The following is a 144,179-nucleotide window of genomic DNA, read 5'->3' as shown; positions in this document are numbered from 1 at the left end:
TTACTATATGATGTATAACGTTATGAACTATTACGTTATAACGCATAGCGTTATATTGCAACACTAAAGGACGTATAGCGTCATATACTATTGCGTTATAATGTATACCGGTATATTCCATCACTATATGACGCATAACGTTATGAACCATTACGTTATAACGCATAACGTTATATTGCATCACTATAGGACGTATAACGTTATATTGCAATACTATATGACGTATAACGTTATAAACTATTGTGTTATAATGTATAACGGTATATTGCACCACTATATGACGTACAACGTTATGAACTATTACGTTGTAACGCATAACGTTATATTGCATTACTATATGACGTATAACGTTATGAACTACTACGTTGTAACGCATAACGTTATATTGCATTACTATATGACGTATAACGTTATGAACTATTACGTTATAACGCATAACGTTATATTGCATCACTATAGGACGTATAACGTCATATTGCATTACTATATGACGTATAACGTTATGAACTATTACGTTATAACGCATAACGTTATATTTCCTCACCATATGACGTATAACGTTATGATCTATGACGTTATAACACCTAACGTTATATTGCATCACTATAGGACGTATAACGTCATATTGCATCACTTTATGACGTATAACGTTATATATTATTGCGCTATGAAGGAATAACTTTATATTGCATCACTATATGATGCATAACGTTGTATTACATTACTATAGGACGTAAACGTTATAAACTATTGTGTTATAATGTATAACGGTATATTGCACCACTATATGATGTATAACGGTATATTGCGTCACTATATGACGTATAACGTTTTGTACTATTACGTAATAACGAATAACGTTATATTGCTTCACTATATGATGTTTAGCGTTTTGAACTTTAATTGCATCAGTATATGACGTATAACGTTATGAACTATTACATTATAACCTATAACGTTATATTGCATCACTATAGGACGTATAACATTATATTGCACCACTATATGACGTATAACGTTATGAACTATTACGTTGTAACGCATAACGTTATATTGCATTACTATATGACGTATAACGTTATGAACTACTACGTTGTAACGCATAACGTTATATTGCATTACTATATGACGTATAACGTTATGAACTATTACGTTATAACGCATAACGTTATATTGCATCACTATAGGACGTATAACGTTATGAACCATAACGTTATAACGCATAACGTTATATTGCATCACTATAGGACGTATAACGTTATATTGCAATACTATATGACGTATAACGTTATAAACTATTGTGTTATAATGTATAACGGTATATTGCACCACTATATGACGTACAACGTTATGAACTATTACGTTGTAACGCATAACGTTATATTGCATTACTATATGACGTATAACGTTATGAACTACTACGTTGTAACGCATGACGTTATACTGCATTACTATATGACGTATAACGTTATGAACTATTACGTTATAACGCATAACGTTATATTGCATCACTATAGGACGTATAACGTCATATTGCATTACTATATGACGTATAACGTTATGAACTATTACGTTATAACGCATAACGTTATATTGCATCACTATAGGACGTATAGCGGTATATTGCATCACTATATGAAGTATACCGTTATGAACTATTACGTTATAACGTATAACGTTATATTGCATCACTATAGGACGTACAACGTTATATTGCATTACTATATGACGTATAACGTTATGAACTATTACGTTATAACGCATAACGTTATGTTGCAACACTATAGGACGTATAGCGTCTAATACTATTGCGTTATAATGTATAACGGTATATTGCATCACTATATGACGTATAACGTTATGAACTATTACGTTATAACGCATAACGGTATATTGCATCACGCATAGGACGTATAACGTTACATTGCATCACTATAGGACGTATAACGTTATATTGCATCACTATAGGACGTATAACGTTATATTGCATCACTATAGGACGTGTAATGTTATATTGCATCACTATTTGACGTATAACGTTTTGTACTATTACGTAATAACGTATAGCGTTACATTGCATCACTATAGGACGTATAACGTTATATTGCATCACTATATGAAGTATACCGTTATGAACTATTACATTATAACGTATAACGTTATATTGCATCACCATGTGACGTATAATGTTTTGTACTATTACGTAATATCGTATAACGTTATATTGCATCACTATAGGACGTATAACGTTATATTGCATCACTACATGAAGTATACCGTTATGAACTATTACATTATACCGTATAACGTTTTATTGCATCACCATGTGACGTATAACGTTTTGTACTATTACATAGTAACGTATAACGTTATATTGCATCACAATAGGACGTATAACGTCATATTGCATCACTATATGACGTATAACGTTATATGCTATACGTTATAACGTATAACGTTATATTGCATTACTATATGACGTATAACGTTATGAACTATTACGTTATAACGCATAACGTTATATTGCCTCACCATATGACGTATAACGTTATGACCTATGACGTTATAACACCTAACGTTATATTGCATCACTATAGGACGTTTAACGTCATATTGCATCACTTTATGACGTATAACGTTATATATTATTGCGATATGAAGGAATAACTTTATATTGCATCACTATATGATGCATAACGTTATATTACATTACTATAGGACGTAAACGTTATAAACTATTGTGTTATAATGTATAACGGTATATTGCACCACTATATGATGTATAACGGTATATTGCGTCACTATATGACGTATAACGTTTTGTACTATTACGTAATAACGAATAACGTTATATTGCTTCACTATATGATGTTTAGCGTTTTGAACTTTAATTGCATCAGTATATGACGTATAACGTTATGAACTATTACATTATAACCTATAACGTTATATTGCATCACTATAGGACGTATAACATTATATTGCATCACTACATGACGTATAACGTTATGAACTATTACGTTATAACGCATAACGTTATGTTGCAACACTATAGGACGTATAGCGTCATATTCTATTGCGTTATAATGTATAACGGTATATTCCATCACTATATGACGCATAACGTTATGAACCATTACGTTATAACGCATAACGTTATATTGCATCACTATAGGATGTATAACGTTATAAACTATTGTGTCATAATGTATAACGGTATATTGCACCACTATATGACGTACAACGTTATGAACTATTACGTTGTAACGCATAACGTTATATTGCATTACTATATGATGTATAACGTTATGAACTATTACGTTATAACGCATAGCGTTATATTGCAACACTAAAGGACGTATAGCGTCATATACTATTGCGTTATAATGTATACCGGTATATTCCATCACTATATGACGCATAACGTTATGAACCATTACGTTATAACGCATAACGTTATATTGCATCACTATAGGACGTATAACGTTATATTGCAATACTATATGACGTATAACGTTATAAACTATTGTGTTATAATGTATAACGGTATATTGCACCACTATATGACGTACAACGTTATGAACTATTACGTTGTAACGCATAACGTTATATTGCATTACTATATGACGTATAACGTTATGAACTACTACGTTGTAACGCATAACGTTATATTGCATTACTATATGACGTATAACGTTATGAACTATTACGTTATAACGCATAACGTTATATTGCATCACTATAGGACGTATAACGTCATATTGCATTACTATATGACGTATAACGTTATGAACTATTACGTTATAACGCATAACGTTATATTGCATCACTATAGGACGTATAGCGGTATATTGCATCACTATATGAAGTATACCGTTATGAACTATTACGTTATAACGTATAACGTTATATTGCACCACTACATGAAGTATTCCGTTATGAACTATTACAATTATAACGCATAACGTTATATTGCATCACTATAGGACGTACAACGTTATATTGCATTACTATATGACGTATAACGTTATGAACTATTACGTTATAACGCATAACGTTATGTTGCAACACTATAGGACGTATAGCGTCATATTCTATTGCGTTATAATGTATAACGGTATATTGCATCACTATATCACGCATAACGTTATGAACTGTTACGTTATAACGCATAACGGTATATTGCATCACGCATAGGACGTATAACGTTACATTGCATCATTATAGGACGATTAACGTTATATTGCATCACTATAGGACGTGTAATGTTATATTGCATCACTATTTGACGTATAACGTTTTGTACTATTGCGTAATAACGTATAGCGTTACATTGCATCACTATAGGACATATAACGTTATATTGCATCACTATATGACGTATACTGTTATGAACTACTACATTATAACCTATAACGTTATATTGCATCACCATGTGACGTATAAAGTTTTGTACTATTACGTGATATCGTATAACGCTATATGGCATCACAATAGGACGTATAACGTTATATTGCATCACTTCATGAAGTATACCGTTATGAACTATTACAGTATACCGTATAACGTTATAATGCATCACCATGTGACGTATAACGTTTTGTACTATTACGTAATATCGTATAACGTTATATTGCATCACTATAGGACGTATAACGTTATATTGCATCACTATATGAAGTATACCGTTATGAACTATTACATTATAACGTATAACGTTATATTGCATCACCATGTGACGTATAACGTTTTGTACTATTACATAGTAACGTATAACGTTATATTGCATCACAATAGGACGTATAACGTCATATTGCATCACTATAGGACGTATAACGTTATATTGCAAAACTATATGACGTATAGCGTCTAATACTATTGCGTTATAATGTATAACGCTATATTGCATCACTATATGACGTATAACGTTATGAACTATTACGTTATAACGCATAACGGTATATTGCATCACGCATAGGACGTATAACGTTACATTGCATCACTATAGGACGTATAACGTTATATTGCATCACTATAGGACGTATAACGTTATATTGCATCACTATAGGACGTGTAATGTTATATTGCATCACTATTTGACGTATAACGTTTTGTACTATTACGTAATAACGTATAGCGTTACATTGCATCACTATAGGACGTATAACGTTATATTGCATCACTATATGAAGTATACCGTTATGAACTATTACATTATAACGTATAACGTTATATTGCATCACCATGTGACGAATAAAGTTTTGTACTATTTCGTAATATCGTATAACGTTATATTGCATCACTATAGGACGTATAACGTTATATTGCATCACTACATGAAGTATACCGTTATGAACTATTACATTATACCGTATAACGTTTTATTGCATCACCATGTGACGTATAACGTTTTGTACTATTACATAGTAACGTATAACGTTATATTGCATCACAATAGGACGTATAACGTCATATTGCATCACTATATGACGTATAACGTTATATGCTATACGTTATAACGTATAACGTTATATTGCATTACTATATGACGTATAACGTTATGAACTATTACGCTATAACGCATAACGTTATATTGCCTCACCATATGACGTATAACGTTATGACCTATGACGTTATAACACCTAACGTTATATTGCATCACTATAGGACGTTTAACGTCATATTGCATCACTTTATGACGTATAACGTTATATGCTATACGTTATAACGTATAACGTTATATTGCATTACTATATGACGTATAACGTTATGAACTATTACGTTATAACGCATAACGTTATATTGCCTCACCATATGACGTATAACGTTATGACCTATGACGTTATAACACCTAACGTTATATTGCATCACTATAGGACGTTTAACGTCATATTGCATCACTTTATGACGTATAACGTTATATATTATTGCGCTATGAAGGAATAACTTTATATTGCATCACTATATGATGCATAACGTTATATTACATTACTATAGGACGTAAACGTTATAAACTATTGTGTTATAATGTATAACGGTATATTGCACCACTATATGATGTATAACGGTATATTGCGTCACTATATGACGTATAACGTTTTGTACTATTACGTAATAACGAATAACGTTATATTGCTTCACTATATGATGTTTAGCGTTTTGAACTTCAATTGCATCAGTATATGACGTATAACGTTATGAACTATTACGTTGTAACGCATAACGTTATATTGCAACACTAAAGGACGTATAGCGTCATATACTATTGCGTTATAATGTATACCGGTATATTCCATCACTATATGACGCATAACGTTATGAACCATTACGTTATAACGCATAACGTTATATTGCATCACTATAGGACGTATAACGTTATATTGCAATACTATATGACGTATAACGTTATAAACTATTGTGTTATAATGTATAACGGTATATTGCACCACTATATGACGTACAACGTTATGAACTATTACGTTGTAACGCATAACGTTATATTGCATTACTATATGACGTATAACGTTATGAACTATTACGTTATAACGCATAACGTTATATTGCAACACTAAAGGACGTATAGCGTCATATACTATTGCGTTATAATGTATACCGGTATATTCCATCACTATATGACGCATAACGTTATGAACCATTACGTTATAACGCATAACGTTATATTGCATCACTATAGGACGTATAACGTTATATTGCAATACTATATGACGTATAACGTTATAAACTATTTTGTTATAATGTATAACGGTATATTGCACCACTATATGACGTACAACGTTATGAACTATTACGTTGTAACGCATAACGTTATATTGCATTACTATATGACGTATAACGTTATGAACTACTACGTTGTAACGCATAACGTTATATTGCATTACTATATGACGTATAACGTTATGAACTATTACGTTATAACGCATAACGTTATATTGCATCACTATAGGACGTATAACGTCATATTGCATTACTATATGACGTATAACGTTATGAACTATTACGTTATAACGCATAACGTTATATTGCATCACTATAGGACGTATAGCGGTATATTGCATCACTATATGAAGTATACCGTTATGAACTATTACGTTATAACGTATAACGTTATATTGCACCACTATATGAAGTATTCCGTTATGAACTATTACAATTATAACGCATAACGTTATATTGCATCACTATAGGACGTACAACGTTATATTGCAATACTATATGACGTATAACGTTATGAACTATTACGTTATAACGCATAACGTTATGTTGCAACACTATAGGACGTATAGCGTCTAATACTATTGCGTTATAATGTATAACGGTATATTGCATCACTATATGACGTATAACGTTATGAACTATTACGTTATAACGCATAACGGTATATTGCATCACGCATAGGACGTATAACGTTACATTGCATCACTATAGGACGTATAACGTTATATTGCATCACTATAGGACGTATAACGTTATATTGCATCACTATAGGACGTGTAATGTTATATTGCATCACTATTTGACGTATAACGTTTTGTACTATTACGTAATAACGTATAGCGTTACACTGCATCACTATAGGACGTATAACGTTATATTGCATCACTATATGAAGTATACCGTTATGAACTATTACATTATAAAGTATAACGTTATATTGCATCACCATGTGACGTATAAAGTTTTGTACTATTACGTAATATCGTATAACGTTATATTGCATCACTATAGGACGTATAACGTTATATTGCATCACTACATGAAGTATACCGTTATGAACTATTACATTGTACCGTATAACGTTTTATTGCATCACCATATGACGTATAACGTTATGACCTATGACGTTATAACACCTAACGTTATATTGCATCACTATAGGACGTTTAACGTCATATTGCATCACTTTATGACGTATAACGTTATATATTATTGCGATATGAAGGAATAACTTTATATTTCATCACTATATGATGCATAACGTTATATTACATTACTATAGGACGTAAACGTTATAAACTATTGTGTTATAATGTATAACGGTATATTGCACCACTATATGATGTATAACGGTATATTGCGTCACTATATGACGTATAACGTTTTGTACTATTACGTAATTACGAATAACGTTATATTGCTTCACTATATGATGTTTAGCGTTTTGAACTTTAATTGCATCAGTATATGACGTATAACGTTATGAACTATTACATTATAATCTATAACGTTATATTGCATCACTATAGGACGTATAACATTATATTGCATCACTATATGACGTATAACGTTATGAACTATTACGTTATAACGCATAACGTTATGTTGCAACACTATAGGACGTATAGCGTCATATTCTATTGCGTTATAATGTATAACGGTATATTCCATCACTATATGACGCATAACGTTATGAACCATTACGTTATAACGCATAACGTTATATTGCATCACTATAGGATGTATAACGTTATAAACTATTGTGTCATAATGTATAACGGTATATTGCACCACTATATGACGTACAACGTTATGAACTATTACGTTGTAACGCATAACGTTATATTGCATTACTATATGACGCATAACGTTATGAACCATTACGTTATAACGCATAACGTTATATTGCATCACTATAGGACGTATAACGTCATATACTATTGCGTTATAATGTATACCGGTATATTCCATCACTATATGACGCATAACGTTATGAACCATTATGTTATAACGCATAACGTTATATTGCATCACTATAGGACGTATAACGTTATATTGCAATACTATATGACGTATAACGTTATAAACTATTGTGTTACAATGTATAACGGTATATTGCACCACTATATGACGCACAACGTTATGAACTATTACGTTGTAACGCATAACGTTATATTGCATCACTATAGGACGTATAGCGGTATATTGCATCACTATATGAAGTATACCGTTATGAACTATTACGTTATAACGTATAACGTTATATTGCACCACTATATGAAGTATTCCGTTATGAACTATTACAATTATAACGCATAACGTTATATTGCATCACTATAGGACGTACAACGTTATATTGCATTACTATATGACGTATAACGTTATGAACTATTACATTATAACCTATAACGTTATATTGCATCACTATAGGACGTATAACATTATAGTGCATCACTATATGACGTATAACGTTATGAACTATTACGTTATAACGCATAACGTTATGTTGCAACACTATAGGACGTATAGCGTCATATTCTATTGCGTTATAATGTATAACGGTATATTCCATCACTATATGACGCATAACGTTATGAAACATTACGTTATAACGCATAACGTTATATTGCATCACTATAGGATGTATAACGTTATAAACTATTGTGTCATAATGTATAACGGTATATTGCACCACTATATGACGTACAACGTTATGAACTATTACGTTGTAACGCATAACGTTATATTGCATTACTATATGATGTATAACGTTATGAAATATTACGTTATAACGCATAACGTTATATTGCAACACTAAAGGACGTATAGCGTCATATACTATTGCGTTATAATGTATACCGGTATATTCCATAACTATATGACGCATAACGTTATGAACCATTACGTTATAACGCATAACGTTATATTGCATCACTATAGGACGTATAACGTTATATTGCAATACTATATGACGTATAACGTTATAAACTATTGTGTTATAATGTATAACGGTATATTGCACCACTATATGACGTACAACGTTATGAACTATTACGTTGTAACGCATAACGTTATATTGCATTACTATATGACGTATAACGTTATGAACTATTACGTTATAACGCATAACGTTATATTGCATCACTATAGGACGTATAACGTCATATTGCATTACTATATGACGTATAACTTTATGAACTATTACGTTATAACGCATAACGTTATATTGCATCACTATATGACGTATAACGTTATGAACTATTACGTTATAACGCATAACGTTATATTGCAACACTAAAGGATGTATAGCGTCATATACTATTGCGTTATAATGTATACCGGTATATTCCATCACTATATGACGCATAACGTTATGAACCATTACGTTATAACGCATAACGTTATATTGCATCACTATAGGACGTATAACGTTATATTGCAATACTATATGACGTATAACGTTATGAACTATTGTGTTATAATGTATAACGGTATATTGCACCACTATATGACGTACAACGTTATGAACTATTACGTTGTAACGCATAACGTTATATTGCATTACTATATGACGTATAACGTTATGAACTATTACGTTATAACGCATAACGTTATATTGCAACACTAAAGGACGTATAGCGTCATATACTATTGCGTTATAATGTATACCGGTATATTCCATCACTATATGACGCATAACGTTATGAACCATTACGTTATAACGCATAACGTTATATTGCATCACTATAGGACGTATAACGTTATATTGCAATACTATATGACGTATAACGTTATAAACTATTGTGTTATAATGTATAACGGTATATTGCACCACTATATGACGTACAACGTTATGAACTATTACGTTGTAACGCATAACGTTATATTGCATCACTATAGGACGTATAGCGGTATATTGCATCACTATATGAAGTATACCGTTATGAACTATTACGTTATAACGTATAACGTTATATTGCACCACTATATGAAGTATTCCGTTATGAACTATTACAATTATAACGCATAACGTTATATTGCATCACTATAGGACGTACAACGTTATATTGCATTACTATATGACGTATAACGTTATGAACTATTACATTATAACCTATAACGTTATATTGCATCACTATAGGACGTATAACATTATATTGCATCACTATATGACGTATAACGTTATGAACTATTACGTTATAACGCATAACGTTATGTTGCAACACTATAGGACGTATAGCGTCATATTCTATTGCGTTATAATGTATAACGGTATATTCCATCACTATATGACGCATAACGTTATGAACCATTACGTTATAACGCATAACGTTATATTGCATCACTATAGGATGTATAACGTTATAAACTATTGTGTCATAATGTATAACGGTATATTGCACCACTATATGACGTACAACGTTATGAACTATTACGTTGTAACGCATAACGTTATATTGCATTACTATATGATGTATAACGTTATGAAATATTACGTTATAACGCATAACGTTATATTGCAACACTAAAGGACGTATAGCGTCATATACTATTGCGTTATAATGTATACCGGTATATTCCATCACTATATGACGCACAACGTTATGAACCATTACGTTATAACGCATAACGTTATATTGCATCACTATAGGACGTATAACGTTATATTGCAATACTATATGACGTATAACGTTATAAACTATTGTGTTATAATGTATAACGGTATATTGCACCACTATATGACGTACAACGTTATGAACTATTACGTTGTAACGCATAACGTTATATTGCATTACTATATGACGTATAACGTTATGAACTATTACGTTATAACGCATAACGTTATATTGCATCACTATAGGACGTATAACGTCATATTGCATTACTATATGACGTATAACGTTATGAACTATTACGTTATAACGCATAACGTTATATTGCATCACTATAGGACGTATAGCGGTATATTGCATCACTATATGAAGTATACCGTTATGAACTATTACGTTATAACGTATAACGTTATATTGCACCACCATATGAAGTATTCCGTTATGAAATATTACAATTATAACGCATAACGTTATATTGCATCACTATAGGACGTACAACGTTATATTGCATTACTATATGACGTATAACGTTATGAACTATTACGTTATAACGCATAACGTTATGTTGCAACACTATAGGACGTATAGCGTCATATTCTATTGCGTTATAATGTATAACGGTATATTGCATCACTATATCACGCATAACGTTATGAACTGTTACGTTATAACGCATAACGGTATATTGCATCACGCATAGGACGTATAACGTTACATTGCATCATTATAGGACGATTAACGTTATATTGCATCACTATAGGACGTATAACGTTATATTGCATCACTATAGGACGTATAGCGTCATATACTATTGCGCTACAATGTATAACGGTATATTGCATCACTATATGACGTACAACGTTATGAACTATTACGTTGTAACGCATAACGTTATATTGCATCACTATAGGACGTATAACGTTATATTGCATCATTATAGGACGTATAGCGTCTAATACTATTGCGTTATAATGTATAACGGTATATTGCATCACTATATGACGTATAACGTTATGAACTATTACGTTATAACGCATAACGGTATATTGCATCACGCATAGGAAGTATAACGTTATATTGCATCACTATAGGACGTATAACGTTATATTGCATCACTATAGGACGTATAACGTTATATTGCATCACTATAGGACGTGTAATGTTATATTGCATCACTATTTGACGTATACCGTTATGAACTACTACATTATAACCTATAACGTTATATTGCATCACCATGTGACGTATAAAGTGTTGTACTATTACGTGATATCGTATAACGCTATATGGCATCACAATAGGACGTATAACGTTATATTGCATCACTTCATGAAGTATACCGTTATGAACTATTACAGTATACCGTATAACGTTATAATGCATCACCATGTGACGTATAACGTTTTGCGCTATTACATAGTAACGTATAACGTTATATTGCATCACTATAGGACGTATAAAGTTATATTGCATCACTATAGGACGTATAACGCTATATTGCATAACTATATGACGTATAACGTTATATGCTTTACGTTATAACGTATAACGTTATATTGCATTACTATATGACGTATAACGTTATGAACTATTACGTTATAACGCATAACGTTATATTGCATCACTATAGGACATATAACGTTATATTGCATTACTATATGACGTATAACGTTATGAACTATTACGTTAAAACGCATAACGTTATATTGCATCACCATATGACGTATAACGATATATTGCATCACAATAGGACGTATAACGTCATATTGCATCACTATATGACGTATAACGTTTCGTACTATTACGTAATAACGAATAACGTTATATTGCTTCACTATATGATGTTTAGCGTTTTGAACCACTACGTAATAACGAATAACTTTAATTGCATCAGTATATGACGTATAACGTTATGAACTATTACATTATAACGTATAACGTTATATTGCATCACTATAGGACGTATAACATTATATTGCCTCAGTATATGAAGTATAACGTTATACACTATTACGATATAACGTATAACATTATATTGCATCACTATAGGACGTATAACGTTATATGCTATTACGTTATAACGTATAACGTTATATTGCATCACTATAGGACGTATAACGTTATATTGCATCACTATAGGACGTATAGCGTCATATACTATTGCACTATAATGTATAACGGTATATTGCATCACTATATGACGTACAACGTTATGAACTATTACGTTGTAACGCATGACTTTATATTGCATCACTATAGGACGTGTAGCGTTATATTGCATCACTATAGGACGTATAGCGTCTAATACTATTGCGTTATAATTTATAAAGGTATATTGCATCACTATATGACGTATAACGTTAAGAACTATTACGTTATAACGCATAACGGTATATTGCATCATGCATAGGACGTATATCGTTATATTGCACCACTATTGGACGTATAACGTTATATTGCATCACTATAGGACGTATAACGTTATATTGCATTACTATAGGACGTGTAATGTCATATTGAATCACTATTTGACGTATAACGTTTTGTACTATTACGTAATAACGTATAGCGTTACATTGCATCACTATAGGACGTATAACGTTATATTGCATCACTATATCAAGTATACCGTTATAAACTACTACATTATAACGTATAACGTTATATTGCATCACCATGTGACGTATAAAGTTTTGTACTATTACCTAATATCGTATAACGAAATATTGCATCGCTATAGGACGTATAACGTTATATTGCATCACTACATGAAGTATACCGTTATGAACTATTACATTATACCGTATAACGTTATATTGCATCACCATGTGACGTATAACGTTTTGTACTATTACATAGTAACGTATAACGTTATATTGCATCACTATAGGACGTATAACGTTATATTGCATAACTATATGACGTATAAAGTTATATGCTATACGTTATAACGTATAACGTTATATTGCATTACTATATGACGTATAACGTTATGAACTATTACGTTAAAACGCATAACGTTATATTGCATCACTATATGACGTATAAAGTTTTGTACTATTACGTAATAAGGTATAACGTTATATTGCATCACTATAGGACGTATATCGTTATATTGCATCACTATAGGACGTATAGCGTCTAATACTATTGCGTTATAATGTATAACGGTATATTGCATCACTATATGACGCATATCGTTATGAACTATTACGTTATAACGCATAACGTTATATTGCCTCACCATATGACGTATAACGTTATATAATATTACGTTATGACGTATAACGCTATATTGCATCACTAAAGGAGTATAACGTTAAATTGCATTACTATATGACGTATGACGTTATGAACTACTACGTTATAACGCATAACGTTATAATGCATCACTATAGGACGTATAACGTTATATTGCATCACTATATGACGTATAACGCTATATGCTACTACGTTATAGCGCATAACGTTATATTGCATCACTCTATGACGTATAACGTTATATTGCATCACTCTATGACGTATAACGTTATATTGCATCACTCTATGACGTATAACGTTATATTGCATCACTATATGAATTATACCGTTTTGAAATATTACATTATAACGTATAACGTTATATTGCATCACCATGTGACGTATAACGTTTTGAACTAATACGTAATAACGTATAGCGTTACATTGCATCACTATATGAAGTATACCGTTATGAACTATTACGTTATAACGTATAACATTATGTTGCATCACTATAGGACGTATAACGTTATATACTATTACGTTATGACGTATAACGCTATATTGCGTCACCATGTGACGTATAACGTTTTGAACTAATTCGCAATAACGTATAACGTTATATTGCATCACCATGTGACGTATAACGTTTTGTGCTATTACATAGTAACGTATAACGTTATATTGCATCACTATATGACGTATAACGTTATATTGCATCACTATAGGACGTATAACGTTATATTGCATAACTATATGACGTATAAAGTTATATGCTATACGTTATAACGTATAACGTTATATTGCATTACTATATGACGTATAACGTTATGAACTATTACGTTAAAACGCATAACGTTATATTGCATCACTATATGACGTATAAAGTTTTGTACTATTACGTAATAAGGTATAACGTTATATTGCATCACTATAGGACGTATATCGTTATATTGCATCACTATAGGACGTATAGCGTCTAATACTATTGCGTTATAATGTATAACGGTATATTGCATCACTATATGACGCATATCGTTATGAACTATTACGTTATAACGCATAACGTTATATTGCCTCACCATATGACGTATAACGTTATATAATATTACGTTATGACGTATAACGCTATATTGCATCACTAAAGGAGTATAACGTTAAATTGCATTACTATATGACGTATGACGTTATGAACTACTACGTTATAACGCATAACGTTATAATGCATCACTATAGGACGTATAACGTTATATTGCATCACTATATGACGTATAACGCTATATGCTACTACGTTATAGCGCATAACGTTATATTGCATCACTCTATGACGTATAACGTTATATTGCATCACTCTATGACGTATAACGTTATATTGCATCACTCTATGACGTATAACGTTATATTGCATCACTATATGAATTATACCGTTTTGAAATATTACATTATAACGTATAACGTTATATTGCATCACCATGTGACGTATAACGTTTTGTACTATTACGTAATAGCGCATAAAGTTATATTGCATCACTATATGACGTATAACGCTATATTGCATCACTATAGGACGTATAGCGTCATATACTATTGCGTTAAAATGTATAACGGTATACTGCATCACTATATGACGCATAACGTTATGACCTATTACGTTCTAACGCATAACGTTATATTGCATCACTAAATTAGTATAACGTTATATTGCATTACTATAGGACGTATAACGTTATATGCTATTACGTTATAACGTATAACGTTATATTGCATTACTATATGACGTTTAACGTTATGAAATATTACGTTATAACGCATAAAGTTATATAGCATCACTATATTACGTATATCGTTATATTGCACCACTATATGAAGTATACCGTTATGAAATATTACATTATAACGTATAACGTTATATTGCATCACCATGTGACGTATAACGATATATTGCATCACAATAGGACGTATAACGTCATATTGCATCACTATATGACGTATAACGTAGTATGCTATACGTTGTAACGTATAACGTTATATTGCATTACTATATGACGTTTAACGTTATGAACTATTACGTTATAACGCATAACGTTATATTGCCTCACCATATGACGTATAACGTTATGATCTATGACGTTATAACACCTAACGTTATATTGCATCACTATAGGACGTATAACGTCATATTGCATCACTATATGACGTATAACGTTTCGTACTATTACGTAATAACGAGTAACGTTATATTGCTTCACTATATGATGTTTAGCGTTTTGAACCGCTACGTAATAACGAATAACTTTAATTGCATCAGTATATGACGTATAACGTTATGAACTATTACATTATAACGTATAACGTTATATTGCATCACTATAGGACGTATAACGTTATATGCTATTACGTTATAACGTATAACGTTATATTGCATCACTATAGGACGTATAACGTTATATTGCATCACTATAGGACGTATAGCGTCATATACTATTGCGCTATAATGTATAACGGTATATTGCATCACTATATGACGTACAACGTTATGAACTATTACGTTGTAACGCATGACGTTATATTGCATCACTATAGGACGTGTAACGTTATATTGCATCACTATAGGACGTATAGCGTCTAATACTATTGCGTTATAATGTATAAAGGTATATTGCATCACTATATGACGTATAACGTTATGAACTGTTACGTTATAACGCATAACGGTATATTGCATCATGCATAGGACGTATAACGTTATATTGCATCACTATAGGACGTATAACGTTATACTGCATCACTATAGGACGTATAACGTTATGTTGCATCACTATAGGACGTGTAATGTTATATTGCATCACTATTTGACGTATAACGTTTTGTACTATTACGTAATAACGTATAGCGTTACATTGCATCACTATAGGACGTATAACTTTATATTGCATCACTATATCAAGTATACCGTTATAAACTACTACATTATAACGTATAACGTTATATTGCATCACCATGTGACGTATAAAGTTTTGTACTATTACGTAATATCGTATAACGAAATATTGCATCGCTATAGGACGTATAACGTTATATTGCATCACTACATGAAGTATACAGTTATGAACTATTACATTATACCGTATAACGTTATATTGCATCACCATGTGACGTATAACGTTTTGTACTATTACATAGTAACGTATAACGTTATATTGCATCACTATAGGACGTATAACGTTATATTGCATAACTATATGACGTATAACGTTATATGCTATACGTTATAACGTATAACGTTATATTGCATTACTATATAACGTATAACGTTATGAACTATTACGTTATAACGCATAACGTTATATTGCATCACTATAGGACGTATATCGTTATATTGCATTACTATATGACGTATAACGTTATGAACTATTACGTTAAAACGCATAACGTTATATTGCATCACTATATGACGTATAACGTTTTGTACTGTTACGTAATAAGGTATAACGTTATATTGCATCACTATAGGACGTATATCGTTATATTGCATCACTATAGGACGTATAGCGTCTAATACTATTGCGTTATAATGTATAACGGTATATTGCATCACTATATGACGCATATCGTTATGAACTATTACGTTATAACGCACAACGTTATATTGCCTCACCATATGACGTATAACGTTATATAATATTACGTTATGACGTATAACGCTATATTGCATCACTAAAGGAGTATAACGTTAAATTGCATTACTATATGACGTATGACGTTATGAACTACTACGTTATAACGCATAACGTTATAATGCATCACCATAGGACGTATAACGTTATATTGCATCACTATATGACGTATAACGTTATATGCTACTACGTTATAGCGCATAACGTTATATTGCATCACTCTATGACGTATAACGTTATATTGCATCACTCTATGACGTATAACGTTATATTGCATCACTCTATGACGTATAACGTTATATTGCATCACTATATGAATTATACCGTTTTGAAATATTACATTATAACGTATAACGTTATATTGCATCACCATGTGACGTATAACGTTATGAACTATTACGTTAAAACGCATAACGTTATATTGCATCACTATATGACGTATAACGTTATATTGCATCACTATAGGACGTATAGCGTCATATACTATTGCGCTATAATGTATAACGGTATATTGCATCACTATAGGACGTATAACGTTATATTGCATCACTATATGACGTATAACGTTATATGCTATACGTTATAACGTATAACGTTATATTGCATTACTATATGACGTATAACGTTATGAACTATTACGTTATAACGCATAACGTTATATTGCATCACTATAGGACGTATAACGTTATATTGCATTACTATGTGACGTATAACGTTATGAACTATTACGTTAAAACGCATAACGTTATATTGCATCACTATATGACGTATAACGTTATATTGCATCACTATAGGACGTATAGCGTCATATACTATTGCGCTATAATGTATAACGGTATATTGCATCACTATATGACGTACAACGTTATGAACTATTACGTTGTAACGCATGACGTTATATTGCATCACTATAGGACGTGCAATGTTATATTGCATCACTATTTGACGTATAACGTTTTGTACTATTACGTAATAACGTATAGCGTTACATTGCATCACTATAGGACGTATAACGTTATATTGCATCACTATATCAAGTATACCGTTATAAACTACTACATTATAACGTATAACGTTATATTGCATCACCATGTGACGTATAAAGTTTTGTACTATTACGTAATATCGTATAACGAAATATTGCATCGCTATAGGACGTATAACTTTATATTGCATCACTACATGAAGTATACAGTTATGAACTATTACATTATACCGTATAACGTTATATTGCATCTCCATGAGACGTATAACGTTTTGTACTATTACATAGTAACGTATAACGTTATATTGCATCACTATATGACGTATAACGTTATATTGCATCACTAAATTAGTATAAGGTTATATTGCATTACTATAGGACATATAACGTTATATGCTATTACGTTATAACGTATACCGTTATATTGCATTACAATATGACGTTTAACGTTATGAACTATTACGTTATAACGCATAACGTTATATTGCATCACTATAGGACGTATATCGTTATATTGCACCACTATATGAAGTATACCGTTATGAAATATTACATTATAACGTATAACGTTATATTGCATCACCATGTGACGTATAACGATATATTGCATCACAATAGGACGTATAACGTCATATTGCATCACTATATGACGTATAACGTAGTATGCTATACGTTATAACGTATAACGTTATATTGCATTACTATATGACGTTTAACGTTATGAACTATTACGTTATAACGCATAACGTTATATTGCCTCACCATATGACGTATAACGTTATGATCTATGACGTTATAACACCTAACGTTATATTGCATCACTATAGGACGTATAACGTCATATTGCATCACTATATGACGTGTAACGTTTCGTACTATTACGTAATAACGAATAACGTTATATTGCTTCACTATATGATGTTTAGCGTTTTGAACCACTACGTAATAACGAATAACTTTAATTGCATCAGTATATGACGTATAACGTTATGAACTATTACATTATAACGTATAACGTTATATTGCATCACCATATGACGTATAAAGTTTTGTACTATTACGTAATATCGTATAACGAAATATTGCATCACTATAGGACGTATAACGTTATATATTATTACGTTATGACGTATAACGCTATATTGCATCACCATGTGACGTATAACGTTTTGTACTATTACGTAATAGCGCATAAAGTTATATTGCATCACTATATGACGTATAACGCTATATTGCATCACTATAGGACGTATAGCGTCATATACTATTGCGTTATAATGTATAACGGTATACTGTATCACTATATGACGCATAACGTTATGACCTATTACGTTATAACGCATAACGTTATATTGCATCGCTAAATTAGTATAACGTTATATTGCATTACTATAAGACGTATAACGTTATATTTTATTACGTTATAACGTATAACGTTATATTGCATCACTATAGGACGTATAACGTTATATTGCATCACTATAGGACGTATAGCGTCATATACTATTGCGCTATAATGTATAACGGTATATTGCATCACTATATGACGTACAACGTTATGAACTATTACGTTGTATCGCATGACGTTATATTGCATCACTATAGGACGTGTAACGTTATATTGCATCACTATAGGACGTGTAACGTTGTATTGCATCACTATAGGACGTGTAATGTTATATTGCATCACTATTTGACGTATAACGTTTTGTACTATTACGTCATAACGTATAGCGTTACATTGCATCACTATATGACGTATAACGTTATATTGCATCACTATAGGACGTGTAATGTTATATTGCATCACTATTTGTCGTATAACGTTTTGTACTATTACGTCATAACGTATAGCGTTACATTGCATCACTATAGGACGTATAACGTTATATTGCATCACTATATCAAGTATACCGTTATAAACTACTACATTATAACGTATAACGTTATATTGCATCACCATGTGACGTATAAAGTTTTGTACTATTACGTAATATCGTATAACGTTACATTGCATCACTATAGGACGTATAACGTTATATTGCATCACTACATGAAGTATACCGCTATGAACTATTACATTATACCGTATAACGTTATTTTGCATCACCATGTGACGTATAACGTTTTGTACTATTACATAGTAACGTATAACGTTATATAGCATCACTATAGGACGTATAACGTTATATTGCATCACTATATGACGTATAACGTTATATGCTATACGTTATAACGTATAACGTTATATTGCATTACTATATGACGTATAACGGTATGAACTATTACGTTATAACGCATAACGTTATATTGCATCACTATATGACGTATAACGTTATATGCTACTACGTTATAGTGCATAACGTTATATTGCATCACTCTATGACGTATAACGTTATATTGCATCACTCTATGACGTATAAAGTTATATTGCATCACTCTATGAGGTATAACGTTATATTGCATCACTCTATGACGTATAACGTTATATTGCATCACTATATGAGTTATACCGCTTTGAAATATTCCATTATAACGTATAACGTTATATTGCATCACCATGTGACGTATAACGTTTTGTACTATTACGTAATAACGTATAAAGTTATATTGCATCACTATATGACGTATAACGCTATATTGCATCACCATGTGACGTATAACGTTTTGAACTAATACGCAATAACATATAACGTTATATTGCATCACTATATGAAGTATACCGCTTTGAACTATTACATTACAACGTATAACGTTATATTGCATGACTATAGGTCGTATAAGGTTATACACTATTACGATATAACGTATAACGTTATATTGCATCACCATGTGACGTATAACGTTTTGTACTATTACGTAATAGCGCATAAAGTTATATTGCATCACTATATGACGTATAACGCTATATTGCATCACTATTGGACGTATAGCGTCATATTCTATTGCGTTATAATGTATAACGGTATATTCCATCACTATATGACGCATAACGTTATGAACTATTACGTTATAAAGCATAACGTTATATTGCATCACTATAGGACGTATATCGTCTAATACTATTGCGTTATAATGTATAAAGGTATATTGCATCACTATATGACGTATAACGTTATGAACTATTACGTTATAACGCATAACGGTATATTGCATCACGCATAGGACGTATAACGTTATATTGCATCACTATATTACGTATAACGTTATATTGCATCACTATAGGACGTATAACGGTATATTGCATCACTGTAGGACGTGTAATGTTATATTGCATCACTATTTGACGTATAACGTTTTGTACTATTACGTAATAACGTATAGCGTTACATTGCATCACTATAGGACGTATAACGTTATATTGCATCACTATATCAAGTATACCGTTATGAACTACTACATTATAACGTATAACGTTATTTTGCATTACTATATGACGTATAACGTTATGAACTATTACGTTATAACGCATAACGTTATATTGCATCACTATAGGACGTATAACGTTATATTGCATTACTATATGACGTATAACGTTATGAACTATTACGTTAAAACGCATAACGTTATATTGCATCACTATATGACGTATAACGCTTTGTACTATTACGTAATAAGGTATAACGTTATATTGCATCACTATAGGACGTATATCGTTATATTGCATCACTATAGGACGTATAGCGTCTAATACTATTGCGTTATAATGTATAACGGTATATTGCATCACTATATGACGCATACCGTTATGAACTATTACGTTATAACGCATAACGTTATATTGTCTCACCATATGACGTATAACGTTATATAATATTACGTTATGACATATAACGCTATATTGCATCGCTAACGGAGTATAACGTTAAATTGCATTACTATATGACGTATGACGTTATGAACTACTACGTTATAACGCATAACGTTATATTGCATCACCATGTGACGTATAACGTTTTGTACTATTACGTAATAACGTATAAAGTTATATTGCATCACTATATGACGTATAAGGTATTGTACTATTACGTAATAAGGTATAACGTTATATTGCATCACTATAGGACGTATAACGTTATATTGCATTACTATATGACGTATAACTTTATGAACTATTACGTTATAACGCATAGGACGTATAACGTTACATTGCATCACTATAGGACGTTTAACGTTATATTGCATCACTATAGGACGTATAACGTTATATTGCATCACTATATCAAGTATACCGTTATGAACTACTACATTATAACGTATAACGTTATTTTGCATTACTATATGACGTATAACGTTATGAACTATTACGTTATAACGCATAACGTTATATTGCATCACTATAGGACGTATAACGTTATATTGCATTACTATATGACGTATAACGTTATGAACTATTACGTTAAAACGCATAACGTTATATTGCATCACTATATGAAGTATAACGCTTTGTACTATTACGTAATAAGGTATAACGTTATATTGCATCACTATAGGACGTATATCGTTATATTGCATCACTATAGGACGTATAGCGTCTAATACTATTGCGTTAAAATGTATAACGGTATATTGCATCACTATATGACGCATACCGTTATGAACTATTACGTTATAACGCATAACGTTATATTGTCTCACCATATGACGTATAACGTTATATAATATTACGTTATGACATATAACGCTATATTGCATCGCTAAAGGAGTATAACGTTAAATTGCATTACTATATGACGTATGACGTTATGAACTACTACGTTATAACGTATAACATTATGTTGCATCACTATAGGACGTATAACGATATATACTATTACGTTATGACGTATAACGCTATATTGCGTCACCATGTTACGTATAACGTTTTGAACTAATACGCAATAACGTATAACGTTATATTGCATCACTATAGGACGTATAACGTTATATTGCATTACTATGTGACGTATAACGTTATGAACTATTACGTTAAAACGCATAACGTTATATTGCATCACTATATGACGTATAACGTTATATTGCATCACTATAGGACGTGTAACGTTATATTGCATCACTATAGGACGTATAGCATCTAATACTATTGCGTTATAATGTATAAAGGTATATTGCATCACTATATGACGTATAACGTTATGAACTGTTACGTTATAACGCATAACGGTATATTGCATCATGCATAGGACGTATAACTTTATATTGCATCACTATAGGACGTATAACGTTATATTGCATCAATATAGGACGTATAACGTTGTGTTGCATCACTATAGGACGTGTAATGTTATATTGCATCACTATTTGACGTATAACGTTTTGTACTATTACGTAATAACGTATAGCGTTACATTGCATCACTATAGGACGTATAACGTTATATTGCATCACTATATCAAGTATACCGTTATAAACTACTACATTATAACGTATAACGTTATATTGCATCACCATGTGACGTATAAAGTTTTGTACTATTACGTAATATCGTATAACGAAATATTGCATCGCTATAGGACGTATAACGTTATATTGCATCACTATATGACGTATAACGTTATATGCTATACGTTATAACGTATAACGTAATATTGCATTACTATATGACGTATAACGTTATGAACTATTACGTTATAACGCATAACGTTATATTGCATCACTATAGGACGTATAACGTTATATTGCATTACTATATGTCGTATAACGTTATGAACTATTACGTTAAAACGCATAACGTTATATTGCATCACTATATGACGCATATCGTTATGAACTATTTCGTTATAACGCATAACGTTATATTGCCTCACCATATGACGTATAACGTTATATAATATTAAGTTATGACGTATAACGCTATATTGCATCACTAAAGGAGTATAACGTTAAATTGCATTACTATATGACGTATGACGTTATGAACTACTACGTTATAACGCATAACGTTATAATGCATAACTATGGGACGTATAACGTTATATTGCATCACTATATGACGTATAACGTTATATGCTACTACGTTATAGCGCATAACGTTATATTGCATCACTCTATGACGTATAACGTTATATTGCATCACTCTATGACGTATAACGTTATATTGCATCACTCTATGACGTATAACGTTATATTGCATCACTATATGAATTGTACCGTTTTGAAATATTACATTATAACGTATAACGTTATATTGCATCACCATGTGACGTATAACGTATTGAACTAATACGTAATCACGAATAGCGTTACATTGCATCACCATGTGACGTATAACGTTTTGTGCTATTACATAGTAACGTATAACGTTATATTGCATCACTATAGGACGTATAACGGTATATTGCATCACTATATGACGTATAACGTTATGAACTGTTACGTTATAACGCATAACGGTATATTGCATCATCCATAGGACGTATAACGTTATATTGCATCACTATAGGACGTATAACGTTATATTGCATCACTATAGGACGTATAACGGTATATTGCATCACTATAGGACGTGTAATGTTACATTGCATCACTATTTGACGTATAACGTTTTGTACTATTACGTAATAACGTATAGCGTTACATAGCATCACTATAGGACGTATAACGTTATATTGCATCACTATATCAAGTATACCGTTATAAACTACTACATTATAACGTATAACGTTATGTTGCATTACTATATGACGTATAAAGTTTTGTACTATTACGTAATATCGTATAACGAAATATTGCATCGCTATAGGACGTATAACGTTATATTGCATCTCTACATGAAGTATACCGTTATGAACTATTACATTATACCGTATAACGTTATATTGCATCACCATGTGACGTATAACGTTTTGTACTATTACATAGTAACGTATAACGTTATATTGCATCACTATAGGACGTATAACGTTATATTGCATCACTATATGACGTATAACGTTATATGCTATACGTTATAACGTATAACGTTATATTGCATTACTATATGACGTATAACGTTATGAAGTATTACGTTATATCGCATAACGTTATATTGCATCACTATAGGACGTATAACGTTATATTGCATTACTATATGACGTATAACGTTATGAACTATTACGTTAAAACGCATAACGTTATATTGCATCACTATATGACGTATAACGTTATGAACTATTACGTTATAACGCATAACGTTATATTGCATCACGATAGGACGTATATCGTTATATTGCACCACTATATGAAGTATACCGTTATGAAATATTACATTATAACGTATAACGTTATATTGCATTACTATATGACGTTTAACGTTATGATCTATGACGTTATAACACCTAACGTTATATTGCATCACTATAGGACGTATAACGTTTTGTACTATTACGTAATAAGGTATAACGTTATATTGCATCACTATAGGACGTATATAGTTATATTGCATCACTATAGGACGTATAGCGTCTAATACTATTGCGTTATAATGTATAACGGTATATTGCATCACTATTTGACGCATATCGTTATGAACTATTACGTTATAACGCATAACGTTATATTGCCTCACCATATGACGTATAACGTTATATAACATTACGTTATGACGTATAACGCTATATTGCATCACTAAAGGAATGTAACGTTAAATTGCATTACTATATGACGTATGACGTTATGAACTACTACGTTATAACGCATAACGTTATAATGCATCACTATAGCACGTATAACGTTATATTGCATCACTATATGACGTATAACGTTATATGCTACTACGTTATAGCGCATAACGTTATATTGCATCACTCTATGACGTATAACGTTATATTGCATCACTCTATGACGTATAACGTTATATTGCATCACCATGTGACGTATAACGTTTTGAACTAATACGTAATAACGTATAGCGTTACATTGCATCACTATATGAAGTATACCGTTATGAACTATTACGTTATAGCGCATAACGTTATACTGCATCACTCTATGACGTATAACGTTATATTGCATCACTCTATGACGTATAACGTTATATTGCATCACTCTATGACGTATAACGTTATATTGCATCACTCTATGACGTATAACGTTATATTGCATCACTATATGAATTATACCGTTTTGAACTATTACGTTATAACGTATAACATTATGTTGCATCACTATAGGACGTATAACGTTATATACTATTACGTTATGACGTATAACGCTATATTGCGTCACCATGTGACGTATAACGTTTTGAACTAATACGCAATAACGTATAACGTTATATTGCATCACCATGTGACGTATAACGTTTTGTGCTATTACATAGTTACGTATAACGTTATATCGCATCACTATAGGACGTATAACGTTATAATGCATCACTATAAGACGTATAACGTTATATGCTATACGTTATAACGTATAACGTTATATTGCATTACTATATGACGTATAACGTTATGAACTATTACGTTATAACGCATAACGTTATATTGCATCACTATAGGACGTATAACGTTATATTGCATTACTATGTGACGTATAACGTTATGAAATATTACGTTAAAACGCATAACGTTACATTGCATCACTATATGACGTGTAACGTTATATTGCATCACTATAGGACGTATAGCGTCATATACTATTGCGCTATAATGTATAACGTTATATTGCATTACTATATGACGTACAACGTTATGAACTATTACGTTGTAACGCATGACGTTATATTGCCTCACTATAGGACGTGTAACGTTATATTGCATCACTATAGGACGTATAGCGTCTAATACTATTGCGTTATAATGTATAAAGGTATATTGCATCACTATATGACGTATAACGTTATATGCTATACGTTATAACGTATAACGTTATATTGCATTGCTATATGACGTACAACGTTATGAACTATTACGTTGTAACGCATGACGTTATATTGCATCACTATAGGACGTGTAACGTTATATTGCATCACTATGGGACGTATAGCGTCTAATACTATTGCGTTATAATGTATAAAGGTATATTGCTTCACTATATGACGTATAACGTTATGAACTGTTACGTTATAACGCATAACGGTATATTGCATCATGCATAGGACGTATAACGTTATATTGCATCACTATAGGACGTATAACGTTATATTGCATCACTATAGGACGTGTAATGTTATATTGCATCACTATTTGACGTATAACGTTTTGTACTATTACGTAATAACGTATAGCGTTACATTGCATCACTATAGGACGTATAACGTTATATTGCATCACTATATCAAGTATACCGTTATAAACTACTACATTATAACGTATAACGTTATATTGCATCACCATGTGACGTATAAAGTTTTGTACTATTACGTAATATCGTATAACGAAATATTGCATCGCTATAGGACGTATAACGTTATATTGCAACACTACATGAAGTATACCGTTATGAACTATTACATTATACCGTATAGCGTTATATTGCATCACCATGTGACGTATAACGTTTTGTACTATTACATAGTAACGTATAACGTTATATTGCATCACTATAGGACGTATAATGTTATATTGCATAACTATATGACGTATAACGTTTTATGCTATACGTTATAACGTATAACGTTATATTGCATTACTATATGACGTATAACGTTATGAACTATTACGTTATAACGCATAACGTTATATTGCATCACTATAGGACGTATAACGTTATATTGCATTACTATATGACGTATAACGTTATGAACTATTACGTTAAAACGCATAACGTTATATTGCATCACTATATGACGTATAACGTTTTGTACTATTACGTAATAAGGTATAACGTTATATTGCATCACTATAGGACGTATATAGTTATATTGCATCACTATAGGACGTATAGCGTCTAATACTATTGCGTTATAATGTATAACGGTATATTGCAACACTATATGACGCATATCGTTATGAACTATTACGTTATAACGCATAACGTTATATTGCCTCACCATATGACGTATAACGTTATATAATATTACGTTATGACGTATAACGCTATATTGCATCACTAAAGGAATGTAACGTTAAATTGCATTACTATATGACGTATGACGTTATGAACTACTACGTTATAACGCATAACGTTATAATGCATCACTATAGGACGTATAACGTTATATTGCATCACTATATGACGTATAACGTTATATGCTACTACGTTATACCGCATGACGTTATATTGCATCACTCTATGACGTATAACGTTATATTGCATCACTCTATGACGTATAACGTTATATTGCATCACCATGTGACGTATAACGTTTTGAACTAATACGTAATAACGTATAGCGTTACATTGCATCACTATATGAAGTATACCGTTATGAACTATTACGTTATAACGTATAACATTATGTTGCATCACTATAGGACGTATAACGTTATATACTATTACGTTATGACGTATAACGCTATATTGCGTCACCATGTGACGTATAACGTTTTGAACTAATACGCAATAACGTATAACGTTATATTGCATCACCATGTGACGTATAACGTTTTGTGCTATTACATAGTAACGTATAACGTTATATTGCATCACTATAGGACGTATAACGTTATATTGCATCACTATAGGACGTATAACGCTATATTGCATAACTATATGACGTATAACGTTATATGCTATACGTTATAACGTATAACGTTATATTGCATTACTATATGACGTATAACGTTATGAACTATTACGTTATAACGCATAACGTTATATTGCATCACTATAGGACATATAACGTTATATTGCATTACTATATGACCTATAACGTTATGAACTATTACGTTAAAACGCATAACGTTATATTGCATCACCATGTGACGTATAACGATATATTGCATCACAATAGGACGTATAACGTCATATTGCATCACTATATGACGTATAACGTTTCGTACTATTACGTAATAACGAATAACGTTATATTGCTTCACTATATGATGTTTAGCGTTTTGAACCACTACGTAATAACGAATAACTTTAATTGCATCAGTATATGACGTATAACGTTATGAACTATTACATTATAACGTATAACGTTATATTGCATTACTATAGGACGTATAACATTATATTGCCTCAGTATATGAAGTATAACGTTATACACTATTACGATATAACGTATAACATTATATTGCATCACTATAGGACGTATAACGTTATATGCTATTACGTTATAACGTATAACGTTATATTGCATCACTATAGGACGTATAACGTTATATTGCATCACTATAGGACGTATAGCGTCATATACTATTGCACTATAATGTATAACGGTATATTGCATCACTATATGACGTACAACGTTATGAACTATTACGTTGTAACGCATGACGTTATATTGCATCACTATAGGACGTGTAACGTTATATTGCATCACTATAGAACGTATAGCGTCTAATACTATTGCGTTATAATTTATAAAGGTATATTGCATCACTATATGACGTATAACGTTAAGAACTATTACGTTATAACGCATAACGGTATATTGCATCATGCATAGGACGTATATCGTTATATTGCACCACTATAGGACGTATAACGTTATATTGCATCACTATAGGACGTATAACGTTATATTGCATTACTATAGGACGTGTAATGTCATATTGCATCACTATTTGACGTATAACGTTTTGTACTATTACGTAATAACGTATAGCGTTACATTGCATCACTATAGGACGTATAACGTTATATTGCATCACTATATCAAGTATACCGTTATAAACTACTACATTATAACGTATAACGTTATATTGCATCACCATGTGACGTATAAAGTTTTGTACTATTACCTAATATCGTATAACGAAATATTGCATCGCTATAGGACGTATAACGTTATATTGCATCACTACATGAAGTATACCGTTATGAACTATTACATTATACCGTATAACGTTATATTGCATCACCATGTGACGTATAACGTTTTGTACTATTACATAGTAACGTATAACGTTATATTGCATCACTATAGGACGTATAACGTTATATTGCATAACTATATGACGTATAAAGTTATATGCTATACGTTATAACGTATAACGTTATATTGCATTACTATATGACGTATAACGTTATGAACCATTACGTTAAAACGCATAACGTTATATTGCATCACTATATGACGTATAACGTTTTGTACTATTACGTAATAAGGTATAACGTTATATTGCATCACTATAGGACGTATATCGTTATATTGCATCACTATAGGACGTATAGCGTCTAATACTATTGCGTTATAATGTATAACGGTATATTGCATCACTATATGACGCATATCGTTATGAACTATTACGTTATAACGCATAACGTTATATTGCCTCACCATATGACGTATAACGTTATATAATATTACGTTATGACGTATAACGCTATATTGCATCACTAAAGGAGTATAACGTTAAATTGCATTACTATATGACGTATGACGTTATGAACTACTACGTTATAACGCATAACGTTATAATGCATCACTATAGGACGTATAACGTTATATTGCATCACTATATGACGTATAACGCTATATGCTACTACGTTATAGCGCATAACGTTATATTGCATCACTCTATGACGTATAACGTTATATTGCATCACTCTATGACGTATAACGTTATATTGCATCACTCTATGACGTATAACGTTATATTGCATCACTATATGAATTATACCGTTTTGAAATATTACATTATAACGTATAACGTTATATTGCATTACCATGTGACGTATAACGTTTTGAACTAATACGTAATAACGTATAGCGTTACATTGCATCACTATATGAAGTATACCGTTATGAACTATTACGTTATAACGTATAACATTATGTTGCATCACTATAGGACGTATAACGTTATATACTATTACGTTATGACGTATAACGCTATATTGCGTCACCATGTGACGTATAACGTTTTGAACTAATACGCAATAACGTATAACGTTATATTGCATCACCATGTGACGTATAACGTTTTGTGCTATTACATAGTAACGTATAACGTTATATTGCATCACTATAGGACGTATAACGTTATATTTCATCACTATAGGACGTATAACGTTATATTGCATCACTATAGGACGTGTAATGTTATATTGCATCACTATTTGACGTATAACGTTTTGTACTATTACGTAATAACGTATAGCGTTACATTGCATCACTATAGGACGTATAACGTTATATTGCATCACTATATCAAGTATACCGTTATAAACTACTACATTATAACGTATAACGTTATATTGCATCACCATGTGACGTATAAAGTTTTGTACTATTACGTAATATCGTATAACGAAATATTGCATCGCTATAGGACGTATAACGTTATATTGCATCACTACATGAAGTATACCGTTATGAACTATTACATTATACCGTATAACGTTATATTGCATCACCATGTGACGTATAACGTTTTGTACTACTACATAGTAACGTATAACGTTATATTGCATCACTATAGGACGTATAACGTTATATTGCATAACTATATGACGTATAACGTTATATGCTATACGTTATAACGTATAACGTTATATTGCATTACTATATGACGTATAACGTTATGAAGTATTACGTTATAACGCATAACGTTATATTGCATCACTACAGGACGTATAACGTTATATTGCAATACTATATGACGTATAACGTTATGAACTATTACGTTAAAACGCATAACGTTATATTGCATCACTATATGACGTATAACGTTTTGTACTATTACGTAATAAGGTATAACGTTATATTGCATCACTATAGGACGTATAACGTTATATATTATTACGTTATGACGTATAACGCTATATTGCATCACCATGTGACGTATAACGTTTTGTACTATTACGTAATAGCGCATAAAGTTATATTGCATCACTATATGACGTATAACGCTATATTGCATCACTATAGGACGTATAGCGTCATATACTATTGCGTTATAATGTATAACGGTATACTGCATCACTATATGACGCATAACGTTATGACCTATTACGTTCTAACGCATAACGTTATATTGCATCACTAAATTAGTATAACGTTATATTGCATTACTATAGGACGTATAACGTTATATGCTATTACGTTATAACGTATAACGTTATATTGCATTACTATATGACGTTTAACGTTATGAACTATTACGTTATAACGCATAAAGTTATATAGCATCACTATATTACGTATATCGTTATATTGCACCACTATATGAAGTATACCGTTATGAAATATTACATTATAACGTATAACGTTATATTGCATCACCATGTGACGTATAACGATATATTGCATCACAATAGGACGTATAACGTCATATTGCATCACTATATGACGTATAACGTAGTATGCTATACGTTGTAACGTATAACGTTATATTGCATTACTATATGACGTTTAACGTTATGAACTATTACGTTATAACGCATAACGTTATATTGCCTCACCATATGACGTATAACGTTATGATCTATGACGTTATAACACCTAACGTTATATTGCATCACTATAGGACGTATAACGTCATATTGCATCACTATATGACGTATAACGTTTCGTACTATTACGTAATAACGAATAACGTTATATTGCTTCACTATATGATGTTTAGCGTTTTGAACCACTACGTAATAACGAATAACTTTAATTGCATCAGTATATGACGTATAACGTTATGAACTATTACATTATAACGTATAACGTTATATTGCATCACTATAGGACGTATAACATTATATTGCCTCAGTATATGAAGTATAACGTTATACACTATTACGATATAACGTATAACATTATATTGCATCACTATAGGACGTATAACGTTATATGCTATTACGTTATAACGTATAACGTTATATTGCATCACTATAGGACGTATAACGTTATATTGCATCACTATAGGACGTATAGCGTCATATACTATTGCGCTATAATGTATAACGGTATATTGCATCACTATATGACGTACAACGTTATGAACTATTACGTTGTAACGCATGACGTTATATTGCATCACTATAGGACGTGTAACGTTATATTGCATCACTATAGGACGTATAGCGTCTAATACTATTGCGTTATAATGTATAAAGGTATATTGCATCACTATATGACGTATAACGTTATGAACTGATACGTTATAACGCATAACGGTACATTGCATCATGCATAGGACGTATAACGTGATATTGCATCACCATAGGACGTATAACGTTATATTGCATCTCTATAGGACGTATAACGTTATGTTGCATCACTATAGGACGTATAACGTTATATTGCATTACTATATGACGTATAACGTTATGAACTATTACGTTAAAACGCATAACGTTATATTGCATCACTATATGACGTACAACGTTTTGTACTATTACGTAATAAGGTATAACGTTATATTGCATCACTATAGGACGTATATCGTTATATTGCATCACTATAGGACGTATAGCGTCTAATACTATTGCGTCATAATGTATAACGGTATATTGCATCACTATATGACGCATATCGTTATGAACTATTACGTTATAACGCATAACGTTATATTGCCTCACCATATGACGTATAACGTTATATAATATTACGTTATGACGTATAACGCTATATTGCATCACTAAAGGAGTATAACGTTAAATTGCATTACTATATGACGTATGACGTTATGAACTACTACGTTATAACGCATAACGTTATAATGCATCACTATAGGACGTATAACGTTATATTGCATCACTATATGACGTATAACGTTATATGCTACTACGTTATAGCGCATAACGTTATATTGCATCACTCTATGACGTATAACGTTATATTGCATCACTCTATGACGCATATCGTTATGAACTATTACGTTATAACGCATAACGTTATATTGCCTCACCATATGACGTATAACGTTATATAATATTACGTTATGACGTATAACGCTATATTGCATCACTAAAGGAGTATAACGTTAAATTGCATTACTATATGACGTATGACGTTATGAACTACTACGTTATAACGCATAACGTTATAATGCATCACTATAGGACGTATAACGTTATATTGCATCACTATATGACGTATAACGTTATATGCTACTACGTTATAGCGCATAACGTTATATTGCATCACTCTATGACGTATAACGTTATATTGCATCACTCTATGACGTATAACGTTATATTGCATCACTCTATGACGTTTAACGTTATATTGCATCACTCTATGACGTATAACGTTATATTGCATCACTATATGAATTATACCGTTTTGAAATATTACATTATAACGTATAACGTTATATTGCATCACCATGTGACGTATAACGTTTTGTACTATTACGTAATAACGTATAGCGTTACATTGCATGACTATAGGACGTATAACGTTATATTGCATCACTATATCAAGTATACCGTTATAAACTACTACATTATAACGTATAACGTTATATTGCATCACCATGTGACGTATAAAGTTTTGTATTATTACGTAATATCGTATAACGAAATATTGCATCGCTATAGGACGTATAACGTTATATTGCATCACTACATGAAGTATACAGTTATGAACTATTACATTATACCGTATAACGTTATATTGCATCACCATGTGACGTATAACGTTTTGTACTATTACATAGAAACGTATAACGTTATATTGCATCACTATAGGACGTATAACGTTATATTGCATAACTATGTGACGTATAACGTTATATGCTATACGTTATAACGTATAACGTTATATTGCATTACTATATGACGTATAACGTTATGAACTATTACGTTATAACGCATAACGTTATATTGCATCACTATAGGACGTATATCGTTATATTGCATCACTATAGGACGTATAACGTTATATGCTATACGTTCTAACGTATAACGTTATATTGCATTACTATATGACGTATAACGTTATGAACTATTACGTTATAACGCATAACGTTATATTGCATCACTAAAGGACGTATAACGTTATATTGCATTACTATGTGACGTATAACGTTATGAACTATTACGTTAAAACGCATAACGTTATATTGCATCACTATATGACGTATAACGTTATATTGCATCACTATATGACGTATATCGTTATATGCTACTACGTTATAGCGCATAACGTTATATTGCATCACTCTATGACGTATAACGTTATATTGCATCACTATAGGACGTATAACGTCATATTGCATCACTATATGACGTATAACGTTTCGTACTATTACGTAATAACGAATAACGTTATATTGCTTCACTATATGATGTTTAGCGTTTTGAACCACTACGTAATAACGAATAACTTTAATTGCATCAGTATATGACGTATAACGTTATGAACTATTACATTATAACGTATAACGTTATATTGCATCACTATAGGACGTATAACATTATATTGCCTCAGTATATGAGGTATAACGTTATACACTATTACGATATAACGTATAACATTATATTGCATCACTATAGGTCGTATAGCGTCATATACTATTGCGTTATAATGTATAACGGTATACTGCATCACTATATGACGCATAACGTTATGACCTATTACGTTCTAACGTATAACGTTATATTGCATTACTATATGACGTTTAACGTTATGAACTATTACGTTATAACGCATAAAGTTATATAGCATCACTATATTACGTATATCGTTATATTGCACCACTATATGAAGTATACCGTTATGAAATATTACATTATAACGTATAACGTTATATTGCATCACCATGTGACGTATAACGATATATTGCATCACAATAGTACGTATAACGTCATACTGCATCACTATATGACGTATAACGTAGTATGCTATACGTTGTAACGTATAACGTTATATTGCATTACTATATGACGTATAACGTTTTGTACTATTACGTAATAAGGTATAACGTTATATTGCATCACTATAGGACGTATATAGTTATATTGCATCACTATAGGACGTATAGCGTCTAATAGTATTGCGTTATAATGTATAACGGTATATTGCATCACTATATGACGCATATCGTTATGAACTATTACGTTATAACGCATAACGTTATATTGCCTCACCATATGACGTATAACGTTATATAATATTACGTTATGACGTATAACGCTATATTGCATCACTAAAGGAATGTAACGTTAAATTGCATTACTATATGACGTATGACGTTATGAACTACTACGTTATAACGCATAACGTTATAATGCATCACTATAGGACGTATAACGTTATATTGCATCACTATATGACGTATAACGTTATATGCTACTACGTTATAGCGCATCACGTTATATTGCATCACTCTATGACGTATAACGTTATATTGCATCACTCTATGACGTATAACGTTATATTGCATCACTCTATGACGTATAACGTTATATTGCATCACCATGTGACGTATAACGTTTTGAACTAATACGTAATAACGTATAGCGTTACATTGCATCACTATATGAAGTATACCGTTATGAACTATTACGTTATAACGTATAACGTTATGTTGCATCACTATAGGACGTATAACGTTATATACTATTACGTTATGACGTATAACGCTATATTGCGTCACCATGTGACGTATAACGTTTTGAACTAATACGCAATAACGTATAACGTTATATTGCATCACCATGTGACGTATAACGTTTTGCGCTATTACATAGTAACGTATAACGTTATATTGCATCACTATAGGACGTATAACGTTATATTGCATCACTATAGGACGTATAACGCTATATTGCATAACTATATGACGTATAACGTTATATGCTATACGTTATAACGTATAACGTTATATTGCATTACTATATGACGTATAACGTAATGAACTATTACGTTATAACGCATAACGTTATATTGCATCACTATAGGACATATAACGTTATATTGCATTACTATATGACGTATAACGTTATGAACTATTACGTTAAAACGCATAACGCTATATTGCATCACCATGTGACGTATAACGATATATTGCATCACAATAGGACGTATAACGTCATATTGCATCACTATATGACGTATAACGTTTCGTACTATTACGTAATAACGAATAACGTTATATTGCTTCACTATATGATGTTTAGCGTTTTGAACCACTACGTAATAACGAATAACTTTAATTGCATCAGTATATGACGTATAACGTTATGAGCTATTACATTATAACGTATAACGTTATATTGCATCACTATAGGACGTATAACATTATATTGCCTCAGTATATGAAGTATAACGTTATACACTATTACGATATAACGTATAACATTATATTGCATCACTATAGGACGTATAACGTTATATGCTATTACGTTATAACGTATAACGTTATATTGCATCACTATAGGACGTATAATGTTATATTGCATCACTATAGGACGTATAGCGTCATATACTATTGCACTATAATGTATAACGGTATATTGCATCACTATATGACGTACAACGTTATGAACTATTACGTTGTAACGCATGACGTTATATTGCATCACTATAGGACGTGTAGCGTTATATTGCATCACTATAGGACGTATAGCGTCTAATACTATTGCGTTATAATTTATAAAGGTATATTGCATCACTATATGACGTATAACGTTAAGAACTATTACGTTATAACGCATAACGGTATATTGCATCATGCATAGGACGTATATCGTTATATTGCACCACTATAGGACGTATAACGTTATATTGCATCACTATAGGACGTATAACGTTATATTGCATTACTATAGGACGTGTAATGTCATATTGAATCACTATTTGACGTATAACGTTTTGTACTATTACGTAATAACGTATAGCGTTACATTGCACCACTATAGGACGTATAACGTTATATTGCATCACTATATCAAGTATACCGTTATAAACTACTACATTATAACGTATAACGTTATATTGCATCACCATGTGACGTATAAAGTTTTGTACTATTACCTAATATCGTATAACGAAATATTGCATCGCTATAGGACGTATAACGTTATATTGCATAACTATATGACGTATAAAGTTATATGCTATACGTTATAACGTATAACGTTATATTGCATTACTATATGACGTATAACGTTATGAACTATTACGTTAAAACGCATAACGTTATATTGCATCACTATATGACGTATAAAGTTTTGTACTATTACGTAATAAGGTATAACGTTATATTGCATCACTATAGGACGTATATCGTTATATTGCATCACTATAGGACGTATAGCGTCTAATACTATTGCGTTATAATGTATAACGGTATATTGCATCACTATATGACGCATATCGTTATGAACTATTACGTTATAACGCATAACGTTATATTGCCTCACCATATGACGTATAACGTTATATAATATTACGTTATGACGTATAACGCTATATTGCATCACTAAAGGAGTATAACGTTAAATTGCATTACTATATGACGTATGACGTTATGAACTACTACGTTATAACGCATAACGTTATAATGCATCACTATAGGACGTATAACGTTATATTGCATCACTATATGACGTATAACGCTATATGCTACTACGTTATAGCGCATAACGTTATATTGCATCACTCTATGACGTATAACGTTATATTGCATCACTCTATGACGTATAACGTTATATTGCATCACTCTATGACGTATAACGTTATATTGCATCACTATATGAATTATACCGTTTTGAAATATTACATTATAACGTATAACGTTATATTGCATCACCATGTGACGTATAAAGTTTTGTACTATTACGTAATATCGTATAACGAAATATTGCATCGCTATAGGACGTATAACGTTATATTGCATCACTACATGAAGTATACAGTTATGAACTATTACATTATACCGTATAACGTTATATTGCATCACCATGTGACGTATAACGTTTTGTACTATTACATAGTAACGTATAACGTTATATTGCATCACTATAGGACGTATAACGTTATATTGCATAACTATATGACGTATAAAGTTATATGCTATACGTTATAACGTATAACGTTATATTGCATTACTATATGACGTATAACGTTATGAACTATTACGTTATAACGCATAACGTTATATTGCATCACTATGGGACGTATAACGTTATATTGCATTACTATATGACGTATAACGTTATGAACTATTACGTTAAAACGCATAACGTTATATTGCATCACTATATGACGTACAACGTTTTGTACTATTACGTAATAAGGTATAACGTTATATTGCATCACTATAGGACGTATATCGTTATATTGCATCACTATAGGACGTATAGCGTCTAATACTATTGCGTTATAATGTATAACGGTATATTGCATCACTATATGACGCATATCGTTATGAACTATTACGTTATAACGCATAACGTTATATTGCCTCACCATATGACGTATAACGTTATATAATATTACGTTATGACGTATAACGCTATATTGCATCACTAAAGGAGTATAACGTTCAATTGCATTACTATATGACGTATGACGTTATGAACTACTACGTTATAACGCATAACGTTATAATGCACCACTATAGGACGTATAACGTTATATTGCATCACTATATGACGTATAACGTTATATGCTACTACGTTATAGCGCATAACGTTATATTGCATCACTCTATGACGTATAACGTTATATTGCATCACTCTATGACGCATATCGTTATGAACTATTACGTTATAACGCATAACGTTATATTGCCTCACCATATGACGTATAACGTTATATAATATTACGTTATGACGTATAACGCTATATTGCATCACTAAAGGAGTATAACGTTAAATTGCATTACTATATGACGTATGACGTTATGAACTACTACGTTATAACGCATAACGTTATAATGCATCACTATAGGACGTATAACGTTATATTGCATCACTATATGACGTATAACGTTATATGCTACTACGTTATAGCGCATAACGTTATATTGCATCACTCTATGACGTATAACGTTATATTGCATCACTCTATGACGTATAACGTTATATTGCATTACTCTATGACGTTTAACGTTATATTGCATCACTCTATGACGTATAACGTTATATTGCATCACTATATGAATTATACCGTTTTGAAATATTACATTATAACGTATAACGTTATATTGCATCACCATGTGACGTATAACGTTTTGTACTATTACGTAATAACGTATAGCGTTACATTGCATCACTATAGGACGTATAACGTTATATTGCATCACTATATCAAGTATACCGTTATAAACTACTACATTATAACGTATAACGTTATATTGCATCACCATGTGACGTATAAAGTTTTGTACTATTACGTAATATCGTATAACGAAATATTGCATCGCTATAGGACGTATAACGTTATATTGCATCACTATATCAAGTATACCGTTATAAACTACTACATTATAACGTATAACGTTATATTGCATCACCATGTGACGTATAAAGTTTTGTACTATTACGTAATATCGTATAACGAAATATTGCATCGCTATAGGACGTATAACGTTATATTGCATCACTACATGAAGTATAAAGTTATATGCTATACGTTATAACGTATAACGTTATATTGCATTACTATATGACGTATAACGTTATGAACTATTACGTTAAAACGCATAACGTTATATTGCATCACTATATGACGTATAAAGTTTTGTACTATTACGTAATAAGGTATAACGTTATATTGCATCACTATAGGACGTATATCGTTATATTGCATCACTATAGGACGTATAGCGTCATATACTATTGCACTATAATGTATAACGGTATATTGCATCACTATATGACGTACAACGTTATGAACTATTACGTTGTAACGCATGACGTTATATTGCATCACTATAGGACGTGTAACGTTATATTGCATCACTATAGAACGTATAGCGTCTAATACTATTGCGTTATAATTTATAAAGGTATATTGCATCACTATATGACGTATAACGTTAAGAACTATTACGTTATAACGCATAACGGTATATTGCATCATGCATAGGACGTATATCGTTATATTGCACCACTATAGGACGTATAACGTTATATTGCATCACTATAGGACGTATAACGTTATATTGCATTACTATAGGACGTGTAATGTCATATTGCATCACTATTTGACGTATAACGTTTTGTACTATTACGTAATAACGTATAGCGTTACATTGCATCACTATAGGACGTATAACGTTATATTGCATCACTATATCAAGTATACCGTTATAAACTACTACATTATAACGTATAACGTTATATTGCATCACCATGTGACGTATAAAGTTTTGTACTATTACCTAATATCGTATAACGAAATATTGCATCGCTATAGGACGTATAACGTTATATTGCATCACTACATGAAGTATACCGTTATGAACTATTACATTATACCGTATAACGTTATATTGCATCACCATGTGACGTATAACGTTTTGTGCTATTACATAGTAACGTATAACGTTATATTGCATCACTATAGGACGTATAACGTTATATTTCATCACTATAGGACGTATAACGTTATATTGCATCACTATAGGACGTGTAATGTTATATTGCATCACTATTTGACGTATAACGTTTTGTACTATTACGTAATAACGTATAGCGTTACATTGCATCACTATAGGACGTATAACGTTATATTGCATCACTATATCAAGTATACCGTTATAAACTACTACATTATAACGTATAACGTTATATTGCATCACCATGTGACGTATAAAGTTTTGTACTATTACGTAATATCGTATAACGAAATATTGCATCGCTATAGGACGTATAACGTTATATTGCATCACTACATGAAGTATACCGTTATGAACTATTACATTATACCGTATAACGTTATATTGCATCACCATGTGACGTATAACGTTTTGTACTACTACATAGTAACGTATAACGTTATATTGCATCACTATAGGACGTATAACGTTATATTGCATAACTATATGACGTATAACGTTATATGCTATACGTTATAACGTATAACGTTATATTGCATTACTATATGACGTATAACGTTATGAAGTATTACGTTATAACGCATAACGTTATATTGCATCACTACAGAACGTATAACGTTATATTGCAATACTATATGACGTATAACGTTATGAACTATTACGTTAAAACGCATAACGTTATATTGCATCACTATATGACGTATAACGTTTTGTACTATTACGTAATAAGGTATAACGTTATATTGCATCACTATAGGACGTATAACGTTATATATTATTACGTTATGACGTATAACGCTATATTGCATCACCATGTGACGTATAACGTTTTGTACTATTACGTAATAGCGCATAAAGTTATATTGCATCACTATATGACGTATAACGCTATATTGCATCACTATAGGACGTATAGCGTCATATACTATTGCGTTATAATGTATAACGGTATACTGCATCACTATATGACGCATAACGTTATGACCTATTACGTTCTAACGCATAACGTTATATTGCATCACTAAATTAGTATAACGTTATATTGCATTACTATAGGACGTATAACGTTATATGCTATTACGTTATAACGTATAACGTTATATTGCATTACTATATGACGTTTAACGTTATGAACTATTACGTTATAACGCATAAAGTTATATAGCATCACTATATTACGTATATCGTTATATTGCACCACTATATGAAGTATACCGTTATGAAATATTACATTATAACGTATAACGTTATATTGCATCACCATGTGACGTATAACGATATATTGCATCACAATAGGACGTATAACGTCATATTGCATCACTATATGACGTATAACGTAGTATGCTATACGTTGTAACGTATAACGTTATATTGCATTACTATATGACGTTTAACGTTATGAACTATTACGTTATAACGCATAACGTTATATTGCCTCACCATATGACGTATAACGTTATGATCTATGACGTTATAACACCTAACGTTATATTGCATCACTATAGGACGTATAACGTCATATTGCATCACTATATGACGTATAACGTTTCGTACTATTACGTAATAACGAATAACGTTGTATTGCTTCACTATATGATGTTTAGCGTTTTGAACCACTACGTAATAACGAATAACTTTAATTGCATCAGTATATGACGTATAACGTTATGAACTATTACATTATAACATATAACGTTATATTGCATCACTATAGGACGTATAACATTATATTGCCTCAGTATATGAAGTATAACGTTATACACTATTACGATATAACGTATAACATTATATTGCATCACTATAGGACGTATAACGTTATATGCTATTACGTTATAACGTATAACGTTATATTGCATCACTATAGGACGTATAACGTTATATTGCATCACTATAGGACGTATAGCGTCATATACTATTGCGCTATAATGTATAACGGTATATTGCATCACTATATGACGTACAACGTTATGAACTATTACGTTGTAACGCATGACGTTATATTGCATCACTATAGGACGTGTAACGTTATATTGCATCACTATAGGACGTATAGCGTCTAATACTATTGCGTTATAATGTATAAAGGTATATTGCATCACTATATGACGTATAACGTTATGAACTGATACGTTATAACGCATAACGGTACATTGCATCATGCATAGGACGTATAACGTGATATTGCATCACCATAGGACGTATAACGTTATATTGCATCTCTATAGGACGTATAACGTTATGTTGCATCACTATAGGACGTATAACGTTATATTGCATTACTAAATGACGTATAACGTTATGAACTATTACGTTAAAACGCATAACGTTATATTGCATCACTATATGACGTACAACGTTTTGTACTATTACGTAATAAGGTATAACGTTATATTGCATCACTATAGGACGTATATCGTTATATTGCATCACTATAGGACGTATAGCGTCTAATACTATTGCGTCATAATGTATAACGGTATATTGCATCACTATATGACGCATATCGTTATGAACTATTACGTTATAACGCATAACGTTATATTGCCTCACCATATGACGTATAACGTTATATAATATTACGTTATGACGTATAACGCTATATTGCATCACTAAAGGAGTATAACGTTAAATTGCATTACTATATGACGTATGACGTTATGAACTACTACGTTATAACGCATAACGTTATAATGCATCACTATAGGACGTATAACGTTATATTGCATCACTATATGACGTATAACGTTATATGCTACTACGTTATAGCGCATAACGTTATATTGCATCACTCTATGACGTATAACGTTATATTGCATCACTCTATGACGCATATCGTTATGAACTATTACGTTATAACGCATAACGTTATATTGCCTCACCATATGACGTATAACGTTATATAATATTACGTTATGACGTATAACGCTATATTGCATCACTAAAGGAGTATAACGTTAAATTGCATTACTATATGACGTATGACGTTATGAACTACTACGTTATAACGCATAACGTTATAATGCATCACTATAGGACGTATAACGTTATATTGCATCACTATATGACGTATAACGTTATATGCTACTACGTTATAGCGCATAACGTTATATTGCATCACTCTATGACGTATAACGTTATATTGCATCACTCTATGACGTATAACGTTATATTGCATCACTCTATGACGTTTAACGTTATATTGCATCACTCTATGACGTATAACGTTATATTGCATCACTATATGAATTATACCGTTTTGAAATATTACATTATAACGTATAACGTTATATTGCATCACCATGTGACGTATAACGTTTTGTACTATTACGTAATAACGTATAGCGTTACATTGCATGACTATAGGACGTATAACGTTATATTGCATCACTATATCAAGTATACCGTTATAAACTACTACATTATAACGTATAACGTTATATTGCATCACCATGTGACGTATAAAGTTTTGTATTATTACGTAATATCGTATAACGAAATATTGCATCGCTATAGGACGTATAACGTTATATTGCATCACTACATGAAGTATACAGTTATGAACTATTACATTATACCGTATAACGTTATATTGCATCACCATGTGACGTATAACGTTTTGTACTATTACATAGTAACGTATAACGTTATATTGCATCACTATAGGACGTATAACGTTATATTGCATAACTATGTGACGTATAACGTTATATGCTATACGTTATAACGTATAACGTTATATTGCATTACTATATGACGTATAACGTTATGAACTATTACGTTATAACGCATAACGTTATATTGCATCACTATAGGACGTATATCGTTATATTGCATCACTATAGGACGTATAACGTTATATGCTATACGTTATAACGTATAACGTTATATTGCATTACTATATGACGTATAACGTTATGAACTATTACGTTATAACGCATAACGTTATATTGCATCACTAAAGGACGTATAACGTTATATTGCATTACTATGTGACGTATAACGTTATGAACTATTACGTTAAAACGCATAACGTTATATTGCATCACTATATGACGTATAACGCTATATTGCATCACTATATGACGTATATCGTTATATGCTACTACGTTATAGCGCATAACGTTATATTGCATCACTCTATGACGTATAACGTTATATTGCATCACTATATGAATTATACCGTTTTGAAATATTACATTATAACGTATAACGTTATATTGCATTACCATGTGACGTATAACGTTTTGAACTAATACGTAATAACGTATAGCGTTACATTGCATCACTATATGAAGTATACCGTTATGAACTATTACGTTATAACGTATAACATTATGTTGCATCACTATAGGACGTATAACGTTATATACTATTACGTTATGACGTATAACGCTATATTGCGTCACCATGTGACGTATAACGTTTTGAACTAATACGCAATAACGTATAACGTTATATTGCATCACCATGTGACGTATAACGTTTTGTGCTATTACATAGTAACGTATAACGTTATATTGCATCACTATAGGACGTATAACGTTATATTTCATCACTATAGGACGTATAACGTTATATTGCATCACTATAGGACGTGTAATGTTATATTGCATCACTATTTGACGTATAACGTTTTGTACTATTACGTAATAACGTATAGCGTTACATTGCATCACTATAGGACGTATAACGTTATATTGCATCACTATATCAAGTATACCGTTATAAACTACTACATTATAACGTATAACGTTATATTGCATCACCATGTGACGTATAAAGTTTTGTACTATTACGTAATATCGTATAACGAAATATTGCATCGCTATAGGACGTATAACGTTATATTGCATCACTACATGAAGTATACCGTTATGAACTATTACATTATACCGTATAACGTTATATTGCATCACCATGTGACGTATAACGTTTTGTACTACTACATAGTAACGTATAACGTTATATTGCATCACTATAGGACGTATAACGTTATATTGCATAACTATTTGACGTATAACGTTATATGCTATACGTTATAACGTATAACGTTATATTGCATTACTATATGACGTATAACGTTATGAAGTATTACGTTATAACGCATAACGTTATATTGCATCACTACAGGACGTATAACGTTATATTGCAATACTATATGACGTATAACGTTATGAACTATTACGTTAAAACGCATAACGTTATATTGCATCACTATATGACGTATAACGTTTTGTACTATTACGTAATAAGGTATAACGTTATATTGCATCACTATAGGACGTATAACGTTATATATTATTACGTTATGACGTATAACGCTATATTGCATCACCATGTGACGTATAACGTTTTGTACTATTACGTAATAGCGCATAAAGTTATATTGCATCACTATATGACGTATAACGCTATATTGCATCACTATAGGACGTATAGCGTCATATACTATTGCGTTATAATGTATAACGGTATACTGCATCACTATATGACGCATAACGTTATGACCTATTACGTTCTAACGCATAACGTTATATTGCATCACTAAATTAGTATAACGTTATATTGCATTACTATAGGACGTATAACGTTATATGCTATTACGTTATAACGTATAACGTTATATTGCATTACTATATGACGTTTAACGTTATGAACTATTACGTTATAACGCATAAAGTTATATAGCATCACTATATTACGTATATCGTTATATTGCACCACTATATGAAGTATACCGTTATGAAATATTACATTATAACGTATAACGTTATATTGCATCACCATGTGGCGTATAACGATATATTGCATCACAATAGGACGTATAACGTCATATTGCATCACTATATGACGTATAACGTAGTATGCTATACGTTGTAACGTATAACGTTATATTGCATTACTATATGACGTTTAACGTTATGAACTATTACGTTATAACGCATAACGTTATATTGCCTCACCATATGACGTATAACGTTATGATCTATGACGTTATAACACCTAACGTTATATTGCATCACTATAGGACGTATAACGTCATATTGCATCACTATATGACGTATAACGTTTCGTACTATTACGTAATAACGAATAACGTTGTATTGCTTCACTATATGATGTTTAGCGTTTTGAACCACTACGTAATAACGAATAACTTTAATTGCATCAGTATATGACGTATAACGTTATGAACTATTACATTATAACATATAACGTTATATTGCATCACTATAGGACGTATAACATTATATTGCCTCAGTATATGAAGTATAACGTTATACACTATTACGATATAACGTATAACATTATATTGCATCACTATAGGACGTATAACGTTATATGCTATTACGTTATAACGTATAACGTTATATTGCATCACTATAGGACGTATAACGTTATATTGCATCACTATAGGACGTATAGCGTCATATACTATTGCGCTATAATGTATAACGGTATATTGCATCACTATATGACGTACAACGTTATGAACTATTACGTTGTAACGCATGACGTTATATTGCATCACTATAGGACGTGTAACGTTATATTGCATCACTATAGGACGTATAGCGTCTAATACTATTGCGTTATAATGTATAAAGGTATATTGCATCACTATATGACGTATAACGTTATGAACTGATACGTTATAACGCATAACGGTACATTGCATCATGCATAGGACGTATAACGTGATATTGCATCACCATAGGACGTATAACGTTATATTGCATCTCTATAGGACGTATAACGTTATGTTGCATCACTATAGGACGTATAACGTTATATTGCATTACTATATGACGTATAACGTTATGAACTATTACGTTAAAACGCATAACGTTATATTGCATCACTATATGACGTACAACGTTTTGTACTATTACGTAATAAGGTATAACGTTATATTGCATCACTATAGGACGTATATCGTTATATTGCATCACTATAGGACGTATAGCGTCTAATACTATTGCGTCATAATGTATAACGGTATATTGCATCACTATATGACGCATATCGTTATGAACTATTACGTTATAACGCATAACGTTATATTGCCTCACCATATGACGTATAACGTTATATAATATTAAGGTTATGACGTATAACGCTATATTGCATCACTAAAGGAGTATAACGTTAAATTGCATTACTATATGACGTATGACGTTATGAACTACTACGTTATAACGCATAACGTTATAATGCATCACTATAGGACGTATAACGTTATATTGCATCACTATATGACGTATAACGTTATATGCTACTACGTTATAGCGCATAACGTTATATTGCATCACTCTATGACGTATAACGTTATATTGCATCACTCTATGACGCATATCGTTATGAACTATTACGTTATAACGCATAACGTTATATTGCCTCACCATATGACGTATAACGTTATATAATATTACGTTATGACGTATAACGCTATATTGCATCACTAAAGGAGTATAACGTTAAATTGCATTACTATATGACGTATGACGTTATGAACTACTACGTTATAACGCATAACGTTATAATGCATCACTATAGGACGTATAACGTTATATTGCATCACTATATGACGTATAACGTTATATGCTACTACGTTATAGCGCATAACGTTATATTGCATCACTCTATGACGTATAACGTTATATTGCATCACTCTATGACGTATAACGTTATATTGCATCACTCTATGACGTTTAACGTTATATTGCATCTCTCTATGACGTATAACGTTATATTGCATCACTATATGAATTATACCGTTTTGAAATATTACATTATAACGTATAACGTTATATTGCATCACCATGTGACGTATAACGTTTTGTACTATTACGTAATAACGTATAGCGTTACATTGCATGACTATAGGACGTATAACGTTATATTGCATCACTATATCAAGTATACCGTTATAAACTACTACATTATAACGTATAACGTTATATTGCATCACCATGTGACGTATAAAGTTTTGTATTATTACGTAATATCGTATAACGAAATATTGCATCGCTATAGGACGTATAACGTTATATTGCATCACTACATGAAGTATACAGTTATGAACTATTACATTATACCGTATAACGTTATATTGCATCACCATGTGACGTATAACGTTTTGTACTATTACATAGTAACGTATAACGTTATATTGCATCACTATAGGACGTATAACGTTATATTGCATAACTATGTGACGTATAACGTTATATGCTATACGTTATAACGTATAACGTTATATTGCATTACTATATGACGTATAACGTTATGAACTATTACGTTATAACGCATAACGTTATATTGCATCACTATAGGACGTATATCGTTATATTGCATCACTATAGGACGTATAACGTTATATGCTATACGTTATAACGTATAACGTTATATTGCATTACTATATGACGTATAACGCTATGAACTATTACGTTATAACGCATAACGTTATATTGCATCACTAAAGGACGTATAACGTTATATTGCATTACTATGTGACGTATAACGTTATGAACTATTACGTTAAAACGCATAACGTTATATTGCATCACTATATGACGTATAACGTTATATTGCATCACTATATGACGTATATCGTTATATGCTACTACGTTATAGCGCATAACGTTATATTGCATCACTCTATGACGTATAACGTTATATTGCATCACTATAGGACGTATAACGTCATATTGCATCACTATATGACGTATAACGTTTCGTACTATTACGTAATAACGAATAACGTTATATTGCTTCACTATATGATGTTTAGCGTTTTGAACCACTACGTAATAACGAATAACTTTAATTGCATCAGTATATGACGTATAACGTTATGAACTATTACATTATAACGTATAACGTTATATTGCATCACTATAGGACGTATAACATTATATTGCCTCAGTATATGAGGTATAACGTTATACACTATTACGATATAACGTATAACATTATATTGCATCACTATAGGTCGTATAGCGTCATATACTATTGCGTTATAATGTATAACGGTATACTGCATCACTATATGACGCATAACGTTATGACCTATTACGTTCTAACGCATAACGTTATATTGCATCACTATATTAGTATAACGTTATATTGCATTACTATAGGACGTATAACGTTATATGCTATTACGTTATAACGTATAACGTTATATTGCATTACTATATGACGTTTAACGTTATGAACTATTACGTTATAACGCATAAAGTTATATAGCATCACTATATTACGTATATCGTTATATTGCACCACTATATGAAGTATACCGTTATGAAATATTACATTATAACGTATAACGTTATATTGCATCACCATGTGACGTATAACGATATATTGCATCACAATAGTACGTATAACGTCATATTGCATCACTATATGACGTATAACGTAGTATGCTATACGTTGTAACGTATAACGTTATATTGCATTACTATATGACGTATAACGTTTTGTACTATTACGTAATAAGGTATAACGTTATATTGCATCACTATAGGACGTATATCGTTATATTGCATTACTATATGACGTATAACGTTATGAACTATTACGTTAAAACGCATAACGTTATATTGCATCACTATATGACGTATAAAGTTTTGTACTATTACGTAATAAGGTATAACGTTATATTGCATCACTATAGGACGTATATCGTTATATTGCATCACTATAGGACGTATAGCGTCTAATACTATTGCGTTATAATGTATAACGGTATATTGCATCACTATATGACGCATATCGTTATGAACTATTACGTTATAACGCATAACGTTATATTGCCTCACCATATGACGTATAACGTTATATAATATTACGTTATGACGTATAACGCTATATTGCATCACTAAAGGAGTATAACGTTAAATTGCATTACTATATGACGTATGACGTTATGAACTACTACGTTATAACGCATAACGTTATAATGCATCACTATAGGACGTATAACGTTATATTGCATCACTATATGACGTATAACGCTATATGCTACTACGTTATAGCGCATAACGTTATATTGCATCACTCTATGACGTATAACGTTATATTGCATCACTCTATGACGTATAACGTTATATTGCATCACTCTATGACGTATAACGTTATATTGCATCACTATATGAATTATACCGTTTTGAAATATTACATTATAACGTATAACGTTATATTGCATCACCATGTGACGTATAAAGTTTTGTACTATTACGTAATATCGTATAACGAAATATTGCATCGCTATAGGACGTATAACGTTATATTGCATCACTACATGAAGTATACAGTTATGAACTATTACATTATACCGTATAACGTTATATTGCATCACCATGTGACGTATAACGTTTTGTACTATTACATAGTAACGTATAACGTTATATTGCATCACTATAGGACGTATAACGTTATATTGCATAACTATATGACGTATAAAGTTATATGCTATACGTTATAACGTATAACGTTATATTGCATTACTATATGACGTATAACGTTATGAACTATTACGTTATAACGCATAACGTTATATTGCATCACTATGGGACGTATAACGTTATATTGCATTACTATATGACGTATAACGTTATGAACTATTACGTTAAAACGCATAACGTTATATTGCATCACTATATGACGTACAACGTTTTGTACTATTACGTAATAAGGTATAACGTTATATTGCATCACTATAGGACGTATATCGTTATATTGCATCACTATAGGACGTATAGCGTCTAATACTATTGCGTTATAATGTATAACGGTATATTGCATCACTATATGACGCATATCGTTATGAACTATTACGTTATAACGCATAACGTTATATTGCCTCACCATATGACGTATAACGTTATATAATATTACGTTATGACGTATAACGCTATATTGCATCACTAAAGGAGTATAACGTTCAATTGCATTACTATATGACGTATGACGTTATGAACTACTACGTTATAACGCATAACGTTATAATGCACCACTATAGGACGTATAACGTTATATTGCATCACTATATGACGTATAACGTTATATGCTACTACGTTATAGCGCATAACGTTATATTGCATCACTCTATGACGTATAACGTTATATTGCATCACTCTATGACGCATATCGTTATGAACTATTACGTTATAACGCATAACGTTATATTGCCTCACCATATGACGTATAACGTTATATAATATTACGTTATGACGTATAACGCTATATTGCATCACTAAAGGAGTATAACGTTAAATTGCATTACTATATGACGTATGACGTTATGAACTACTACGTTATAACGCATAACGTTATAATGCATCACTATAGGACGTATAACGTTATATTGCATCACTATATGACGTATAACGTTATATGCTACTACGTTATAGCGCATAACGTTATATTGCATCACTCTATGACGTATAACGTTATATTGCATCACTCTATGACGTATAACGTTATATTGCATTACTCTATGACGTTTAACGTTATATTGCATCACTCTATGACGTATAACGTTATATTGCATCACTATATGAATTATACCGTTTTGAAATATTACATTATAACGTATAACGTTATATTGCATCACCATGTGACGTATAACGTTTTGTACTATTACGTAATAACGTATAGCGTTACATTGCATCACTATAGGACGTATAACGTTATATTGCATCACTATATCAAGTATACCGTTATAAACTACTACATTATAACGTATAACGTTATATTGCATCACCATGTGACGTATAAAGTTTTGTACTATTACGTAATATCGTATAACGAAATATTGCATCGCTATAGGACGTATAACGTTATATTGCATCACTACATGAAGTATACAGTTATGAACTATTACATTATACCGTATAACGTTATATTGCATCACCATGTGACGTATAACGTTTTGTACTATTACATAGTAACGTATAACGTTATATTGCATCACTATAGGACGTATAACGTTATATTGCATAACTATATGACGTATAACGTTATATGCTATACGTTATAACGTATAACGTTATATTGCATTACTATATGACGTATAACGTTATGAACTATTACGTTATAACGCATAACGTTATATTGCATCACTATAGGACGTATATCGTTATATTGCATCACTATAGGACGTATAGCGTCTAATACTATTGCGTTATAATGTATAACGGTATATTGCATCACTATATGACGCATATCGTTATGAACTATTACGTTATAACGCATAACGTTACATTGCCTCACCATATGACGTATAACGTTATATAATATTACGTTATGACGTATAACGCTATATTGCATTACTAAAGGACGTATAACGTTATATTGCATTACTATGTGACGTATAACGTTATGAACTATTACGTTAAAGCGCATAACGTTATATTGCATCACTATATGACGTATAACGTTATATTGCATCACTATATGACGTATAACGTTATATGCTACTACGTTATAGCGCATAACGTTATATTGCATCACTCTATGACGTATAACGTTATATTGCATCACTCTATGACGTATAACGTTATATTGCATCACTCTATGACGTATAACGTTATATTGCATCACTATATGAATTATACCGTTTTGAAATATTACATTATAACGTATAACGTTATATTGCATCACCATGTGACGTATAACGTTTTGTGCTATCACATAGTAACGTATAACGTTATATTGCATCACTATAGGACGTATAACGTTATGAACTATTACGTTATAACGCATAACGTTATATTGCATCACTATAGGACGTATAACGTTATATTGCATTACTATGTGACGTATAACGTTATGAACTATTACGTTAAAACGCACAACGTTATATTGCATCACTATATGACGTATAACGTTATATTGCATCACTATAGGACGTATAGCGTCATATACTATTGCGCTATAATGTATAACGGTATATTGCATCACTATATGACGTACAACGTTATGAACTATTACGTTGTAACGCATGACGTTATATTGCATCACTATAGGACGTGTAACGTTATATTGCATCACTATAGGACGTATAGCGTCTAATACTATTGCGTTATAATGTATAAAGGTATATTGCATCACTATATGACGTATAACGTTATGAACTGTTACGTTATAACGCATAACGGTATATTGCATCATGCATAGGACGTATAACGTTATATTGCATCACTATAGGACGTATAACGTTATATTGCATCACTATAGGACGTATAACGTTATGTTGCATCACTATAGGACGTGTAATGTTATATTGCATCACTATTTGACGTATAACGTTTTGTACTATTACGTAATAACGTATAGCGTTACATTGCATCACTATAGGACGTATAACTTTATATTGCATCACTATATCAAGTATACCGTTATAAACTACTACATTATAACGTATAACGTTATATTGCATCACCATGTGACGTATAAAGTTTTGTACTATTACGTAATATCGTATAACGAAATATTGCATCGCTATAGGACGTATAACGTTATATTGCATCACTACATGAAGTATACAGTTATGAACTATTACATTATACCGTATAACGTTATATTGCATCACCATGTGACGTATAACGTTTTGTACTATTACATAGTAACGTATAACGTTATATTGCATCACTATAGGACGTATAACGTTATATTGCATCACTATAGGACGTATATCGTTATATTGCATTACTATATGACGTATAACGTTATGAACTATTACGTTAAAACGCATAACGTTATATTGCATCACTATATGACGTATAACGTTTTGTACTGTTACGTAATAAGGTATAACGTTATATTGCATCACTATAGGACGTATATCGTTATATTGCATCACTATAGGACGTATAGCGTCTAATACTATTGCGTTATAATGTATAACGGTATATTGCATCACTATATGACGCATATCGTTATGAACTATTACGTTATAACGCACAACGTTATATTGCCTCACCATATGACGTATAACGTTATATAATATTACGTTATGACGTATAACGCTATATTGCATCACTAAAGGAGTATAACGTTAAATTGCATTACTATATGACGTATGACGTTATGAACTACTACGTTATAACGCATAACGTTATAATGCATCACCATAGGACGTATAACGTTATATTGCATCACTATATGACGTATAACGTTATATGCTACTACGTTATAGCGCATAACGTTATATTGCATCACTCTATGACGTATAACGTTATATTGCATCACTCTATGACGTATAACGTTATATTGCATCACTCTATGACGTATAACGTTATATTGCATCACTATATGAATTATACCGTTTTGAAATATTACATTATAACGTATAACGTTATATTGCATCACCATGTGACGTATAACGTTTTGTGCTATTACATAGTAACGTATAACGTTATATTGCATCACTATAGGACGTATAACGTTATATTGCATCACTATATGACGTATAACGTTATATGCTATACGTTATAACGTATAACGTTATATTGCATTACTATATGACGTATAACGTTATGAACTATTACGTTATAACGCATAACGTTATATTGCATCACTATAGGACGTATAACGTTATATTGCATTACTATGTGACGTATAACGTTATGAACTATTACGTTAAAACGCATAACGTTATATTGCATCACTATATGACGTATAACGTTATATTGCATCACTATAGGACGTATAGCGTCATATACTATTGCGCTATAATGTATAACGGTATATTGCATCACTATATGACGTACAACGTTATGAACTATTACGTTGTAACGCATGACGTTATATTGCATCACTATAGGACGTGTAACGTTATATTGCATCACTATAGGACGTATAGCGTCTAATACTATTGCGTTATAATGTATAAAGGTATATTGCATCACTATATGACGTATAACGTTATGAACTGTTACGTTATAACGCATAACGGTATATTGCATCATGCATAGGACGTATAACGTTATATTGCATCACTATAGGACGTATAACGTTATATTGCATCACTATAGGACGTGCAATGTTATATTGCATCACTATTTGACGTATAACGTTTTGTACTATTACGTAATAACGTATAGCGTTACATTGCATTACTATAGGACGTATAACGTTATATTGCATCACTATATCAAGTATACCGTTATAAACTACTACATTATAACGTATAACGTTATATTGCATCACCATGTGACGTATAAAGTTTTGTACTATTACGTAATATCGTATAACGAAATATTGCATCGCTATAGGACGTATAACGTTATATTGCATCACTACATGAAGTATACAGTTATGAACTATTACATTATACCGTATAACGTTATATTGCATCACCATGTGACGTATAACGTTTTGTACTATTACATAGTAACGTATAACGTTATATTGCATCACTATAGGACGTATAACGTTATATTGCATAACTATATGACGTATAACGTTATATGCTATACGTTATAACGTATAACGTTATATTGCATTACTATATGACGTATAACGTTATGAACTATTACGTTATAACGCATAACGTTATATTGCATCACTATAGGACGTATAACGTTATATTGCATTACTATATGACGTAACGCGTTATGAACTATTACGTTAAAACGCATAACGTTATATTGAATCACTATATGACGTATAACGTTTTGTACTATTACGTAATAAGGTATAACGTTATATTGCATCACTATAGGACGTATATCGTTATATTGCATCACTATAGGACGTATAGCGTCTAATACTATAGCGTTATAATGTATAACGGTATATTGCATCACTATATGACGCATATCGTTATGAACTATTACGTTATAACGCATAACGTTATATTGCCGCACCATATGACGTATAACGTTATATAATATTACGTTATGACGTATAACGCTATATTGCATCACTAAAGGAGTATAACGTTAAATTGCATTACTATATGACGTATGACGTTATGAACTACTACGTTATAACGCATAACGTTATAATGCATCACTATAGGACGTATAACGTTATATTGCATCACTATATGACGTATAACGTTATATGCTACTACGTTATAGCGCATAACGTTATATTGCATCACTCTATGACGTATAACGTTATATTGCATCACTCTATGACGTATAACGTTATATTGCATCACTATATGAATTATACCGTTTTGAAATATTGCATTATAACGTATAATGTTATATTGCATCACCATGTGACGTATAACGTTTTGAACTAATACGTAATAACGTATAGCGTTACATTGCATCACTATATGAAGTATACCGTTATGAACTATTACGTTATAACGTATAACATTATGTTGCATCACTATAGGACGTATAACGATATATACTATTACGTTATGACGTATAACGCTATATTGCGTCACCATGTTACGTATAACGTTTTGAACTAATACGCAATAACGTATAACGTTATATTGCATCACCATGTGACGTATAACGTTTTGTGCTATTACATAGTAACGTATAACGTTATATTGCATCACTATAGGACGTATAACGTTATATTGCATCACTATATGACGTATAACGTTATATGCTATACGTTATAACGTATAACGTTATATTGCATTACTATATGACGTATAACGTTATGAACTATTACGTTATAACGCATAACGTTATATTGCATCACTATATTACGTATAACGTTATATTGCATTACTATGTGACGTATAACGTTATGAACTATTACGCTAAAACGCATAACGTTATATTGCATCACCATGTGACGTATAACGTTTTGTGCTATTACATAGTAACGTATAACGTTATATTGCATCACTATAGGACGTATAACGTTATATTGCATCACTATATGACGTATAACGTTATGAACTATTAAGTTATAACGCATAACGTTATATTGCATCACTATATGACGTACAACGTTATGAAATATTACGTTGTAACGCATAACGTTATACTGCATCACTATAGGACGTATAACGTTATATTGCATCACTATAGGACGTATAGAGTCTAATACTATTGCGTTATAATGTATAACGGTATATTGCATCACTATATGACGTATAACGTTATGAACTGTTACGTTATAACGCATAACGGTATATTGCATCATGCATAGGACGTATAACGTTATGTTGCATCACTATAGGACGTGTAATGCTATATTGCATCACTATTTGACGTATAACGTTTTGTACTATTACGTAATAACGTATAGCGTTACATTGCATCACTATAGGACGTATAACGTTATATTGCATCACTATATCAAGTATACCGTTATAAACTACTACATTATAACGTATAACGTTATATTGCATCACCATGTGACGTATAAAGTTTTGTACTATTACGTAATATCGTATAACGAAATATTGCATCGCTATAGGACGTATAACCTTATATTGCATCACTACATGAAGTATACCGTTATGAACTATTACATTATACCGTATAGCGTTATATTGCATCTCCATGAGACGTATAACGTTTTGTACTATTACATAGTAACGTATAACGTTATATTGCATCACTATATGACGTATAACGTTATATTGCATCACTAAATTAGTATAAGGTTATATTGCATTACTATAGGACATATAACGTTATATGCTATTACGTTATAACGTATAACATTATATTGCATTACAATATGACGTTTAACGTTATGAACTATTACGTTATAACGCATAACGTTATATTGCATCACTATAGGACGTATATCGTTATATTGCACCACTATATGAAGTATACCGTTATGAAATATTACATTATAACGTATAACGTTATATTGCATCACCATGTGACGTATAACGATATATTGCATCACAATAGGACGTATAACGTCATATTGCATCACTATATGACGTATAACGTAGTATGCTATACGTTATAACGTATAACGTTATATTGCATTACTATATGACGTTTAACGTTATGAACTATTACGTTATAACGCATAACGTTATATTGCCTCACCATATGACGTATAACGTTATGATCTATGACGTTATAACACCTAACGTTATATTGCATCACTATAGGACGTATAACGTCATATTGCATCACTATATGACGTGTAACGTTTCGTACTATTACGTAATAACGAATAACGTTATATTGCTTCACTATATGATGTTTAGCGTTTTGAACCACTACGTAATAACGAATAACTTTAATTGCATCAGTATATGACGTATAACGTTATGAACTATTACATTATAACGTATAACGTTATATTGCATCACCATATGACGTATAAAGTTTTGTACTATTACGTAATATCGTATAACGAAATATTGCATCGCTATAGGACGTATAACGTTATATTGCATCACTACATGAAGTATACCGTTATGAACTATTACATTATACCGTATAACGTTATATTGCATCACCATGTGACGTATAACGTTTTGTACTATTACGTAATAACGTATAGCGTTACATTGCATCACTATAGGACGTATAACGTTATATTGCATCACTATATCAAGTATACCGTTATAAACTACTACATTATAACGTATAACGTTATATTGCATCACCATGTGACGTATAAAGTTTTGTACTATTACGTAATATCGTATAACGAAATATTGCATCACTATAGGACGTATAACGTTATATATTATTACGTTATGACGTATAACGCTATATTGCATCAATATGTGACGTATAACGTTTTGTACTATTACGTAATAGCGCATAAAGTTATATTGCATCACTATATGACGTATAACGCTATATTGCATCACTATAGGACGTATAGCGTCATATACTATTGCGTTATAATGTATAACGGTATACTGTATCACTATATGACGCATAACGTTATGACCTATTACGTTATAACGCATAACGTTATATTGCATCACTAAATTAGTATAACGTTATATTGCATTACTATAAGACGTATAACGTTATATTTTATTACGTTATAACGTATAACGTTATATTGCATTACTATGTGACGTTTAACGTTATGAACTCTTACGTTATAACGTATAACGTTATATTGCATCACCATGTGACGTATAACGATATATTGCATCACAATAGGACGTATAACGTCATATTGCATCACTATATGACGTATAACGTAGTATGCTATACGTTATAACGTATAACGTTATATTGCATTACTATATGACGTTTAACGTTATGAACTATTACGTTATAACGCATAACGTTATATTGCCTCACCATATGACGTATAACGTTATGATCTATGACGATATAACACCTAACGTTATATTGCATCACTATATGACGTGTAACGTTTCGTACTATTACGTAATAACGAATAACGTTATAATGCTTCACTATATAATGTTTAGCGTTTTGAACCACTACGTAATAACGAATAACTTTAATTGCATCAGTATATGACGTATAACGTTATGAACTATTACATTATAACGTATAACGTTATATTGCATCACTATAGGACGTATAACATTATATTGCCTCAGTATATGAAGTATAACGTTATACACTATTACGATATAACGTATAACATTATATTGTATCACTATAGGACGTATAACGTTATATGCTATTACGTTATAACGTATAACGTTATATTGCATCACTATAGGACGTATAACGTTATATTGCATCACTATAGGACGTATAGCGTCATATACTATTGCGCTACAATGTATAACGGTATATTGCATCACTATATGACGTACAACGTTATGAACTATTACGTTGTAACGCATGACGTTATATTGCATCACTATAGGACGTGTAACGTTATATTGCATCACTATAGGACGTATAGCGTCTAATACTATTGCGTTATAATGTATAAAGGTATATTGCATCACTATATGACGTATAACGTTAAGAACTATTACGTTATAACGCATAACGGTATATTGCATCATGCATAGGACGTATATCGTTATATTGCACCACTATAGGACGTATAACGTTATATTGCATCACTATAGGACGTATAACGTTATATTGCATCACTATAGGACGTGTAATGTTATATTGCATCACTATTTGACGTATAACGTTTTGTACTATTACGTAATAACGTATAGCGTTACATTGCATCACTATAGGACGTATAACGTTATATTGCATCACTATATCAAGTATACCGTTATAAACTACTACATTATAACGTATAACGTTATATTGCATCACCATGTGACGTATAAAGTTTTGTACTATTACGTAATATCGTATAACGAAATATTGCATCGCTATAGGACGTATAACGTTATATTGCATCACTACATGAAGTATACCGTTATGAACTATTACATTATACCGTATAACGTTATATTGCATCACCATGTGACGTATAACGTTTTGTACTATTTCGAAATAACGTATAGCGTTACATTGCATCACTATAGGACGTATAACGTTATATTGCATCACTATATCAAGTATACCGTTATAAACTACTACATTATAACGTATAACGTCATATTGCATCACCATGTGACGTATAAAGTTTTGTACTATTACGTAATATCGTATAACGTTATATTGCATCACTATAGGACGTATAACGTTATATTGCATAACTATATGACGTATAACGTTATATGCTATACGTTATAACGTATAACGTTATATTGCATTACTATATGACGTATAACGTTATGAACTATTACGTTATAACGCATAACGTTATATTGCATCACTATAGGACGTATATCGTTATATTGCATTACTATATGACGTATAACGTTATGAACTATTACGTTAAAACGCATAACGTTATATTGCATCACTATATGACGTATAACGTTTTGTACTGTTACGTAATAAGGTATAACGTTATATTGCATCACTATATGACGTATATCGTTATATTGCATCACTATAGGACGTATAGCGTCTAATACTATTGCGTTATAATGTATAACGGTATATTGCATCACTATATGACGCATATCGTTATGAACTATTACGTTATAACGCACAACGTTATATTGCCTCACCATATGACGTATAACGTTATATAATATTACGTTATGACGTATAACGCTATATTGCATCACTAAAGGAGTATAACGTTAAATTGCATTACTATATGACGTATGACGTTATGAACTACTACGTTATAACGCATAACGTTATAATGCATCACCATAGGACGTATAACGTTATATTGCATCACTATATGACGTATAACGTTATATGCTACTACGTTATAGCGCATAACGTTATATTGCATCACTCTATGACGTATAACGTTATATTGCATCACTCTATGACGTATAACGTTATATTGCATCACTCTATGACGTATAACGTTATATTGCATCACTATATGAATTATACCGTTTTGAAATATTACATTATAACGTATAACGTTATATTGCATCACCATGTGACGTATAACGTTTTGTGCTATTACATAGTAACGTATAACGTTATATTGCATCACTATAGGACGTATAACGTTATATTGCATCACTATATGACGTATAACGTTATATGCTATACGTTATAACGTATAACGTTATATTGCATTACTATATGACGTATAACGTTATGAACTATTACGTTATAACGCATAACGTTATATTGCATCACTATAGGACGTATAACGTTATATTGCATTACTATGTGACGTATAACGTTATGAACTATTACGTTAAAACGCATAACGTTATATTGCATCACTATATGACGTATAACGTTATATTGCATCATTATAGGACGTATAGCGTCATATACTATTGCGCTATAATGTATAACGGTATATTGCATCACTATATGACGTACAACGTTATGAACTATTACGTTGTAACGCATGACGTTATATTGCATCACTATAGGACGTGTAACGTTATATTGCATCACTATAGGACGTATAGCGTCTAATACTATTGCGTTATAATGTATAAAGGTATATTGCATCACTATATGACGTATAACGTTATGAACTGTTACGTTATAACGCATAACGGTATATTGCATCATGCATAGGACGTATAACGTTATATTGCATCACTATAGGACGTATAACGTTATATTGCATCACTATAGGACGTGCAATGTTATATTGCATCACTATTTGACGTATAACGTTTTGTACTATTACGTAATAACGTATAGCGTTACATTGCATCACTATAGGACGTATAACGTTATATTGCATCACTATATCAAGTATACCGTTATAAACTACTACATTATAACGTATAACGTTATATTGCATCACCATGTGACGTATAAAGTTTTGTACTATTACGTAATATCGTATAACGAAATATTGCATCGCTATAGGACGTATAACGTTATATTGCATCACTACATGAAGTATACAGTTATGAACTATTACATTATACCGTATAACGTTATATTGCATCACCATGTGACGTATAACGTTTTGTACTATTACATAGTAACGTATAACGTTATATTGCATCACTATAGGACGTATAGCGTCTAATACTATAGCGTTATAATGTATAACGGTATATTGCATCACTATATGACGCATATCGTTATGAACTATTACGTTATAACGCATAACGTTATATTGCCGCACCATATGACGTATAACGTTATATAATATTACGTTATGACGTATAACGCTATATTGCATCACTAAAGGAGTATAACGTTAAATTGCATTACTATATGACGTATGACGTTATGAACTACTACGTTATAACGCATAACGTTATAATGCATCACTATAGGACGTATAACGTTATATTGCATCACTATATGACGTATAACGTTATATGCTACTACGTTATAGCGCATAACGTTATATTGCATCACTCTATGACGTATAACGTTATATTGCATCACTCTATGACGTATAACGTTATATTGCATCACTATATGAATTATACCGTTTTGAAATATTGCATTATAACGTATAATGTTATATTGCATCACCATGTGACGTATAACGTTTTGAACTAATACGTAATAACGTATAGCGTTACATTGCATCACTATATGAAGTATACCGTTATGAACTATTACGTTATAACGTATAACATTATGTTGCATCACTATAGGACGTATAACGATATATACTATTACGTTATGACGTATAACGCTATATTGCGTCACCATGTTACGTATAACGTTTTGAACTAATACGCAATAACGTATAACGTTATATTGCATCACCATGTGACGTATAACGTTTTGTGCTATTACATAGTAACGTATAACGTTATATTGCATCACTATAGGACGTATAACGTTATATTGCATCACTATATGACGTATAACGTTATATGCTATACGTTATAACGTATAACGTTATATTGCATTACTATATGACGTATAACGTTATGAACTATTACGTTATAACGCATAACGTTATATTGCATCACTATATTACGTATAACGTTATATTGCATTACTATGTGACGTATAACGTTATGAACTATTACGCTAAAACGCATAACGTTATATTGCATCACCATGTGACGTATAACGTTTTGTGCTATTACATAGTAACGTATAACGTTATATTGCATCACTATAGGACGTATAACGTTATATTGCATCACTATATGACGTATAACGTTATATGCTATACGTTATAACGTATAACGTTATATTGCATTACTATATGACGTATAACGTTATGAACTATTACGTTATAACGCATAACGTTATATTGCATCACTATATTACGTATAACGTTATATTGCATTACTATGTGACGTATAACGTTATGAACTATTACGCTAAAACGCATAACGTTATATTGCATCACCATGTGACGTATAACGTTTTGTGCTATTACATAGTAACGTATAACGTTATATTGCATCACTATAGGACGTATAACGTTATATTGCATCACTATATGACGTATAACGTTATGAACTATTACGTTATAACGCATAACGGTATATTGCATCACTATATGACGTATAACGTTATGAACTGTTACGTTATAACGCATAACGGTATATTGCATCATGCATAGGACGTATAACGTTATATTGCATCACTATAGGACGTATAACGTTATATTGCATCACTATAGGACGTATAACGTTATGTTGCATCACTATAGGACGTGTAATGCTATATTGCATCACTATTTGACGTATAACGTTTTGTACTATTACGTAATAACGTATAGCGTTACATTGCATCACTATAGGACGTATAACGTTATATTGCATCACTATATCAAGTATACCGTTATAAACTACTACATTATAACGTATAACGTTATATTGCATCACCATGTGACGTATAAAGTTTTGTACTATTACGTAATATCGTATAACGAAATATTGCATCGCTATAGGACGTATAACCTTATATTGCATCACTACATGAAGTATACCGTTATGAACTATTACATTATACCGTATAGCGTTATATTGCATCTCCATGAGACGTATAACGTTTTGTACTATTACATAGTAACGTATAACGTTATATTGCATCACTAAATTAGTATAAGGTTATATTGCATTACTATAGGACATATAACGTTATATGCTATTACGTTATAACGTATAACATTATATTGCATTACAATATGACGTTTAACGTTATGAACTATTACGTTATAACGCATAACGTTATATTGCATCACTATAGGACGTATATCGTTATATTGCACCACTATATGAAGTATACCGTTATGAAATATTACATTATAACGTATAACGTTATATTGCATCACCATGTGACGTATAACGATATATTGCATCACAATAGGACGTATAACGTCATATTGCATCACTATATGACGTATAACGTAGTATGCTATACGTTATAACGTATAACGTTATATTGCATTACTATATGACGTTTAACGTTATGAACTATTACGTTATAACGCATAACGTTATATTGCCTCACCATATGACGTATAACGTTATGATCTATGACGTTATAACACCTAACGTTATATTGCATCACTATAGGACGTATAACGTCATATTGCATCACTATATGACGTGTAACGTTTCGTACTATTACGTAATAACGAATAACGTTATATTGCTTCACTATATGATGTTTAGCGTTTTGAACCACTACGTAATAACGAATAACTTTAATTGCATCAGTATATGACGTATAACGTTATGAACTATTACATTATAACGTATAACGTTATATTGCATCACCATATGACGTATAAAGTTTTGTACTATTACGTAATATCGTATAACGAAATATTGCATCGCTATAGGACGTATAACGTTATATTGCATCACTACATGAAGTATACCGTTATGAACTATTACATTATACCGTATAACGTTATATTGCATCACCATGTGACGTATAACGTTTTGTACTATTACGTAATAACGTATAGCGTTACATTGCATCACTATAGGACGTATAACGTTATATTGCATCACTATATCAAGTATACCGTTATAAACTACTACATTATAACGTATAACGTTATATTGCATCACCATGTGACGTATAAAGTTTTGTACTATTACGTAATATCGTATAACGAAATATTGCATCACTATAGGACGTATAACGTTATATATTATTACGTTATGACGTATAACGCTATATTGCATCACCATGTGACGTATAACGTTTTGTACTATTACGTAATAGCGCATAAAGTTATATTGCATCACTATATGACGTATAACGCTATATTGCATCACTATAGGACGTATAGCGTCATATACTATTGCGTTATAATGTATAACGGTATACTGTATCACTATATGACGCATAACGTTATGACCTATTACGTTATAACGCATAACGTTATATTCCATCACTAAATTAGTATAACGTTATATTGCATTACTATAAGACGTATAACGTTATATTTTATTACGTTATAACGTATAACGTTATATTGCATTACTATGTGACGTTTAACGTTATGAACTCTTACGTTATAACGTATAACGTTATATTGCATCACCATGTGACGTATAACGATATATTGCATCACAATAGGACGTATAACGTCATATTGCATCACTATATGACGTATAACGTAGTATGCTATACGTTATAACGTATAACGTTATATTGCATTACTATATGACGTTTAACGTTATGAACTATTACGTTATAACGCATAACGTTATATTGCCTCACCATATGACGTATAACGTTATGATCTATGACGATATAACACCTAACGTTATATTGCATCACTATATGACGTGTAACGTTTCGTACTATTACGTAATAACGAATAACGTTATAATGCTTCACTATATAATGTTTAGCGTTTTGAACCACTACGTAATAACGAATAACTTTAATTGCATCAGTATATGACGTTTAACGTTATGAACTATTACATTATAACGTATAACGTTATATTGCATCACTATAGGACGTATAACATTATATTGCCTCAGTATATGAAGTATAACGTTATACACTATTACGATATAACGTATAACATTATATTGCATCACTATAGGACGTATAACGTTATATGCTATTACGTTATAACGTATAACGTTATATTGCATCACTATAGGACGTATAACGTTATATTGCATCACTATAGGACGTATAGCGTCATATACTATTGCGCTACAATGTATAACGGTATATTGCATCACTATATGACGTACAACGTTATGAACTATTACGTTGTAACGCATGACGTTATATTGCATCACTATAGGACGTGTAACGTTATATTGCATCACTATAGGACGTATAGCGTCTAATACTATTGCGTTATAATGTATAAAGTTATATTGCATCACTATATGACGTATAACGTTAAGAACTATTACGTTATAACGCATAACGGTATATTGCATCATGCATAGGACGTATATCGTTATATTGCACCACTATAGGACGTATAACGTTATATTGCATCACTATAGGACGTATAACGTTATATTGCATCACTATAGGACGTGTAATGTTATATTGCATCACTATTTGACGTATAACGTTTTGTACTATTACGTAATAACGTATAGCGTTACATTGCATCACTATAGGACGTATAACGTTATATTGCATCACTATATCAAGTATACCGTTATAAACTACTACATTATAACGTATAACGTTATATTGCATCACCATGTGACGTATAAAGTTTTGTACTATTACGTAATATCGTATAACGAAATATTGCATCGCTATAGGACGTATAACGTTATATTGCATCACTACATGAAGTATACCGTTATGAACTATTACATTATACCGTATAACGTTATATTGCATCACCATGTGACGTATAACGTTTTGTACTATTTCGAAATAACGTATAGCGTTACATTGCATCACTATAGGACGTATAACGTTATATTGCATCACTATATCAAGTATACCGTTATAAACTACTACATTATAACGTATAACGTCATATTGCATCACCATGTGACGTATAAAGTTTTGTACTATTACGTAATATCGTATAACGAAATATTGCATCACTATAGGACGTATAACGTTATATATTATTACGGTATGACGTATAACGCTATATTGCATCACCATGTGACGTATAACGTTTTGTACTATTACGTAATAGCGCATAAAGTTATATTGCATCACTATATGACGTATAACGCTATATTGCATCACTATAGGACGTATAGCGTCATATACTATTGCGTTATAATGTATAACGGTATACTGTATCACTATATGACGCATAACGTTATGACCTATTACGTTATAACGCATAACGTTATATTGCATCGCTAAATTAGTATAACGTTATATTGCATTACTATAAGACGTATAACGTTATATTTTATTACGTTATAACGTATAACGTTATATTGCATCACTATAGGACGTATAACGTTATATTGCATCACTATAGGACGTATAGCGTCATATACTATTGCGCTATAATGTATAACGGTATATTGCATCACTATATGACGTACAACGTTATGAACTATTACGTTGTATCGCATGACGTTATATTGCATCACTATAGGACGTGTAACGTTATATTGCATCACTATAGGACGTGTAACGTTATATTGCATCACTATAGGACGTGTAATGTTATATTGCATCACTATTTGACGTATAACGTTTTGTACTATTACGTCATAACGTATAGCGTTACATTGCATCACTATAGGACGTATAACGTTATATTGCATCACTATAGGACGTGTAATGTTATATTGCATCACTATTTGACGTATAACGTTTTGTACTATTACGTCATAACGTATAGCGTTACATTGCATCACTATAGGACGTATAACGTTATATTGCATCACTATATCAAGTATACCGTTATGAACTACTACATTATAACGTATAACGTTATATTGCATCACCATGTGACGTATAAAGTTTTGTACTATTACGTAATATCGTATAACGTTACATTGCATCACTATAGGACGTATAACGTTATATTGCATCACTACATGAAGTATACCGCTATGAACTATTACATTATACCGTATAACGTTATATTGCATCACCATGTGACGTATAACGTTTTGTGCTATTACATAGTAACGTATAACGTTATATTGCATCACTATAGGACGTATAACGTTATATTGCATCACTATATGACGTATAACGTTATATGCTATACGTTATAACGTATAACGTTATATTGCATTACTATATGACGTATAACGTTATGAACTATTACGTTATAACGCATAACGTTATATTGCATCACTATATTACGTATAACGTTATATTGCATTACTATGTGACGTATAACGTTATGAACTATTACGCTAAAACGCATAACGTTATATTGCATCACCATGTGACGTATAACGTTTTGTGCTATTACATAGTAACGTATAACGTTATATTGCATCACTATAGGACGTATAACGTTATATTGCATCACTATATGACGTATAACGTTATATGCTATACGTTATAACGTATAACGTTATATTGCATTACTATATGACGTATAACGTTATGAACTATTACGTTATAACGCATAACGTTATATTGCATCACTATATTACGTATAACGTTATATTGCATTACTATGTGACGTATAACGTTATGAACTATTACGCTAAAACGCATAACGTTATATTGCATCACCATGTGACGTATAACGTTTTGTGCTATTACATAGTAACGTATAACGTTATATTGCATCACTATAGGACGTATAACGTTATATTGCATCACTATATGACGTATAACGTTATGAACTATTAAGTTATAACGCATAACGGTATATTGCATCACTATATGACGTATAACGTTATGAACTGTTACGTTATAACGCATAACGGTATATTGCATCATGCATAGGACGTATAACGTTATATTGCATCACTATAGGACGTATAACGTTATATTGCATCACTATAGGACGTATAACGTTATGTTGCATCACTATAGGACGTGTAATGCTATATTGCATCACTATTTGACGTATAACGTTTTGTACTATTACGTAATAACGTATAGCGTTACATTGCATCACTATAGGACGTATAACGTTATATTGCATCACTATATCAAGTATACCGTTATAAACTACTACATTATAACGTATAACGTTATATTGCATCACCATGTGACGTATAAAGTTTTGTACTATTACGTAATATCGTATAACGAAATATTGCATCGCTATAGGACGTATAACCTTATATTGCATCACTACATGAAGTATACCGTTATGAACTATTACATTATACCGTATAGCGTTATATTGCATCTCCATGAGACGTATAACGTTTTGTACTATTACATAGTAACGTATAACGTTATATTGCATCACTAAATTAGTATAAGGTTATATTGCATTACTATAGGACATATAACGTTATATGCTATTACGTTATAACGTATAACATTATATTGCATTACAATATGACGTTTAACGTTATGAACTATTACGTTATAACGCATAACGTTATATTGCATCACTATAGGACGTATATCGTTATATTGCACCACTATATGAAGTATACCGTTATGAAATATTACATTATAACGTATAACGTTATATTGCATCACCATGTGACGTATAACGATATATTGCATCACAATAGGACGTATAACGTCATATTGCATCACTATATGACGTATAACGTAGTATGCTATACGTTATAACGTATAACGTTATATTGCATTACTATATGACGTTTAACGTTATGAACTATTACGTTATAACGCATAACGTTATATTGCCTCACCATATGACGTATAACGTTATGATCTATGACGTTATAACACCTAACGTTATATTGCATCACTATAGGACGTATAACGTCATATTGCATCACTATATGACGTGTAACGTTTCGTACTATTACGTAATAACGAATAACGTTATATTGCTTCACTATATGATGTTTAGCGTTTTGAACCACTACGTAATAACGAATAACTTTAATTGCATCAGTATATGACGTATAACGTTATGAACTATTACATTATAACGTATAACGTTATATTGCATCACCATATGACGTATAAAGTTTTGTACTATTACGTAATATCGTATAACGAAATATTGCATCGCTATAGGACGTATAACGTTATATTGCATCACTACATGAAGTATACCGTTATGAACTATTACATTATACCGTATAACGTTATATTGCATCACCATGTGACGTATAACGTTTTGTACTATTGCGTAATAACGTATAGCGTTACATTGCATCACTATAGGACGTATAACGTTATATTGCATCACTATATCAAGTATACCGTTATAAACTACTACATTATAACGTATAACGTTATATTGCATCACCATGTGACGTATAAAGTTTTGTACTATTACGTAATATCGTATAACGAAATATTGCATCACTATAGGACGTATAACGTTATATATTATTACGTTATGACGTATAACGCTATATTGCATCACCATGTGACGTATAACGTTTTGTACTATTACGTAATAGCGCATAAAGTTATATTGCATCACTATATGACGTATAACGCTATATTGCATCACTATAGGACGTATAGCGTCATATACTATTGCGTTATAATGTATAACGGTATACTGTATCACTATATGACGCATAACGTTATGACCTATTACGTTATAACGCATAACGTTATATTGCATCACTAAATTAGTATAACGTTATATTGCATTACTATAAGACGTATAACGTTATATTTTATTACGTTATAACGTATAACGTTATATTGCATTACTATGTGACGTTTAACGTTATGAACTCTTACGTTATAACGTATAACGTTATATTGCATCACCATGTGACGTATAACGATATATTGCATCACAATAGGACGTATAACGTCATATTGCATCACTATATGACGTATAACGTAGTATGCTATACGTTATAACGTATAACGTTATATTGCATTACTATATGACGTTTAACGTTATGAACTATTACGTTATAACGCATAACGTTATATTGCCTCACCATATGACGTATAACGTTATGATCTATGACGATATAACACCTAACGTTATATTGCATCACTATATGACGTGTAACGTTTCGTACTATTACGTAATAACGAATAACGTTATAATGCTTCACTATATAATGTTTAGCGTTTTGAACCACTACGTAATAACGAATAACTTTAATTGCATCAGTATATGACGTTTAACGTTATGAACTATTACATTATAACGTATAACGTTATATTGCATCACTATAGGACGTATAACATTATATTGCCTCAGTATATGAAGTATAACGTTATACACTATTACGATATAACGTATAACATTATATTGCATCACTATAGGACGTATAACGTTATATGCTATTACGTTATAACGTATAACGTTATATTGCATCACTATAGGACGTATAACGTTATATTGCATCACTATAGGACGTATAGCGTCATATACTATTGCGCTACAATGTATAACGGTATATTGCATCACTATATGACGTACAACGTTATGAACTATTACGTTGTAACGCATGACGTTATATTGCATCACTATAGGACGTGTAACGTTATATTGCATCACTATAGGACGTATAGCGTCTAATACTATTGCGTTATAATGTATAAAGTTATATTGCATCACTATATGACGTATAACGTTAAGAACTATTACGTTATAACGCATAACGGTATATTGCATCATGCATAGGACGTATATCGTTATATTGCACCACTATAGGACGTATAACGTTATATTGCATCACTATAGGACGTATAACGTTATATTGCATCACTATAGGACGTGTAATGTTATATTGCATCACTATTTGACGTATAACGTTTTGTACTATTACGTAATAACGTATAGCGTTACATTGCATCACTATAGGACGTATAACGTTATATTGCATCACTATATCAAGTATACCGTTATAAACTACTACATTATAACGTATAACGTTATATTGCATCACCATGTGACGTATAAAGTTTTGTACTATTACGTAATATCGTATAACGAAATATTGCATCGCTATAGGACGTATAACGTTATATTGCATCACTACATGAAGTATACCGTTATGAACTATTACATTATACCGTATAACGTTATATTGCATCACCATGTGACGTATAACGTTTTGTACTATTTCGAAATAACGTATAGCGTTACATTGCATCACTATAGGACGTATAACGTTATATTGCATCACTATATCAAGTATACCGTTATAAACTACTACATTATAACGTATAACGTCATATTGCATCACCATGTGACGTATAAAGTTTTGTACTATTACGTAATATCGTATAACGAAATATTGCATCACTATAGGACGTATAACGTTATATATTATTACGGTATGACGTATAACGCTATATTGCATCACCATGTGACGTATAACGTTTTGTACTATTACGTAATAGCGCATAAAGCTATATTGCATCACTATATGACGTATAACGCTATATTGCATCACTATAGGACGTATAGCGTCATATACTATTGCGTTATAATGTATAACGGTATACTGTATCACTATATGACGCATAACGTTATGACCTATTACGTTATAACGCATAACGTTATATTGCATCGCTAAATTAGTATAACGTTATATTGCATTACTATAAGACGTATAACGTTATATTTTATTACGTTATAACGTATAACGTTATATTGCATCACTATAGGACGTATAACGTTATATTGCATCACTATAGGACGTATAGCGTCATATACTATTGCGCTATAATGTATAACGGTATATTGCATCACTATATGACGTACAACGTTATGAACTATTACGTTGTATCGCATGACGTTATATTGCATCACTATAGGACGTGTAACGTTATATTGCATCACTATAGGACGTGTAACGTTATATTGCATCACTATAGGACGTGTAATGTTATATTGCATCACTATTTGACGTATAACGTTTTGTACTATTACGTCATAACGTATAGCGTTACATTGCATCACTATAGGACGTATAACGTTATATTGCATCACTATAGGACGTGTAATGTTATATTGCATCACTATTTGACGTATAACGTTTTGTACTATTACGTCATAACGTATAGCGTTACATTGCATCACTATAGGACGTATAACGTTATATTGCATCACTATATCAAGTATACCGTTATAAACTACTACATTATAACGTATAACGTTATATTGCATCACCATGTGACGTATAAAGTTTTGTACTATTACGTAATATCGTATAACGTTACATTGCATCACTATAGGACGTATAACGTTATATTGCATCACTACATGAAGTATACCGCTATGAACTATTACATTATACCGTATAACGTTATTTTGCATCACCATGTGACGTATAACGTTTTGTACTATTACATAGTAACGTATAACGTTATATAGCATCACTATAGGACGTATAACGTTATATTGCATCACTATATGACGTATAACGTTATATGCTATACGTTATAACGTATAACGTTATATTGCATTACTATATGACGTATAACGGTATGAACTATTACGTTATAACGCATAACGTTATATTGCATCACTATATGACGTATAACGTTATATGCTACTACGTTATAGTGCATAACGTTATATTGCATCACTCTATGACGTATAACGTTATATTGCATCACTCTATGACGTATAAAGTTATATTGCATCACTCTATGAGCTATAACGTTATATTGCATCACTCTATGACGTATAACGTTATATTGCATCACTATATGAATTATACCGCTTTGAAATATTCCATTATAACGTATAACGTTATATTGCATCACCATGTGACGTATAACGTTTTGTACTATTACGTAATAACGTATAAAGTTATATTGCATCACTATATGACGTATAACGCTATATTGCATCACCATGTGACGTATAACGTTTTGAACTAATACGCAATAACATATAACGTTATATTGCATCACTATATGAAGTATACCGCTTAGAACTATTACATTACAACGTATAACGTTATATTGCATGACTATAGGTCGTATAAGGTTATACACTATTACGATATAACGTATAACGTTATATTGCATCACCATGTGACGTATAACGTTTTGTACTATTACGTAATAGCGCATAAAGTTATACTGCATCACTATATGACGTATAACGCTATATTGCATCACTATAGGACGTATAGCGTCATATTCTATTGCGTTATAATGTATAACGGTATATTCCATCACTATATGACGCATAACGTTATGAACTATTACGTTATAAAGCATAACGTTATATTGCATCACTATAGGACGTATATCGTCTAATACTATTGCGTTATAATGTATAAAGGTATATTGCATCACTATATGACGTATAACGTTATGAACTATTACGTTATAACGCATAACGGTATATTGCATCACGCATAGGACGTATAACGTTATATTGCATCACTATATTACGTATAACGTTATATTGCATCACTATAGGACGTATAACGGTATATTGCATCACTGTAGGACGTGTAATGTTATATTGCATCACTATTTGACGTATAACGTTTTGTACTATTACGTAATAACGTATAGCGTTACATTGCATCACTATAGGACGTATAACGTTATATTGCATCACTATATCAAGTATACCGTTATGAACTACTACATTATAACGTATAACGTTATTTTGCATTACTATATGACGTATAACGTTATGAACTATTACGTTATAACGCATAACGTTATATTGCATCACTATAGGACGTATAACGTTATATTGCATTACTATATGACGTATAACGTTATGAACTATTACGTTAAAACGCATAACGTTATATTGCATCACTATATGACGTATAACGCTTTGTACTATTACGTAATAAGGTATAACGTTATATTGCATCACTATAGGACGTATATCGTTATATTGCATCACTATAGGACGTATAGCGTCTAATACTATTACGTTATAATGTATAACGGTATATTGCATCACTATATGACGTATAACGTTATGAACTATTACGTTATAACGCATAACGTTATATTGTCTCACCATATGACGTATAACGTTATATAATATTACGTTATGACATATAACGCTATATTGCATCGCTAAAGGAGTATAACGTTAAATTGCATTACTATATGACGTATGACGTTATGAACTACTACGTTATAACGCATAACGTTATATTGCATCACCATGTGACGTATAACGTTTTGTACTATTACGTAATAACGTATAAAGTTATATTGCATCACTATATGACGTATAAGGTATTGTACTATTACGTAATAAGGTATAACGTTATATTGCATCACTATAGGACGTATAACGTTATATTGCATTACTATATGACGTATAACTTTATGAACTATTACGTTATAACGCATAACGGTATATTGCATCACGCATAGGACGTATAACGTTACATTGCATCACTATAGGACGTTTAACGTTATATTGCATCACTATAGGACGTATAACGTTATATTGCATCACTATATCAAGTATACCGTTATGAACTACTACATTATAACGTATAACGTTATATTGCATCACTATAGGACGTATAACGTTATATTGCATCACTATATGACGTATAACGTTATATGCTATACGTTATAACGTATAACGTTATATTGCATTACTATATGACGTATAACGTTATGAACTATTACGTTATAACGCATAACGTTATATTGCATCACTATAGGACGTATAACGTTATATTGCATCACTATATGACGTATAACGTTATATGCTATACGTTATAACGTATAACGTTATATTGCATTACTATATGACGTATAACGTTATGAACTATTACGTTATAACGCATAACGTTATATTGCATCACTATAGGACGTATAACGTTATATTGCATCACTATAGGACGTATAACGTTATATTGCTCCACTATATGAAGTATTCCGTTATGAACTATTACAATAATAACGTATAACGTTATATTGCCTCACTATAGGACGTATAGCGTCATATACTATTGCGTTATAATGTATAACGTTATATTGCATTACTATATGACGTACAATGTTATGAACTATTACGTTGTAACGCATAACGTTATATTGCATCACTATAGGACGTATAACGTTATATTGCATTACTATATGACGTATAACGTTACGAACTATTACGTTATAACGCATAACGTTATGTTGCAACACTATAGGACGTATAGCGTCATATTCTATTGCGTTATAATGTATAACGGTATATTCCATCACTATATGACGCATAACGTTATGAACCATTACGTTATAACGCATAACGTTATATTGTATCACTATAGGACGTATAACGTTATATAGCATTACTATATGACGTATAACGGTATGAACTATTACGTTATAACGCATAACGTTATATTGCATCACTATATGACGTATAAGGTTTTGTACTATTACGTAATATGTTATAACGTTATATTGCATCACTATAGGACGTATAACGTCATATTGCATCACTATATGACGTATAACGTTATATGCTATACGTTATAACGTATAACGTTATATTGCATTACTATACGACGTATAACGTTATGAACTATTACGTTATAACGCATAACGTTATATTGCCTCACCATATGACGTATAACGTTATGATCTATGACGTTAACACCTAAGGTTATATTGCATCACTATAGGACGTATAACGACATATTGCATCACTATATGACGTATAACGTTATATATTATTGCGCTATGAAGGAATAACTTTATATTGCATCACTATATGATGTATAACGTTATATTACATTACTATAGGACGTATAGCGTCATATACTATTGCGCTATAATGTATAACGGTATATTGCATCGCTATATGACGTACAACGTTATGAACTATTACGTTGTAACGCATGATGTTATGTTGCAACACTAATGGACGTATAGCGTCATATTCTATTGCGTTATAATGTATAACGGTATATTCCATCACTATATGACGCATAACGTTATGAACTATTACGTTATAAAGCATAACGTTATATTGCATCACTATAGGACGTATATCGTCTAATACTATTGCGTTATAATGTATAAAGGTATATTGCATCACTATATGACGTATAACGTTATGAACTATTACGTTATAACGCATAACGGTATATTGCATCACGCATAGGACGTATAACGTTATATTGCATCACTATATTACGTATAACGTTATATTGCATCACTATAGGACGTATAACGGTATATTGCATCACTGTAGGACGTGTAATGTTATATTGCATCACTATTTGACGTATAACGTTTTGTACTATTACGTAATAACGTATAGCGTTACATTGCATCACTATAGGACGTATAACGTTATATTGCATCACTATATCAAGTATACCGTTATGAACTACTACATTATAACGTATAACGTTATTTTGCATTACTATATGACGTATAACGTTATGAACTATTACGTTATAACGCATAACGTTATATTGCATCACTATAGGACGTATAACGTTATATTGCATTACTATATGACGTATAACGTTATGAACTATTACGTTAAAACGCATAACGTTATATTGCATCACTATATGACGTATAACGCTTTGTACTATTACGTAATAAGGTATAACGTTATATTGCATCACTATAGGACGTATATCGTTATATTGCATCACTATAGGACGTATAGCGTCTAATACTATTGCGTTATAGTGTATAACGGTATATTGCATCACTATATGACGCATACCGTTATGAACTATTACGTTATAACGCATAACGTTATATTGTCTCACCATATGACGTATAACGTTATATAATATTACGTTATGTCATATAACGCTATATTGCATCGCTAAAGGAGTATAACGTTAAATTGCATTACTATATGACGTATGACGTTATGAACTACTACGTTATAACGCATAACGTTATATTGCATCACCATGTGACGTATAACGTTTTGTACTATTACGTAATAACGTATAAAGTTATATTGCATCACTATATGACGTATAAGGTATTGTACTATTACGTAATAAGGTATAACGTTATATTGCATCACTATAGGACGTATAACGTTATATTGCATTACTATATGACGTATAACTTTATGAACTATTACGTTATAACGCATAACGGTATATTGCATCACGCATAGGACGTATAACGTTACATTGCATCACTATAGGACGTTTAACGTTATATTGCATCACTATAGGACGTATAACGTTATATTGCATCACTATATCAAGTATACCGTTATGAACTACTACATTATAACGTATAACGTTATCTTGCATTACTATATGACGTATAACGTTATGAACTATTACGTTATAACGCATAACGTTATATTGCATCACTATAGGACGTATAACGTTATATTGCATTACTATATGACGTATAACGTTATGAACTATTACGTTAAAACGCATGACGTTATGTTGCAACACTAATGGACGTATAGCGTCATATTCTATTGCGTTATAATGTATAACGGTATATTCCATCACTATATGACGCATAACGTTATTAACTATTACGTTATAAAGCACAACGTTATATTGCATCACTATAGGACGTATATCGTCTAATACTATTGCGTTATAATGTATAAAGGTATATTGCATCACTATATGACGTATAACGTTATGAACTATTACGTTATAACGCATAACGGTATATTGCATCACGCATAGGACGTATAACGTTATATTGCATCACTATATTACGTATAACGTTATATTGCATCACTATAGGACGTATAACGGTATATTGCATCACTGTAGGACGTGTAATGTTATATTGCATCACTATTTGACGTATAACGTTTTGTACTATTACGTAATAACGTATAGCGTTACATTGCATCACTATAGGACGTATAACGTTATATTGCATCACTATATCAAGTATACCGTTATGAACTACTACATTATAACGTATAACGTTATTTTGCATTACTATATGACGTATAACGTTATGAACTATTACGTTATAACGCATAACGTTATATTGCATCACTATAGGACGTATAACGTTATATTGCATTACTATATGACGTATAACGTTATGAACTATTACGTTAAAACGCATAACGCTATATTGCATCACTATATGACGTATAACGCTTTGTACTATTACGTAATAAGGTATAACGTTATATTGCATCACTATAGGACGTATATCGTTATATTGCATCACTATAGGACGTATAGCGTCTAATACTATTGCGTTATAATGTATAACGGTATATTGCATCACTATATGACGCATACCGTTATGAACTATTACGTTATAACGCATAACGTTATATTGTCTCACCATATGACGTATAACGTTATATAATATTACGTTATGACATATAACGCTATATTGCATCGCTAAAGGAGTATAACGTTAAATTGCATTACTATATGGCGTATGACGTTATGAACTACTACGTTATAACGCATAACGTTATATTGCATCACCATGTGACGTATAACGTTTTGTACTATTACGTAATAACGTATAAAGTTATATTGCATCACTATATGACGTATAAGGTATTGTACTATTACGTAATAAGGTATAACGTTATATTGCATCACTATAGGACGTATAACGTTATATTGCATTACTATATGACGTATAACTTTATGAACTATTACGTTATAACGCATAACGGTATATTGCATCACGCATAGGACGTATAACGTTACATTGCATCACTATAGGACGTTTAACGTTATATTGCATCACTATAGGACGTATAACGTTATATTGCATCACTATATCAAGTATACCGTTATGAACTACTACATTATAACGTATAACGTTATATTGCATCACTATAGGACGTATAACGTTATATTGCATCACTATATGACGTATAACGTTATATGCTATACGTTATAACGTATAACGTTATATTGCATTACTATATGACGTATAACGTTATGAACTATTACGTTATAACGCATAACGTTATATTGCATCATGCATAGGACGTATAACGTTATATTGCATCACTATAGGACGTATAACGTTATATTGCATCACTATAGGACGTATAACGTTATGTTGCATCACTATAGGACGTGTAATGCTATATTGCATCACTATTTGACGTATAACGTTTTGTACTATTACGTAATAACGTATAGCGTTACATTGCATCACTATAGGACGTATAACGTTATATTGCATCACTATATCAAGTATACCGTTATAAACTACTACATTATAACGTATAACGTTATATTGCATCACCATGTGACGTATAAAGTTTTGTACTATTACGTAATATCGTATAACGAAATATTGCATCGCTATAGGACGTATAACGTTATATTGCATCACTACATGAAGTATACCGTTATGAACTATTACATTATACCGTATAACGTTATATTGCATCTCCATGAGACGTATAACGTTTTGTACTATTACATAGTAACCTATAACGTTATATTGCATCACTATATGACGTATAACGTTATATTGCATCACTAAATTAGTATAACGTTATATTGCATTACTATAGGACGTATAACGTTATATGCTATTACGTTATAACGTATAACGTTATATTGCATTACAATATGACGTTTAACGTTATGAACTATTACGTTATAACGCATAACGTTATATTGCATCACTATAGGACGTATATCGTTATATTGCACCACTATATGAAGTATACCGTTATGAAATATTACATTATAACGTATAACGTTATGTTGCATCACCATGTGACGTATAACGATATATTGCATCACAATAGGACGTATAACGTCATATTGCATCACTATATGACGTATAACGTAGTATGCTATACGTTATAACGTATAACGTTATATTGCATTACTATATGACGTTTAACGTTATGAACTATTACGTTATAACGCATAACGTTATATTGCCTCACCATATGACGTATAACGTTATGATCTATGACGTTATAACACCTAACGTTATATTGCATCACTATAGGACGTATAACGTCATATTGCATCACTATATGACGTGTAACGTTTCGTACTATTACGTAATAACGAATAACGTTATATTGCTTCACCATGTGACGTATAAAGTTTTGTACTATTACGTAATATCGTATAACGAAATATTGCATCACTATAGGACGTATAACGTTATATATTATTACGTTATGACGTATAACGCTATATTGCATCACCATGTGACGTATAACGTTTTGTACTATTACGTAATAGCGCATAAAGTTATATTGCATCACTATATGACGTATAACGCTATATTGCATCACTATAGGACGTATAGCGTCATATACTATTGCGTTATAATGTATAACGGTATACTGTATCACTATATGACGCATAACGTTATGACCTATTACGTTATAACGCATAACGTTATATTGCATCACTAAATTAGTATTACGTTATATTGCATTACTATAAGACGTATAACGTTATATTTTATTACGTTATAACGTATAACGTTATATTGCATTACTATGTGACGTTTAACGTTATGAACTCTTACGTTATAACGTATAACGTTATATTGCATCACCATGTGACGTATAACGATATATTGCATCACAATAGGACGTATAACGTTATGTTGCATCACCATGTGACGTATAACGATATATTGCATCACAATAGGACGTATAACGTCATATTGCATCACTATATGACGTATAACGTAGTATGCTATACGTTATAACGTATAACGTTATATTGCATCACTATAGGACGTATAACGTTATATTGCATCACTATAGGACGTGTAACGTTATATTGCATCACTATAGGACGTGTAATGTTATATTGCATCACTATTTGACGTATAACGTTTTGTACTATTACGTCATAACGTATAGCGTTACATTGCATCACTATTGGACGTATAACGTTATATTGCATCACTATAGGACGTGTAATGTTATATTGCATCACTATTTGACGTATAACGTTTTGTACTATTACGTCATAACGTATAGCGTTACATTGCATCACTATAGGACGTATAACGTTATATTGCATCACTATATCAAGTATACCGTTATAAACTACTACATTATAACGTATAACGTTATATTGCTTCACCATGTGACGTATAAAGTTTTGTACTATTACGTAATATCGTATAACGTTACATTGCATCACTATAGGACGTATAACGTTATATTGCATCACTACATGACGTATAACGTTATATGCTATACGTTATAACGTATAACGTTATATTGCATTACTATATGACGTATAACGGTATGAACTATTACGTTATAACGCATAACGTTATATTGCATCACTATATGACGTATAACGTTATATGCTACTACGTTATAGTGCATAACGTTATATTGCATCACTCTATGACGTATAACGTTATATTGCATCACTCTATGACGTATAAAGTTATATTGCATCACTCTATGAGGTATAACGTTATATTGCATCACTCTATGACGTATAACGTTATATTGCATCACTATATGAATTATACCGCTTTGAAATATTCCATTATAACGTATAACGTTATATTGCATCACCATGTGACGTATAACGTTTTGTACTATTACGTAATAACGTATAAAGTTATATTGCATCACTATATGACGTATAACGCTATATTGCATCACCATGTGACGTATAACGTTTTGAACTAATACGCAATAACATATAACGTTATATTGCATCACTATATGAAGTATACCGCTTTGAACTATTACATTACAACGTATAACGTTATATTGCATGACTATAGGTCGTATAAGGTTATACACTATTACGATATAACGTATAACATTATATTGCATCACTATATGACGTATAACGCTATATTGCATCACTATAGGACGTATAGCGTCATATACTATTGCGTTATAATGTATAACGGTATACTGCATCACTATATGACGCATAACGTTATGACCTATTACGTTATAACGCATAACGTTATATTGCATCACTAAATTAGTATAACGTTATATTGCATTACTATATGACGTATAACGTTATGAACTACTACGTTATAACGCATAACGTTATATTGCATCACTATAGGACGTATAACGTTATATGCTATTACGTTATAACGCATAACGTTATATTGCATTACTATATGACGTTTAACGTTATGAACTCTTACGTTATAACGCATAACGTTATATTGCAACACTATAGGACGTATATCGTTATATTGCACCACTATATGAAGTATACGGTTATGAAATATTACATTATTACGTATAACGTTATATTGCATCACCATGTGACGTATAACGATATATTGCATCACAATAGGACGTATAACGTCATATTGCATCACTATATGACGTATAACGTTATATGCTATACGTTATAACGTATAACGTTATATTGCATTACTATATGACGTATAACGTTATGAACTATTACGTTATAACGCATAACGTTATATTGCCTCACTATATGACGTATAACGTTATGATCTATGACGTTATAAAACCTAACGTTATATTGCATCACTATAGGACGTATAACGTCATATTGCATCACTATATGACGTATAACGTTTTGTACTATTACGTAATAACGAATAACGTTATATTGCTTCACTATATGATGTTTAGCGTTTTGAACCACTACGTAATAACGAATAACTTTAATTGCATCAGTATATGACGTATAACGTTATGAACTATTACATTATAACGTATAACGTTATATTGCATCACTATAGGACGTATAACATTATATTGCCTCAGTATATGAAGCATAACGTTATACACTATTACGATATAACGTATAACATTATATTGCATCACTATAGGACGTATAACGTTATATGCTATTACGTTATAACGTATAACGTTATATTGCATCACTATAGGACGTATAACGTTATATTGCATCACTATATGACGTATAACGTTATATGCTATACGTTATAACGTATAACGTTATATTGCATTACTATATGACGTATAACGTTATATGCTATTACGTTATAACGTATAACGTTATATTGCATCACTATAGGACGTATAACGTCATATTGCATCACTATAGGACGTATAGCGGTATATTGCATCACTATATGAAGTATACCGTTATGAACTATTACGTTATAACGTATAACGTTATATTGCACCACTATATGAAGTATTCCGTTAGGAACTATTACAATAATAACGTATAACGTTATATTGCCTCACTATAGGACGTATAGCGTCATATATTATTGCGTTATAATGTATAACGTTATATTGCATTACTATATGACGTACAATGTTATGAACTATTACGTTGTAACGCATAACGTTATATTGCATCACTATAGGACGTATAACGTTATATTGCATTACTATATGACGTATAACGTTACGAACTATTACGTTATAACGCATAACGTTATGTTGCAACACTATAGGACGTATAGCGTCATATTCTATTGCGTTATAATGTATAACGGTATATTCCATCACTATATGACGCATAACGTTATGAACCATTACGTTATAACGCATAACGTTATATTGTATCACTATAGGACGTATAACGTTATATAGCATTACTATATGACGTATAACGGTATGAACTATTACGTTATGACGCATAACGTTATATTGCATCACTATATGACGTATAAGGTTTTGTACTATTACGTAATAAGTTATAACGTTATATTGCATCACTATAGGACGTATAACGTTATATTGCATTACTATATGACGTATAACGTTATGAACTATTACGTTATAACGCATAACGGTATATTGCATCACGCATAGGACGTATAACGTTACATTGCATCACTATAGGACGTTTAACGTTATATTGCATCACTATAGGACGTATAACGTTATATTGCATCACTATAGGACGTATAACGTTATATTGCATCACTATAGGGCGTGTAATGTTATATTGCATCACTATTTGACGTATAACGTTTTGTACTATTACGTAATAACGTATAGCGTTACATTGCATCACCATAGGACGTATAACGTTATATTGCATCACTATAGGACGTATAGCGTCTAATACTATTGCGTTAAAATGTATAACGGTATATTGCATCACTATATGACGCATACCGTTATGAACTATTACGTTATAACGCATAACGTTATATTGTCTCACCATATGACGTATAACGTTATATAATATTACGTTATGACATATAACGCTATATTGCATCGCTAAAGGAGTATAACGTTAAATTGCATTACTATATGACGTATGACGTTATGAACTACTACGTTATAACGCATAACGTTATATTGCATCACTATAGGACGTATAACGTTATATTGCATTACTATATGACGTATAACGTTATGAACTATTACGTTATAACGCATAACGTTATATTGCATCACTATAGGACGTATAACGTTATATTGCATTACTATATGACGTATAACGTTATGAACTATTACGTTAAAACGCATAACGTTATATTGCATCACTATATGACGTATAACGCTTTGTACTATTACGTAATAAGGTATAACGTTATATTGCATCACTATAGGACGTATATCGTTATATTGCATCACTATAGGACGTATAGCGTCTAATACTATTGCGTTATAATGTATAACGGTATATTGCATCACTATATGACGCATACCGTTATGAACTATTACGTTATAACGCATAACGTTATATTGTCTCACCATATGACGTATAACGTTATATAATATTACGTTATGACATATAACGCTATATTGCATCGCTAAAGGAGTATAACGTTAAATTGCATTACTATATGACGTATGACGTTATGAACTACTACGTTATAACGCATAACGTTATATTGCATCACCATGTGACGTATAACGTTTTGTACTATTACGTAATAACGTATAAAGTTATATTGCATCACTATATGACGTATAAGGTATTGTACTATTACGTAATAAGGTATAACGTTATATTGCATCACTATAGGACGTATAACGTTATATTGCATTACTATATGACGTATAACTTTATGAACTATTACGTTATAACGCATAACGGTATATTGCATCACGCATAGGACGTATAACGTTACATTGCATCACTATAGGACGTTTAACGTTATATTGCATCACTATAGGACGTATAACGTTATATTGCATCACTATATCAAGTATACCGTTATGAACTACTACATTATAACGTATAACGTTATATTGCATCACTATAGGACGTATAACGTTATATTGCATCACTATATGACGTATAACGTTATATGCTATACGTTATAACGTATAACGTTATATTGCATTACTATATGACGTATAACGTTATGAACTATTACGTTATAACGCATAACGTTATATTGCATCACTATAGGACGTATAACGTTATATTGCATTACTATGTGACGTATAACGTTATGAACTATTAAGTTATAACGCATAACGTTATATTGCATCACTATATGACGTACAACGTTATGAAATATTACGTTGTAACGCATAACGTTATACTGCATCACTATAGGACGTATAACGTTATATTGCATCACTATAGGACGTATAGAGAATAATACTATTGCGTTATAATGTATAACGGTATATTGCATCACTATATGACGTATAACGTTATGAACTGTTACGTTATAACGCATAACGGTATATTGCATCATGCATAGGACGTATAACGTTATATTGCATCACTATAGGACGTATAACGTTATATTGCATCACTATAGGACGTATAACGTTATGTTGCATCACTATAGGACGTGTAATGCTATATTGCATCACTATTTGACGTATAACGTTTTGTACTATTACGTAATAACGTATAGCGTTACATTGCATCACTATAGGACGTATAACGTTATATTGCATCACTATATCAAGTATACCGTTATAAACTACTACATTATAACGTATAACGTTATATTGCATCACCATGTGACGTATAAAGTTTTGTACTATTACGTAATATCGTATAACGAAATATTGCATCGCTATAGGACGTATAACGTTATATTGCATCACTACATGAAGTATACCGTTATGAACTATTACATTATACCGTATAACGTTATATTGCATCTCCATGAGACGTATAACGTTTTGTACTATTACATAGTAACCTATAACGTTATATTGCATCACTATATGACGTATAACGTTATATTGCATCACTAAATTAGTATAACGTTATATTGCATTACTATAGGACGTATAACGTTATATGCTATTACGTTATAACGTATAACGTTATATTGCATTACAATATGACGTTTAACGTTATGAACTATTACGTTATAACGCATAACGTTATATTGCATCACTATAGGACGTATATCGTTATATTGCACCACTATATGAAGTATACCGTTATGAAATATTACATTATAACGTATAACGTTATGTTGCATCACCATGTGACGTATAACGATATATTGCATCACAATAGGACGTATAACGTCATATTGCATCACTATATGACGTATAACGTAGTATGCTATACGTTATAACGTATAACGTTATATTGCATTACTATATGACGTTTAACGTTATGAACTATTACGTTATAACGCATAACGTTATATTGCCTCACCATATGACGTATAACGTTATGATCTATGACGTTATAACACCTAACGTTATATTGCATCACTATAGGACGTATAACGTCATATTGCATCACTATATGACGTGTAACGTTTCGTACTATTACGTAATAACGAATAACGTTATATTGCTTCACCATGTGACGTATAAAGTTTTGTACTATTACGTAATATCGTATAACGAAATATTGCATCACTATAGGACGTATAACGTTATATATTATTACGTTATGACGTATAACGCTATATTGCATCACCATGTGACGTATAACGTTTTGTACTATTACGTAATAGCGCATAAAGTTATATTGCATCACTATATGACGTAAAACGCTATATTGCATCACTATAGGACGTATAGCGTCATATACTATTGCGTTATAATGTATAACGGTATACTGTATCACTATATGACGCATAACGTTATGACCTATTACGTTATAACGCATAACGTTATATTCCATCACTAAATTAGTATAACGTTATATTGCATTACTATAAGACGTATAACGTTATATTTTATTACGTTATAACGTATAACGTTATATTGCATTACTATGTGACGTTTAACGTTATGAACTCTTACGTTATAACGTATAACGTTATATTGCATCACCATGTGACGTATAACGATATATTGCATCACAATAGGACGTATAACGTCATATTGCATCACTATATGACGTATAACGTAGTATGCTATACGTTATAACGTATAACGTTATATTGCATCACTATAGGACGTATAACGTTATATTGCATCACTATAGGACGTATAGCGTCATATACTATTGCGCTATAATGTATAACGGTATATTGCATCACTATATGACGTACAACGTTATGAACTATTACGTTGTAACGCATGACGTTATATTGCATCACTATAGGACGTGTAACGTTATATTGCATCACTATAGGACGTATAGCGTCTAATACTATTGCGTTATAATGTATAAAGGTATATTGCATCACTATATGACGTATAACGTTAAGAACTATTACGTTATAACGCATAACGGTATATTGCATCATGCATAGGACGTATATCGTTATATTGCACCACTATAGGACGTATAACGTTATATTGCATCACTATAGGACGTATAACGTTATATTGCATCACTATAGGACGTATAGCGTCATATACTATTGCGCTATAATGTATAACGGTATATTGCATCACTATATGACGTACAACGTTATGAACTATTACGTTGTATCGCATGACGTTATATTGCATCACTATAGGACGTATAGCGTCATATACTATTGCGTTATAATGTATAACGGTATACTGCATCACTATATGACGCATAACGTTATGACCTATTACGTTATAACGCATAACGTTATATTGCATCACTAAATTAGTATATCGTTATATTGCATTACTATATGACGTATAACGTTATGAACTACTACGTTATAACGCATAACGTTATATTGCATCACTATAGGACGTATAACGTTATATGCTATTACGTTATAACGCATAACGTTATATTGCATTACTATATGACGTTTAACGTTATGAACTCTTACGTTATAACGCATAACGTTATATTGCAACACTATAGGACGTATATCGTTATATTGCACCACTATATGAAGTATACGGTTATGAAATATTACATTATTACGTATAACGTTATATTGCATCACCATGTGACGTATAACGATATATTGCATCACAATAGGACGTATAACGTCATATTGCATCACTATATGACGTATAACGTTATATGCTATACGTTATAACGTATAACGTTATATTGCATTACTATATGACGTATAACGTTATGAACTATTACGTTATAACGCATAACGTTATATTGCCTCACTATATGACGTATAACGTTATGATCTATGACGTTATAAAACCTAACGTTATATTGCATCACTATAGGACGTATAACGTCATATTGCATCACTATATGACGTATAACGTTTTGTACTATTACGTAATAACGAATAACGTTATATTGCTTCACTAGATGATGTTTAGCGTTTTGAACCACTACGTAATAACGAATAACTTTAATTGCATCAGTATATGACGTATAACGTTATGAACTATTACATTATAACGTATAACGTTATATTGCATCACTATAGGACGTATAACATTATATTGCCTCAGTATATGAAGCATAACGTTATACACTATTACGATATAACGTATAACATTATATTGCATCACTATAGGACGTATAACGTTATATGCTATTACGTTATAACGTATAACGTTATATTGCATCACTATAGGACGTATAACGTTATATTGCATCACTATATGACGTATAACGTTATATGCTATACGTTATAACGTATAACGTTATATTGCATTACTATATGACGTATAACGTTATATGCTATTACGTTATAACGTATAACGTTATATTGCATCACTATAGGACGTATAATGTCATATTGCATCACTATAGGACGTATAGCGGTTGTTTGCATCACTATATGAAGTATACCGTTATGAACTATTACGTTATAACGTATAACGTTATATTGCACCACTATATGAAGTATTCCGTTATGAACTATTACAATAATAACGTATAACGTTATATTGCCTCACTATAGGACGTATAGCGTCATATATTATTGCGTTATAATGTATAACGTTATATTGCATTACTATATGACGTACAATGTTATGAACTATTACGTTGTAACGCATAACGTTATATTGCATCACTATAGGACGTATAACGTTATATTGCATTACTATATGACGTATAACGTTACGAACTATTACGTTATAACGCATAACGTTATGTTGCAACACTATAGGACGTATAGCGTCATATTCTATTGCGTTATAATGTATAACGGTATATTCCATCACTATATGACGCATAACGTTATGAACCATTACGTTATAACGCATAACGTTATATTGTATCACTATAGGACGTATAACGTTATATAGCATTACTATATGACGTATAACGGTATGAACTATTCCGTTATGACGCATAACGTTATATTGCATCACTATATGACGTATAAGGTTTTGTACTATTACGTAATAAGTTATAACGTTATATTGCATCACTATAGGACGTATAACGTTATATTGCATTACTATATGACGTATAACGTTATGAACTATTACGTTATAACGCATAACGGTATATTGCATCACGCATAGGACGTATAACGTTACATTGCATCACTATAGGACGTTTAACGTTATATTGCATCACTATAGGACGTATAACGTTATATTGCATCACTATAGGACGTATAACGTTATATTGCATCACTATAGGGCGTGTAATGTTATATTGCATCACTATTTGACGTATAACGTTTTGTACTATTACGTAATAACGTATAGCGTTACATTGCATCACCATAGGACGTATAACGTTATATTGCATCACTATAGGACGTATAGCGTCTAATACTATTGCGTTAAAATGTATAACGGTATATTGCATCACTATATGACGCATACCGTTATGAACTATTACGTTATAACGCATAACGTTATATTGTCTCACCATATGACGTATAACGTTATATAATATTACGTTATGACATATAACGCTATATTGCATCGCTAAAGGAGTATAACGTTAAATTGCATTACTATATGACGTATGACGTTATGAACTACTACGTTATAACGCATAACGTTATATTGCATCACTATAGGACGTATAACGTTATATTGCATTACTATATGACGTATAACGTTATGAACTATTACGTTAAAACGCATAACGTTATATTGCATCACTATATGAAGTATAACGCTTTGTACTATTACGTAATAAGGTATAACGTTATATTGCATCACTATAGGACGTATATCGTTATATTGCATCACTATAGGACGTATAGCGTCTAATACTATTGCGTTAAAATGTATAACGGTATATTGCATCACTATATGACGCATACCGTTATGAACTATTACGTTATAACGCATAACGTTATATTGTCTCACCATATGACGTATAACGTTATATAATATTACGTTATGACATATAACGCTATATTGCATCGCTAAAGGAGTATAACGTTAAATTGCATTACTATATGACGTATGACGTTATGAACTACTACGTTATAACGTATAACATTATGTTGCATCACTATAGGACGTATAACGATATATACTATTACGTTATGACGTATAACGCTATATTGCGTCACCATGTTACGTATAACGTTTTGAACTAATACGCAATAACGTATAACGTTATATTGCATCACCGTGTGACGTATAACGTTTTGTGCTATTACATAGTAACGTATAACGTTATATTGCATCACTATAGGACGTATAACGTTATATTGCATCACTATATGACGTATAACGTTATATGCTATACGTTATAACGTATAACGTTATATTGCATTACTATATGACGTATAACGTTATGAACTATTACGTTATAACGCATAACGTTATATTGCATCACTATAGGACGTATAACGTTATATTGCATTACTATGTGACGTATAACGTTATGAACTATTACGCTAAAACGCATAACGTTATATTGCATCACCATGTGACGTATAACGTTTTGTGCTATTACATAGTAACGTATAACGTTATATTGCATCACTATAGGACGTATAACGTTATATTGCATCACTATATGACGTATAACGTTATATGCTATACGTTATAACGTATAACGTTATATTGCATTACTATATGACGTATAACGTTATGAACTATTACGTTATAACGCATAACGTTATATTGCATCACTATAGGACGTATAACGTTATATTGCATTACTATGTGACGTATAACGTTATGAACTATTAAGTTATAACGCATAACGTTATATTGCATCACTATATGACGTACAACGTTATGAAATATTACGTTGTAACGCATAACGTTATACTGCATCACTATAGGACGTATAACGTTATATTGCATCACTATAGGACGTATAGAGTCTAATACTATTGCGTTATAATGTATAACGGTATATTGCATCACTATATGACGTATAACGTTATGAACTGTTACGTTATAACGCATAACGGTATATTGCACCATGCATAGGACGTATAACGTTATATTGCATCACTATAGGACGTATAACGTTATATTGCATCACTATAGGACGTATAACGTTATGTTGCATCACTATAGGACGTGTAATGCTATATTGCATCACTATTTGACGTATAACGTTTTGTACTATTACGTAATAACGTATAGCCTTACATTGCATCACTATAGGACGTATAACGTTATATTGCATCACTATATCAAGTATACCGTTATAAACTACTACATTATAACGTATAACGTTATATTGCATCACCATGTGACGTATAAAGTTTTGTACTATTACGTAATATCGTATAACGAAATATTGCATCGCTATAGGACGTATAACGTTATATTGCATCACTACATGAAGTATACCGTTATGAACTATTACATTATACCGTATAACGTTATATTGCATCTCCATGAGACGTATAACGTTTTGTACTATTACATAGTAACCTATAACGTTATATTGCATCACTATATGACGTATAACGTTATATTGCATCACTAAATTAGTATAACGTTATATTGCATTACTATAGGACGTATAACGTTATATGCTATTATGTTATAACGTATAACGTTATATTGCATTACAATATGACGTTTAACGTTATGAACTATTACGTTATAACGCATAACGTTATATTGCATCACTATAGGACGTATATCGTTATATTGCACCACTATATGAAGTATACCGTTATGAAATATTACATTATAACGTATAACGTTATATTGCATCACCATGTGACGTATAACGATATATTGCATCACAATAGGACGTATAACGTCATATTGCATCACTATATGACGTATAACGTAGTATGCTATACGTTATAACGTATAACGTTATATTGCATTACTATATGACGTTTAACGTTATGAACTATTACGTTATAACGCATAACGTTATATTGCCTCACCATATGACGTATAACGTTATGATCTATGACGTTATAACACCTAACGTTATATTGCATCACTATAGGACGTATAACGTCATATTGCATCACTATATGACGTGTAACGTTTCGTACTATTACGTAATAACGAATAACGTTATATTGCTTCACTATATGATGTTTAGCGTTTTGAACCACTACGTAATAACGAATAACTTTAATTGCATCAGTATATGACGTATAACGTTATGAACTATTACATTATAACGTATAACGTTATATTGCATCACCATATGACGTATAAAGTTTTGTACTATTACGTAATATCGTATAACGAAATATTGCATCGCTATAGGACGTATAACGTTATATTGCATCACTACATGAAGTATACCGTTATGAACTATTACATTATACCGTATAACGTTATATTGCATCACCATGTGACGTATAACGTTTTGTACTATTACGTAATAACGTATAGCGTTACATTGCATCACTATAGGACGTATAACGTTATATTGCATCACTATATCAAGTATACCGTTATAAACTACTACATTATAACGTATAACGTTATATTGCATCACCATATGACGTATAAAGTTTTGTACTATTACGTAATATCGTATAACGAAATATTGCATCGCTATAGGACGTATAACGTTATATTGCATCACTACATGAAGTATACCGTTATGAACTATTACATTATACCGTATAACGTTATATTGCATCTCCATGAGACGTATAACGTTTTGTACTATTACATAGTAACCTATAACGTTATATTGCATCACTATATGACGTATAACGTTATATTGCATCACTAAATTAGTATAACGTTATATTGCACCACTATAGGACGTATAACGTTATATTGCATCACTATATCAAGTATACCGTTATAAACTACTACATTATAACGTATAACGCTATATTGCATCACCATGTGACGTATAACGTTTTGTACTATTACGTAATAGCGCATAAAGTTATATTGCATCACTATATGACGTATAACGCTATATTGCATCACTATAGGACGTATAGCGTCATATACTATTGCGTTATAATGTATAACGGTATACTGTATCACTATATGACGCATAACGTTATGACCTATTACGTTATAACGCATAACGTTATATTGCATCACTAAATTAGTATAACGTTATATTGCATTACTATAAGACGTATAAAGTTATATTGCATCACTATATGACGTATAACGCTATATTGCATCACTATAGGACGTATAGCGTCATATAATATTGCGTTATAATGTATAACGGTATACTGTATCACTATATGACGCATAACGTTATGACCTATTACGTTATAACGCATAACGTTATATTGCATCACCATGTGACGTATAACGATATATTGCATCACAATAGGACGTATAACGTCATATTGCATCACTATATGACGTATAACGTAGTATGCTATACGTTATAACGTATAACGTTATATTGCATCACTATAGGACGTATAACGTTATATTGCATCACTATAGGACGTATAGCGTCATATACTATTGCGCTATAATGTATAACGGTATATTGCATCACTATATGACGTACAACGTTATGAACTATTACGTTGTAACGCATGACGTTATATTGCATCACTATAGGACGTGTAACGTTATATTGCATCACTATAGGACGTATAGCGTCTAATACTATTGCGTTATAATGTATAAAGGTATATTGCATCACTATATGACGTATAACGTTAAGAACTATTACGTTATAACGCATAACGGTATATTGCATCATGCATAGGACGTATATCGTTATATTGCACCACTATAGGACGTATAACGTTATATTGCATCACTATAGGACGTATAACGTTATATTGCATCACTATAGGACGTATAGCGTCATATACTATTGCGCTATAATGTATAACGGTATATTGCATCACTATATGACGTACAACGTTATGAACTATTACGTTGTATCGCATGACGTTATATTGCATCACTATAGGACGTGTAACGTTATATTGCATCACTATAGGACGTGTAACGTTATATTGCATCACTATAGGACGTGTAATGTTATATTGCATCACTATTTGACGTATAACGTTTTGTACTATTACGTCATAACGTATAGCGTTACATTGCATCACTATAGGACGTATAACGTTATATTGCATCACTATAGGACGTGTAATATTATATTGCATCACTATTTGACGTATAACGTTTTGTACTATTACGTCATAACGTATAGCGTTACATTGCATCACTATAGGACGTATAACGTTATATTGCATCACTATATCAAGTATACCGTTATAAACTACTACATTATAACGTATAACGTTATATTGCATCACCATGTGACGTATAAAGTTTTGTACTATTACGTAATATCGTATAACGTTACATTGCATCACTATAGGACGTATAACGTTATATTGCATCACTACATGAAGTATACCGCTATGAACTATTACATTATACAGTATAACGTTATTTTGCATCACCATGTGACGTATAACGTTTTGTACTATTACATAGTAACGTATAACGTTATATAGCATCACTATAGGACGTATAACGTTATATTGCATTACTATATGACGTATAACGTTATATGCTATACGTTATAACGTATAACGTTATATTGCATTACTATATGACGTTTAACGTTATGAACTATTACGTTATAACGCATAACGTTATATTGCCTCACCATATGACGTATAACGTTATGATCTATGACGTTGTAACACCTAACGTTATATTGCATCACTATAGGACGTATAACGTCATATTGCATCACTATATGACGTGTAACGTTTCGTACTATTACGTAATAACGAATAACGTTATATTGCTTCACTATATGATGTTTAGCGTTTTGAACCACTACGTAATAACGAATAACTTTAATTGCATCAGTATATGACGTATAACGTTATGAACTATTACATTATAACGTATAACGTTATATTGCATCACCATATGACGTATAAAGTTTTGTACTATTACGTAATATCGTATAACGAAATATTGCATCGCTATAGGACGTATAACGTTATATTGCATCACTACATGAAGTATACCGTTATGAACTATTACATTATACCGTATAACGTTATATTGCATCACCATGTGACGTATAACGTTTTGTACTATTACGTAATAACGTATAGCGTTACATTGCATCACTATAGGACGTATAACGTTATATTGCATCACTATATCAAGTATACCGTTATAAACTACTACATTATAACGTATAACGTTATATTGCATCACCATGTGACGTATAAAGTTTTGTACTATTACGTAATATCGTATAACGAAATATTGCATCGCTATAGGACGTATAACGTTATATTGCATCACTACATGAAGTATACCGTTATGAACTATTACATTATACCGTATAACGTTATATTGCATCTCCATGAGACGTATAACGTTTTGTACTATTACATAGTAACCTATAACGTTATATTGCATCACTATATGACGTATAACGTTATATTGCATCACTAAATTAGTATAACGTTATATTGCACCACTATAGGACGTATAACGTTATATTGCATCACTATATCAAGTATACCGTTATAAACTACTACATTATAACGTATAACGCTATATTGCATCACCATGTGACGTATAACGTTTTGTACTATTACGTAATAGCGCATAAAGTTATATTGCATCACTATATGACGTATAACGCTATATTGCATCACTATAGGACGTATAGCGTCATATACTATTGCGTTATAATGTATAACGGTATACTGTATCACTATATGACGCATAACGTTATGACCTATTACGTTATAACGCATAACGTTATATTGCATCACTAAATTAGTATAACGTTATATTGCATTACTATAAGACGTATAAAGTTATATTGCATCACTATATGACGTATAACGCTATATTGCATCACTATAGGACGTATAGCGTCATATAATATTGCGTTATAATGTATAACGGTATACTGTATCACTATATGACGCATAACGTTATGACCTATTACGTTATAACGCATAACGTTATATTGCATCACCATGTGACGTATAACGATATATTGCATCACAATAGGACGTATAACGTCATATTGCATCACTATATGACGTATAACGTAGTATGCTATACGTTATAACGTATAACGTTATATTGCATCACTATAGGACGTATAACGTTATATTGCATCACTATAGGACGTATAGCGTCATATACTATTGCGCTATAATGTATAACGGTATATTGCATCACTATATGACGTACAACGTTATGAACTATTACGTTGTAACGCATGACGTTATATTGCATCACTATAGGACGTGTAACGTTATATTGCATCACTATAGGACGTATAGCGTCTAATACTATTGCGTTATAATGTATAAAGGTATATTGCATCACTATATGACGTATAACGTTAAGAACTATTACGTTATAACGCATAACGGTATATTGCATCATGCATAGGACGTATATCGTTATATTGCACCACTATAGGACGTATAACTTTATATTGCATCACTATAGGACGTATAACGTTATATTGCATCACTATAGGACGTATAGCGTCATATACTATTGCGCTATAATGTATAACGGTATATTGCATCACTATATGACGTACAACGTTATGAACTATTACGTTGTATCGCATGACGTTATATTGCATCACTATAGGACGTGTAACGTTATATTGCATCACTATAGGACGTGTAACGTTATATTGCATCACTATAGGACGTGTAATGTTATATTGCATCACTATTTGACGTATAACGTTTTGTACTATTACGCCATAACGTATAGCGTTACATTGCATCACTATAGGACGTATAACGTTATATTGCATCACTATAGGACGTGTAATATTATATTGCATCACTATTTGACGTATAACGTTTTGTACTATTACGTCATAACGTATAGCGTTACATTGCATCACTATAGGACGTATAACGTTATATTGCATCACTATATCAAGTATACCGTTATAAACTACTACATTATAACGTATAACGTTATATTGCATCACCATGTGACGTATAAAGTTTTGTACTATTACGTAATATCGTATAACGTTACATTGCATCACTATAGGACGTATAACGTTATATTGCATCACTACATGAAGTATACCGCTATGAACTATTACATTATACAGTATAACGTTATTTTGCATCACCATGTGACGTATAACGTTTTGTACAATTACATAGTAACGTATAACGTTATATAGCATCACTATAGGACGTATAACGTTATATTGCATTACTATATGACGTATAACGTTATATGCTATACGTTATAACGTATAACGTTATATTGCATTACTATATGACGTATAACGTTATATGCTATTACGTTATAACGTATAACGTTATATTGCATCACTATAGGACGTATAACGTCATATTGCATCACTATAGGACGTATAGCGGTATATTGCATCACTATATGAAGTATACCGTTATGAACTATTACGTTATAACGTATAACGTTATATTGCACCACTATATGAAGTATTCCGTTATGAACTATTACAATAATAACGTATAACGTTATATTGCCTCACTATAGGACGTATAACGTTATATTGCATCACTATTTGACGTATAACGTTTTGTACTATTACGTAATAACGTATAGCGTTACATTGCATCACCATAGGACGTATAACGTTATATTGCATCACTATATGAAGTATACCGTTATGAACTATTACATTATAACGTATAACGTTATATTGCATCACCATGTGACGTATAATGTTTTGTACTATTACGTAACATCGTATAACGTTTTATTGCATCACTATAGGACGTATAACGTTATATTGCATCACTACATGAAGTATAGCGTTATGAACTATTACATTATACCGTATAACGTTATATTGCATCACCATGTGACGTATAACGTTTTGTACTATTACATAGTAACGTATAACGTTATATTGCATCACAATAGGACGTATAACGTCATATTGCATCACTATATGACGTATAACGTTATATGCTATACGTTATAACGTATAACGTTATATTGCATTACTATACGACGTATAACGTTATGAACTATTACGTTATAACGCATAACGTTATATTGCCTCACCATATGACGTATAACGTTATGATCTATGACGTTAACACCTAAGGTTATATTGCATCACTATAGGACGTATAACGACATATTGCATCACTATATGACGTATAACGTTATATATTATTGCGCTATGAAGGAATAACTTTATATTGCATCACTATATGATGTATAACGTTATATTACATTACTATAGGACGTATAGCGTCATATACTATTGCGCTATAATGTATAACGGTATATTGCATCACTATATGACGTACAACGTTATGAACTATTACGTTGTAACGCATGACGTTACGTTGCAACACTAATGGACGTATAGCGTCATATTCTATTGCGTTATAATGTATAACGGTATATTCCATCACTATATGACGTATAACGTTATGAACTATTACGTTATAACGCATAACGGTATATTGCATCACGCATAGGACGTATAACGTTATATTGCATCACTATATTACGTATAACGTTATATTGCATCACTATAGGACGTATAACGGTATATTGCATCACTGTAGGACGTGTAATGTTATATTGCATCACTATTTGACGTATAACGTTTTGTACTATTACGTAATAACGTATAGCGTTACATTGCATCACTATAGGACGTATAACGTTATATTGCATCACTATATCAAGTATACCGTTATGAACTACTACATTATAACGTATAACGTTATTTTGCATTACTATATGACGTATAACGTTATGAACTATTACGTTATAACGCATAACGTTATATTGCATCACTATAGGACGTATAACGTTATATTGCATTACTATATGACGTATAACGTTATGAACTATTACGTTAAAACGCATAACGTTATATTGCATCACTATATGAAGTATAACGCTTTGTACTATTACGTAATAAGTTATAACGTTATATTGCATCACTATAGGACGTATAACGTTATATTGCATCACTATTTGACGTATAACGTTTGGTACTATTACGTAATAACGTATAACGTTATATTGCATCACTATAGGACGTATAACGTCATATTGCATCACTATAGGACGTATAGCGGTATATTGCATCACTATATGAAGTATACCGTTATGAACTATTACGTTATAACGTATAACGTTATATTGCACCACTATATGAAGTATTCCGTTATGAACTATTACAATAATAACGTATAACGTTATATTGCCTCACTATAGGACGTATAGCGTCATATTCTATTGCGTTATAATGTATAACGGTATATTCCATCACTATATGACGCATAACGTTATGAACCATTACGTTATAACGCATAACGTTATATTGCATCACTATAGGACGTATAACGTTATATTGCATTACTATATGACGTATAACGGTATGAACTATTACGTTATGACGCATAACGTTATATTGCATCACTATATGACGTATAAGGTTTTGTACTATTACGTAATAAGTTATAACGTTATATTGCATCACTATAGGACGTATAACGTTATATTGCATCACTATTTGACGTATAACGTTTTGTACTATTACGTAATAACGTATAGCGTTACATTGCATCACCATAGGACGTATAACGTTATATTGCATCACTATATGAAGTATACCGTTATGAACTATTACATTATAACGTATAACGTTATATTGCATCACCATGTGACGTATAATGTTTTGTACTATTACGTAACATCGTATAACGTTTTATTGCATCACTATAGGACGTATAACGTTATATTGCATCACTACATGAAGTATAGCGTTATGAACTATTACATTATACCGTATAACGTTATATTGCATCACCATGTGACGTATAACGTTTTGTACTATTACATAGTAACGTATAACGTTATATTGCATCACAATAGGACGTATAACGTCATATTGCATCACTATATGACGTATAACGTTATATGCTATACGTTATAACGTATAACGTTATATTGCATTACTATACGACGTATAACGTTATGAACTATTACGTTATAACGCATAACGTTATATTGCCTCACCATATGACGTATAACGTTATGATCTATGACGTTAACACCTAAGGTTATATTGCATCACTATAGGACGTATAACGACATATTGCATCACTATATGACGTATAACGTTATATATTATTGCGCTATGAAGGAATAACTTTATATTGCATCACTATATGATGTATAACGTTATATTACATTACTATAGGACGTATAGCGTCATATACTATTGCGCTATAATGTATAACGGTATATTGCATCACTATATGACGTACAACGTTATGAACTATTACGTTGTAACGCATGACGTTACGTTGCAACACTAATGGACGTATAGCGTCATATTCTATTGCGTTATAATGTATAACGGTATATTCCATCACTATATGACGTATAACGTTATGAACTATTACGTTATAACGCATAACGGTATATTGCATCACGCATAGGACGTATAACGTTATATTGCATCACTATATTACGTATAACGTTATATTGCATCACTATAGGACGTATAACGGTATATTGCATCACTGTAGGACGTGTAATGTTATATTGCATCACTATTTGACGTATAACGTTTTGTACTATTACGTAATAACGTATAGCGTTACATTGCATCACTATAGGACGTATAACGTTATATTGCATCACTATATCAAGTATACCGTTATGAACTACTACATTATAACGTATAACGTTATTTTGCATTACTATATGACGTATAACGTTATGAACTATTACGTTATAACGCATAACGTTATATTGCATCACTATAGGACGTATAACGTTATATTGCATTACTATATGACGTATAACGTTATGAACTATTACGTTAAAACGCATAACGTTATATTGCATCACTATATGAAGTATAACGCTTTGTACTATTACGTAATAAGTTATAACGTTATATTGCATCACTATAGGACGTATAACGTTATATTGCATCACTATTTGACGTATAACGTTTTGTACTATTACGTAATAACGTATAGCGTTACATTGCATCACCATAGGACGTATAACGTTATATTGCATCACTATATGAAGTATACCGTTATGAACTATTACATTATAACGTATAACGTTATATTGCATCACCATGTGACGTATAATGTTTTGTACTATTACGTAACATCGTAGAACGTTTTATTGCATCACTATAGGACGTATAACGTTATATTGCATCACTACATGAAGTATACCGTTATGAACTATTACATTATACCGTATAACGTTATATTGCATCACCATGTGACGTATAACGTTTTGTACTATTACATAGTAACGTATAACGTTATATTGCATCACAATAGGACGTATAACGTCATATTGCATCACTATATGACGTATAACGTTATATGCTATACGTTATAACGTATAACGTTATATTGCATTACTATACGACGTATAACGTTATGAACTATTACGTTATAACGCATAACGTTATATTGCCTCACCATATGACGTATAACGTTATGATCTATGACGTTAACAAGTAAGGTTATATTGCATCACTATAGGACGTATAGCGACATATTGCATCACTATATGACGTATAACGTTATATATTATTGCGCTATGAAGGAATAACTTTATATTGCATCACTATATGATGTATAACGTTATATTACATTACTATAGGACGTATAGCGTCATATACTATTGCGCTATAATGTATAACGGTATATTGCATCACTATATGACGTACAACGTTATGAACTATTACGTTGTAACGCATGACGTTACGTTGCAACACTAATGGACGTATAGCGTCATATTCTATTGCGTTATAATGTATAACGGTATATTCCATCACTATATGACGTATAACGTTATGAACTATTACGTTATAACGCATAACGGTATATTGCATCACGCATAGGACGTATAACGTTATATTGCATCACTATATTACGTATAACGTTATATTGCATCACTATAGGACGTATAACGGTATATTGCATCACTGTAGGACGTGTAATGTTATATTGCATCACTATTTGACGTATAACGTTTTGTACTATTACGTAATAACGTATAGCGTTACATTGCATCACTATAGGACGTATAACGTTATATTGCATCACTATATCAAGTATACCGTTATGAACTACTACATTATAACGTATAACGTTATTTTGCATTACTATATGACGTATAACGTTATGAACTATTACGTTATAACGCATTACGTTATATTGCATCACTATAGGACGTATAACGTTATATTGCATTACTATATGACGTATAACGTTATGAACTATTACGTTAAAACGCATAACGTTATATTGCATCACTATATGACGTATAACGCTTTGTACTATTACGTAATAAGGTATAACGTTATATTGCATCACTATAGGACGTATATCGTTATATTGCATCACTATAGGACGTATAGCGTCTAATACTATTGCGTTATAATGTATAACGGTATATTGCATCACTATATGACGCATACCGTTATGAACTATTACGTTATAACGCATAACGTTATATTGTCTCACCATATGACGTATAACGTTATATAATATTACGTTATGACATATAACGCTATATTGCATCGCTAAAGGAGTATAACGTTAAATTGCATTACTATATGACGTATGACGTTATGAACTACTACGTTATAACGCATAACGTTATATTGCATCACCATGTGACGTATAACGTTTTGTACTATTACGTAATAACGTATAAAGTTATATTGCATCACTATATGACGTATAAGGTATTGTACTATTACGTAATAAGGTATAACGTTATATTGCATCACTATAGGACGTATAACGTTATATTGCATTACTATATGACGTATAAGGTTTTGTACTATTACGTTATAACGCATAACGGTATATTGCATCACGCATAGGACGTATAACGTTACATTGCATCACTATAGGACGTTTAACGTTATATTGCATCACTATAGGACGTATAACGTTATATTGCATCACTATATCAAGTATACCGTTATGAACTACTACATTATAACGTATAACGTTATTTTGCATTACTATATGACGTATAACGTTATGAACTATTACGTTATAACGCATAACGTTATATTGCATCACTATAGGACGTATAACGTTATATTGCATTACTATATGACGTATAACGTTATGAACTATTACGTTAAAACGCATAACGTTATATTGCATCACTATATGAAGTATAACGCTTTGTACTATTACGTAATAAGGTATAACGTTATATTGCATCACTATAGGACGTATATCGTTATATTGCATCACTATAGGACGTATAGCGTCTAATACTATTGCGTTATAATGTATAACGGTGTATTGCATCACTATATGACGCATACCGTTATGAACTATTACGTTATAACGCATAACGTTATATTGTCTCACCATATGACGTATAACGTTATATAATATTACGTTATGACATATAACGCTATATTGCATCGCTAAAGGAGTATAACGTTAAATTGCATTACTATATGACGTATGACGTTATGAACTACTACGTTATAACGCATAACGTTATATTGCATCACCATGTGACGTATAACGTTTTGTACTATTACGTAATAACGTATATAGTTATATTGCATCACTATATGACGTATAAGGTTTTGTACTATTACGTAATAAGGTATAACGTTATATTGCATCACTATAGGACGTATAACGTTATATTGCATTAATATATGACGTATAACGTTATGAACTATTACGTTATAACGCATAACGGTATATTGCATCACGCATAGGACGTATAACGTTACATTGCATCACTATAGGACGTTTAACGTTATATTGCATCACTATAGGACGTATAACGTTATATTGCATCACTATAGGACGTATAACGTTATATTGCATCACTATAGGGCGTGTAATGTTATATTGCATCACTATTTGACGTATAACGTTTTGTACTATTACGTAATAACGTATAGCGTTACATTGCATCACTATAGGACGTATAACGTTATATTGCATCACTATATGAAGTATACCTTTATGAACTATTACATTATAACGTATAACGTTATATTGCATCACCATGTGACGTATAATGTTTTGTACTATTACGTAACATCGTATAACGATTTATTGCATCACTATAGGACGTATAACGTTATATTGCATCACTACATGAAGTATACCGTTATGAACTATTACATTATACCGTATAACGTTATATTGCATCACCATGTGACGTATAACGTTTTGTACTATTACATAGTAACGTATAACGTTATATTGCATCACAATAGGACGTATAACGTCATATTGCATCACTATATGACGTATAACGTTATATGCTATACGTTATAACGTATAACGTTATATTGCATTACTATACGACGTATAACGTTATGAACTATTACGTTATAACGCATAACGTTATATTGCATCACCATGTGACGTATAATGTTTTGTACTATTACGTAACATCGTATAACGATTTATTGCATCACTATAGGACGTATAACGTTATATTGCATCACTACATGAAGTATACCGTTATGAACTATTACATTATACCGTATAACGTTATATTGCATCACCATGTGACGTATAACGTTTTGTACTATTACATAGTAACGTATAACGTTATATTGCATCACAATATTACGTATAACGTCATATTGCATCACTATATGACGTATAACGTTATATGCTATACGTTATAACGTATAACGTTATATTGCATTACTATACGACGTATAACGTTATGAACTATTACGTTATAACGCATAACGTTATATTGCCTCACCATATGACGTATAACGTTATGATCTATGACGTTAACACCTAAGGTTATATTGCATCACTATAGGACGTATAACGACATATTGCATCACTATATGACGTATAACGTTATATATTATTGCGCTATGAAGGAATAACTTTATATTGCATCACTATATGATGTATAACGTTATATTACATTACTATAGGACGTATAGCGTCATATACTATTGCGCTATAATGTATAACGGTATATTGCATCACTATATGACGTACAACGTTATGAACTATTACGTTGTAACGCATGACGTTATGTTGCAACACTAATGGACGTATAGCGTCATATTCTATTGCGTTATAATGTATAACGGTATATTCCATCACTATATGACGCCTAACGTTATGAACTATTACGTTATAACGCATAACGGTATATTGCATCACGCATAGGACGTATAACGTTATATTGCATCACTATATTACGTATAACGTTATATTGCATCACTATAGGACGTATAACGGTATATTGCATCACTGTAGGACGTGTAATGTTATATTGCATCACTATTTGACGTATAACGTTTTGTACTGTTACGTAATAACGTATAGCGTTACATTGCATCACTATAGGACGTATAACGTTATATTGCATCACTATATCAAGTATACCGTTATGAACTACTACATTATAACGTATAACGTTATTTTGCATTACTATATGACGTATAACGTTATGAACTATTACGTTATAACGCATAACGTTATATTGCATCACTATAGGACGTATAACGTTATATTGCATTACTATATGACGTATAACGTTATGAACTATTACGTTAAAACGCATAACGTTATATTGCATCACTATATGACGTATAACGCTTTGTACTATTACGTAATAAGGTATAACGTTATATTGCATCACTATAGGACGTATATCGTTATATTGCATCACTATAGGACGTATAGCGTCTAATACTATTGCGTTATAATGTATAACGGTATATTGCATCACTATATGACGCATACCGTTATGAACTATTACGTTATAACGCATAACGTTATATTGTCTCACCATATGACGTATAACGTTATATAATATTACGTTATGACATATAACGCTATATTGCATCGCTAAAGGAGTATAACGTTAAATTGCATTACTATATGACGTATGACGTTATGAACTACTACGTTATAACGCATAACGTTATATTGCATCACCATGTGACGTATAACGTTTTGCACTATTACGTAATAACGTATAAAGTTATATTGCATCACTATATGACGTATAAGGTTTTGTACTATTACGTAATAAGGTATAACGTTATATTGCATCACTATAGGACGTATAACGTTATATTGCACTACTATATGACGTATAACGTTATGAACTATTACGTTATAACGCATAACGGTATATTGCATCACGCATAGGACGTATAACGTTACATTGCATCACTATAGGACGTTTAACGTTATATTGCATCACTATAGGACGTATAACGTTATATTGCATCACTATAGGACGTATAACGTTATATTGCATCACTATAGGGCGTGTAATGTTATATTGCATCACTATTTGACGTATAACGTTTTGTACTATTACGTAATAACGTATAGCGTTACATTGCATCACTATAGGACGTATAACGTTATATTGCATCACTACATGAAGTATACCGTTATGAACTATTACATTATACCGTATAACGTTATATTGCATCACCATGTGACGTATAACGTTTTGTACTATTACATAGTAACGTATAACGTTATATTGCATCACAATAGGACGTATAACGTCATATTGCATCACTATATGACGTATAACGTTATATGCTATACGTTATAACGTATAACGTTATATTGCATTACTATACGACGTATAACGTTATGAACTATTACGTTATAACGCATAACGTTATATTGCCTCACCATATGACGTATAACGTTATGATCTGTGACGTTAACACCTAAGGTTATATTGCATCACTATAGGACGTATAACGACATATTGCATCACTATATGACGTATAACGTTATATATTATTGCGCTATGAAGGAATAACTTTATATTGCATCACTATATGATGTATAACGTTATATTACATTACTATAGGACGTATAGCGTCATATACTATTGCGCTATAATGTATAACGGTATATTGCATCACTATATGACGTACAACGTTATGAACTATTACGTTGTAACGCATGACGTTATGTTGCAACACTAATGGACGTATAGCGTCATATTCTATTGCGTTATAATGTATAACGGTATATTCCATCACTATATGACGCATAACGTTATGAAATATTACGTTATAAAGCATAACGTTATATTGCATCACTATAGGACGTTTATCGTCTAATACTATTGCGTTATAATGTATAAAGGTATATTGCATCACTGTATGACGTATAACGTTATGAACTATTACGTTATAACGCATAACGGTATATGGCATCACGCATAAGACGTATAACGTTATATTGCATCACTATATTACGTATAACGTTATATTGCATCACTATAGGACGTATAACGGTATATTGCATCACTGTAGGACGTGTAATGTTATATTGCATCACTATTTGACGTATAACGTTTTGTACTATTACGTAATAACGTATAGCGTTACATTGCATCACTATAGGACGTATAACGTTATATTGCATCACTATATAAAGTATACCGTTATGAACTACTACATTATAACGTATAACGTTATATTGCATCACCATGTGACGTATAATGTTTTGTACTATTACGTAACATCGTAGAACGTTTTATTGCATCACTATAGGACGTATAACGTTATATTGCATCACTACATGAAGTATACCGTTATGAACTATTACATTATACCGTATAACGTTATATTGCATCACCATGTGACGTATAACGTTTTGTACTATTACATAGTAACGTATAACGTTATATTGCATCACAATAGGACGTATAACGTCATATTGCATCACTATATGACGTATAACGTTATATGCTATACGTTATAACGTATAACGTTATATTGCATTACTATACGACGTATAACGTTATGAACTATTACGTTATAACGCATAACGTTATATTGCCTCACCATATGACGTATAACGTTATGATCTATGACGTTAACAAGTAAGGTTATATTGCATCACTATAGGACGTATAACGACATATTGCATCACTATATGACGTATAACGTTATATATTATTGCGCTATGAAGGAATAACTTTATATTGCATCACTATATGATGTATAACGTTATATTACATTACTATAGGACGTATAGCGTCATATACTATTGCGCTATAATGTATAACGGTATATTGCATCACTATATGACGTACAACGTTATGAACTATTACGTTGTAACGCATGACGTTACGTTGCAACACTAATGGACGTATAGCGTCATATTCTATTGCGTTATAATGTATAACGGTATATTCCATCACTATATGACGTATAACGTTATGAACTATTACGTTATAACGCATAACGGTATATTGCATCACGCATAGGACGTATAACGTTATATTGCATCACTATATTACGTATAACGTTATATTGCATCACTATAGGACGTATAACGGTATATTGCATCACTGTAGGACGTGTAATGTTATATTGCATCACTATTTGACGTATAACGTTTTGTACTATTACGTAATAACGTATAGCGTTACATTGCATCACTATAGGACGTATAACGTTATATTGCATCACTATATCAAGTATACCGTTATGAACTACTACATTATAACGTATAACGTTATTTTGCATTACTATATGACGTATAACGTTATGAACTATTACGTTATAACGCATTACGTTATATTGCATCACTATAGGACGTATAACGTTATATTGCATTACTATATGACGTATAACGTTATGAACTATTACGTTAAAACGCATAACGTTATATTGCATCACTATATGACGTATAACGCTTTGTACTATTACGTAATAAGGTATAACGTTATATTGCATCACTATAGGACGTATATCGTTATATTGCATCACTATAGGACGTATAGCGTCTAATACTATTGCGTTATAATGTATAACGGTATATTGCATCACTATATGACGCATACCGTTATGAACTATTACGTTATAACGCATAACGTTATATTGTCTCACCATATGACGTATAACGTTATATAATATTACGTTATGACATATAACGCTATATTGCATCGCTAAAGGAGTATAACGTTAAATTGCATTACTATATGACGTATGACGTTATGAACTACTACGTTATAACGCATAACGTTATATTGCATCACCATGTGACGTATAACGTTTTGTACTATTACGTAATAACGTATAAAGTTATATTGCATCACTATATGACGTATAAGGTATTGTACTATTACGTAATAAGGTATAACGTTATATTGCATCACTATAGGACGTATAACGTTATATTGCATTACTATATGACGTATAACGTTATGAACTATTACGTTATAACGCATAACGGTATATTGCATCACGCATAGGACGTATAACGTTACATTGCATCACTATAGGACGTTTAACGTTATATTGCATCACTATAGGACGTATAACGTTATATTGCATCACTATATCAAGTATACCGTTATGAACTACTACATTATAACGTATAACGTTATTTTGCATTACTATATGACGTATAACGTTATGAACTATTACGTTATAACGCATAACGTTATATTGCATCACTATAGGACGTATAACGTTATATTGCATTACTATATGACGTATAACGTTATGAACTATTACGTTAAAACGCATAACGTTATATTGCATCACTATATGAAGTATAACGCTTTGTACTATTACGTAATAAGGTATAACGTTATATTGCATCACTATAGGACGTATATCGTTATATTGCATCACTATAGGACGTATAGCGTCTAATACTATTGCGTTATAATGTATAACGGTGTATTGCATCACTATATGACGCATACCGTTTTGAACTATTACGTTATAACGCATAACGTTATATTGTCTCACCATATGACGTATAACGTTATATAATATTACGTTATGACATATAACGCTATATTGCATCGCTAAAGGAGTATAACGTTAAATTGCATTACTATATGACGTATGACGTTATGAACTACTACGTTATAACGCATAACGTTATATTGCATCACCATGTGACGTATAACGTTTTGTACTATTACGTAATAACGTATATAGTTATATTGCATCACTATATGACGTATAAGGTTTTGTACTATTACGTAATAAGGTATAACGTTATATTGCATCACTATAGGACGTATAACGTTATATTGCATTAATATATGACGTATAACGTTATGAACTATTACGTTATAACGCATAACGGTATATTGCATCACGCATAGGACGTATAACGTTACATTGCATCACTATAGGACGTTTAACGTTATATTGCATCACTATAGGACGTATAACGTTATATTGCATCACTATAGGACGTATAACGTTATATTGCATCACTATAGGGCGTGTAATGTTATATTGCATCACTATTTGACGTATAACGTTTTGTACTATTACGTAATAACGTATAGCGTTACATTGCATCACTATAGGACGTATAACGTTATATTGCATCACTATATGAAGTATACCGTTATGAACTATTACATTATAACGTATAACGTTATATTGCATCACCATGTGACGTATAATGTTTTGTACTATTACGTAACATCGTATAACGATTTATTGCATCACTATAGGACGTATAACGTTATATTGCATCACTACATGAAGTATACCGTTATGAACTATTACATTATACCGTATAACGTTATATTGCATCACCATGTGACGTATAACGTTTTGTACTATTACATAGTAACGTATAACGTTATATTGCATCACAATAGGACGTATAACGTCATATTGCATCACTATATGACGTATAACGTTATATGCTATACGTTATAACGTATAACGTTATATTGCATTACTATACGACGTATAACGTTATGAACTATTACGTTATAACGCATAACGTTATATTGCATCACCATGTGACGTATAATGTTTTGTACTATTACGTAACATCGTATAACGATTTATTGCATCACTATAGGACGTATAACGTTATATTGCATCACTACATGAAGTATACCGTTATGAACTATTACATTATACCGTATAACGTTATATTGCATCACCATGTGACGTATAACGTTTTGTACTATTACATAGTAACGTATAACGTTATATTGCATCACAATATTACGTATAACGTCATATTGCATCACTATATGACGTATAACGTTATATGCTATACGTTATAACGTATAACGTTATATTGCATTACTATACGACGTATAACGTTATGAACTATTACGTTATAACGCATAACGTTATATTGCCTCACCATATGACGTATAACGTTATGATCTATGACGTTAACACCTAAGGTTATATTGCATCACTATAGGACGTATAACGACATATTGCATCACTATATGACGTATAACGTTATATATTATTGCGCTATGAAGGAATAACTTTATATTGCATCACTATATGATGTATAACGTTATATTACATTACCATAGGACGTATAGCGTCATATACTATTGCGCTATAATGTATAACGGTATATTGCATCACTATATGACGTACAACGTTATGAACTATTACGTTGTAACGCATGACGTTATGTTGCAACACTAATGGACGTATAGCGTCATATTCTATTGCGTTATAATGTATAACGGTATATTCCATCACTATATGACGCATAACGTTATGAACTATTACGTTATAAAGCATAACGTTATATTGCATCACTATAGGACGTATATCGTCTAATACTATTGCGTTATAATGTATAAAGGTATATTGCATCACTATATGACGTATAACGTTATGAACTATTACGTTATAACGCATAACGGTATATTGCATCACGCATAGGACGTATAACGTTATATTGCATCACTATATTACGTATAACGTTATATTGCATCACTATAGGACGTATAACGGTATATTGCATCACTGTAGGACGTGTAATGTTATATTGCATCACTATTTGACGTATAACGTTTTGTACTATTACGTAATAACGTATAGCGTTACATTGCATCACTATAGGACGTATAACGTTATATTGCATCACTATATCAAGTATACCGTTATGAACTACTACATTATAACGTATAACGTTATTTTGCATTACTATATGACGTATAACGTTATGAACTATTACGTTATAACGCATAACGTTATATTGCATCACTATAGGACGTATAACGTTATATTGCATTACTATATGACGTATAACGTTATGAACTATTACGTTAAAACGCATAACGTTATATTGCATCACTATATGACGTATAACGCTTTGTACTATTACGTAATAAGGTATAACGTTATATTGCATCACTATAGGACGTATATCGTTATATTGCATCACTATAGGACGTATAGCGTCTAATACTATTGCGTTATAATGTATAACGGTATATTGCATCACTATATGACGCATACCGTTATGAACTATTACGTTATAACGCATAACGTTATATTGTCTCACCATATGACGTATAACGTTATATAATATTACGTTATGACATATAACGCTATATTGCATCGCTAAAGGAGTATAACGTTAAATTGCATTACTATATGACGTATGACGTTATGAACTACTACGTTATAACGCATAACGTTATATTGCATCACCATGTGACGTATAACGTTTTGCACTATTACGTAATAACGTATAAAGTTATATTGCATCACTATATGACGTATAAGGTTTTGTACTATTACGTAATAAGGTATAACGTTATATTGCATCACTATAGGACGTATAACGTTATATTGCACTACTATATGACGTATAACGTTATGAACTATTACGTTATAACGCATAACGGTATATTGCATCACGCATAGGACGTATAACGTTACATTGCATCACTATAGGACGTTTAACGTTATATTGCATCACTATAGGACGTATAACGTTATATTGCATCACTATAGGACGTATAACGTTATATTGCATCACTATAGGGCGTGTAATGTTATATTGCATCACTATTTGACGTATAACGTTTTGTACTATTACGTAATAACGTATAGCGTTACATTGCATCACTATAGGACGTATAACGTTATATTGCATCACTATATGAAGTATACCGTTATGAACTATTACATTATAACGTATAACGTTATATTGCATCACCATGTGACGTATAATGTTTTGTACTATTACGTAACGTCGTATAACGATTTATTGCATCACTATAGGACGTATAACGTTATATTGCATCACTACATGAAGTATACCGTTATGAACTATTACATTATACCGTATAACGTTATATTGCATCACCATGTGACGTATAACGTTTTGTACTATTACATAGTAACGTATAACGTTATATTGCATCACAATAGGACGTATAACGTCATATTGCATCACTATATGACGTATAACGTTATATGCTATACGTTATAACGTATAACGTTATATTGCATTACTATACGACGTATAACGTTATGAACTATTACGTTATAACGCATAACGTTATATTGCCTCACCATATGACGTATAACGTTATGATCTGTGACGTTAACACCTAAGGTTATATTGCATCACTATAGGACGTATAACGACATATTGCATCACTATATGACGTATAACGTTATATATTATTGCGCTATGAAGGAATAACTTTATATTGCATCACTATATGATGTATAACGTTATATTACATTACTATAGGACGTATAGCGTCATATACTATTGCGCTATAATGTATAACGGTATATTGCATCACTATATGACGTACAACGTTATGAACTATTACGTTGTAACGCATGACGTTATGTTGCAACACTAATGGACGTATAGCGTCATATTCTATTGCGTTATAATGTATAACGGTATATTCCATCACTATATGACGCATAACGTTATGAAATATTACGTTATAAAGCATAACGTTATATTGCATCACTATAGGACGTTTATCGTCTAATACTATTGCGTTATAATGTATAAAGGTATATTGCATCACTGTATGACGTATAACGTTATGAACTATTACGTTATAACGCATAACGGTATATGGCATCACGCATAAGACGTATAACGTTATATTGCATCACTATATTACGTATAACGTTATATTGCATCACTATAGGACGTATAACGGTATATTGCATCACTGTAGGACGTGTAATGTTATATTGCATCACTATTTGACGTATAACGTTTTGTACTATTACGTAATAACGTATAGCGTTACATTGCATCACTATAGGACGTATAACGTTATATTGCATCACTATATAAAGTATACCGTTATGAACTACTACATTATAACGTATAACGTTATTTTGCATTACTATATGACGTATAACGTTATGAACTATTACGTTATAACGCATAACGTTATATTGCATCACTATAGGACGTATAACGTTATATTGCATTACTATATGACGTATAACGTTATGAACTATTACGTTAAAACGCATAACGTTATATTGCATCACTATATGACGTATAACGCTTTGTACTATTACGTAATAAGGTATAACGTTATATTGCATCACTATAGGACGTATATCGTTATATTGCATCACTATAGGACGTATAGCGTCTAATACTATTGCGTTATAATGTATAACGGTATATTGCATCACTATATGACGCATACCGTTATGAACTATTACGTTATAACGCATAACGTTATATTGTCTCACCATATGACGTATAACGTTATATAATATTATGTTATGACATATAACGCTATATTGCATCACTAAAGGAGTATAACGTTAAATTGCATTACTATATGACGTATGACGTTATGAACTACTACGTTATAACGCATAACGTTATATTGCATCACCATGTGACGTATAACGTTTTGTACTATTACGTAATAACGTATAAAGTTATATTGCATCACTATATGACGTATAACGCTATATTGCATCACCATGTGACGTATAACGTTTTGAACTAATACGCAATAACATATAACGATATTGCATCACTATATGAAGTATACCGCTATGAACTATTACATTACAACGTATAACGTTATATTGCATGACTATAGGTCGTATAACGTTATACACTATTACGATATAACGTATAACATTATATTGCATCACTATAGGACGTACAGCGTCATATTGCATCACTATATGACGTATAACGTTATATGCTATACGTTATAACGTATAACGTTATATTGCCTTACTATACGACGTATAACGTTATGAACTATTACGTTATAACGCATAACGTTATATTGCATCACTAAATTAGTATAACGTTATATTGCATTACTATATGACGTTTAACGTTATGAACTCTTACGTTATAACGCATAACGTTATATTGCATCACTATAGGACGTATATTGTTATATTGCACCACTATATGAAGTATACCGTTATGAAATATTACATTATAACGTATAACGTTATATTGCATCCCCATGTGACGTATAACGATATATTGCATCACAATAGGACGTATAACGTCATATTGCATCACTATATGACGTATAACGTTATATGCTATACGTTATAACGTATAACGTTATATTGCATTACTATATGACGTATAACGTTATGAACTATTACGTTATAACGCATAACGTTATATTGCCTCACTATATGACGTATAACGTTATGATCTATGACGTTATAACACCTAACGTTATATTGCATCACTATAGGACGTATAACGTCATATTGCATCACTATATGACGTATAACGTTTTGTACTATTACGTAATAACGAATAACGTTATATTGCATCACTATATTACGTATAACGTTATATTGCATCACTATAGGACATATAACGTTATATTGCATCACTATAGGACGTATAGCGTCATATACTATTGCGCTATAATGTATAACTGTATATTGCATCACTATATGACGTACAACGTTATGAACTATTACGTTGTAACGCATGACGTTATATTGCATCACAATAGGACGTGTAACATTATATTGCATCACTATAGGACGTATAACGTTATATGCTATTACGTTATAACGTATAACGTTATATTGCATCACTATAGGACATATAATGTTATATTGCATCACTATAGGACGTATAGCGTCATATACTATTGCGCTATAATGTATAACTGTATATTGCATCACTATATGACGTACAACGTTATGAACTATTACGTTGTAACGCATGACGTTATATTGCATCACTTTAGGACGTGTAACATTATATTGCATCACTATAGGACGTATAACGTTATATGCTATTACGTTATAACGTATAACGTTATATTGCATCACTATAGGACATATAACGTTATATTGCATCACTATAGGACGTATAGCGTCATATACTATTGCGCTATAATGTATAACTGTATATTGCATCACTATATGACGTACAACGTTATGAACTATTACGTTGTAACGCATAACGGTATATTGCATCACGCATAGGAAGTATAACCTTATATTGCATCACTATAGGACGTATAACGTTATATTGCATCACTATAGGACGTATAACGTTATATTGCATCACTATAGGACGTGTAACGTTATATTGCAACACTATATGACGTATAACGTTATTTGCTACTACGTTATAACACATAACGTTATATTGCATTACTATATGACGTATAACGTTATGAACTATTACGTTATAACGCATAACGCTATATTGCCTCACTATATGACGTATAACGTGTTGTTCTATTACGTAATAACGTATAACGTTATATTGCATCACTATCGACATATAACGTTATATTGCATTACTATATGACGTTTAACGTTATGAACTATTACATTATAACGCATAACGTTATATTGCATCACTATAGGGCGTATATGGTTATATTGCACCACTATATGAAGTATACCGTTATGAAATATTACATTATAACGTATAACGTTATATTGCATCACCACGTGACGTATAACGATATATTGCATCACTATAGGACGTATAACGTTTGATTGCATCAGTATATGACGTATAACGTTATATGCTACTACGTTATAACGTTTAACGTTATATTGCATTACTATATGACGTTTAACGTTATGAACTATTACATTATAACGTATAACATTATGTCGCATCACTATAGGACGTAGAACGTTGTATATTATTTCGTTATGACGTATAACGCTATATTGCATCACCATGTGACGTATAACGTTTTGTACTATTACGTAATAACGTATAAAGTTATATTGCATCACTATATGACGTATAACGCTATATTGCATCACTATAGGACGTATAGCGTCATATACTATTGCGTTATAATGTATAACGGTATACTGCATCACTATATGACGCATAACGTTATGACCTATTACGTTATAACGCATAACGTTATATTGCATCACTAAATTAGTATAACGTTATATTGCATTACTATATGACGTATAACGTTATGAACTACTACGTTATAACGCATAACGTTATATTGCATCACTATATGACGTATAACGTTATGAACTATTACGTTATAACGCATAACGTTATATTGCCTCACTATATGACGTATAACGTTATGATCTATGACGTTATAACACCTAACGTTATATTGCATCACTATAGGACGTATAACGTCATATTGCATCACTATATGACGTATAACGTTTTGTACTATTACGTAATAACGAATAACGTTATATTGCTTCACTATATGATGTTTAGCGTTTTGAACCACTACGTAATAACGAATAACTTTAATTGCATCAGTATATGACGTATAACGTTATGAACTATTACATTATAACGTATAACGTTATATTGCATCACTATAGGACGTATAACATTATATTGCCTCAGTATATGAAGCATAACGTTATATGCTATACGTTATAACGTATAACGATATATTGCATTACTATATGACGTATAACGTTATATGCTATTACGTTATAACGTATAACGTTATATTGCATCACTATAGGACGTATAACGTCATATTGCATCACTATAGGACGTATAGCGGTATATTGCATCACTATATGAAGTATACCGTTATGAACTATTACGTTATAACGTATAACGTTATATTGCACCACTATATGAAGTATTCCGTTATGAACTATTACAATAATAACGTTTAACGTTATATTGCCTCACTATAGGACGTATAGCGTCATATTCTATTGCGTTATAATGTATAACGGTATATTCCATCACTATATGACGCATAACGTTATGAACCATTACGTTATAACGCATAACGTTATATTGCATCACTATAGGACGTATAACGTTATATTGCATTACTATATGACGTATAACGGTATGAACTATTACGTTATGACGCATAACGTTATATTGCATCACTATATGACGTATAAGGTTTTGTACTATTACGTAATAAGTTATAACGTTATATTGCATCACTATAGGACGTATAACGTTATATTGCATCACTATTTGACGTATAACGTTTTGTACTATTACGTAATAACGTATAGCGTTACATTGCATCACCATAGGACGTATAACGTTATATTGCATCACTATATGAAGTATACCGTTATGAACTATTACATTATAACGTATAACGTTATATTGCATCACCATGTGACGTATAATGTTTTGTACTATTACGTAACATCGTAGAACGTTTTATTGCATCACTATAGGACGTATAACGTTATATTGCATCACTACATGAAGTATACCGTTATGAACTATTACATTATACCGTATAACGTTATATTGCATCACCATGTGACGTATAACGTTTTGTACTATTACATAGTAACGTATAACGTTATATTGCATCACAATAGGACGTATAACGTCATATTGCATCACTATATGACGTATAACGTTATATGCTATACGTTATAACGTATAACGTTATATTGCATTACTATACGACGTATAACGTTATGAACTATTACGTTATAACGCATAACGTTATATTGCCTCACCATATGACGTATAACGTTATGATCTATGACGTTAACACCTAAGGTTATATTGCATCACTATAGGACGTATAACGACATATTGCATCACTATATGACGTATAACGTTATATATTATTGCGCTATGAAGGAATAACTTTATATTGCATCACTATATGATGTATAACGTTATATTACATTACTATAGGACGTATAGCGTCATATACTATTGCGCTATAATGTATAACGGTATATTGCATCACTATATGACGTACAACGTTATGAACTATTACGTTGTAACGCATGACGTTACGTTGCAACACTAATGGACGTATAGCGTCATATTCTATTGCGTTATAATGTATAACGGTATATTCCATCACTATATGACGTATAACGTTATGAACTATTACGTTATAACGCATAACGGTATATTGCATCACGCATAGGACGTATAACGTTATATTGCATCACTATATTACGTATAACGTTATATTGCATCACTATAGGACGTATAACGGTATATTGCATCACTGTAGGACGTGTAATGTTATATTGCATCACTATTTGACGTATAACGTTTTGTACTATTACGTAATAACGTATAGCGTTACATTGCATCACTATAGGACGTATAACGTTATATTGCATCACTATATCAAGTATACCGTTATGAACTACTACATTATAACGTATAACGTTATTTTGCATTACTATATGACGTATAACGTTATGAACTATTACGTTATAACGCATAACGTTATATTGCATCACTATAGGACGTATAACGTTATATTGCATTACTATATGACGTATAACGTTATGAACTATTACGTTAAAACGCATAACGTTATATTGCATCACTATATGACGTATAACGCTTTGTACTATTACGTAATAAGGTATAACGTTATATTGCATCACTATAGGACGTATATCGTTATATTGCATCACTATAGGACGTATAGCGTCTAATACTATTGCGTTATAATGTATAACGGTATATTGCATCACTATATGACGCATACCGTTATGAACTATTACGTTATAACGCATAACGTTATATTGTCTCACCATATGACGTATAACGTTATATAATATTACGTTATGACATATAACGCTATATTGCATCGCTAAAGGAGTATAACGTTAAATTGCATTACTATATGACGTATGACGTTATGAACTACTACGTTATAACGCATAACGTTATATTGCATCACCATGTGACGTATAACGTTTTGTACTATTACGTAATAACGTATAAAGTTATATTGCATCACTATATGACGTATAAGGTATTGTACTATTACGTAATAAGGTATAACGTTATATTGCATCACTATTGGACGTATAACGTTATATTGCATTACTATATGACGTATAACGTTATGAACTATTACGTTATAACGCATAACGGTATATTGCATCACGCATAGGACGTATAACGTTACATTGCATCACTATAGGACGTTTAACGTTATATTGCATCACTATAGGACGTATAACGTTATATTGCATCACTATATCAAGTATACCGTTATGAACTACTACATTATAACGTATAACGTTATTTTGCATTACTATATGACGTATAACGTTATGAACTATTACGTTATAACGCATAACGTTATATTGCATCACTATAGGACGTATAACGTTATATTGCATTACTATATGACGTATAACGTTATGAACTATTACGTTAAAACGCATAACGTTATATTGCATCACTATATGAAGTATAACGCTTTGTACTATTACGTAATAAGGTATAACGTTATATTGCATCACTATAGGACGTATATCGTTATATTGCAACACTATAGGACGTATAGCGTCTAATACTATTGCGTTATAATGTATAACGGTGTATTGCATCACTATATGACGCATACCGTTATGAACTATTACGTTATAACGCATAACGTTATATTGTCTCACCATATGACGTATAACGTTATATAATATTACGTTATGACATATAACGCTATATTGCATCGCTAAAGGAGTATAACGTTAAATTGCATTACTATATGACGTATGACGTTATGAACTACTACGTTATAACGCATAACGTTATATTGCATCACCATGTGACGTATAACGTTTTGTACTATTACGTAATAACGTATATAGTTATATTGCATCACTATATGACGTATAAGGTTTTGTACTATTACGTAATAAGGTATAACGTTATATTGCATCACTATAGGACGTATAACGTTATATTGCATTACTATATGACGTATAACGTTATGAACTATTACGTTATAACGCATAACGGTATATTGCATCACGCATAGGACGTATAACGTTACATTGCATCACTATAGGACGTTTAACGTTATATTGCATCACTATAGGACGTATAACGTTATATTGCATCACTATAGGACGTATAACGTTATATTGCATCACTATAGGGCGTGTAATGTTATATTGCATCACTATTTGACGTATAACGTTTTGTACTATTACGTAATAACGTATAGCGTTACATTGCATCACTATAGGACGTATAACGTTATATTGCATCACTATATGAAGTATACCGTTATGAACTATTACATTATAACGTATAACGTTATATTGCATCACCATGTGACGTATAATGTTTTGTACTATTACGTAACATCGTATAACGATTTATTGCATCACTATAGGACGTATAACGTTATATTGCATCACTACATGAAGTATACCGTTATGAACTATTACATTATACCGTATAACGTTATATTGCATCACCATGTGACGTATAACGTTTTGTACTATTACATAGTAACGTATAACGTTATATTGCATCACAATAGGACGTATAACGTCATATTGCATCACTATATGACGTATAACGTTATATGCTATACGTTATAACGTATAACGTTATATTGCATTACTATACGACGTATAACGTTATGAACTATAACGTTATAACGCATAACGTTATATTGCATCACCATGTGACGTATAATGTTTTGTACTATTACGTAACATCGTATAACGATTTATTGCACCACTATAGGACGTATAACGTTATATTGCATCACTACATGAAGTATACCGTTATGAACTATTACATTATACCGTATAACGTTATATTGCATCACCATGTGACGTATAACGTTTTGTACTATTACATAGTAACGTATAACGTTATATTGCATCACAATATTACGTATAACGTCATATTGCATCACTATATGACGTATAACGTTATATGCTATACGTTATAACGTATAACGTTATATTGCATTACTATACGACGTATAACGTTATGAACTATTACGTTATAACGCATAACGTTATATTGCCTCACCATATGACGTATAACGTTATGATCTATGACGTTAACACCTAAGGTTATATTGCATCACTATAGGACGTATAACGACATATTGCATCACTATATGACGTATAACGTTATATATTATTGCGCTATGAAGGAATAACTTTATATTGCATCACTATATGATGTATAACGTTATATTACATTACTATAGGACGTATAGCGTCATATACTATTGCGCTATAATGTATAACGGTATATTGCATCACTATATGACGTACAACGTTATGAACTATTACGTTGTAACGCATGACGTTATGTTGCAACACTAATGGACGTATAGCGTCATATTCTATTGCGTTATAATGTATAACGGTATATTCCATCACTATATGACGCATAACGTTATGAACTATTACGTTATAAAGCATAACGTTATATTGCATCACTATAGGACGTTTATCGTCTAATACTATTGCGTTATAATGTATAAAGGTATATTGCATCACTGTATGACGTATAACGTTATGAACTATTACGTTATAACGCATAACGGTATATGGCATCACGCATAAGACGTATAACGTTATATTGCATCACTATATTACGTATAACGTTATATTGCATCACTATAGGACGTATAACGGTATATTGCATCACTGTAGGACGTGTAATGTTATATTGCATCACTATTTGACGTATAACGTTTTGTACTATTACGTAATAACGTATAGCGTTACATTGCATCACTATAGGACGTATAACGTTATATTGCATCACTATATAAAGTATACCGTTATGAACTACTACATTATAACGTATAACGTTATTTTGCATTACTATATGACGTATAACGTTATGAACTATTACGTTATAACGCATAACGTTATATTGCATCACTATAGGACGTATAACGTTATATTGCATTACTATATGACGTATAACGTTATGAACTATTACGTTAAAACGCATAACGTTATATTGCATCACTATATGACGTATAACGCTTTGTACTGTTACGTAATAAGGTATAACGTTATATTGCATCACTATAGGACGTATATCGTTATATTGCATCACTATAGGACGTATAGCGTCTAATACTATTGCGTTATAATGTATAACGGTATATTGCATCACTATATGACGCATACCGTTATGAACTATTACGTTATAACGCATAACGTTATACTGTCTCACCATATGACGTATAACGTTATATAATATTACGTTATGACATATAACGCTATATTGCATCACTAAAGGAGTATAACGTTAAATTGCATTACTATATGACGTATGACGTTATGAACTACTACGTTATAACGCATAACGTTATATTGCATCACCATGTGACGTATAACGTTTTGTACTATTACGTAATAACGTATAAAGTTATATTGCATCACTATATGACGTATAACGCTATATTGCATCACCATGTGACGTATAACGTTTTGAACTAATACGCAATAACATATAACGATATTGCATCACTATATGAAGTATACCGCTATGAACTATTACATTACAACGTATAACGTTATATTGCATGACTATAGGTCGTATAACGTTATACACTATTACGATATAACGTATAACATTATATTGCATCACTATAGGACGTATAGCGTCATATTGCATCACTATATGACGTATAACGTTATATGCTATACGTTATAACGTATAACGTTATATTGCCTTACTATACGACGTATAACGTTATGAACTATTACGTTATAACGCATAACGTTATATTGCATCACTAAATTAGTATAACGTTATATTGCATTACTATATGACGTTTAACGTTATGAACTCTTACGTTATAACGCATAACGTTATATTGCATCACTATAGGACGTATATTGTTATATTGCACCACTATATGAAGTATACCGTTATGAAATATTACATTATAACGTATAACGTTATATTGCATCCCCATGTGACGTATAACGATATATTGCATCACAATAGGACGTATAACGTCATATTGCATCACTATATGACGTATAACGTTATATGCTATACGTTATAACGTATAACGTTATATTGCATTACTATATGACGTATAACGTTATGAACTATTACGTTATAACGCATAACGGTATATTGCATCACGCATAGGACGTATAACGTTACATTGCATCACTATAGGACGTTTAACGTTATATTGCATCACTATAGGACGTATAACGTTATATTGCATCACTATAGGACGTATAACGTTATATTGCATCACTATAGGGCGTGTAATGTTATATTGCATCACTATTTGACGTATAACGTTTTGTACTATTACGTAATAACGTATAGCGTTACATTGCATCACTATAGGACGTATAACGTTATATTGCATCACTATATGAAGTATACCGTTATGAACTATTACATTATAACGTATAACGTTATATTGCATCACCATGTGACGTATAATGTTTTGTACTATTACGTAACATCGTATAACGATTTATTGCATCACTATAGGACGTATAACGTTATATTGCATCACTACATGAAGTATACCGTTATGAACTATTACATTATACCGTATAACGTTATATTGCATCACCATGTGACGTATAACGTTTTGTACTATTACATAGTAACGTATAACGTTATATTGCATCACAATAGGACGTATAACGTCATATTGCATCACTATATGACGTATAACGTTATATGCTATACGTTATAGCGTATAACGTTATATTGCATTACTATACGACGTATAACGTTATGAACTATAACGTTATAACGCATAACGTTATATTGCATCACCATGTGACGTATAATGTTTTGTACTATTACGTAACATCGTATAACGATTTATTGCACCACTATAGGACGTATAACGTTATATTGCATCACTACATGAAGTATACCGTTATGAACTATTACATTATACCGTATAACGTTATATTGCATCACCATGTGACGTATAACGTTTTGTACTATTACATAGTAACGTATAACGTTATATTGCATCACAATATTACGTATAACGTCATATTGCATCACTATATGACGTATAACGTTATATGCTATACGTTATAACGTATAACGTTATATTGCATTACTATACGACATATAACGTTATGAACTATTACGTTATAACGCATAACGTTATATTGCCTCACCATATGACGTATAACGTTATGATCTATGACGTTAACACCTAAGGTTATATTGCATCACTATAGGACGTATAACGACATATTGCATCACTATATGACGTATAACGTTATATATTATTGCGCTATGAAGGAATAACTTTATATTGCATCACTATATGATGTATAACGTTATATTACATTACTATAGGACGTATAGCGTCATATACTATTGCGCTATAATGTATAACGGTATATTGCATCACTATATGACGTACAACGTTATGAACTATTACGTTGTAACGCATGACGTTATGTTGCAACACTAATGGACGTATAGCGTCATATTCTATTGCGTTATAATGTATAACGGTATATTCCATCACTATATGACGCATAACGTTATGAACTATTACGTTATAAAGCATAACGTTATATTGCATCACTATAGGACGTTTATCGTCTAATACTATTGCGTTATAATGTATAAAGGTATATTGCATCACTGTATGACGTATAACGTTATGAACTATTACGTTATAACGCATAACGGTATATGGCATCACGCATAAGACGTATAACGTTATATTGCATCACTATATTACGTATAACGTTATATTGCATCACTATAGGACGTATAACGGTATATTGCATCACTGTAGGACGTGTAATGTTATATTGCATCACTATTTGACGTATAACGTTTTGTACTATTACGTAATAACGTATAGCGTTACATTGCATCACTATAGGACGTATAACGTTATATTGCATCACTATATAAAGTATACCGTTATGAACTACTACATTATAACGTATAACGTTATTTTGCATTACTATATGACGTATAACGTTATGAACTATTACGTTATAACGCATAACGTTATATTGCATCACTATAGGACGTATAACGTTATATTGCATTACTATATGACGTATAACGTTATGAACTATTACGTTAAAACGCATAACGTTATATTGCATCACTATATGACGTATAACGCTTTGTACTGTTACGTAATAAGGTATAACGTTATATTGCATCACTATAGGACGTATATCGTTATATTGCATCACTATAGGACGTATAGCGTCTAATACTATTGCGTTATAATGTATAACGGTATATTGCATCACTATATGACGCATACCGTTATGAACTATTACGTTATAACGCATAACGTTATACTGTCTCACCATATGACGTATAACGTTATATAATATTACGTTATGACATATAACGCTATATTGCATCACTAAAGGAGTATAACGTTAAATTGCATTACTATATGACGTATGACGTTATGAACTACTACGTTATAACGCATAACGTTATATTGCATCACCATGTGACGTATAACGTTTTGTACTATTACGTAATAACGTATAAAGTTATATTGCATCACTATATGACGTATAACGCTATATTGCATCACCATGTGACGTATAACGTTTTGAACTAATACGCAATAACATATAACGATATTGCATCACTATATGAAGTATACCGCTATGAACTATTACATTACAACGTATAACGTTATATTGCATGACTATAGGTCGTATAACGTTATACACTATTACGATATAACGTATAACATTATATTGCATCACTATAGGACGTATAGCGTCATATTGCATCACTATATGACGTATAACGTTATATGCTATACGTTATAACGTATAACGTTATATTGCCTTACTATACGACGTATAACGTTATGAACTATTACGTTATAACGCATAACGTTATATTGCATCACTAAATTAGTATAACGTTATATTGCATTACTATATGACGTTTAACGTTATGAACTCTTACGTTATAACGCATAACGTTATATTGCATCACTATAGGACGTATATTGTTATATTGCACCACTATATGAAGTATACCGTTATGAAATATTACATTATAACGTATAACGTTATATTGCATCCCCATGTGACGTATAACGATATATTGCATCACAATAGGACGTATAACGTCATATTGCATCACTATATGACGTATAACGTTATATGCTATACGTTATAACGTATAACGTTATATTGCATTACTATATGACGTATAACGTTATGAACTATTACGTTATAACGCATAACGTTATATTGCCTCACCATATGACGTATAACGTTATGATCTATGACGTTATAACACCTAACGTTATATTGCATCACTATAGGACGTATAACGTCATATTGCATCACTATATGACGTATAACGTTTTGTACTATTACGTAATAACGAATAACGTTATATTGCATCACTATATTACGTATAACGTTATATTGCATCACTATAGGACATATAACGTTATATTGCATCACTATATGACGTATAACGTTATATATTATTGCGCTATGAAGGAATAACTTTATATTGCATCACTATATGATGTATAACGTTATATTACATTACTATAGGACGTATAGCGTCATATACTATTGCGCTATAATGTATAACGGTATATTGCATCACTATATGACGTACAACGTTATGAACTATTACGTTGTAACGCATGACGTTATGTTGCAACACTAATGGACGTATAGCGTCATATTCTATTGCGTTATAATGTATAACGGTATATTCCATCACTATATGACGCATAACGTTATGAACTATTACGTTATAAAGCATAACGTTATATTGCATCACTATAGGACGTTTATCGTCTAATACTATTGCGTTATAATGTATAAAGGTATATTGCATCACTGTATGACGTATAACGTTATGAACTATTACGTTATAACGCATAACGGTATATGGCATCACGCATAGGACGTATAACGTTATATTGCATCACTATATTACGTATAACGTTATATTGCATCACTATAGGACGTATAACGGTATATTGCATCACTGTAGGACGTGTAATGTTATATTGCATCACTATTTGACGTATAACGTTTTGTACTATTACGTAATAACGTATAGCGTTACATTGCATCACTATAGGACGTATAACGTTATATTGCATCACTATATAAAGTATACCGTTATGAACTACTACATTATAACGTATAACGTTATTTTGCATTACTATATGACGTATAACGTTATGAACTATTACGTTATAACGCATAACGTTATATTGCATCACTATAGGACGTATAACGTTATATTGCATTACTATATGACGTATAACGTTATGAACTATTACGTTAAAACGCATAACGTTATATTGCATCACTATATGACGTATAACGCTTTGTACTATTACGTAATAAGGTATAACGTTATATTGCATCACTATAGGACGTATATCGTTATATTGCATCACTATAGGACGTATAGCGTCTAATACTATTGCGTTATAATGTATAACGGTATATTGCATCACTATATGACGCATACCGTTATGAACTATTACGTTATAACGCATAACGTTATATTGTCTCACCATATGACGTATAACGTTATATAATATTACGTTATGACATATAACGCTATATTGCATCACTAAAGGAGTATAACGTTAAATTGCATTACTATATGACGTATGACGTTATGAACTACTACGTTATAACGCATAACGTTATATTGCATCACCATGTGACGTATAACGTTTTGTACTATTACGTAATAACGTATAAAGTTATATTGCATCACTATATGACGTATAACGCTATATTGCATCACCATGTGACGTATAACGTTTTGAACTAATACGCAATAACATATAACGATATTGCATCACTATATGAAGTATACCGCTATGAACTATTACATTACAACGTATAACGTTATATTGCATGACTATAGGTCGTATAACGTTATACACTATTACGATATAACGTATAACATTATATTGCATCACTATAGGACGTATAGCGTCATATTGCATCACTATATGACGTATAACGTTATATGCTATACGTTATAACGTATAACGTTATATTGCCTTACTATACGACGCATAACGTTATGAACTATTACGTTATAACGCATAACGTTATATTGCATCACTAAATTAGTATAACGTTATATTGCATTACTATATGACGTTTAACGTTATGAACTCTTACGTTATAACGCATAACGTTATATTGCATCACTATAGGACGTATATTGTTATATTGCACCACTATATGAAGTATACCGTTATGAAATATTACATTATAACGTATAACGTTATATTGCATCCCCATGTGACGTATAACGATATATTGCATCACAATAGGACGTATAACGTCATATTGCATCACTATATGACGTATAACGTTATATGCTATACGTTATAACGTATAACGTTATATTGCATTACTATATGACGTATAACGTTATGAACTATTACGTTATAACGCATAACGTTATATTGCCTCACCATATGACGTATAACGTTATGATCTATGACGTTATAACACCTAACGTTATATTGCATCACTATAGGACGTATAACGTCATATTGCATCACTATATGACGTATAACGTTTTGTACTATTACGTAATAACGAATAACGTTATATTGCATCACTATATTACGTATAACGTTATATTGCATCACTATAGGACATATAACGTTATATTGCATCACTATAGGACGTATAGCGTCATATACTATTGCGCTATAATGTATAACTGTATATTGCATCACTATATGACGTACAACGTTATGAACTATTACGTTGTAACGCATGACGTTATATTGCATCACAATAGGACGTGTAACATTATATTGCATCACTATAGGACGTATAACGTTATATGCTATTACGTTATAACGTATAACGTTATATTGCATCACTATAGGACATATAACGTTATATTGCATCACTATAGGACGTATAGCGTCATATACTATTGCGCTATAATGTATAACTGTATATTGCATCACTATATGACGTACAACGTTATGAACTATTACGTTGTAACGCATAACGGTATATTGCATCACGCATAGGAAGTATAACCTTATATTGCATCACTATAGGACGTATAACGTTATATTGCATCACTATAGGACGTATAACGTTATATTGCATCACTATAGGACGTGTAACGTTATATTGCAACACTATATGACGTATAACGTTATTTGCTACTACGTTATAACACATAACGTTATATTGCATTACTATATGACGTATAACGTTATGAACTATTACGTTATAACGCATAACGCTATATTGCCTCACTATATGACGTATAACGTGTTGTTCTATTACGTAATAACGTATAACGTTATATTGCATCACTATCGACATATAACGTTATATTGCATTACTATATGACGTTTAACGTTATGAACTATTACATTATAACGCATAACGTTATATTGCATCACTATAGGGCGTATATGGTTATATTGCACCACTATATGAAGTATACCGTTATGAAATATTACATTATAACGTATACCGTTATATTGCATCACCACGTGACGTATAACGATATATTGCATCACTATAGGACGTATAACGTTTGATTGCATCAGTATATGACGTATAACGTTATATGCTACTACGTTATAACGTTTAACGTTATATTGCATTACTATATGACGTTTAACGTTATGAACTATTACATTATAACGTATAACATTATGTCGCATCACTATAGGACGTAGAACGTTGTATATTATTTCGTTATGACGTATAACGCTATATTGCATCACCATGTGACGTATAACGTTTTGTACTATTACGTAATAACGTATAAAGTTATATTGCATCACTATATGACGTATAACGCTATATTGCATCACTATAGGACGTATAGCGTCATATACTATTGCGTTATAATGTATAACGGTATACTGCATCACTATATGACGCATAACGTTATGACCTATTACGTTATAACGCATAACGTTATATTGCATCACTAAATTAGTATAACGTTATATTGCATTACTATATGACGTATAACGTTATGAACTACTACGTTATAACGCATAACGTTATATTGCATCACTATATGACGTATAACGTTATGAACTATTACGTTATAACGCATAACGTTATATTGCCTCACTATATGACGTATAACGTTATGATCTATGACGTTATAACACCTAACGTTATATTGCATCACTATAGGACGTATAACGTCATATTGCATCACTATATGACGTATAACGTTTTGTACTATTACGTAATAACGAATAACGTTATATTGCTTCACTATATGATGTTTAGCGTTTTGAACCACTACGTAATAACGAATAACTTTAATTGCATCAGTATATGACGTATAACGTTATGAACTATTACATTATAACGTATAACGTTATATTGCATCACTATAGGACGTATAACATTATATTGCCTCAGTATATGAAGCATAACGTTATATGCTATACGTTATAACGTATAACGATATATTGCATTACTATATGACGTATAACGTTATATGCTATTACGTTATAACGTATAACGTTATATTGCATCACTATAGGACGTATAACGTCATATTGCATCACTATAGGACGTATAGCGGTATATTGCATCACTATATGAAGTATACCGTTATGAACTATTACGTTATAACGTATAACGTTATATTGCACCACTATATGAAGTATTCCGTTATGAACTATTACAATAATAACGTATAACGTTATATTGCCTCACTATAGGACGTATAGCGTCATATTCTATTGCGTTATAATGTATAACGGTATATTGCATCACTATATGACGTACAACGTTATGAACTATTACGTTGTAACGCATGACGTTATATTGCATCACTATAGGACGTATAACGTTATATTGCATTACTATATGACGTATAACGGTATGAACTATTACGTTATGACGCATAACGTTATATTGCATCACTATATGACGTACAAGGTTTTGTACTATTACGTAATAAGTTATAACGTTATATTGCATCACTATAGGACGTATAACGTTATATTGCATCACTATTTGACGTATAACGTTTTGTACTATTACGTAATAACGTATAGCGTTACATTGCATCACCATAGGACGTATAACGTTATATTGCATCACTATATGAAGTATACCGTTATGAACTATTACATTATAACGTATAACGTTATATTGCATCACCATGTGACGTATAATGTTTTGTACTATTACGTAACATCGTAGAACGTTTTATTGCATCACTATAGGACGTATAACGTTATATTGCATCACTACATGAAGTATACCGTTATGAACTATTACATTATACCGTATAACGTTATATTGCATCACCATGTGACGTATAACGTTTTGTACTATTACATAGTAACGTATAACGTTATATTGCATCACAATAGGACGTATAACGTCATATTGCATCACTATATGACGTATAACGTTATATGCTATACGTTATAACGTATAACGTTATATTGCATTACTATACGACGTATAACGTTATGAACTATTACGTTATAACGCATAACGTTATATTGCCTCACCATATGACGTATAACGTTATGATCTATGACGTTAACACCTAAGGTTATATTGCATCACTATAGGACGTATAACGACATATTGCATCACTATATGACGTATAACGTTATATATTATTGCGCTATGAAGGAATAACTTTATATTGCATCACTATATGATGTATAACGTTATATTACATTACTATAGGACGTATAGCGTCATATACTATTGCGCTATAATGTATAACGGTATATTGCATCACTATATGACGTACAACGTTATGAACTATTACGTTGTAACGCATGACGTTACGTTGCAACACTAATGGACGTATAGCGTCATATTCTATTGCGTTATAATGTATAACGGTATATTCCATCACTATATGACGTATAACGTTATGAACTATTACGTTATAACGCATAACGGTATATTGCATCACGCATAGGACGTATAACGTTATATTGCATCACTATATTACGTATAACGTTATATTGCATCACTATAGTACGTATAACGGTATATTGCATCACTGTAGGACGTGTAATGTTATATTGCATCACTATTTGACGTATAACGTTTTGTACTATTACGTAATAACGTATAGCGTTACATTGCATCACTATAGGACGTATAACGTTATATTGCATCACTATATCAAGTATACCGTTATGAACTACTACATTATAACGTATAACGTTATTTTGCATTACTATATGACGTATAACGTTATGAACTATTACGTTATAACGCATAACGTTATATTGCATCACTATAGGACGTATAACGTTATATTGCATTACTATATGACGTATAACGTTATGAACTATTACGTTAAAACGCATAACGTTATATTGCATCACTATATGACGTATAACGCTTTGTACTATTACGTAATAAGGTATAACGTTATATTGCATCACTATAGGACGTATATCGTTATATTGCATCACTATAGGACGTATAGCGTCTAATACTATTGCGTTATAATGTATAACGGTATATTGCATCACTATATGACGCATACCGTTATGAACTATTACGTTATAACGCATAACGTTATATTGTCTCACCATATGACGTATAACGTTATATAATATTACGTTATGACATATAACGCTATATTGCATCGCTAAAGGAGTATAACGTTAAATTGCATTACTATATGACGTATGACGTTATGAACTACTACGTTATAACGCATAACGTTATATTGCATCACCATGTGACGTATAACGTTTTGTACTATTACGTAATAACGTATAAAGTTATATTGCATCACTATATGACGTATAAGGTATTGTACTATTACGTAATAAGGTATAACGTTATATTGCATCACTATAGGACGTATAACGTTATATTGCATTACTATATGACGTATAACGTTATGAACTATTACGTTATAACGCATAACGGTATATTGCATCACGCATAGGACGTATAACGTTACATTGCATCACTATAGGACGTTTAACGTTATATTGCATCACTATAGGACGTATAACGTTATATTGCATCACTATATCAAGTATACCGTTATGAACTACTACATTATAACGTATAACGTTATTTTGCATTACTATATGACGTATAACGTTATGAACTATTACGTTATAACGCATAACGTTATATTGCATCACTATAGGACGTATAACGTTATATTGCATTACTATATGACGTATAACGTTATGAACTATTACGTTAAAACGCATAACGTTATATTGCATCACTATATGAAGTATAACGCTTTGTACTATTACGTAATAAGGTATAACGTTATATTGCATCACTATAGGACGTATATCGTTATATTGCATCACTATAGGACGTATAGCGTCTAATACTATTGCGTTATAATGTATAACGGTGTATTGCATCACTATATGACGCATACCGTTATGAACTATTACGTTATAACGCATAACGTTATATTGTCTCACCATATGACGTATAACGTTATATAATATTACGTTATGACATATAACGCTATATTGCATCGCTAAAGGAGTATAACGTTAAATTGCATTACTATATGACGTATGACGTTATGAACTACTACGTTATAACGCATAACGTTATATTGCATCACCATGTGACGTATAACGTTTTGTACTATTACGTAATAACGTATATAGTTATATTGCATCACTATATGACGTATAAGGTTTTGTACTATTACGTAATAAGGTATAACGTTATATTGCATCACTATAGGACGTATAACGTTATATTGCATTACTATATGACGTATAACGTTATGAACTATTACGTTATAACGCATAACGGTATATTGCATCACGCATAGGACGTATAACGTTACATTGCATCACTATAGGACGTTTAACGTTATATTGCATCACTATAGGACGTATAACGTTATATTGCATCACTATAGGACGTATAACGTTATATTGCATCACTATAGGGCGTGTAATGTTATATTGCATCACTATTTGACGTATAACGTTTTGTACTATTACGTAATAACGTATAGCGTTACATTGCATCACTATAGGACGTATAACGTTATATTGCATCACTATATGAAGTATACCGTTATGAACTATTACATTATAACGTATAACGTTATATTGCATCACCATGTGACGTATAATGTTTTGTACTATTACGTAACATCGTATAACGATTTATTGCATCACTATAGGACGTATAACGTTATATTGCATCACTACATGAAGTATACCGTTATGAACTATTACATTATACCGTATAACGTTATATTGCATCACCATGTGACGTATAACGTTTTGTACTATTACATAGTAACGTATAACGTTATATTGCATCACAATAGGACGTATAACGTCATATTGCATCACTATATGACGTATAACGTTATATGCTATACGTTATAACGTATAACGTTATATTGCATTACTATACGACGTATAACGTTATGAACTATTACGTTATAACGCATAACGTTATATTGCATCACCATGTGACGTATAATGTTTTGTACTATTACGTAACATCGTATAACGATTTATTGCATCACTATAGGACGTATAACGTTATATTGCATCACTACATGAAGGATACCGTTATGAACTATTACATTATACCGTATAACGTTATATTGCATCACCATGTGACGTATAACGTTTTGTACTATTACATAGTAACGTATAACGTTATATTGCATCACAATATTACGTATAACGTCATATTGCATCACTATATGACGTATAACGTTATATGCTATACGTTATAACGTATAACGTTATATTGCATTACTATACGACGTATAACGTTATGAACTATTACGTTATAACGCATAACGTTATATTGCCTCACCATATGACGTATAACGTTATGATCTATGACGTTAACACCTAAGGTTATATTGCATCACTATAGGACGTATAACGACATATTGCATCACTATATGACGTATAACGTTATATATTATTGCGCTATGAAGGAATAACTTTATATTGCATCACTATATGATGTATAACGTTATATTACATTACTATAGGACGTATAGCGTCATATACTATTGCGCTATAATGTATAACGGTATATTGCATCACTATATGACGTACAACGTTATGAACTATTACGTTGTAACGCATGACGTTATGTTGCAACACTAATGGACGTATAGCGTCATATTCTATTGCGTTATAATGTATAACGGTATATTCCATCACTATATGACGCATAACGTTATGAACTATTACGTTATAAAGCATAACGTTATATTGCATCACTATAGGACGTTTATCGTCTAATACTATTGCGTTATAATGTATAAAGGTATATTGCATCACTGTATGACGTATAACGTTATGAACTATTACGTTATAACGCATAACGGTATATGGCATCACGCATAAGACGTATAACGTTATATTGCATCACTATATTACGTATAACGTTATATTGCATCACTATAGGACGTATAACGGTATATTGCATCACTGTAGGACGTGTAATGTTATATTGCATCACTATTTGACGTATAACGTTTTGTACTATTACGTAATAACGTATAGCGTTACATTGCATCACTATAGGACGTATAACGTTATATTGCATCACTATATAAAGTATACCGTTATGAACTACTACATTATAACGTATAACGTTATTTTGCATTACTATATGACGTATACCGTTATGAACTATTACGTTATAACGCATAACGTTATATTGCATCACTATAGGACGTATAACGTTATATTGCATTACTATATGACGTATAACGTTATGAACTATTACGTTAAAACGCATAACGTTATATTGCATCACTATATGACGTATAACGCTTTGTACTGTTACGTAATAAGGTATAACGTTATATTGCATCACTATAGGACGTATATCGTTATATTGCATCACTATAGGACGTATAGCGTCTAATACTATTGCGTTATAATGTATAACGGTATATTGCATCACTATATGACGCATACCGTTATGAACTATTACGTTATAACGCATAACGTTATACTGTCTCACCATATGACGTATAACGTTATATAATATTACGTTATGACATATAACGCTATATTGCATCACTAAAGGAGTATAACGTTAAATTGCATTACTATATGACGTATGACGTTATGAACTACTACGTTATAACGCATAACGTTATATTGCATCACCATGTGACGTATAACGTTTTGTACTATTACGTAATAACGTATAAAGTTATATTGCATCACTATATGACGTATAACGCTATACTGCATCACCATGTGACGTATAACGTTTTGAACTAATACGCAATAACATATAACGATATTGCATCACTATATGAAGTATACCGCTATGAACTATTACATTACAACGTATAACGTTATATTGCATGACTATAGGTCGTATAACGTTATACACTATTACGATATAACTTATAACATTATATTGCATCACTATAGGACGTATAGCGTCATATTGCATCACTATATGACGTATAACGTTATATGCTATACGTTATAACGTATAACGTTATATTGCCTTACTATACGACGTATAACGTTATGAACTATTACGTTATAACGCATAACGTTATATTGCATCACTAAATTAGTATAACGTTATATTGCATCACCATGTGACGTATAACGTTTTGTACTATTACGTAATAACGTATAAAGTTATATTGCATCACTATATGACGTATAACGCTATATTGCATCACTATAGGACGTATAGCGTCATATACTATTGCGTTATAATGTATAACGGTATACTGCATCACTATATGACGCATAACGTTATGACCTATTACGTTATAACGCATAACGTTATATTGCATCACTAAATTAGTATAACGTTATATTGCATTACTATATGACGTATAACGTTATATGCTATTACGTTATAACCTATAACGTTATATTGCATCACTATAGGACGTATAACGTCATATTGCATCACTATAGGACGTATAGCGGTATATTGCATCACTATATGAAGTATACCGTTATGAACTATTACGTTATAACGTATAACGTTATATTGCACCACTATATGAAGTATTCCGTTATAAACTATTACAATAATAACGTATAACGTTATATTGCCTCACTATAGGACGTATAGCGTCATATTCTATTGCGTTATAATGTGTAACGGTATATTCCATCACTATATGACGCATAACGTTATGAACCATTACGTTATAACGCATAACGTTATATTGCATCACTATAGGACGTATAACGTTATATTGCATTACTATATGACGTATAACGGTATGAACTATTACGTTATGACGCATAACGTTATATTGCATCACTATATGACGTATAAGGTTTTGTACTATTACGTAATAAGTTATAACGTTATATTGCATCACTATAGGACGTATAACGTTATATTGCATCACTATTTGACGTATAACGTTTTGTACTATTACGTAATAACGTATAGCGTTACATTGCATCACCATAGGACGTATAACGTTATATTGCATCACTATATGAAGTATACCGTTATGAACTATTACATTATAACGTATAACGTTATATTGCATCACCATGTGACGTATAATGTTTTGTACTATTACGTAACATCGTATAACGTTTTATTGCATCACTATAGGACGTATAACGTTATATTGCATCACTACATGAAGTATACCGTTATGAACTATTACATTATACCGTATAACGTTATATTGCATCACCATGTGACGTATAACGTTTTGTACTATTACATAGTAACGTATAACGTTATATTGCATCACAATATTACGTATAACGTCATATTGCATCACTATATGACGTATAACGTTATATGCTATACGTTATAACGTATAACGTTATATTGCATTACTATACGACGTATAACGTTATGAACTATTACGTTATAACGCATAACGTTATATTGCCTCACCATATGACGTATAACGTTATGATCTATGACGTTAACACCTAAGGTTATATTGCATCACTATAGGACGTATAACGACATATTGCATCACTATATGACGTATAACGTTATATATTATTGCGCTATGAAGGAATAACTTTATATTGCATCACTATATGATGTATAACGTTATATTACATTACTATAGGACGTATAGCGTCATATACTATTGCGCTATAATGTATAACGGTATATTGCATCACTATATGACGTACAACGTTATGAACTATTACGTTGTAACGCATGACGTTATGTTGCAACACTAATGGACGTATAGCGTCATATTCTATTGCGTTATAATGTATAACGGTATATTCCATCACTATATGACGCATAACGTTATGAACTATTACGTTATAAAGCATAACGTTATATTGCATCACTATAGGACGTATATCGTCTAATACTATTGCGTTATAATGTATAAAGGTATATTGCATCACTATATGACGTATAACGTTATGAACTATTACGTTATAACGCATAACGGTATATTGCATCACGCATAGGACGTATAACGTTATATTGCATCACTATATTACGTATAACGTTATATTGCATCACTATAGGACGTATAAC

Source organism: Bombus terrestris, unplaced genomic scaffold, assembly GCF_910591885.1.
Source record: "Bombus terrestris unplaced genomic scaffold, iyBomTerr1.2, whole genome shotgun sequence".
Lineage (NCBI taxonomy): Eukaryota > Metazoa > Arthropoda > Insecta > Hymenoptera > Apidae > Bombus > Bombus terrestris.
The sequence above is the reverse complement of the archived record's forward strand: the minus strand, read 5'-3'. Positions refer to the sequence as shown.